The sequence below is a fragment of the Oreochromis aureus genome, linkage group 17 (assembly GCF_013358895.1).
Source record: "Oreochromis aureus strain Israel breed Guangdong linkage group 17, ZZ_aureus, whole genome shotgun sequence".
Lineage (NCBI taxonomy): Eukaryota > Metazoa > Chordata > Actinopteri > Cichliformes > Cichlidae > Oreochromis > Oreochromis aureus.
Window position 1 is genome coordinate 25,774,228 of NC_052958.1, and position 144,179 is coordinate 25,918,406.

Genomic DNA, 144,179 nt, shown 5'->3' on the forward strand with positions numbered 1-144,179 from the left:
TTCTAAATGTATTTTTTTGTTTTATTTTTTCACAGGTGAACAACAAATAGTTTTCAGCGGACTTAACCATGTTCCTTTTATTCAGCTTATCATTTTACCTTTCCAATATTTTCCCTTAAGTTATTACTTCTGCTCAATCATAGTATCTGTTCTCAATCATTGTTATTTAGCTATATTGTAGGATTTCTGCTAAATCATAGTATTTCTACTATATTACATTTTCTTTCTAAATATAGCATTTCTGCTATAGAATAGTATTTCTGCTATGTTATAATATTTGTGCTAAACTGGAGTATTTTTGCTAAAACATAGTATTTATATAAAATTAAAATATTCATAGTATATTACAGTGTCTCTGGTAAATCACAGCATTTCTGCTATGTTGTACTGTTTTTCTAAATCATAGTATTTCTGTAATGTTTAAGAATGTTTGGCTAAATATATTCTTTCTGTTATCTTATACAATTTCTCCTAAATTCTTGTATTTTTGAGAAGTGATTATGTTTCTGAGAAGTTACAATGTTTCTGCTAAGTTCTGCTATGCTATTGTATTTCTGCCAAGTATTATGTTTCCTCTAAGATATTGCAGTTCTGCTAAGTTACTACATTTTAGCAACGTTCCTTTGATTCTGCAAAGTTTTTACAATTTCTGCAACTTTTCAGCTTTTTCAGCTAGTTTTAGCTGACAGCTTCAGCATTACAGCATCCACACTGCATTTTCGCAGGAAATGCAAATTTTTCTAGTTCTTTATTATTATTATTCCGGGTGTTTCCGTACGTTTTTCGCCGTGGATCTACTTCCACAATTTTCAGCCGATTTTCACCGTTCAAATTTTAAACTATTCTGCTAATTTTTCCCTTTCCGGCTATATCTTTTGGTATTTTATACTGTTATACTTTTTAAAATATTAAGCTTTTTCCTTTAATTTGTCCCATTGAAATGAATGGGAAACTTCCGCAATTCTGCTAAAACTTGCTTGTTTTTGAAACTTAACTACTTTTTCCTACTTTCACGTAGAACAACCATTCAAACTTTAAAATGTTCTCAAATTATTGGGCTATTCAGGAATAAATCAGCTTTTTCAAATCTTTTACCGTTTACTTTTATCCTCTTTAAGTTTTGAGTTGCAAAATTGTGATTTTTCACAAAATACATGCGTTGTTATGGTTGCTATGCACTTGGCTTCCAGTGTGCCACTGAAGGTTTTGCAGTCTTCTCTTCATGTCCGAACAACTTCTTGCTACTTGCTCAATTTTCACTCAACTTCCACAAATTATACATCAAAACGTAGGTATTTTTGCTGGCTTTCAGAAAATGTCACCATCATTGTTGTGAGATTTATAGAATTTTGGCAAATCTCCTCAGACCAACACAAAGTCTCAAAAATCCCCATAGAAAGTCAATGGAGAGCTTGTTCAAAATCACAGCTTGATTTCTGTAATGAGAGGCATATTCGAATCGTCATATCTCCTTAACGAAGCAAAGTTAAGACATGAGGCTTGTCCCAGTATATCTTCAGACACTCCTGACGCTCACAATTCAAGAATTTCTTTCTCACCTATTACCGTTCTGAAATGAGTTAGACTTGTTTGAGGGTAGGAAATTCGTCCTTCGCTCAGATTTCTTCAGATTTCAAACTCTGGAAATGATGCACTTTTTTTCTCTCGTCATATCTTTTGATGGATTTCCACAGAGACCTGAAAATTTCCATGACTGTTCACCAAAGCCTGCTGTCTCTTACGGTGAAAAAATGATATTGATACTCCAAATAGATTTAGAGTTAGAAAGCGTTGTTTGAGGGCAAGTCAAGGCAGTTTTTTTCTTTGTTCTACTCAGTTATGGTGCATTAGAAGTCATATATCTTCAATAATTTATATTTTATCGCTGAATTATGAAGACCTGCAGATTCCCCCATCTCTTCTGAACAAAATGGTGTTAGAATGAGCATTCTAGCCCCTACGGTTAGGAAATTATGGCCATTTGTTCGAGGGGAGTCCTGAATGTGAGAAATACACTGAAGAAAACCCATAGCTCTCTCTGTGTCTGTCTGTGTAAGTGCTGATTACAGCAGGTGCAGCCAATTTAGCTGACCTAGATATGCCAAGCCCAGACTCTCAACAGCCTCTGCACACTTTGCTCTCTGTGTGTGTGTGTGTGTATCAATATTTCTCCCATGTTAAAGTATTACTCCTCCATAATAGTATTTGTGCTGAATCAAAGTACTTCTACTACATCTTAGTACTTCTGCTCAATCATAGTATTTCTGCTGAATCATAGTATTTTGCCATATCATGGTATTTGTGATAAAGCATTGTATTTCCACAAAATAACAGTATTATGTACTGTTATATTATTACTGCTCATAGTATTTCTGCCAAATCATAATATAACTGCAAAATAAAGATTTTGAGCCAAATCATAGTGTTTGTGCTAAATCCTAGTAAATCTGCTCAGTGATATAACTTCTGCTATGCTGTAGTGCTTTTGCTAGATTATAGAATTTCTTCTAAATCAAAGTATTTCATGTAAATCATAGAGCAGTTTTACAGTCATCTTACTGTTAAGCCATAAATTACGTTTGTTTGAGGGTGGAAATCTGTCCTCCTCTCACTTTTCAAACTCTGAAAATGAAGCCGTTTCTTCTCTCATCATATCTCCGTGACGGAGGTAAAAGGAGCAATGAAAATCGCAGTGAAAGTTCAGCAAAGTCTGCTGATTGACCCAGTACAAGAATTGTGCTTCTATCCCACCTAGTTTTGGAGTTACATGACGTTTTGTAACTCCAAAAATCGGCGTTTACGCCTCTCATCGCGATCTAAATCTGACAGTTCATCTCCCGTTTTCCAAACCGCTGCTCTCTTTCCCAGTGGCACAGTTGGTAATGACGCCGGTCGGCAGCCTAAAGATCACGGGTTCAATTCCACCTTGGTCAACATTTTTTTTTCCTAGAAATTAATACACTATCACAGACAAGTAATTCATATTCATCATTTATTACAATTCTGCAAACATTTATGATTTTAGCAGCTTTTCTAATATGGACCTCAGATTCTTCTTAACACTCCATGGCACAAATACTCTTCCCTTTAGGCTCTGTGTATCTGTGTGTGTATCAATATTTTTCCCATTTTAAAGTATTACTCCTCCATAATTGCATTTCTGTTAAATCAAAGTACTTTTACTACATCTTAGTACTTCAATCAATCATAGTATTTCTGCTGAATCATAGTATTTTTGCCATATCATGGTATTTGTGATAAAGCATTGTATTTCCACAAAATAACAGTATTATGTACTGTTATATTATTACTGCTCATAGTATTTCTGCCAAATCATAATATAACTGCAAAATAAAGATTTTTGAGCCAAATCATAGTGTTTGTGCTAAATCCTAGTAATTCTGCTCAGTGATATAACTTCTGCTATGCTGTAGTGCTTTTTGCTAGATTATAGAATTTCTTCTAAATCAAAGTATTTCATGTAAATCATAGAGCAGTTTTACAGTCATCTTACTGTTAAGCCATAAATTACGTTTGTTTGAGGGTGGAAATCTGTCCTCCTCTCACTTTTCAAACTCTGAAAATGAAGCCGTTTTTCTTCTCTCATCATATCTCCGCGATGGAGGTAAAAGGAGCAATGAAAATCGCAGTGAAAGTTCAGCAAAGTCTGCTGATTGACCCAGTACAAGAATTGTGCTTCTATCCCACCTAGTTTTGGAGTTACACAACGTTTTGTAACTCCAAAATCGGCGTTTTACGCCTCACCGCGATCTAAATCTTACAGTTCATCTCCCGTTTTCCAAACCGCTGCTCTCTTTCCCAGTGGCACAGTTGGTAATGACGCCGGTCAGCAGCCCAAAGATCACGGGTTCAATTCCACCTTGGTCAACATTTTTTTTTTCCCTAGAAATTAATACACTATCACAGACAAGTAATTCATATTCATCATTTATTACAATTCTGCAAAGTTTTATGATTTTAGCAGCTTTTCTAATATGGACCTCAGATTCTTCTTAACACTCCATGGCACAAATACTCTTCCCTTTAGGCTCTGTGTATCTGTGTGTGTATCAATATTTTTCCCATTTTAAAGTATTACTCCTCCATAATTGCATTTCTGTTAAATCAAAGTACTTTTACTACATCTTAGTACTTCTGCTCAATCATAGTATTTCTGCTGAATCATAGTATTTTTGCCATATCATGGTATTTGTGATAAAGCATTGTATTTCCACAAAGTCATAATATTTCTTCTAAATCATATTATTTCAATCAAATCTCAGGAGTTGTGCTAAAACACAGTATTATTACCAAATCATAGTATCTGTACCCAAACATATCTGTTCAACTTATTTAACTCTTCTCAACAGTCCAACACCTCTTCTTCACCCCGTTTCAGCAGAATTGAGTTTTTTCACCCCTTTTCAGCACAAATCCCAGCTTTTTCAGGTGTTTTCAACAGAAATCTCTTTATTTCTGATTGCTGATCTCTTTGTTTTCAGCTGCCTGCCCTCTTTCCAGGTGGCGCAATCAGTAATGACACGGCTCTGCAGCTCAAAGGTCGTGGGTTCAATCCCACCTTGGTCAACATTTTTTTTTTCACTACAAATTTATACACTATCACAGACCTGTAATTTATATTGCTAATTTTTTTTCACTACAAATGAGTAGTGCAAAAACATACTATGTCTGCAACATCACAGTATATCTGTTATGTTATAGTATTACTACTAAATCACAGTATTTCTGCCAATTCAAGGAGGCTGACTGTTACTAAGTGCATCAGTGTACATAGGTCATCTCTTGTGTTGGAGTGCCCTCTTGTGGCGCCTTTTGGGTAGTGTCTTAGTAAACGTGAACACTGCAAAGAAGTGGTATCAGACTGGTTTGTAGTGGGACGAATTTGTTGCCAGTTTATTTCATCTTTAATCCGTATTCATGTTGTAATGTGGTAACTTTTGTGGCACAAATACCACAATATGGCAGAAATACTATGTTTTGGCACAAATACTTTGATTTGGTATACTTTAGCTTCTTCACCCTTTTCAGCAAAATTTTCATTTTTTCACCCCTTTTCAGCACAAATCCCAGCTTTTTCAGGTGTTTTCAACAGAAATCTCTTTTATTTCTGATTGCTGATCTCTTTGTTTTTCAGCTGCCTGCCCTCTTTCCAGGTGGCGCAATCAGTAATGACACGGCTCTGCAGCTCAAAGGTCGTGGGTTCAATCCCACCTTGGTCAACATTTTTTTTTTCACTACAAATTTATACACTATCACAGACCTGTAATTTATATTGCTAATTTTTTTCACTACAAATGAGTAGTGCAAAAACATACTATGTCTGCAACATCACAGTATATCTGTTATGTTATAGTATTACTACTAAATCACAGTATTTCTGCCAATTCAAGGAGGCTGACTGTTACTAAGTGCATCAGTGTACATAGGTCATCTCTTGTGTTGGAGTGCCCTCTTGTGGCGCCTTTTGGGTAGTGCCTTAGTAAACGTGAACACTGCAAAGAAGTGGTATCAGACTGGTTTGTAGTGGAGGAATTTGTTGCCAGTTTCTTTCATCTTTAATCCGTATTCATGTTGTAATGTAGTAGTACCACAATATGGCAGAAACACTATGTTTTGGCACAAACACGTAAAAACGCCTGCACCTGTTTTGGCGGGAAAAAGTACACAGCCTCTCTGATTGGTGGATTCAAATTCAGCAGCTCCCAGGCTGCTTGACTGACCTAGAAAGTTTCTTCTCTCTCCTCTCTGTGTGTGTGTGTGTGTGTGTGTGTGTGTGTGTGTGTGTGTGTGTGTGTGAGAGAGAGAGAGAGAGAGAGAAAGCCTTTTCATGGGATGATCTCATTGTAAGATTCAAATTCAATATATTTAGACTGGTTGACTGAATTGGATCTTGTGTGTGTGTGTGTGTGTGTGTGTGTGTGTGTGTGTGTGACAGAGAGAGAGAGAGAGAGAGAGAGAGAGAGAGAAAGCCTTTTATGGGATGATCTCATTGTAAGATTTAAATTCAATATATTTAGACTGGTTGAATGAATTGGATCTTGTGTGTGTGTGTATGTGTGTGTGTGTGTGTGTGTGAGAGAGAGAGAGAGAGAGAGAGAGAAAGCCTTTTCATGGGATGATCTCATTGTAAGATTCAAATTCAATATATTTAGACTGGTTGACTGAATTGGATCTTGTGTGTGTGTGTGTGTGTGTGTGTGTGTGTGTGTGTGTGTGTGTGTGTGAGAGAGAGAGAGAGAGAGAGAGAGAGAAAGCCTTTTATGGGATGATCTCATTGTAAGATTTAAATTCAATATATTTAGACTGGTTGAATGAATTGGATCTTGTGTGTGTGTGTGTGTGTGTGTGTGTGTGTGTGTGTGTGTGTGTGTGTGTGAGAGAGAGAGAGAGAGAGAGAGAGAGAGAGAGAGAGCCTTTTTATGGGATGATCTCATTGTAAGATTTAAATTCAATATATTTAGACTGGTTGACTGAATTGGATCTTGTGTGTGTGTGTGTGTGTGTGTGTGTGTGTGTGTGTGAGAGAGAGAGAGAGAGAGAGAGAGAGAGAGAGAGAAAGCCTTTTATGGGAGCATCTCATTGTAAGATTCAAATTCAATATATTTAGACTGGTTGACTGAATTGGATCTTGTGTGTGTCTCTCTCTGTGCATGTGTGTTTCCATATGTGTCCATATTTGTGATTGTGCGGCTGTTATAATTTTTTTTTGCCGATTTTTTCATTTAACAAGTACATTTGAAGGATCCTTAGCATGTACAGCATTTTTTCAGCTGTCCATTTTGCTTTTCCAATTTTTCTGTTTAAGTTGTTACTATTGCGCTAAATCATAGCATTTCTGCTGTTTTATAAGATTTGTGCTAAATATGGTATTTCTGATTAATTATAGTTTTTCTACCAAATCACAGTATTACTACTAAAACATAGTATTTCTGCCAAATCTTGATAGTTCTGCTATGTTATTGTACTTGTAATTAATTATAGTATTTGTGCCAAAGCATAGTATTTCTGCCAAATCTTAGTATTATTGCTAAATCATAGTATTTGAGCAAAATCATAGTATTTGAGCAAATTCATTCTTTTTGTGCCATAGCATAGTATATTTGCTGAATCACAGCATTTCTGCTATGTTGTAGTATTTGTCCTAAATCACAGTATTTGTGCAATGTTTAGGTATTTTTGGTTAAATAAAGTATCCCTGTAATCTTGTACCATGTTTGCTAAATTCCTGTATTTCTGAGAAGATATCATGTTTCTGCTAAGTTACAATATTTCTGCTAAGTTCTGCTAGGTTATTTTATTTCTGCCAAGTATTATGTTTTCTTTACATTATTGTAGTTCTGCTAAGTATTTACATTTTTGCTAAGTTCTTATGCTTCTGCAAAGTTATTACAATTTTTTGCTATTTTTCAGCTTTTTCAGCTAATTTTAGCAGACAGCTTCAGCGTTACAGCATCCACACTGCATTTTCGCAGGAAATGCAAATTTTTCTAGTTATTCTTCAAGTTGCTTCCGTACGTTTTTCGCCGTAGAACTACTTCCACAATTTTTGTGCTATTTTCACCGTTCAAATTTTAAACTGTTCTGCTATTTTTGCTCTTTCCGGCAATGACTTTTGGTATTTTCTGCTGTTATACTTTTTAAAATATTAAGCTTTTTATGCAATTTTTTGTCCCATTGAAATGAATGGAAAACTTACAAAATTCTGCTAAAACTTGCCTGTTTTTGAAACCTAACTACTTCCTCATACTTTCACCTAGAACAACCATTCAAACTTTAAAATGTTCACAAATTATTGGGCTATTCATGAATGATTCAGCTTTTTCATATCTGTTACCGTTTTCATCTTATCCCTCTTAAAGTTTTGAGTTTCATCTTTGTGATTTTTCACAAAATACATGCGTTGTCATGGTTGCTATGCAGTTGGTTCTAAGTGAGCCACTGTACCTTTAGCAATTTTCTCTTCATGTCCGAACAACTTCTTGCTACTTGCTCAATTTTCACTCAACTTCCACAAATTATACATCAAAACGTAGGTATTTTTGCTGGCTTTCAGATAATGTCACCATCATTGTTGTGAGATTTATAGAATTTTGGCAAATCTCCTCAGACCAACACAAAGTCTCAAAACTCTCCATAGAAAGTCAATGGAGAGTTTGTTCAAAATCACCGCTTGATTTCTGTAATGAGAGGCATATTCGAATCGTCATATCTCCTTAACGAAGCGAAGTTAAAACATGAGGCTTGTCCCAGTATATCTTCAGACACTCCTGACGCTCACAATTCAAGAATTTCTTTCTCACCTATTACCGTTCTGAAATGAGTTAGACTTGTTTGAGGGTAGGAAATTAGTCCTTCGCTCAGATTTCTTCAGATTTCAAACTCTGGAAATGAACCACTTTTTTCTCTCGTCATATCTTTTAATGGATTTCAACAGAGACCTGAAAATTTCAAGATTGTTCACCAAAGCCTGCTGTCTCTTACGGTGAAAAAATGATATTGATACTCCAAATAGATTTAGAGTTAGAAAGCGTTGTTTGAGGGCAAGTCAAGGCAGTTTTTGCTTCGCCTCTACTCAGTTATGGTGCATTAGAAGTCAAATATCTTCAATAATTCATATTTTAATGATAAATTGTCAACACTGTAAGATTCCCCCATCTCTTCTGAACAAAACGGTGTAAGAATGACCGTTCTAGCCCCTACGGTTAGGAAATTATGGTCATTTGTTTGAGGGGAGTCGTCATTATGAGAAATAGACTGCAAAAATCCTGTGTCTCTCTGTGCTGCGTGCACCTGTTTTGGCGGGAAAAAGTGCACAGGCTCTCTGATTGGTGGATTCAAATTCAGCAGCTCCCAGGCTGCTTGACTGAGCTAGAAACTTACTTCTCTCCTGTGTGTGTGTGTGTGTGTGTGTGTGTGTGTGTGTGTGTGTGTGTGTGTGTGTGTGTGTGTGAGAGAGAGAGAGAGAGAGAGAGAGCGAGAGAGAGGCTTTTATGGGATGATCTCATTTTAAGATTCAAATTCAATATATTTAGACTGGTTGACTGAATTGGATCTTGTGTGTGTGTGTGTGTGTGTGTGTGTGTGTGTGTGTGTGAGAGAGAGAGAGAGAGAGAGAGAAAGCCTTTATATGGGATGATCTCATTGTAAGATTTAAATTCAATATATTTAGACTGGTTGACTGAATTGCATCTTGTGTGTGTGTGTGTGTGTGTGTGTGTGTGTGAGAGAGAGAGAGAGAGAGAGAGAGAGAGAGAAAGCCTTTATATGCGATGATCTCATTGTAAGATTTAAATTCAATATATTTAGACTAGTTGACTGAATTGCATCTTGTGTGTGTGTGTGTGTGTGTGTGTGTGTGTGTGACAGAGAGAGAGAGAGAGTGAGAGAGAAAGCCTTTTTATGGGATGATCTCATTGTAAGATTCAAATTCAATATATTTAGACTGGTTGACTGAATTGGATCTTGTGTGTGTGTCTCTCTGTGCATGTGTGTTTCCATATGTGTCCATATTTGTGATTGTGTGACTGTTATACTTTTTTCCTGATTTTTTTTTTTCATTTAACAATTAGATTTGAGGGACCCTTTGCATGTTCAGCATTTTTTCCGCTTTCCATTTTCCTTAAATTTTTCTATTTAAGTTATTACTATTGTGCTAAGTCATAGCATTTCTGCTGCTTTTCAGTATTTGTGCTAAATACAGCATTTGTGCTAAATCATACTATTTCTGCAATTTCATAAGATTTGTGCTAAATATAGTATTTCTGCCAAATATAGTATTTTTGATTAATTATAGTTTTTCTACCAAATCATAGTACAGTTTTACTGCTTTTTATATGGCTTCTAAGACAACCAATCATATCCGAGGGCTTGCACATTCAAATTTGCATATTGGGGCATTCATGGCTTCCAAGACAACCAATCATCTATGTCATATATCTATGATATTTCATATTTTTATTTTAAATCGTCAACATTTCAAGATTCTCCCATGTCTTCTGAACACAACGGTCTAAGAATGACCATTTTAGCCCCTACAGTTAGGAATTTATGGCTGTTTGTTTGACGGGAGTCCTCACTATGAGAAATAGACTGCAAAAATCTTGTCTCTCTCTGTGCTGTAAAAGCCTGCACTTGATGCACCAGTTTTGGCAGGAAAAAGCACACAGCCCCTCTGATTGGTGGATTCAAATTGAGAATCTCACAGCTGTTTGACTGACCTAGAAACATGCTGTTAACAGCCCCTGTTCACTTGCTGATGCTGTGTGTGTGTGTGTGTGTGTGTGTGTGTGTGTGTGTGTGTGCCTAAATGTGTGTGTGTGTGTGTGTGTGTGTGTGTGTGTGTGTAAGAGAGAGCGAGAGAGAGAGAGAGAGAGAGAAAGACACACACAAATGAGATGCTGTTCTTATTTGTATTTCTAAATGTATTTTTATTTTATTTTTTCACAGGTGAACAAAAATTAGTTTTGAGTGAACTTAATCATGTTACTTTTTATTCAGCTTGTCATTTTACCTTTCCAATATTTTCACTTAAGTTATTACTATTCTGCTCAATCATAGTATCTGTTCTAAATCATTGTTATTAAGCTATATTGTAGGATTTCTGCTAAATCATAGTATTTCTACTATATTATATTTTTCTTTCTAAATATAGCATTTCTGCTATAGAGTAGTATTTCTGCTATGTTATAATATTTATGCTAAACTGGAGTATTTTTGCTAAAACATAGTATTTATTTAAAATTACAATATTCATAGTATATTACAGTGTCTCTGGTAAATCACAGCATTTCTGCTATGTTGTACTGTTTTTCTAAATCATAGTATTTCTGTAATGTTTAAGAATGTTTGGCTAAATATATTCTTTCTGTTATCTTATACTATTTCTCCTAAATTCTTGTATTTTGAGAAGTTATCGTGTTTCTGGTAAGTTACAATATTTCTGCTAAGTTCTGCTATGCTATTGTATTTCTGCCAAGTATTCTATTTCTTCTAAGATATTGCAGTTCTAAGATATTACATTTTAGCAAAGTCCCTTTGCTTCTGCAAAGTTTTTATAATTTTTGCAACTTTTCAGCTTTTTCTGCTAGTTTCAGCAGACAGCTTCAGCTTTAAAGCATCCACACTGCATTTTCGCAGGAAATGCAAATTTTTCTAGTTATTATTATTATTCTTCAAGTTGCTTCCGACGTTTTTTTCAGAGAACTACTTCCACAATTTTTGTGCTATTTTCACCGTTCAAATTTTAAACTATTCTGCTATTTTTGCTCTTTCCGCAATGACTTTTGGTATTTTTTGCTCTTATACTTTTTAAAATATTACATTTTTTTTCCTTTAATTTGTCCCATTGAAATGAATGGGAAACTTCCGCAATTCTGCTAAAACTTACTCTCTTTTTGAAACTTAACTACGTTCTCATACTTTCGCCTAGAACAACCATTCAAATTTTAAAATGTTCACAAATTATTGGGCTATTCATGAATGATTCAGCTTTTTCATATCTGTTACCGTTTTCATCTTATCCTCTTTAAGTTTTGAGTTTCATCTTTGTGATTTTTCACAAAATACATGCGTTGTTATGGTTGCTATGCAGTTGGTTCTAAGTGAGCCACTGTACCTTTGGCAATTTTCTCTTCATGTCCGAACAACTTCTTGCTACTCGCTCAATTTTCACTTAACCCACACAAATTATACATCAAAACGTAGGTATTTTTGCTGGCTTTCAGAAAATGTTACTATCATGGTTGTGAGATTTATAGAATTTTGGCAAATCCTCAGACCAACACAAAGTCATAAAACTCTCCATAGAAAGTCAATGGAGAGTTTGTTCAAAATCATCGCTTGATTTCTCTAATGAGAGGCATATTCGAATCGTCATATCTCCTTAACGAAGCGAAGTTAAAACATGAGGCTTGTCCCCGTATATCTTCAGACACTCCTGACGCTCACAATTCAAGAATTTCTTTCTCACCTATTACCGTTCTGAAATGAGTTAGACTTGTTTGAGGGTAGGAAATTCGTCCTTCGCTCAGATTTCTTCAGATTTCAAACTCTGGAAATGAACCACTTTTTTTCTCTCGTCATATCTTTTAATGGATTTCCACAGAGACCTGAAAATTTCCATGATTGTTCACCAAAGCCTGCTGTCTCTTACGGTGAAAGAATGATATTGATACTCCAAATAGATTTAGAGTTAGAAAGCGTTGTTTGAGGGCAAGTCAAGGCAGTTTTGCTTTGCTCTACTCAGTTATGGTGCATTAGAAGTCAAATATCTTCAATAATTCATATTGTAATGATAAATTGTCAACACTGTAAGATTCCCCATCTCTTCTGAACAAAACGGTGTAAGAATGACTGTTCTAGCCCCTACGGTTAGGAAATTATGGCCATTTGTTTGAGAGGAATCCTCACTATGAGAAATTCACTGCAGAAATCCTGTCTCTGTGCTCTGTGTGTAAAACGGCTGCACCTGTTTTGGCGGGAAAAAGTACACAGCCTCTCTGATTGGTGGATTCAAATTTAGCAGCTCCCAGGCTGCTTGACTGACCTAGAAACTTGATTTTCTCTCCTGTGTGTGTGTGTGTGTGTGTGTGTGTGTGTGTGTGTGAGAGAGAGAGAGAGAGAGAGAGAGAGGCGAGAGAGAGTTTTTATGGGAGCATCTTATTGTATGATTTAAATTCAATATATTTAGACTGGTTGACTGAATTTGATCCTGTGTGTGTCTCTCTGTGCTTGTGGGACTTTTTGCAGCTGTCCATTTTGCTTTCCCAATTTTTCTATTTAAGTTATTACTATTGTGCTAAGTCATAGCATTTGTGCTGCTTTTCAGTATTTGTGCTAAATACAGCATTTCTGCTAAATCATACTATTTCTGCTATTTTATAAGATTTGTGCTAAATACAGCATTTCTGCTAAATCATACTATTTCTGCTATTTTATAGGATTTGTACTTAATATAATATTTCTGCTTAATTATAGTATTTCTGCCATTTTATAGTATTTGTGCTAAAACATAGTATTTCTACTAAATGCAGTATTTCTGGGTAATCATTGTATTTCTATATATTTCTGCCAGGTCCCAGGAGTCAGTCCTCTGTAAGGACTGTAATATTCAAATTGACATATCAGGACCTGGAGGGCTTCCCAGCGGGCCAATCATATGTGAGGGCTGGCACATTCAAATTTATATATTGCGGCATTCATGGCTTCCCAGCCAGCCAATCATATCTGAGTCCTGGCACATTCAAATTTGCATATTGGGACCTTCATGGCTTCCCAGCCAGCCAATCATATCTGAGTCCTGGCACATTTAAATTTGCATATTGGGACCTTCGTGGCTTCTAAGCCCACCAATCATCTATGTCATATATCTCTAATATTTCATATTTTTATTTTAAATGGTCAGCATTTCAAGATTCCCCTATGTCTTCTGAATAAAATGGTCTAAGAATGACTGTTTTAGCCCCTACAGTTAGAAATTTATGGCTGTTTGTTTGAGGGGAATACTCACTATGAGAAATAGACTGCAAAAATCCTGTCTCTCTCTGTGCTGCGTGTGTAAAAGCCTGCACTTAGTGCACCAGTTTTGGCGGGAAAAAGTACACAGCCTCTCTGATTGGTGGATTCAAATTTAGCAGCTCCCAGGCTGCTTGACTGACCTAGAAACTTGATTTTCTCTCCCTGTGTGTGTGTGTGTGTGTGTGTGTGTGTGTGTGTGTGTGTGTGAGACAGAGAGAGAGAGATAGAGAGGGCGAGAGAGAGTTTTTATGGGAGCATCTTATTGTATGATTTAAATTCAATATATTTAGACTGGTTGACTGAATTTGATCCTGTGTGTGTCTCTCTGTGCTTGTGGGACTTTTTGCAGCTGTCCATTTTGCTTTTCCAATTTTTCTATTTAAGTTATTACTATCGTGCTAAGTCATAGCATTTGTGCTGCTTTTCAGTATTTGTGCTAAATACAGCATTTCTGCTAAATCATACTATTTCTGCTATTTTATAAGATTTGTGCTAAATACAGCATTTGTGCTAAATCATCCTATTTCTGCTATTTTATAGGATTTGTACTTAATATAATATTTCTGCTTAATTATAGTATTTCTGCCATTTTATAGTATTTGTGCTAAAACATAGTATTTCTACTAAATGCAGTATTTCTGGGTAATCATTGTATTTCTATATATTTCTGCCAGGTCCCCAGGAGTCAGTCCTAATATTCAAATTTACATATCAGGACCTGGACGGCTTCCCAGCCAGCCAATCATATCTCAGTCCTGGCACATTCAAATTTGCATATTGGGACCTTCATGGCTTCTCAGCCAGCCAATCATATCTGAGTCCTGGCACATTCAAATTTGCATATTGTTGCCTTCATGGCTTCCCAGCCAGCCAATCATATCTGAGTCCTGGCACATTCAAATTTGCATATTGGGACCTTCATGGCTTCCCAGCCAGCCAATCATATCTGAGTCCTGGCACATTCAAATTTGCATATTGGGACCTTCATGGCTTCTAAGCCAACCAATTCTCTATGTCATATATCTCTAATATTTCATATTTTTATTTTCAGTGGTCAGCATTTCAAGATTCCCCTATGTCTTCTGAATAAAATGGTCTAAGAATGACTGTTTTAGCCCCTACGGTTAGAAATTCATGGCTGTTTGTTTGAGGGGAATTCTCACTATGAGAAATAGACTGCAAAAATCCTGTCTCTCTCTGTGCTGCATGTGTAAAAGCCTGCACTTGGTGCACCAGTTTTGGCGGGAAAAAGCACACAGCCTCTCTGATTGGTGGATTCAAATTTAGCAGCTCCCAGGCTTGCAAGACTGACCTAGAAACATGCTGTTAACAGCCCCTGTTTACTTTCTGCTGCTGCTGCTGTGTGTGTGTGTGTGTGTGTGTGTGTGTGTGTGTGTGTGTGACAGAGAGAGAGAAACAGACAGAGAAAGGCTTTTTATGGGATTATCTCATTGTAAGATTTAAATTCAATATATTTAGACTGGTTGACTGAATTGGATCTTGTGTGTGTGTGTGTGTGTGTGTGTGTGTGTGAGAGAGAGAGAGAGAGAGAGAGAGAGAGAGAGAGAGCCTTTTATGGGATGATCTCATTGTAAGATTCAAAATCAATATATTTAGACTGGTTGACTGAATTGGATCTTGTGTGTGTGTGTGTGTGTGTGTGTGTGAGAGAGAGAGAGAGAGAGAGAGAGAGAGAGCCTTTTATGGGATGATCTCATTGTAAGATTTAAATTCAATATATTTAGACTGGTTGACTGAATTGGATCTTGTGTGTGTGTGTGTGTGTGTGTGTGTGTGTGTGTGTGTGTGTGTGTGTGTGTGTGACAGAGAGAGAGAGAGAGAGAGAGAGAGAGAGAGAAAGCCTCTTTATGGGATGATCTCATTGTAAGATTCAAATTCAATATATTTAGACTGGATGACTGAATTGGATCTTGTGTGTGTGTGTGTGTGTGTGTGTGTGTGTGTGTGTGATTTAAATTCAATATATTTAGACTGGTTGACTGAATTTGATCCTTTGTGTGTCTGTCTGTGCATGTGTGTTAACATATGTGTACATATTTGTGGTTGTGTGACTGTTATACTTTTTTTTGATGTTTTTTTTTTTCATTTAACAATTACATTTGAGGGACCCTTAGCATGTTCAGGATTTTTCAGCTGTCCATTTTGCTTTTCCAATTTTCTATTTAGGTTATTACTATTGTGCTAAGTCATAGCATTTCTGCTGCTTTCCAGTATTTGTGCTAAATACAGCATTTCTGCTAAATCATACTATTTCTTCTATTTCATCACATTTGTGCTAAATATAGTGTTTCTGCTACAAAATAGTATTTCTGCCAAATATAGTATTTTTGATTAATTATAGTTTTTCTACCAAATCATAGTACAGTTGTACTGCTTTTTATATGGCTTCTAAGACAACCAATCATATCCAAGGGCTTGCACATTCAAATTTGCATATTGTTGCCTTCATGGCTTCTAAGACAACCAATCATCTATGTCATATATCTATGATATTTCATATTTTTATTTTAAATGGTCAACATTTCAAGATTCTCCCATGTCTTCTGAACACAACGGTCTAAGAATGACCGTTTTAGCCCCTACGGTTAGGAATTTATGGCTGTTTGTTTGAGGGGAGTCCTCACTATGAGAAATAGACTGCAAAAATCCTGTCTCTCTCTGTGCTGTAAAAGCCTGCACTTGGTGCACCAGTTTTGGCAGGAAAAAGCACACAGCCCCTCTGATTGGTGGATTCAAATTGAGAATCTCACAGCTGTTTGACTGACCTAGAAACATGCTGTTAACAGCCCCTGTTCACTTGCTGATGCTATGTGTGTGTGTGTGCGCGCGTGTGTGTGAGCCTGAGTGTGGGTGTGAGTGTTTGTGTGTGTGTGTGTGTGTGTGTGTGAGTGAGAGAGAGAGAGAAAGAGAGAAAGACACACACAAAGCCCTTTTTAGGGCAGTATCTCATTGTTGGATAAAAATATAATATATTCAGACTGGTTGACTGGCATAGACCCAGTGTGTGTGTCTCTCTTTGTACATTTGTGTATCCATATTTGATTTTGTGTGTATTTGTTGATTTGTGTATCCATAATTAATTTTGTGTGTATCTGTTGGCTGTTCTTATTTGTATTTCTAAATGTATTTTTATTTTATTTTTCACAGGTGAACAAAAATTAGTTTTGAGCAAACTTAACCATGTTCCTTTTATTCAGCTTGTCATTTTACCTTCCAATATGTTCACTTAAGTTATTACTATTCTGCTCAATCATAGTATCTGTTCTAAATCATTGTTATTGAGCTATATTGTAGGATTTCTGCTAAATCATAGTATTTCTACTATATTATATTTTTCTTTCTAAATATATCATTTCTGCTATAGAGTAGTATTTCTGTAATGTTTAAGAATGTTTGGCTAAATATATTCTTTCTGTTATCTTATACTATTTCTCCGAAATTCTTGTATTTTTGGGAAGTTATCGCGTTTCTGGTAAGTTACAATATTTCTGCTAAGTTCTGCTATGCTATTGTATTTCTGCCAAGTATTATGTTTCCTCTAAGATATTGCAGTTCTGCTAAGTTACTACATTTTAGCAACGTTCCTTTGCTTCTGCAAAGTTTTTACAATTTCTGCAACTTTTCAGCTTTTTCAGCTAGTTTCAGCTGACAGCTTCAGCGTTCCAGCATCCACACTGCATTTTCGCAGGAAATGCAAATTTTTCTAGTTCCATTAGTTACCTGAAATCAAAACTTGAAATAATTAATCTGCTAATATTTTTTAGAAAATTACCAAGATGCTTCATTTTCACTAATTAGCACATATGTTCATTCCTACAGTTTATCAGTGGAGCTTGTTCGTGTTAGCTGATAACTAAGCACTGAACCTAAAGTAACTATATTTAAATAAAAGTTACTTCTTGCTTCAAAAAACCAACATGACAGCAGTCCAACCTTCGTATACGGTCTACAGTTCTGACTAAAAGATTCAAGGCTGGATTAATTTAATATTTAGATAAAAGTGAGGAAATGTGGAAAAATGAATCTTTATATTGCTGTGCTAAGGTTTCTGTCAAGCCTAATGACAAACTTCTAGATGTCATGTGAGGGCAGCTGGATCTGAAACACTCAACTCTGCTTTTAGAAAAGAAAAATAGGGAAACGTCTGAAAAAAAGTTCTTTGCTTCTTTTTATACCGAGACAGTAAATAAAAGGGTAGAAAATGTAGCAAAGTGAATAAAAATGTAGGATGTGAAAAGTTCTGAAGATATGTTACTGTGTAACTTGATTGCAATATAGAAGTGTAGTCAATAATGCTATTGTGTACCTTGAATACATTTTATTAAAGGTACACTATAAGAGCACCAGGTCACAACCTTTTCTACAGATGCTACAGAGCATCTGGAAGTATTGAACAAAGGCTGTGAACACTTATGTACACTTAGTTTTTTATTTTTAATAAATTTACAAAAATTTTCTCCACTTTATCTTCATAGTTTATTGTGCGCAGAATTTTATGGTGAAAAATAATATTGGACATTTTTGGGAAAAGGCTGTAATATGACAAAATGTGAACTAAAGGAAGTGCTGTGAATACTTTCTGTATGCATTGTACATATTAGGCCAAATATCTGAATGTCTCTAAAACACCACCATGAATAATTTTATTAAATCCTCGCAAATCACTAACATTTCAAACTTTTAAAGAGAAATATGATCTCTGGGACAGTAGATCTCTCCAACTATAGTCAGATATACAGGGAGTGCAGAATTATTAGGCAAGTTGTATTTTTGAGGAATAATTTTATTATTGAACAACAACCATGTTCTCAATGAACCCAAAAAACTCATTAATATCAAAGCTGAATGTTTTGGAAGTAGTTTTAGTTTGTTTTAGTTTTAGCTATTTTAGGGGATATCTGTGTGTGCAGGTGACTATTACTGTGCATAATTATTAGGCAACTTAACAAAAACAAATATATACCCATTGCAATTATTTATTTTTACCAGTGAAACCAATATAACATCTCCACATTCACAAATATACATTTCTGACATTCAAAAACAAAACAAAACAAATCAGCGACCAATATAGCCACCTTTCTTTGCAAGGACACTCAAAAGTCTGCCATCCATGGATTCTGTCAGTGTTTTGATCTGTTCACCATCAACATTGCGTGCAGCAGCAACCACAGCCTCCCAGACACTGTTCAGAGAGGTGTACTGTTTTCCCTCCTTGTAAATCTCACATTTGATGATGGACCACAGGTTCTCAATGGGGTTCAGATCAGGTGAACAAGGAGGCCATGTCATTAGTTTTTCTTCTTTTATACCCTTTCTTGCCAGCCACGCTGTGGAGTACTTGGACACGTGTGATGGAGCATTGTCCTGCATGAAAAACATGTTTTTCTTGAAGGATGCAGACTTCTTCCTGTACCACTGCTTGAAGAAGGTGTCTTCCAGAAACTGGCAGTAGGACTGGGAGTTGAGCTTGACTCCATCCTCAACCCGAAAAGGCCCCACAAGCTCATCTTTGATGATACCAGCCCAAACCAGTACTCCACCTCCACCTTGCTGGCGCCTGAGTCGGACTGGAGCTCTCTGCCCTTTACCAATCCAGCCACGGGCCCATCCATCTGGCCCATCAAGACTCACTCTCATTTCATCAGTCCATAAAACCTTAGAAAAATCAGTCTTGAGATATTTCTTGGCCCAGTCTTGACGTTTCAGCTTGTGTGTCTTGTTCAGTGGTGGTCGTCTTTCAGCCTTTCTTACCTTGGCCATGTCTCTGAGTATTGCTCACCTTGTGCTTTTGGGCACTCCAGTGATGTTGCAGTTCTGAAATATGGCCAAACTGGTGGCAAGTGGCATCTTGGCAGCTGCACGCTTGACTTTTCTCAGTTCATGGGCAGTTCTTTTGCGCCTTGGTTTTTCCACACGCTTCTTGCGACCCTGTTGACTATTTTGAATGAAACGCTTGATTGTTCGATGATCACGCTTCAGAAGCTTTGCAATTTTAAGACTGCTGCATCCCTCTGCAAGATATCTCACTATTTTTGACTTTTCTGAGCCTGTCAAGTCCTTCTTTTGACCCATTTTGCCAAAGGAAAGGAAGTTGCCTAATAATTATGCACACCTGATATAGGGTGTTGATGTCATTAGACCACACCCCTTCTCATTACAGAGATGCACATCACCTAATATGCTTAATTGGTAGTAGGCTTTTGAGCCTATACAGCTTGGAGTAAGACAACATGCATGAAGAGGATGATGTGGACAAAATACTCATTTGCCTAATAATTCTGCACTCCCTGTAATTATGATCCTGCCCGGCTCAAGTCCTGGATTAATCTTCAGACCCCTGTGACCTGTAACTCACTAGGCCTTACTTGTAGAAAGAATAATGTCACTCTGGTTCCTATATTCAACAGATTAGTCTAAAGCAATGTCATCTCAGAATCAGTGAGGGGGAGAAGTTAAACTTTCTAAACTCAAAATCAAGAGCTGACAGCCAGCATGTTAGACCCAAGTCACACTAATTATTAGACCAGATACAATTACAGTGGCAATGACAAAGTGCAAGAAGGGTGTGAGGGAAATGGAGTGATAGCTGAGAGAAATATAGAGAGAGGCAGAGAGAGCATGAGAGTTGAAGATAAAGAGACAGAGAGACTGCATAAAAATGACCCCTTTTAACTAATTAGCAGTGCTGCTAAGGGCCCTCTGAGAATTGCCCTTGCTGCACCATGGCCCTATAGGTGTTGAGATCAACTCTGTGGCCACGGGGGCTCATAAGCAATGTGTGTCATTGGCGAACACCATCAGTCATAGAACAAAGGAGGCACCCAGGTCAAAGGCAGCAATACACTGCTGCATGCTGCTGCTCCACTCCTCTTCATTTCTGTTTCCCCCCCATACATTTCCTTTTCTATTAACCCTTTCCTCCTCATCCCTTCGTCCTCATCCCTTTTCCCCCCTCGTATATCTCCCTATCTAGCGATCCTGTTCCTTTGTGTGTGAGTCAATTAGCCGGCCCTTTAGTTTTGATTTATAGAGCAAGGGCCGCCTATGGCCTAATGGATGGCTGTGAATTTAATATGCAATGCTTTGTGTGTGTGTGTGTGTGTGTGTGTGTGTGTGTGTGTGTGTGTGTGTGTGTAAGACAGAGAGATAAATTAAGGACCAGGAGACACAATAGAGGTCACAGAGGTATCACTTGCTATACTGACTGTGTTTAAATTGGTGCTGGTCGGTCCCTAACTTGAAAAAAAAAATCTGCCTGTAATCCTGACATAATAGATTATGAACAATAATGGAGTGACTGGAGTGCTTGTTTAAATCAAGTCTCTCAATATCATTAGCATGTGGAAATAATTAGTTCTTTCATAATGAGTGAAACCTGCAATTGTTATTTGTGCGAACAAAGGGCATCACCGGGCTGCAGAGATGATTCATCGGCTCATATTTTCATCCTCTTTGTTGCTGAGTTCAGAGATAAGCAGCACAGCCTGCCTTGGGGGTAGCAGGAAGGAGAGGTCAGGATAGGTGCAAGTATACATCACAGTCATCAGCCTTATCATCATCATCATCATCTGATTTTTGTAATTCACACTTTATGACCGGAGGCTATTTGCTCCAATCCAAATCAAGAGGCCCTGTGTTGGTGGTTTACATCAGGGTCATGAACTCTGAAGGCCAGATTTCACACTGTCTAAAAGGGGGCCTGTTAGTCCCTTTCTGCCCACACACACTGACAGCGTATCATCACTGTCAGGTGAAAGCGTTTCATCTTCACGATGCTCGCTTTTTTGGAACAAACATTTTTCTCCTTCTAGAAAGGAGAAAAAGATCTTGGAGATTTTTCTACACAGCACAGAGACATTTGATGATTTATCACTCATTCAGTGTCAAATTCAATTCATTTAGATGTTACCTTGACATATCTTACCGAACATAACTGCAGCAGACAAGCATCCCCCCATCCCGTGGAAATAGTGCTTTCCAGCAGTAGGGGCCTTTCACAGAAGAATGGCTTGAATAACATGACAAAAAGCCCAAGGCTTTGACCCAGCCTGGGAAATTCCCCAGATCCCAATTCGATCAAGCATCTGTGGCATGTGCCTGAACAAGCCCAATCCACTGAGGCTCCACCCTAGAATTTAATGGATCTGCTGCCAATTTCTCTGTTTCAGACACCACAGGAGATGCCCTAACAGTCCTAACAGCTGTTTTGGGCGGCATAATATTAGGTGCAAGATTTTGATTCTGTGGATGGTCAGTGTGCATATCAAAACTGTACTTAAATGGTAATATAATAATGCAGTAATATAGTAACAGTCAAAAGTTGGAACACACTCATGGTAGTTCTGAAAAATAGCGTGTGCCAAGAAATGCGTAATAATAACAGGAATATGCTTTGAGAAAGGTTTAATTGTACGAGGCCAAAATTTGTAACAATATTCCATCAAAATTATTCTTTTCTTTTCTTTTGTTTTCATCTTTTAGGTGAGTCATCCATGCATCCATCTAACTCTCTTTTTTCTAGAGAAGCAGAGATGTGCAGACCCCAGTCACCTCATTCAGTGGTGTAGCAATGCATGCTCAAGGCAGCTAAGAGACAACAGCGAGCCTGCCCTGTGTCTGCGTCAGAGCCTCCTCCTGTTTGGACATGCAGGAAACACCTGATATTCTGTAGGAGGTGTTCAAGGGGTTATAGTCGTTTGCCCATATCAGCTCACGTAGCTCATTTCCATGTGAAGAAGTAAGTGCCTATACTCTCCCATATGACCAAGCCTCTCTTGAAGGGCTGAGATCAACCCCAGGGGAAGACATGCTTTCAGGCTGAGGCTGGTTTTCAAGGCACTGATACTTAATACTGTAACAATAATGGTGTGATAAACAAACAGTGCTGCTTTTTAGACTGAATGGTACACTGTCATTATTCGACTGACGTAATGTTGCGGATGCCCATGGATGTTCAATCAGGTGTGCAGTCAGTGTTTTGCATTTTAGCTTGAGAATTGTCATACTGTCTTTGCAATAGCCTTTGCTGAGCTGTTATGTATTTTTTCCCACAGTGATTATCTACTCTGCCTTCTTAATTATCCCCGTTATAATACTTGACAGATTTTTTTAATGTTATTTGGAGCCTAAATGTTATGATCATTTTTTAACACAAAGTGACTCCTGTAAAAGACACCAACCATAGATACTTCTCCCAGTATTTCCACCGTTGACATAAAAGTTATTAACTAATCTTTGTAATCAAACATGTTCTTTCGCAACATACAACGAAACCGTCAGGGCCAAAAAATACATTTCCCAAAACTTACAGGTACAGGATATTTTTATGTCTCGCCAACAAATTATAGGTACGGCTCTGCAATTTAGTGTCATAATTTATCTCTAGACTGAAACTCCATCGAGGATTCTGAGAACTTTTAATGAGCATAGGATCACGTACTGGCTGATATTACATCAATTTTAAAATCAAGGTAAAAGATGAGTCAGTGCTCACATGGGATTTACAAGGTATACATGTTATGGCAACAGCCCAGCAACAGCAGATGTATAGCTGTGGTGGCTGCCCTGGAGGGCCACTGATAATACTCAGTCTAAATGACCTCATTAAGAGACCTTTGTTTTTTACCTTTTTCATCTCACTGAGACATCTACAAAGCTGCCACTTCTTTCATCAGAGGTGATGAAAAATCACCATTTCTTTTTCCACACACAGCTTCTGCAGAGTGCGTGCGTTCTTGGACGTGAGCAGAGATTATTAACAGTTTAATGGCTAACAAAGCCTGACAGGTGCTTCACTCACTGAGATTAAGGGCCAGTAGGTTAACGACCCTGTGGGTGAGATTGTCATAACTCACAATAAGACCATTAAAGTGATATTACTGAGAAAGACTTTGGCTGATATGGACTCAACTTCCCAACAAGGTGGCACTAGATGGAGGATTCCTGTCATTTTTCTTTTTTCCCCCCTCTTCCCTGTAGCGCTGTAGAAATGTGTTTCAAATAAAGACTATCAGAAAGAAACAAAGGAAGACAAGGAAGCTTTTGTTCTTTAAACATAATAGACAATACAGGAAAACTGTCAACATACAACATTCCTAATTATATACTAGGTTTTATTTTAGAGAAGTATTATTTAGACAATTTCATTTGATTGGCTGCTAAAGGTACACACAACTAGTCAAAATGAAGAACAAAGACAAAGGGAGGCACATTCTTGCACTCAAAGAAAGACCAATTTGCCAGTAAAAGTTGCAGGACAATAGAGACAAAAGCTCTGACAGGTACCTCTGCAGTTCACTGCTCCCCTCTGGTGGTCAGGATGGGATGCTGCAGTGCTTAGTAAGAAACAGAACAAAGAAAGCAGAGATGAACAATAGAGTTGACAGCAGGCAGCAGTAACAGAGATCAGATACTGCTGATCTCTGGCTCTGATAGTAACCATTAAACAGCAAAGACAAGGAGAGTGCCAACAAGTGTGGGCAACGTTTTAATGTGGTGACGGTAATTGAACATATGCAGGGTGTGGTTCATCATATAAAATAAGTATACTTTGTGAAGTCCTGTAATAATATTTCCAAAAGATGCGAGAGAGCGGCTGTGTACAATGTAATGCCGAACAGAGCAGTTTGCAAATCAATTTGTAAATAATGCAAATCTACGAATGTTGAAAACATCAACAACAGAAGCAATAAAATAATGGAACAATTGTATAGTTTATTTGTTCATTTATTAGGATTTACTGATTTCTTAAGACTCTGACCTATTTAGCTGCACAGCCTTCCAAAGTAAAATTGCAAAGAATTTGTGGCTTTCGTCATAAACAGTCAACAGTCTTGGTCATTAAAAGGGTCGCATAATCTGGAGAAAGAGAGAAGACTGAAAATCAATGCTGAATTTCAAAAAGTTTAAATTGATGATTATATTGTATAAATTGTAAGAATAACTTGCACATCTGTGAAGACACCATTAATGTAGAATGACATATGCAACATATGTTGAGGTTGAGATAACTTCTTCTACAGGGCAGGTCTTGCTTATACAGATGGACTCAAAAATGATGGATGTGGCTGAGGAGATGGAGCAAGTCATCTTGAAGGATCCTGGGGCAAGACAGTGAACCCTAAGCTGGCCTGATGCATCTGTGTGTGTGTCAGCAGATTCACCTTGCTTATTATGCTCTGATTTCAAACACCAAGATGGGAACGGTAAAAATGTTCAGCTCAAGAGTACAAATGGGACCTCAGAGTTGGATGGTAAAGCATATGAACAGCTCAAACATCAACAAGTTTCACACAGCGTGACACAGCTGCAAGTTTTGACGAGCTAGAATTGAAAGGTTCTGACTTCCAAAGTCGAATACTGCGCTACCTACATCACCTTTCAGTCTTCACAATAATCTGTTGTCTTAAGATTTGTGGATTGTTTTGATCTTTTCACAGGTCTAAAAGGTCTATTGCAAATTCATTTTTCAATGCTGTGAAAAAACACAAACACATACGTCAAGCCACAATCTAAAAAAAACCTCAATAACAAATGAGTAAACAAGTTAATGACCTCTATCAGTCAGGAAAGGGTTGCAAAACACATTTCTAAGGAGTTGGGACTCTAGCAAACCACATGGACAGCCATTATCCACAAATGAAGGAGATGTAAATGATATATGCAAGTGTGACGAATATGTAAAAAACGGAAAAAAGGAAAAAAAAAGGAAATCCTCTGCTTTGAATGTGTCCCTGCCCCTGCAGGGTTCACAGCTGCTACCTAAGCAGCACCACACCTTCACCTGCTGTCACCTGTATCCTCCAAGACACACCCAGCACTCCTCTCACTCCACCAAGAGGAAACAAATTTCAGATCTGTGATCTCAGACACGCACTTTTTACCTCCATCTCTGGATGTTCCTGGAAAGAGATAAACTAAAGAGACAGATGATCATTTGTATTTAAGTTTCTGCTGCATTTTTAGTCACTATTTAATTCAGAAACCCAACTAGTTTAATTTTTCTCTACTTTGGTTTTACAGAAAGAGGTAAGATCGCTGCCACTTTTGAACACTATCTTTTCTCTGATTTTCCTTTTCTGTTTTCCATAACCTTCCAGTAACATTTGCGTGTGTGAGTGTGTTAGATACGAGTCCTCAATAATGTAAGTACAAAACCCTAAAATTAATTTCCTCCTTTTGCAGATTAAAATGTGCTCCTTCATGTTTCTCAAATTCATGATGGTGTTATTCAACCTCTTTATCTTTGTAAGTATGTTTCCACTCTGATTACACATACAGCATGACTAGGAAGAAGATGTTGTGGCGTGATTGTGAGACACTGATTTACTGAGTGACATTCGTACACAAAAAGTAAAAAACAAACAACCTGGAAAATAATTTCCCCTTCCCATTCAATGCAAACAGAGATGTTACATAATCATCTCTGACCACTCTGAAGGCCTAAATAATATTCTTTCTATACCAAAGATTTTGCCTGGTTGTTGCAATTTTTATCTCATTAACTTTAAAGGCTGTACATTAATTATGCCACGTACATCTTCACCTCAGTCTTACCAATGTTAAGATAAGTTTGCTTGGGGTCTGGGCTCACTTGGGTTCTTGCTGTTAAAGGTGAGCTATAGATGAGATATAGCATGAGCCATTTTACTCAAAATGGATATCTTCGGTTGAGTGCTCCTTGATAAATTTGGTGCGGCAGCTCTCAAGGTGCTGCGATTGTGATGTCCCTCTGAAATCTAAGACAGCACAGGAGAATGATGTAACAGTTATTTACAGGTCATAAAGATCTTGCTTTAATGTGAACGCTCAAACATATTTTTGCAACTGCAGCTCCCTTCAAAACATATCTAAAGCAGACACTTTTTCAAGAACTAAGCCCTGTTGTTTATAGTGGAAGGAGAAAACTGTAAATAAGTGAACACGTATAGGAACATTAAAGGATAGCAACTCAGACTGTGTTTCCTTATCTTCAGTGATAACTAAATAGTGTGCATGAAAATGCATAAGCAGTGATGGGAATAACGGCGTTACAAGTAACGGCGTTACTAACGGCGTTACTTTTTTCAGTAACGAGTAATCTAACTAATTACTATTCCTATCGTTACAACGGCGTTACAGTTACTAACAAGGAAACGCGGTCCGTTACTATTTTTCAACAAACAGACGGTTGAAGCTGTGTTCAGCTTACCGCATCTTATATCAGCTGCACGGAAGTATCTGGACGCTACAGCTTTAAGCAGCTGCGCGCTCCCGCGGACGGCAATCACGATCACTGTCTAGCACAACACCTGGAGCTCAGGGGGCAAAACAATCACATGAGTGCTGCTGTTTGACTGAGGAAGAATAAAGTAGTCGTGGTAAGTCAATCACGTGACCACTTAAAGACAAAGCAACAAGGTGCCAGTTTTTAAATTGTGTCGATAGGCCACGTAAAACCAGAGTCATGATAAACAATATATACGCGGCGTTTTTTCCTCAATAGTTTCGCCACGTTAGCGCTAGCAAGCACTCTCTGCTTATGAGCAAAAAACAAAACAAAAAAAAGTTTTAGGAGTGACGGCGAGAGAAAGAGAGAGGGAGAGAGAAAGAGAGAGAGAGCAGGAAAAGAGAGAGAGCGAGTTTTGAGATGTGAGATTTGTGACGTTTAGCGCGTTTGGAGTGTGTAGTTAATGTGCTGTCTTGTGTAGTTAGTGTGTAGTGTTGTGGATAGTTTTGTGTTGTGTGTCAGAACAATGAGGCGACTGCTGTCTCCAGGTAGAAACAGGAGTGATACACCTGCTGCTGTCAGACCTGCAGGTATCAGGCTGTGATGTTCTCCTTTATAGTGGACGGAAATTATTTTTTTGGAGTGGCACAAATAATTTGTGTGGCATCTTATTGAAGAACAGCTGATTGTTCTGTAAATAGTTTGAAATGGTTATTTTTTTAAAAAAGGGTAAAAGGTAAATGGATGCAAATAACTTTGTTTGCAAAACTTGTGCATAGGATTTTAAAATTGACAATTAATATTTGCATTTGAAGTTATGAAATATGATTCATTAAACATGTTTATGGTTGTTACAGTAAAAATATAACCTTTTCTACTGTGATTTTATGTTTTTTGTCTGATTTTGGATCAATTCTGGTTATACAGTATGACAAAATGAGAACATAACTGTAAATTCAGGCACGTGAGGTTGCGCTAAAAAGAATGATACCAAACAAGGCAAAGTATATAGTTTTTAAAGGTAAAATGTGGAGAGAAAATCAAGAGTAGTAAAAAAATGGCCAATTATACCCTGGACGCCAGAGGGTTAAATGTTCTTTGTTTTTTTTAAGTAACATAATAGTTACTTTTCCAAGTAATTAATTACTTTTAGAATATTGTAACTCAGTTACTAACTCAGTTACTTTTTTGAAGAAGTAACTAGTAACTATAATTGAATTACTATTTCAAAGTAACTTGCCCAACACTGTGCATAAGTAATAAATGTAGTAAAAGCAAGAGCTATGAGCACACAAGCCCCACCCTGCTGTTTAGGTGCATGCAAGGTCCAGGTAATCAAATGCTAGTTAAAGAGAGATAAATCTCATAGGGAACAGGAAAGCAGCTAAAATATTACTTCGGACAGAGAAGTGAACTGAGGGGCAGCTCAAAAGCCCAGTTATTTCAAAATACTAATCATGCAAAAACTACAATAGTAGAGTCCAAAAAAAATATGAATCGCACACTTAATAATCAAAGTGTTTAACTGCTCAAGATTATCTTAACATATGATTTCTACTTCTCCACTGAATCTTCTAATCTGTGAATGTGTTGCTCATGATCAAAACACTAGTTAGTGGTGGAGTTTCTTTCTTTGAGTTCATTCACTCTTTTTCCACTCAATTCAGATAAATTCATGTTGCAGAACGTCGTATATAGACTAAGTAATGTGTTAGGAATTAAAATGTGCCACATTGTTTGGTGGAAATCAAAATTATGAACTAACAGAGCACTGAATTCAAAGACACCCCTAAAATGAAACTGAAAAAAGTAGTAGTTTGTATGGCCCCCATATGCTTGTATGGATAGCTGACAATGTTGATCCATGCTCCTAATGAGACAACAAATGGTCTCCTCGGCGTCCTCCTACTACAGCTCAACCAGATCATCACAGAGCTCCTGGATACTGGACTGAATGGATCAATTCTTATATAGCGCTTTTCTGCAGCAGCACTCATCCTGTTCTTCCTTGCGCAGAAGAGCAGATGCCTATCCTGCCGATGGGTTTAGGACCCTCTACAGCCCTGACTAACTCCTTGATTAACTGCATTTCTCACTGAATCTCCTCCATGCTCTTGAGAGTGTGCTAGGAGAAACAGCAAGCCTCCAGGATGGCACATCAATATGTTGCATTGTCAGGAGTTGGACTACCTGTCCAATGTCTGTAGAGTCCACGTAACACCTCATGCTATCAGTAGTTACACCGGCCCTAAATGGAAAACTGGTGAACTAGTGGGGTTATCTCATTGTCCCCCCTCTAGTGAACCCGTTGTTAATTTTATAAACACCAAAGAAGCTGAAATGTGTTAACAACCCTTTCTGCTACCAAAATGACCACATCAGTACTGACTGATGGTATACTCTGAATAATAATTGAGATATTGCACACATGCAAGAATGCAGTCCTACACAATTGTTTAATGTTCGCATTGAAGGAGATATCCTGGTTAAAAATGACTCCAAGATTTCTCACAGTGTTACTGGAAGCCCAGGTAATGCCATCCACCATGTGTACACCAGGTTTTTATACACCAATACTTTTAGGGAAGAGTAGAATACTCATGGTTTTATCTGAATTTTGAAACAGGAAATTAGAGCATCTAGGTAGGAATGTCTTAAAGACATAACTTTAAGACTTTCCTTTAGTTTAAGTATTTGATGTGCTTCATTGATAGATAAAGCTATTCATCATCTGTATAGCAATGAAAATGTATGCTACATCTTCTAATGATACGGCCTAAGGGTCTTAGCACAGATACCTGTTAACCTCAGTGTGTGAAGAAAACTCCCCATTTACATGAAAAAACTGGAGTCTATAGATGGATATGATTCAAAACACTGCAGTGCAGCAACTTTATTACCTATGACATGTTCTAATTTCTGTAATAAAATATTATGGTCAACAGTGATGAAAGCTGCACTGACCTCTAGCAGGACAAACATAGAGATGAGTCCACTGTCAGAAGCCATAAGCAGATAATTTTTCATCTTCACTATTGGATTTTCTGTATGTGATGAGTTTGATCAAATCAGTTAGCTGTTTTACAAGTACTCTATAATTTACCTTATAATTAGGCCAATATCCAAAATTATAACTCCCGGGTCAAGTGATGGCTTTTTAATGCTGCCACCTTAAAGGCTTGTGGTGCACAGCCCATTAATAAAGATACATCTATCGGTCTATCCTACTATCACTTTCCAAGCTTTTCAAAGTGAACTAATTCCCCTGAGGTTGTTCTTTTTCACTCCCACTGTAGCTTTCTCTCACTTCACTCTCCCCTTATTGGTGCCTTTATTTCTCATTCGGCAGCCTATTATTCAGTCACAGTCCACTAACTGTAAGACTCTTTCTATCTCTATGACAAAGACATTGTTTCTCCACCACTACCACCAATTCTCAGTCTCATAAAACCTAGTTTACTCCCAATCCCTTTGCAATGTAGCTCCTGAAAAAGACATCCAAATGCATATAGCACACCGTCAAAGGTCTCAAAAAGGTGAAAACTGTGCCAGCTATGATACGTGTATTTATAGATGGCACACTTTTCACCTTTTTGTAGATGGGGCATGCTTCTTGCATCACATTTAGTTGACAATGCTATGATGTACTGAACAGGTTGAAGAGACACCCCAGAGTAAGAGGTGGAGAGTGAAAACAAGAATAAATGAGAGAGTCAAAAACAAAGAGAATGTGCAGGAAAGACAAAGACAGGAAACAGGAGATTTTTCCCATAAGGGACATGTCAGTGTCTGACAGATGTGGAGTGCTGGTTCCTGATGTGGAGCAGAAGGGGGTCCCATGACTGAAACCAGTCTGATAGAGCCTGACTGCTCATATGAGGCTTCAAAGTAGGGTGAGTGGAGGGTGAAATACACAGAGGGGATGGAGAAGGTTAAAAGGGTATAAAAGAAAGTGAAGAGAAAGTCAAAGATGGAGAGATGAAGGAGGAGCCAGAGAGATCATGGCAATGACATTTTATTTATAGAGCACATTTCATCATACATACGTATAGTTAGAGTTCTGCAACGATAGCATTACAGTAGTCTGTTAGCAAATGCAGATAGAAACAAAGTACAACAGCTATCTGGTGAACAGAAATTCACCAGAAAGTATCACACAGCAGTGAAATCAGCAGTTGAATAGACTACTGACTTATGACAGCAAGACTGTAATATGAAATGTGATCCAATTCTACATTTGCCATGACTCTTTGTCATGTCAATGAAAGTGTATTATATATTTTTTTTCATCATTAATACAGCAGCAGAACAACATCACATTTAGCCCTTATCATATTGACCTTTTTTTCACTTGTTATCCATATTTACCTATCTCACTCACCCAGACCTAGAGACTAATAGTCACTGGGCTTCCCTTTGATGTTGTGTTGTAAAGCACCTGGAGATAACAGTTTCTGTGAAGTAGCGCTGTTAACTACTAAGCTATTCGGTGAATGCCCATAGGGATACTGGACACATACGTAGTGTCCAGTTTTTGTAAAGCTGAAGATGGAAGAATTACACTGCAGTCCATAAAATTAATGGAGGATGGTAACATTCTCTCTTTGTTACTGGCAAAGCCGTAATCCTGGAGCCCTCCTCCAGAAACCTGAAGGCTGGCTTTCTCAAACAGCATTAGATGGTTATTGAATCGGTTCCTGTTCAATGAGCCTGTGCGAAATAAAGGTAGTGACATAAAGATGCTGTCATTTTGTTCACACAGTTTTAAAAAAGGTGAGGTTTTGACTTGACCCAAGTCCATAATAGGAAGCTCTGGCAGCAGCAAAGTTAACAACAACAACAACAACAACAAAAAATAAAAAACAGCAAACGCAGATGCCTTCACGCAGGTCAGAGAAACCCAGAGGGAAACTGAGTTGTCAGAGCAACAAATATACAACAAATATCAAGCACTCATATAAAATGAGTGTAGAAACAGAGATATTGATAGAATAAATATTAAGAATTTTTAAGAATATTAATTGTTAAGATAAATAGATAAATAGAGATAGGTATAAATATAAAAATACATAAAAATAAGAGCAGCGGGAAGGAACGACCAACTGTAACGTTCCCTCAGACAGCGAGGTTGAAGGAACCTGTTCCTGAAACTGCTCTTCAGATTGTCCAGTGTGTTATGGAGGGGAGTCATTGTCCATCATTGCCTGCAGTCTTGCCAGCATTCTGTCACTGATCACCTCCTCCAGGGTGGCGAGCTTCATGCCAACTCTGCCTTCTTGATGAGTTTGTTCAGTCTGTTTGCGTCCTTTGCTTTGATGCCTGCATCCCAGCACGCTACAGCAAAGAAGATGGTGCTTGCAACAACAGACTGATAAAACATATAGAGCAGCCTGCTGCATACATTGAAGGATCTGAGCCTTCGTAGAAAGGACCCTTTTGTAGGCAGTGTCCTTGTTGGCAGACCACTCCAGCTTGTGATCCACTTGAACTCCCAGATACAGTGGCTTGCAAAAGTATTCGGCCCCCTTGAACTTTTCCACATTTTGTCGCATTACAGCCACAAACATGATTCAATTTTATTGGAATTCCACGTGAAAGACCAATACAAAGTGGTGTACACATGAGAAGTGGAACATTTTTTTACAAATAAATAACTGCAGAGTGGGGTGTGCGTAATTATTCAGCCCCCTGAGTCAATACTTTGTAGAACCACCTTTTGCTGCAATTCCAGCTGCCAGTCTTTTAGGGTATGTCTCTACCAGCTTTGCACATCTACAGACTGAAATTCTTGCCCATTCTTCTTTGCAAAACAGCTCCAGCTCAGTCAGATTAGATGGACAGCGTTTGTGAACAGCAGTTTTCAGATCTTGCCACAGATTCTCGATTGGATTTAGATCTGGACTTTGACTGGGCCATTCTAACACATGGATATGTTTTGTTTTAAACCATTCCATTGTTGCCCTGGCTTTATGTTTAGGGTCGTTGTCCTGCTGGAAGGTGAACCTCTGCCCCAGTCTCAAGTCTTTTGCAGACTCCAAGAGGTTTTCTTCCAAGATTGCTCTGTATTTGGCTCCATCCATCTTCCCATCAACTCTGACCAGCTTCCTGTCCCTGCTGAAGAGAAGCACCCCAGAGCATGATGCTGCCACCACCATATTTGACAGTGGGGATGGTGTGTTCAGAGTGATGTGCAGTGTTAGTTTTCCGCCACACATAGCGTTTTGCATTTTGGCCAAAAGTTCCATTTTGGTCTCATCTGACCAGAGCACCTTCTTCCACATGTTTGCTGTGTCCCCACATGGCTTGTGGCAAACTGCAAACGGACTTCTTATGGTTTTCTGTTAACAATGGCTTTCTTCTTGCCACTCTTCCATAAAGGCCAACTTTGTGCAGTGCACGACTAATAGTTGTCCTATAGACAGATTCCCCCACCTGAGCTGTAAATCTCTGCAGCTCGTCCAGGGTCACCATGGGCCTCTTGGCTGCATTTCTGATCAGCGCTCTCCTTGTTCGGCCTGTGAGTTTAGGTGGACGGCCTTGTCTTGGTAGGTTTACAGTTGTGCCATATTCCTTCCATTTCTGAATGATTGCTTGAACAGCGCTCCGTGGGATGTTCAAGGCTTGGGAAATCTTTTTGTAGCCTAAGCCTGCTTTAATTTTCTCAATAACTTTATCCCTGACCTGTCTGGTGTGTTCTTTGGACTTCATGGTGTTGTTGCTGCCAATATTCTCTTAGACAACCTCTGAGGCCGTCACAGAGCAGCTGTATTTGTACTGACATTAGATTACACACAGGTGCACTCTATTTAGTCATTAGCACTCATCAGGCAATGTCTATGGGCAACTGACTGCACTCAGACCAAAGGGGCTGAATAATTACGCACACCCACTTTGCAGTTATTTATTTGTAAAAAATGTTTGGAATCATGTATGATTTTTGTTCCACTTCTCACGTGTACACCACTTTGTATTGGTCTTTCACGTGGAATTCCAATAAAATTGATTCATGTTTGTGGCTGTAATGTGACAAAATGTGGAAAAGTTCAAGGGGGCCGAATACTTTTGCAAGCCACTGTACTAAGGCCGGCTCCATGGTACAGTTAATTGGGATTTATATAAGATGGAAAGAGGAAAAGAACTTTTATTTTTACCCTTAGGGGCTGCTGGCATGAAATCTACACACAAAGACTACTAGACTGTCTAGTGACATCTCTATTTGGATTTATAAGACATCATTAAATAGTCAAAAATTGTGGTTGAAAGAATGCATCTGTTGTCTGTAATGCTCATGCATCAATCTAATTGGTGCAGCATGTAATGTGATGTAATGTGGTCTTTCAAGTAACAGCAATGGCTATATCCATAGGGAGGCTTACTTGATTGAGACACTACAGGTTGAAATCTTAAAATCTTCATGAATCAAGCAGGGTTTTTTCATATTTTAAGCTGGTTTCCTTCTATTAGGCTGCATAGCCATTTTTCCCATTAGCGCAAAGAAATATCCAAGATACACATTTGGGTACTTATTTGACTTCACTCTGTGTATTGGAAATATATGCAAATTAGTGCATAATAATGATGATGGCCTTATTTGCCTTTTCAAACACAAAAAATGCAGGAAACATAAGGAATGGTACAGGTAAGTTTCATCGTAGTAGTTATTTCATAATTTCTTTTTACCTGTAAATACTACTATACAGTAAACATTACAATGCATAGCTTAAGCTACAGTCACCCTGGGGAAAGCAGTAATCTGATATAACAACAAGATCAGTGTGAGGCTGTCTGTCTGAGATTATAACTTGGTTGTTTTATCAGCTCTGTAAAAAACAATGTAACTAATTAATGTATCCAATGATACAATTTAAATGATTCTGTACTAGTAGAATAAAAAATGACAACACTAATGAGACAAAGCTGATCAGACAGTTAAAGGGAAATAATATTAATTATTAAAAATACACCATATTATACTATTAAGTGCATAAACATTACCCAACAAATCTTACATTGAAAATAACAGTGAGAGTGGGTGAAATAGAAACTGATATACTCTGTTAAAATTGATGCACTGCGCTTGACACATGGCTAAGTAAATGCAGAAGTCAATGAAGAAATAAAAAAGTGAACTGAACAGATTGTCCCATTTTCAGTTAAACAACTGAATGTACTTATTTTTGTCAAATGGGAATTACTTGCACATACTTGACAGACATTTGCACATGGACACAATTGTTTCTCCTACAGATGGGTGGCTTCTCTCTGCTGGCCTTGGGGAGCTGGGTGAGCAGTGATGGGGGTTCCTTGCTCCAGATCTTGGGACCTTTCTCCAAACAAAGTACCCCGGTGGTCAATGTTGGCTTCTTTTGCATTGTCATCGGGGCTGTGCTGGTGATGCTGGGACTCTTGGGCTGTTATGCAGCCCATAAGAAGAGCAAGTGTCTACTCCTTACAGTAAGTGGACAACTCCTGCTTTAGACCGTGGCTAATAAAATGGACAAAAGGACAATAAAGATGCATGAGTAACTGAACACTGGCGTAACAAATGAGTGTGTAGCAAACAGTAACAAAAAGGAAAAGAACAAAGACAGGAAGGAAAACCATAGCGTACACCCAGAGTCACTCCCTGTATGCATTCAGACGGAGAAACTCACTTGGTGTGCAGAACTTTTAAGCTGATAATGAGTCGCTAACAGATTTCCCGGGCTCTAGGTGCCTAGACAGTCTTCTAATATTTTTACTACCCTGTCACGTCAGTCACTAATATCATGCACAGTTTCTGGTAGTCATTTCAGTCTGTCTTCAGAGTTAATAAAAATTTGTCACCTGTAATTGCTTAAATATTATTTCAGTGGAATCATATCTCAATCATATCTAAATGGAAAGTTTGAGCAACTAAAGAAATATGACTGAATGTTAAACTTCAATTCATTAGATGGAATCAAACAGCAATCATGGATTGATAATCTATATATGTATTGCCTCACTGCTTTTAAATGAGGACACTGATATTAAGATCAAAATCACTAAAAATGATACTGTTTGGTTTCATGAAGTGGCCCACATATTTTGGTATCCCACCCATCCTTGCATTTACACTGGGTTCATCAGTGGCTCAGCACAGCCACCCTCCTTCCTCATCCATATCAGCAACACCACCAACCCTTGTACAACACATTGTACATTATTACACTCATTAGTGAAGATGTTAACTACCTCTTATCCCACTGCAGTGAGTAATGAGAAGCACAGGCAGCACATTTTCCCCCTGCAGAGCCCCCATCATGTCTACATCTCCTGGCGAGTTGAATGACAGCAGAGATAGAAAACGAGGATGGATCATCAGCTCTGTCCTTTTAGCATAGACCTGTGTACTCACTGTGCATTGATTTTACAACAATACGATTTTAGATAAGCTTTTTTTATCAGTATATTTGAAAAACCTTGACACATTCCCCTTTTCTTCTCTCCCTGCAGTTCGCCTCCATCATGCTCATCATATTCATTTCTGAAGTGGCTGCTGGAGTCGTAGCTTTGACCTACACCTCGTTTGTAAGTTTTCATTTCCTGCATCCATCCCTTTTCTCTTTGTCCATTGCTCTCATTCCTTTTTCTTTTGTCTTTTCAATTTTTTTCATCTAGTTCTGCTTTTTCTCCCACCCTTTCACCTCATTGTACCATTCTCTGAATTTTATCTCCATATAAATTTTCTATCTTAGCAGTGGGCTCTTATTGAATTATGGGCTTTATGTCCACCTCACTACATTTCTGCTACTTAATGACTCTGGGATAGCCTGGGGCTGTGTGCGCTGTCTCTCACTTTGAACAATATATTACTCTGAAATATAAAACCTAAAGCATTTTATATGCAAAACAGCCTATTTAGATATGTGTTCCCCTCTGTCTGCCTTCTCTCTCTCTATCTTTCACTCACATACACACACACTCACACACACACGCCTGCATACATGCATGCTCCATTCTCATTTAGTGCCACACCAAGTAAAAATTAAAAGGAATTCAAAGGAGCTGTGAAAAGGGAGGTTAGTGAAGACTGGGGTCCTAAGAGAAAATCGGTTGTGCCTGAAATTCTAGAAGCAAGAATGGTAATCTAATACATGGCTTTCTGCAGCTGGGAAATGAGGAACAGAGCTGAGGGAACTCTGCAGTGCTTGGAAATTTCATTTAATTTGTTTGAACTTCTGCTGTTGATAAACCAGTTTAAGCTGCAGGTACACACTGCAAAAGGTATCACAAAAAGGGACAAAAAAACAAGCAAAAACAAACAAAACAAGCAAAAGAAAGTCCTGTAGGTTATAACTGCTGAAATATTTCCCAAAACCAAAAACTGGAGGACGTATGACTTTTTGGTAGTCTTACGTAGCTACAACACATGTTACACCCTGATCAAATCATTGCTGGTTTGAACACAAAAAGTGATCAGACTTAGGAAGTGAATACTAAGTTCAGTTTGACTGGCTCATTATGATTTGCCAAGTGGCTGCTGTATTTATTTCTTTAACTTACTCTAAATTTCTACTGATTCTTCTCTACTAATTCACTCAATCACACACACATTCATACAGCGCTTACTATTCTATGACATAACATTCTCATACTCTCATTCTCACACACGCTGACTCCAATGAATGTGGTTGTAACTCAGAGGGCAACTCATTATTTTGCCCAAGGATACTTCAACATGCAGACTGATCCAACCACTATGTTCCAATTAGCTGATGACCTACTGTACTGAGCCAGAGCTGCCCCATATCATTGGATAATCCAGTGAAAACAACTATCTCATGTAGAGGCCTGCTGATGATGTCAAATGGTGTGCTGCCTGGCTAACATTTAAAATTGGTGACAAAGGACATCTGTGGTGGAAACCAAGCAGACTTATTGTTGGCCATTATAATTTACCATTAGCCAGCCAGCAGGCCCATTTCACAAGCTCTTTTTAAATGACCATAACTCTGTTACTGTTTTTGAGACAAAATGCTTTGGAAAGAGGAAAAAGTGAGCATTATGGGAATATTGTGTATATCATGGTAACAGAAGACATTCACAAGCTAGTACTGTCTGAACATGGATGGGAAAAAAATCAGGTCTGATTAGATTACACATGCGCTTCAGGTTTTCATATTCCTCAACCATCTTGGGCTAGAGAGAAAATTCAAATGGTTCCTTAAAGATTTAATTATTTTTTCATTTTGCACCCAAAATAACAAAATAATTCCATTGGACCTGTACAAATCTTGGCCAATAAAGGATAAACTACCTCAGTGAGGAGCACCCCCTGTACATCCCTGATTTTTTGGCTTCAGCTACTGCTGAGCCACATTCTGTTTGGCTTGCCTGTACCCATGAGCTACCTCTGAAGTCCTACAGGGTAACCCGCTGTTCCGACCAGTTACACCCCTCCAGGTCTCACTCTTGTTGCCCTCAGTGTTGAAGTCTCCCAGTAGGAACACTAGATGGAGCACGCTCGAGCACCCCGCTCAGTGACTCCAAGAAGGTTGGGTATTCTGAACTGTCATTCCATGCATAAGCACAAATGACAGAACCCATTCTCCGACCCGAAAGGCAAAGGGAAGCGACCTTCTCGTTCACTGGTGTATGTGTATACAAACTAAGCTGAAAAAAATTCTTTCAAACTGAGGCTTTTGAATCAGCAGTTTTGAACTAAATTGATACATATATATATATATATATATATATATATATATATATATATATATATATATATATATATATATATATATATATATATATATATATATATATATATATATATATATATATATATATATATATATATATATATATATATATATATATATATATACATACATATATATACATATATATATACATTTTTGTTGAGTGATTTTAAATTTTTTATGCAGTTGCGCTGATGATCTGTTAAAGATTATCTTTTGCAGTGTCCAGGTCTGCATTTAACTTCTTTCTCTGGGTGGAATCCAATATATTATGTTCCTGTTCAATCCTGAGTGTGCCACCTATCAAACACAGAAGCTATAGGCAAGTGTAGCGGTGGTGGTTGTCCTTGGAGACTGAACAGGGAGCTGCTCTCCTGCTGTCGTTCTCTGAGTATGTTAAATTCAATCTCTCCGCTCTCGTTTTCAAAAGTTGAGCAAACCAAAGCCAGCCATGTAAACGGCAAGTGGTGAGAGACGCTTTGACAACACAGAGCATGCCTGTCTAGGGAAAGTGAGGAGTGGGTCCAAGCTATTGCCTGAACCCCCATTAAATGTAAGACATAACTCAGCTTTGTTCTCATTAAGACGACTTAATGTGCTCTTTGCTATCTTTAGCGTCATTTGTTCATTGCAGACATGGTGAGTTCCATCGTGGATATTAATGTGTGAGACCAGCTGTCCATCTCCTGCTTATCATAAGACACAATAAACACTATACCAGTGGAATAATGAAAATGGACAACATACATCTAATATGCATATATATAGCTGCCTGTGTAAATATGTAAGAGACAGAGGCGGGTACAAATAAATTAGGATATAAATAAAGCCCTGATCTATCCTGTATTACTTATCTGCAGCATAAATCTGCCTTTCGGTTTCTGGGTCTCTGCCCCCCATCTAACCGGAAGTCAATAACCTTCAGGTAGTCAGAGTAACTGAGATTTCCAGCATGTATTATGAGAAGCTATCAGTGGTCATTCTCATGGTTCTGTTTGTACAAAGTGACCAAAGTGGAGATATATTACAGGGCTGATATGATATGAGTTTTGAGTACATTAGTGAAATAGATGTGCTGTGATGTTTGGTGACACCACAGCTGCGCCACTTTAATTCTTATTAGTTAACCTTCCTTAGAAAATGCTTGAAAACCAAACGCCTCAAAATAAAACAAAAAAGAAAAACAAGAGGAATAGAAATGTATGTTGTACTGATACATGTACAACAGATTTTTAGAAAAGTATTGAACATGCCACCAACTTTCTAAGTAAATATATTTCTAAATGTGCTATTAACATGAAATTCTGATTAGATATTGGTAACAGCCATTGTAACCCACACATGCATTAAACCAAAACATACATCTCCATAAATTAAGTATTGAGTGCATGAAGAAAGGGAGGTGTGAAAAGGCATGGACAGCCATGACACCAGCTGAAATATATCAGTAATCATGAATGAAAGCCTGCCACTTAGTGCAAATTAATATCAGCTGGTTCAGTCCCAACTAATAACCTGTAAAAAGTTGTCTCATTATCAACGTTTGACACAAGAAACATCTCATGATGGGAAAAATCAAGACCTCGTCTTTCAAGATCTTCACAACCTTATTTTTGGAAAACATACTGATGGCACTGGTTATAGAATTACAGAATTTCTGGTTCCTGTGAGCACTGTTGGGACCATATTCTGGAAGTCAAAAGAACGTAATCTCACCATAAACCACCCATGATCAGGTGTTCCCCACAAGATTTCACACAGAGCAGTGAACAGAATTATCAGAAGAGTTTTCCAAGAATCAAGGACTACTTCTGGAAAGCTACTTCTTGCTGGCACGTATGGACGTATCCAGTGGCACAGTGCTCCCAACTACGGTGCACCTTTTTGTGTTTGTGTTTTTTATGCCTTTTTATTGCATCTTCCAGCAATGCACTGATCACTTTTAGACACTGATCTCAGATAGAACCCAGACTTTACTTTGGATTGGACAGACAGTATCCCACCTGAGTTTGCGAGACCACCGAGTGCTCTGTGGGTTGTTGTCGGAACAGAAGGCAACGCAGATGGCGCAGGGAGAGGAAACAAAAGCAAGGATGCAGAACTGGCTATTGTATCCAGCTGTGAAAACAACAACACACACCCGTGCTTCCATCCATTTTCCATCCACCCCTGCCATGGCGAGATGTTCCTCTCCTCCAGCTACAGGACTGTTTTGATCTGACAGACTAGTCCAGGGGTCGGCAACCCGCGGCTCCGGAGCCGCATGCGGCTCTTTAGTCCTTATACTGCGGCTCCGCGTGGTTTGGGCAAATAAATTAGAAGTATTTAGCTGAAGTGTATTTTATTTATGTTAGTTCTTTTTAACTTGTAGTTCTAAATTGGAAGATTATTGTGATATTGAAATATAAAAATAAAATTATATTCTATTATTTTTTCATCGCTCAAAATAAGAGTCACACTCACGGAAGCGGTATACCATGCAAACGCCGTGCATTTATCGAGACTTTCAACCCCAGGTAGGCCAATTATGGATCTTCGGATCCACATTATGTCAGCAGCTGTTCTCCACCGTGAACTATGTTAAAGACAAACACCGTTCACACCTGACAGATGACAGTCCTGCGTAAACTGACTTCGTATAGCCCTGATTTGCGGACTCTGTGCGCAGAGGTTAAGGAGCAGAAGTCCCATTGTAAACAAATCACGGCAGACCCGACGATGTTTCCATGAGCATGCTTTTGAGCATCTCTTTATTGAGCACTTTTCACACACGGTTGCTGTACGCATACAGCCGCAAATATCTATTTTTCATTTTTCAGCAGCATAGTGCTTTTTTCAAATTATTTTTTAAGAGTCAGGTCAAGGCTCCAACAGCCCAAAGGCGATATAAGTGTGGCGGCTGACAACAGTTTTTGTTTGCTACATGGATCATTTTAGTTCAGCTGGGTGTCTTTCCTTTTGTTATATTTCTTTAAGAGTTCAAAATGTGTTGATTACATAAATATAATTAAATTTTCTCTGTAGCACTTCATGGATTTCATAAGCAACACACCTTAGTTGTTCACACAAAGCATAAAGATAAAAAACAATATATACAGTGTTATCTTCATTTTAGATGTCAAAAAGTATTTGCGGCTCCCAGTGTTTTCTTTTGCGTGGAAACCGGGTCCAAATGGCTCTTCGGGTGTAAAAGGTTGCAGACCCCTGGACTAGTCCATTGAACAGCAGGACGAGGAGACCTTCACTCAGTCTGTCCTTGTCTACTGGGACAGTGACAATAACCATCCGGCTTTTTCCTAACCAAAAACCTTGAATAAGGAGTGAAGTCTCTCTACAGCACTACCAGAGCCAACCTGAGGAGGGACATCCAACTGGCCAAGGAGGCCTATGGGAGGAGGATAGAGGGCTTCTTCACTGACAACAACCCCCGGTAGGTGTGGAGAGGTATCCAAACTCTCACTATCTACAAAGAACAGAGCTACCCAACCCCTGACAGCAGCCTCAAAGTCGCAGAGGAGCTCAATACCTTGGTTTGACGTCGGTCTGACATCACATCCCACACCTCCTGCCCTCCATCTCCCCCTCCCCCTCCTGTTCAACTTCTCCCTGACTTATGCCATAGGTTCCAGCTGTCTGAAGGCTTTCACCATCATTCCCATTCCCAATAAGACTGGCATAGACAGTCTCAATAACTACAGACCTATAGTCTGTAGTCATGAAGTGCTTTGAGCAGATAGTGTCTCAGCATAACAGAGACTATCTACCCCCCTCCCTCAACCCCTACCTGTTTGCTTAGAGAAGAAATCAGTCCACAGACGATGCCATCAGCACTGAGCCATCGGGTAGGGTGACCAACCGTTCTCTTTTCCCCGGACATGTCCTCTTTTCACGTTCTGTCCGGGGCGTCCGGGGGGATTTTCGAGATTGATAAAAATGTCCGGGTTCTCCTATATTCTGACAGAGGACCCATGTGTGTGATGTCGTCCCCAAACTGCTGCTTTGTGAGCGCTTGTTCTGCGCTCACAGACAGGACAGACAGCGCGCAGCAACGCACCTAATGATGTTTAAAAGATCTCAAAGCACAAGTATATCTTTCAGACTGCAAAAGAAATTTCTCTCGTACCGACCATAGCTGGACTGGCCATCGAGCATACCGGGCATTTGCCCGGTGGGCTGATGGTGATTTTTCGTTTTTATGGGCCGATGGGGTTTTTTTTGTAACGGTATGAACAATGAAAGGTGGTGGATTGGCCAGATGCTGGCCGATGTGTAAAAATAACTCAGTTGTTTGGTGGTGGCTGTGGCGGAGCTTCCTCATAGGCCAGCAGGTGGATGAGGGAAAGGGCAGGCAGGAGGAGGAGAGACCCGAGGCAGCCGCCGGTCCGAGTGTCAGGTGAACTGAACTTCAGGTAAGAAGTTATGAACTGCAGTCTATCTGGGTCAGATATAAACCAAGTTTAGGTGTAGTTTATTTTTGTTGTGCTGACTTTTTACAGTCAGTTACAATAACTCGTACTGCGTACTGGCTAGCATGACGGAGTTTCTATACAGCTGGGTGGGTGCTATGATGTTATGATAGTGAACTTTATTTTGTTCATAAGGTTAGTTAGTAGAGTTGCCAACCGTCCCGTAAAAAACGGAATCGTCCCGCATTCAGAGAAAATATTACGCCTTTCGTATTGAGGTGAAAAGGAACACAGTTTGTCCCGCACTTCAGCTAGGATGGAAAAAGACAAAGCTGGAGTTATTATGCGTCTTTACCTTGAGCAGCTGCCTCTTCTCCTCTCATTCTCTCCCCCTCCCTCTTCTGTTGCTACTTCAATCATGAAACTGATCAATGATCAGCTGATCGGCTTTTCTCTCTTGTTTGTTTATCTCCCACTTTGCGCCAGAAAGAGGAAACCAGCAGATGTCGCGCTAAACAACAGCAGCACGTTTAAGCTTGATCAGCTGTTGTTAAAATTTATTTAATATTAATTTCTAGTATCAGTTGATGTTTGCTGGAGCCACAGCTGTAAAAGCTGCTGGTCATGATATTGGTTTGGACATGTGGTGAGAGGGAAACATGAAGATGAAACCAGGAGATGTCCTTACTGAATCATCAGAGCTGAACAGGTGATGGAGAAACAGGTTAACTTTTTAGGTGACATGAATGAGTTGAAGGGAAGGTATGAACTGTTTCTGAGAGACAAATAACACCAGGATCCTTTTCTAAGTAGCTGAAAGCTGGTAACTGTGCAGGGGCAGGTCTAGCAAAGTTTTGCCAGGTGGGCCAGGTAGGGCATTAACAGGGAAAGGGGGGCACAAAGAAATATTTTCTTTCTTATTCTCATTTAAAATGTCTAGCTTTTAATAAATAATTATCTGAATCTTACAACCAAAGTTTTTATCTGATGTAAAATGTATAGAAATCATACATATACCAACAAGACAGTGTACATCACTGTCACAACAGCGTTCGTTTTCATTCAAAGGCTTTATGGTTTTTCCTATAATACCTGGTGGGCCGATCTCTAGTCAAAATGCTGGGGCCAATTTTATGTTTCTTTAAGCAAGTTTTTCATGACTGAGCCAAGTGTCCTCTTTTTTGGAAATCAAAATATGGTCACCCTACCATCGGGGAGAGCTACTTGAGTATGGTCTTTGTAGACTACAGCTCAGTATTCAACACCATAATACCAAACATCCTCACCACCAAACTGGACCACCTTCAGGTTCCCCTGCCACCTGCTCCTGGATCAAAGACTTCCTTACAAACTGGCCTCAATCAGTCCCACTCGGCCCCCTAACTCTCTCCTCCACTATCACTCAGCAACAGATCCCTACAGGGGATCCACCTAACGTTAATTTTCTTTGTTACTTCATTATTTTCTTTAAGTTAACATTACTCAGAAATAATGAGTACAGTGGTCCCTCACTATAATGCGGTTCACCTTTCGCAGCCTTGCTGTTTCGCAGTTTTTTTGTGCAATTTTGCATGTTTTTTTTTTAAACAGCACATTGTGTTCTGCGTCCTGATTGGTTGTAGACCATTGTCAATCAATCTCGTGCCGTGTCTCCTGTCCAGTACAGAATGCGTTCATCTTGTCAAATTTACATAAATCTTCGATTACTAGCAGTGTGACTCTGAAGTGCTGTACTGTATGTTTGTAAGTTTTCTCCCCAACAAACGCAACAATGTCTACAAAACGTTTTGCACTGTCAAAGACACCTGTGGTAGCACCCAAAAGGCAGCGTAAGATGCTAACCATTGCACAAAAAGTTGGACTTCTGGACCTGCTAAAGGAAGGTAGAAGTTACCCTATTTTCCAGATTATGAGGCGTAATAACTCTCCAAAAGTTGAATCTGTTCATCTGGACGTAGCGTTTTGTGGGAGAAACGTTTCGTCACTCATCCAAGTGACTTCTTCAGTCTCAGCTGACTGCAGGTTTCCCCAAACCTTATAAACAGTACATTTGCATAATGACTGAAACCAGCCCACTGAAGGAACAATGGGTTGTCAGGTCAGTTCCTTAATCATAATTATGCAAATTCCCATGACCATTGATCAACAATCACTGACCAAAACCCACTGATCAAAGAACACTGATCAATGGCCATGAGTACCATTCACAGAGAGTTGGGGAATGGCTGCAATCACAGCATTGTAAGATGGCGAAAGATGTACCCTTAGGCCCCTCCTCGATTCAGAGATGGTCTTTCCTTTTCACGTAAATGGCCTCCTTGACTCCAGCGCTCAAACCAGCGTTCCTCCCTGTCCAGGATGTGTACATCCTCATCGTTGAAAGAGTGTCCACTGGCCTGTAGGTGTAAATAAACTGCAGAGTCCTGGCCTGATGAGGTTGCTCTTCTGTGTTGTGCCATCCGCCGCTAGAGGTTGTTTGGTTTCCCGATGTATAAATCCTGGCAATCCTCCTGGCACTTAACAGCGCACACTATGTTACTCTGTTTGTGTCGGGGACCCGATCCTTGGGTGGACCAATTTTTGGCGCAGCGTATTTTGGGGTTTAAAAGCCACAGAGACCCGGTGTTTAGAAAAAAATGCGTCTCAACTGTTCCGATACTCCTGACACATATGGGATCACTACAGGTTTTCGCCTGGGCAGCGGTTGTCCTTCTCTCCTGGATCGGCTGGAGCTTTCTTTAGGTGCCTTCCCAGCTTTGACAAAAGTCCAGCTGCGATAACCACATTTACTCAGGGCCTTCTTGATGTGCTGTTCTTCTGCCTCCCTGGCCGCTGTGTCAGTGGGGATGGTGTTCGCTCTGTGTTGTAGCGTCCTGATGACACCCAGTTTGTGCTCCAGTGGATGATGAGAGTCAAACCTTAGATACTGATCCATATGCGAGGTTTACGGTACACGCCAGCTTTTAGATGTCCCCATTACTGATGGAAATCTCACAGTCTAAGAAGGCTAACCTGCCACTTTTCATATCCTCCTGGTGAATTTGATGTGTTGGTCCACCGAGTTAATGTGATCCGTGAAATGTAGTACGTCCTGAGATTTGATTTTCACCCAGGTGTCATCCACATATCTGAACCAATGGCTTGGTGGTGTTCCAGGGTAGGATAGCAACGCCCTCTTTTCCACTTCTTCCATGTACAAATTGGCCACGATGGGTGAAACTGGGGAGCCCATGGCACACCCATGTTTCTGCCTGTAGAACTGACCCTTGTATGTGAAGTAGGTGGAATGAAGACACAGTTCCAAAAGCAAACACACTTGGTCGATGCTGAGAGTGGTCCTGTTGCTGAGGTTGGTGTCATCCTGTAATCTCTTACGGACTACCTCCAACGCTTCCGTGACTGGGATGCAAGTGAAGAGAGATGTAACGTCGCACGAGACCATGGTTTCATCTGCCTCCATAATGACATCTCTCACCTTCTCAACAAAATCCAGGGTGTTCTGGATGTGGTGTTCAGAGCTGCCCACCAGCGGGTTGAGGATCGAAGCCAGAAACTTGGAGATGTTATAGGTGACCGAGTTGATCATGCAGACAATTGGTCTTAAAGGTGCACCCTGCTTATGTATTTTCGGTAAACCATACAGACTTGGTGTAGACTCCCCTGGGTACAGCCTGTGGTATGAGGTCCGGTCGATAGCCTTGTCTTGTTCTAACTGCTTCAGACAGTCTATGACCCTCTTCCTGTAGCCACTTCCTGGGTCTCGTTTCAGGGGCTCATAAGTATTTTCATCACTGAGTAGTGACAAAATCTTCTCATGATAGTCTTTCTGGTTAAGCAATACTGTGCACCTACCCTTGTCTGCCGGAAGGATGATAATGTTGTTATCATCACTAAGTGATGTGAGTGCCTTCCTCTCCTCCATGGTGATGTTGGATGCTGGGGGCTTTGCATTGCTGAGACAGGCCGAAACTTGAGTGACGAAACGTTTCTCCCACAAAATGCTACGTCCAGATGAACAGATTCAACTTTTGGAGATTTACTTTCCTGGATGATTAAGAATGCATCAAGACGAGGCGTAATAACCGAAACAAAACAGTCAGATAAGTCAAACTTCACTCAACTCATTCTTCTTTCTTCCTCTACTTCCATACCATTGAGTCATTAATGTTTAATTCTCTAGCAGCTGCTCTGTTCCCACGTTCTGGACCTAAAAACAGGGTTTGATCTATGGTTTCATTCTATAATACTGGACTTATTTTTCTACGAAGGTTTGAACTTTGAGGGTGCTTAAACAAGAGAGAAAAATGTGAAAATGTTCATGCCTGTCTGAGAAAAGTGTATGAAGTGTGTAGTGAGGGGTTTTACAGCCTTAAAACATCTATAATAATTGTAAAAAATAAAGCTGGCTACTTTGCGGAGTTCACCTATGGCAGGTAATTTTTAGAACGTAACTCCCTCAATAAACAAGGGACCACTGTAATATGCTATTTTTACCACACAATCAACAGTAACTTATTAAAAGCTAATAAAAAGCATATATTTTCCATTTCCAAGTAAGCTACTGGAATTTTCTGTGTACAGTAACAAAACAGAGTCAGAACTGAACTATTTAAAGAAAAATTTTAAATTTGCAACCAGATGCTAACCTAGTGGTTCCCAAACTTTTTTTACTCGGCCCCGCTTTGTTTTACAAGAAAATCGTCACTTTCTTCAATAGAAGAAATTAATAAAAGATGACGGTGGAGATTTTGATCATGTGTAAAATGTGTTCATACCACTCTACATTAATAGATGTACAGTTCTAACACCTCCTGCATCACTGAACTGTGTATTACTTCAAGCTCCTTGTTGCTTATCCACTGTGTGTGTGTGTGTGTGTGTGTGTGTGTGTGTGTGTGTGTGTGTGTGTGTGTGTGGGCGGATGCACATGCACGCAGCCAACAGAATGTGACAAGGTGCAGGGCAATTGACAGTGTTAAATTAGCCTCCTAGTAATATATCTTTCTGATCTTAGCCTCACTTGGGGGCCAAGTTTAATTGTGACTCGTATCACAGCATCCCCTTGGGATACCCCATGTATCCCATTCACTGTGCACGCATTCAAACATGTCCACGCACACAGAGAAGCTAAAAAGAAAAAAAAATATGGCTGTACATGGCTACATGCATTTAAAGTATATTTCTGACCCTCCCAACCCATCAATTAGGTCTTTGTGACAGTACTTGATAGGATTATTTATCAAAACAGAAAGAGCAATCTGCAAAGGAAAGGAAAAAAAGAGGGGAGGGCATGCGGGCAAGCTATCCTTGTCATGATGCGGCTGTGTGCAGGCAGTACAAGACTCAATCGCAGACTACACGGTGTACTCAAAAGGCAGCTTTATTGCTGCCACAAGGGGAAAATGGTACAAAACTAAACTAGGAAAATATAAACTAAACACACGGAGAGGAACACAAGGAAACACACAGCCATGGATAGTGACAATGAGCACAGGAAGACACAGACACTAAATACAAGAGGATAACGAAGGAAGTGAGGACACACGGGGACACAGATTATCTAGACACCACAAGACACTAAAACTAAACATAACAACCTAGGGAGTATAGAATAAACTTTAGACTAACAAGATAGACTCAAACCATAATACAAAATGACAAAACACAAGAAACTCAAAACGCTGGTTCAAATGACCCAGGATCGTGACGGGATTCTTTCCAACAAAGGAATCTCTCTTGTCTCAAACCTTCCACTTTAGAAACAAAATATAAAATTCAGACTAGATGTGTCCAGTGAGGATATATTTGTTTATATATGATGTCAGTAAATCTTTTTTTTTTACAGGCTGAGGGGATCTTGAGAGCGTGGGCGACTCCTGCTCTACAGAAGCAATATGGTCATGATCCTGCTGTCACTAAGCTCTGGAACAGCACCATGACACAGGTACAGGATATTGGAAATTCTGTGTGTTTTCATATTCTTGTTATATGTGTTTAGAACTTTATATATGAGCTGTATATACATTCACTACTGATTTATGTATACCTGCTCTGTTCTGCCAATCACATGTCAGAAACAAATGCATTTAGTCATGTACAAAAGTGGTTTAAGTGACTTGAACATGGCATAGCTGCTGATGCCAGACGGGCTGGTCTGAGTATTTTAGAAATCACTGATTTACCTGTATTTTAGAACATAGTCATCCTACAGACAGTGATCTTCAAAAGAGAAAATATCCAGTGAGTGAAATTCCTTGTTAATGTTGGAAGTCAGACACAGTTGGCGGGGTTGCTTTGAGCTGGTAGGAAAGCAACACTAACTCAAATAACAGACAATTGGAAACACATTGTCTTGTCGGATGAGTCTGCATTTCTGCTGCTTGAACAGGATCTAGTAACCATCACAGTGTCAAACATCCAACAAAGAGTCTCAAGCATGTCTCAAGAATGAACAGCACGAGTTGGACAGTACCATGCCCCAACTTGATTCACATCTGCTTGCTGAAGAACTAACAGCACTCCATGAGCACCTGGCAGCAGAAATGAACCGGTTGCTAATGGACAAGACGTAGCTGGAATGGCTAACTGAAGGCTGGACAGTGCTGATCATCAGAGGGGTAAAGCATCAGCTACTGGTAGACAGAGCAGTTGTTCAAGATGCTCTGCCCCCACTGTTGTTCTCCATATGCTGAACTCTTTCATCCCAGGTGATTGACAGGACTGATTACACACACTGCCTACAGAATAGAGCAATCGTTAGCCACCTCCTCTACATGGATGATACCAAGCTGTATGCCAGGAGTGAACAAGACATAGATTCACTTATCCATCCCACCAAGATCTACACCAGTGACATTGGAATGCTATTCGAACTGGAGAGGGAACAAACAAAGAGAGTGAAGGTAGTCAGAACTGAGGGGATTGCAAAACCAAAAGGGAACATTGCAGACACCAAGGATAGCGACAATTACCTGGCAATCTCACAGGGATATGGGAATCACGGAGAGACTGCCAGGAAAGTTGCAACCACCAAATACCTGCAGAGAGTAAGGCAAGTCCTGAAGAGTCAGCTGAAAGGGAAAAATGAGATTCAGGCAAGTAACACCTACACCCTGCTGGAATATGTGTCCAAAAGAGGAGATTGAAACCACTAGCATCAAGACAAGAAAGTGTCTTACCATGCATGGAGGGTGAAAACCTCCATGCATGTCCAGCACACTGAGATTGTACACCAAGAAGAAAGAAGTAGGCTGAGGAGTGTTGAGTCCCAGTCCCACTGTCCACAATCCAGGATGAGATTGATGAGCAAGAAGAGGAGTAAGAATAACCATCATGAAAAGACAGATCCCTGCATAGCATATACTACATGCAGATAGAAGAACTGGCTGATCTCAAGAAATCATACCAGTGGCTGGACTAACCTCTACTGAAAGATAGCACAGAGGGACTTATCATGGCAGAGCAGGAACACCCCCTAAGAAGAGATTAAAAAAAGAAAATGCTATGTAAAGTTTCCTGTCATTAACACTGACAGATTTGAGTGTGTGGAGAGCTGTCTGTCAATAGAAGAAATAAAGAAGTACCTATGGAAGTGAAGATATTGACAAGAGCGATATAAGGCAAGGCAAGGCAAGTTTATTTATATAGCACAATTCAACAACAAGGTGATTCAAAGTGCTTTACAGAGACATTAAAAACAAAAACAAATAAAAAGCATGATTTAAATTTGATTAAAACAAGCAAACAAACAAACAAACAGACAAACAAAACAGTAAATAAAATCAAATATCAAAACAGTAGATAAAATCAGAACAGTAGATAAAATCAGTAGTTAAAAAGTAGGTTTTGAAATTTAAACTTAAGTGTGGATTTGGTGCTTTATTCAAATGCAGCTGAGAATAGGTGAGTCTTCAACCTGGATTTAAATAAACTGAGTGTTTCAGCTGATCTGAGGCTTTCTGGGAGTTTGTTCCAGATATAAGGAGCATAAAAGCTGAATGCAGCTTCTCCATGTCTGGTTCTGACTCTGGGGACTGATAACAGACCGGATCCAGATGACCTGAGGGATCTGGAAGGTTCATACTGGGTCAGGAGATCACTGATGTATTTTGGTCCTAAACCATTCAGAGCTTTATAGACCAGCATCAGAACTTTAAAGTCTATCCTCTGACGGACAGGCAGCCAGTGTAAAGACCTCAGAGCTGGACTGATGTGGTCCACTTTTTTGGTCTTAATGAGGACTCGAGCAGCAGAGTTCTGAATGAGCTGTAGTTGTCTGACTGATTTTTTAGGTAGACCTGTAAAGATGCTGTTACAGTAATCAAGCCTACTAAAGATGAATGCATGGACTAGTTTTTCCAGGTCCTGTTGAGACATCAGATCTTTTATCCTTGATATATTCTTGAGGTGATAGTAAGCTGATTTTGTTATTGTCTAAATGTGTTTTTCTAAGTTTAGGTCTGCATCCATCACTACACCCAAATTTCTCGCCTGGTTGGTGGTTTTTAGGTGTATAGATTGAAGTTCTCTGGTGACCTGTAATCGTTTTTCTTTGGCGCCAAAGACTATTACCTCAGTTTTATTTTTGTTTAGCTGGAGAAAATTGTGGCACAACCAGTCATTAATTTCCTCAATGCATTTACCAAGAGCCTGTACAGGGCCTCGGTCTCCTGGTGACATTGTGATATATATTTGTGTGTCATCTGCGTAGCTATGATAGTTTATTTTGTTGTTCTTTATAATCTGTGCCAGTGGGAGCATGTAAATGTTAAACAGAAGGGGTCCCAAGATGGAACCACAGATACCACAGATCTAACAGCTAGTTGCCTTGCCCAAATTATCAGGGCAAACATGTTTCCCTGTTAACAGTCAATAACATGATTAACAAGACATTTGTGTATAGCTTATTTGGGAAACGTTGAGTACGTTGACACTTTTAGTTGAGCTGTTAAAGGAAGCTATAATGTTGTGAACCTAACTTGCAAGTCTAAAAAGTATAAACATTTTTTTAAAGATTTTTATCCCTTATTCTGGGGGCCTAACCAATCTTTTCAGTTTTATTTGGTGATTTGATTTGTAATTCTTATATATGAATTATCATTGAATTTAAGAGTTTAAACTTTCACTCCATTCACTGACTTCATTTATGATCAGAACGTCAAAAGATTCAGAATACTTTTAAAAACACCAGGCTGCTGTTCATAGAGCCATCTAAAAAGAAACTAGTATGCAACAAAAAGAAAATAACAAAGGTTCTGCTAGTGTCTTTTAAACCATGGAACAGAATAATGGCGGAAAGGAAACTTTTTAGAGATATTGCAGAGACTTTATTAGTGGTTTTCAGTGGTTGAAGGTTTTCGGAGCTTAGTGTAATACAGCCAGCACTACTTTGTTCTTAACAATTCACATAAATTGTTGTGCAGCAGCCTGGTTCAAGGTTTAACTGATCAAAGTTGACTATATTTGGACCATTATGTAAATAACCCTCTTCACATGTTTTCCTGCGGCATGATAACACAAGAATGTCATCCTTCTTTCAGCTACATTGCTGTGGTTTCTCCAACTACACTGATTTCATGGGCTCCAACTTCGAAAATGCAACTGGAGGCAGCCTGCCTTCCATCTGCTGCAGGACCAACAACAACACTTGCACCCCAGCCCAGGCAGAGTACAGCAATGTGCAGGTGAAATTACCACATTATACATTGTGCAGCTTTAGCATGCAAACAATGACAATTCAAACAAGCTAGTGTTTAGCATAGACATAAATGGTGTTAAGCATAAATAAAGTGTATATGTCTGGTATTGAAATCATGCCACCCTCAGTTTTTGGCAGAGCTTTACAGACTCCACATTGTAGTTCATTACTGACACATGGAGTGGTGTTAAAATGTGTGGAACATCCTGCCCAATGACAACAATGTCCAGTAAAAACAATGAAAACTGTCTACTGCAACTATTTTTTTGGTTTTTGCCATGCGTTTTTAAGCTTTAACATTTTTTCAGGTTAACTTATCTTCAACTGGTATTTGCTTGTAGCCCCTGCATGGATTTAATTTCCACAGTCATTTTTTCTGCATAACCTTAGAGCTATGCAAACAAATGAAAAACACCAAGACGTCACTAAGATTTTAACAGTGGGAGACCATTTATGTCTAAATGCTATGACGGAAACAACAGTTAATATATTTGATTCTGGACCAAATGTTGACTACCCCAAGCATCTTGATTCTGGCCTTGAAATATAGTGGTTTTTCAGCCAGCCATTATTTTGCAGTTTTGTGAATGTTATTTTTGCATTAGTGTCTGCATCGGTCGTCAGCCATGAGTGTTATGTTGATGCATTAAGAATTAACCAGAGCCCATTTCCTATCAGGGCTGTTTTCAGCAGATCCTGATGATCATCAAAGGGAACGCTAGCACCATGGGAGGCACTGCTGCAGGAATTGGATTACTGGAGGTAAAAACTCATGCAAAGCTTAAGGATGCATTCATGTTTATGTCATTCTGTTTGGACTCTTACACTTTTGTTTCTCCAGATTGCTGCCATATTGGTGTCCATTAACTTGTACCGCCACCTGGATAACGAAGATAGCTGAGAGCTCTTCACAGAGAACAATATGGGTGTGACAGATAATTTAATTAAAAATAAACTATATTAACATCAATCTTATTCTTTTTATGCAAGAATTGGCTATAAAGTCATATTTATTATGTAAAAAAAAAACATCATATATAAGTCTCTGTTAGATGTAGTAAACTTTTACCAATATCATCCTTGGTTGTCAATGTTGCCTTTTCAAAAAGAATGTATATATAAAATAAAATATTTCAAACATTTATTGAATGTGTTTCAGTGTTGGGTTATTTTTTCAACACCTTTTGTTTTTTTTCTGATTTTTATCCACTTTTAGTGGCCACAGTTTCAGTTCAGCAGCAAAAGTCAAAGTCAACTTAGTATAAAGACCTAAAGGTAGAAGCAAATGAAAAACCGTGAGCTGAAGAGGTTCAGTCAGCTAGCACCCAAAACAAAATGTTTTAGTTTAACTAACAAAAAACCTTACTTGCAGGCAGTTTTGCCGGACCTGCACTGCTTTTTTAGATTTTTCATTTCATATTTAGTGGTGAGTCAAACAACAGTCTGTTGTGGATACAAATTGCTTCAGGTGACATATGCTAAATGCGATGTGAAAGACACGTAAATGGCGGACATAACATCATATTGATGATGGAAATGAAAATCTAAAGAACTGGAATTTACAAAAAATGTTTTTTTAAAAACATATAGATGCTAATTGCTGCTTTGGTAATCATGTTTGTGGAAAGTTTCATGCAGATTAGTAAACCTCTTAGGAGTTTCTAGGGTACAGTGGCTTGCGAAAGTATTCGGCCCCCTTGAACTTTTCCACATTTTGTCACATTACAGCCACAAACATGAATCAATGTTATTGGAATTCCAGGTGAAAGACCAATACAAAGTGGTGCACACGTGAGAAGTGGAACAAAAATCATACATGATTCACAACATTTTTTACAAATAAATAACTGCAAAGTGGGGTGTGCGTAATTATTCAGCCCCCTGAGTCAATACTTTGTAGAACCACCTTTTGCTGCAATTCCAGCTGCCAGTCTTTTAGGGTATGTCTCTACCAGCGTTGCACATCTACAGACTGAAATCCTTGCCCATTCTTCTTTGCAAAACAGCTCCAGCTCAGTCAGATTAGATGGACAGCGTTTGTGAACAGCAGTTTTCAGATCTTGCCACAGATTCTCGATTGGATTTAGATCTGGACTTTGACTGGGCCATTCTAACACATGGATATGTTTTGTTTTAAACCATTCCATTGTTGCCCTGGCTTTATGTTTAGGGTGGTTGTCCTGCTGGAAGGTGAACCTCCGCCCCAGTCTCAAGTCTTTTGCAGACTCCAAGAGGTTTTCTTCCAAGATTGCCCTGTATTTGGCTCCATCCATCTTCCCATCAACTCTGACCAGCTTCCCTGTCCCTGCTGAAGAGAAGCACCCCCAGAGCATGATGCTGCCACCACCATATTTGACAGTGGGGATGGTGTGTTCAGAGTGATGTGCAGTGTTAGTTTTCCGCCACACATAGCGTTTTGCATTTTGACCAAAAAGTTCCATGTTGGTCTCATCTGACCAGAGCACCTTCTTCCATATGTTTGCTGTGTCCCCCACATGGCTTGTGGCAAACTGCAAACGGGACTTCTTATGGTTTTCTGTTAACAATGGCTTTCTTCTTGCCACTCTTCCATAAAGGCCAACTTTGTGCAGTGCACGACTAATAGTTGTCCTATGGACAGATTCCCCCACCTGAGCTGTAGATCTCTGCAGCTCGTCCAGAGTCACCGCGGGCCTCTTGGTTGCATTTCTGATCAGCGCTGTCCTTGTTCGGCCTGTGAGTTTAGGTGGACGGCCTTGTCTTGGTAGGTTTACAGTTGTGCCATACTCCTACCATTTCTGAATGATGGCTTGAACAGTGCTCCGTGGGATGTTCAAGGCTTGGGAAATCTTTTTGTAGCCTAAGCCTGCTTTACATTTCTCAATAACTTTATCCCTGACCTGTCTGGTGCCTAAATCCAATCGAGAATCTGTGGCAAGATCTGAAAACTGCTGTTCACAAACGCTGTCCATCTAATCTGACTGAGCTGGAGCTGTTTTGCAAAGAAGAATGGGCAAGGATTTCAGTCTGTAGATGTGCAAAGCTGGTAGAGACATACCCTAAAAGACTGGCAGCTGTAATTGCAGCAAAAGGTGGTTCTACAAAGTATTGACTCAGGGGGCTGAATAATTACACACACCCCACTTTTCAGTTATTTATTTGTAAAAAATGTTTGAAATCATGTATGATTTTCGTTCCACTTCTCACGTGTACACCACTTTGTATTGGTCTTTCACCTGGAATTCCAATAACATTGATTCATGTTTGTGGCTGTAATGTGACAAAATGTGGGAAAGTACAAGGGGGCCGAATACTTTTGCAAGCCACTGTACATATATAGACATATGTACATAAATATGCTACAATCATATATAGTAAAAAAATTCAGAAGTGTTCTGTTTGGAGAAGGGGAAGCACTGGAATCCTGCATAAAAACCTGATACAATCTGTGACATACAGTGGTGGAAGCATGATAGCTTGAGCCTGTTTTGCTGTACAACACCAAGGACAGGTCACTATGCTTGCTGGAATTGAAAAATATGTTGTTAATTGATCTTAACAACATATTTTAAGCGATGGATTCAGGGAAAAGTTTTTTACGTGTGCTTTTAGATTTAACAGCTGCTTTTGACACAGTGGACCATAAAATTCTCATCTCCCGACAGGAGAAGTGGGTGGGCATCACTGCCTCAGCTCTGCAATGGTTTAGGTCCTATTTCTCTGATAGGAGTTTCTGTCTCATGATGGATGATTTTCTTCCGCTGCCCTCACCTGGGGGGTACTTCAGGGTTCCATTCTTGGTCCTCTAACTTTTCACTCTGTATTTCCTGCCGCTTGGTGCCATTTTTAGAAAGCATTGTGTTCCATTTCATTTATATGCTGATGACTGTCAAGTCTATTTCCCTTTAAAACACGGTGGCTCTGTTCAGCCTCTCCTTGATTGTCTCAGTGACATCATGAGGTGGATGGCACCAAATTTACTTAATTTTAATGAAAAAAAAAGACTGAGGTCATGGTTTTTAAATCCAGTGGCTCCAGTTCTATCCATCCCTTCCTTTTATCTAAAAAAAAAAAAAGGAAGAACATCATAGAAAAACATCTAACTGATCTGCAAAGGAAATGTTTAACAGAAGACTTTTGGTTAGGTTTCAGAACTCATTACAGCACAGAAACGGCATTAGTAAAGGTCACAAATGAGCTTCTTATGGCCTCTGACAGTGGACTTATGTCTGTGCTTATTCTAACAGACTTCAGCACAGCGTTTGACAATGCTGATCACAATAATTATATACATCTAGCAGAAAATGATGTAGGTATTAATGATACTGTGCTGCAGTGGTTTAAATCATACATTTTTCCTCTATTTCAATTTTGATGGTTTATTCACTGCTCTTGAATTAATGCTTTCAAACATTATCCATTAGCCTTGTTCAAACAGTCATTTATAACAGAAAAAAAACAGAGTGCTACACAGTTATACTACAAGTTGTAGAGTTTTGTATAAATTGATTGAGTTCCCTCTGTCATGGCTGCAGTTGTGTAGTGAAGTGAGAGTGACCCTTAAATTTTCAGCAGCCAGCCACACTAATCTATAATTTAGATGATGCATGAACAAAATGTCTTTGTATGCTATGAAACATGTCACTCATAGTGATGAATGCACAGAGAATTTCCATTCATCTCTGCAACTGCTCTTGCTCCCACAGAACCCCCCTCATCTGCACCATTCAAAGTTTAACAACTAACTGATCCGAGACCATGGGTGAAGATCTTTTGCTTTTGTTACAAAGTCAGTTGAATTCTAAAAAAAATAAAAATAATAATACATGAAAAATTAAAGAATATTATCACTGACCTGCATGGACTCACCCTTGTCATGCCCAAATAATCTTAGTGTTTCAAAACATTTCACATGACGTTAAGCAGTAGTCCTTTAGAGAGGTGTATGTCCTCTGAGGCCTCTACAAGCCTAACTCTGATGAGTTTAAATCCTCAGATCGGTTTCATTTTGATTGCTGGCTTAAATATAAAGCAGAATTTAAGACTCCTCCATCAGAACAGAAATGTCTCTACAACTTCAACTTTTAGTTATACTCACATGAATGATGCAAGTCAGCCATATGGTTGGTCACTTGGACATGATCAGGATCCCCAAACTAATCGCACAAGTGCTCAGTGAGGTCATGGCCACAGGCAGGCCATTCCATTCTTTCTACTCCCAAAATCTGGAGGTACTTCCTGATAAAGGGAGGGCTCGCTGGGAGCGAGCGACTTGGACAGGACAGTGAAATGGTTTAAATAACAGATACTCCTGATTTTTCTCAAGACTTTAAGCAAATAGTCACAAAGGACAAGTGCAGAATATTAATTTTATGAACCATTTATTATTGAATCACTCTTCTTTCTTCAGCCTAAACCTTTAAGGGCCTCAATCTCTCAATCCTATCCCTAACATCCTCCCCAATGACACCAACACTCTGCATGTACTCCTTCACTACATCCATGAACCTTCTCCATCTTCCTCCATCCTGAACACTGTCCAATATATCCACTATCACTCCTCTGTATATGACCAAACAATCTTGACCTTGTCTCTCCAACATCATCTCCAAACTGTTCAACCTGAGCTGTCTGTCTGATATAATCATTTCTAGTTTTGCCCATCCCAGTTAAAATCTTCAGCCTACAGTCTTTTTTTGTGTGTGTTACTGTCTCCAAACCATCCAGGGCTAAGTATTGTCTGCACCTGCTCACCATACCTCCACGCTCTTCTCTTTTGCTTTGGATGGTTGACCTCATGTATTTAAATTCATCTGCCTTTACTCCCTCTACTACTTTCAAGTTAGGATTGCACCTCCTCTTGCTCAGTTATCTTTAATCCCTCTTCTCCAAAGAATACCTCCACCTCTTTCACTTGGTCCTTACTCTCACTACAGTTGTCAGCAAACAGTGAACAGACTGTCCGGCCTGACCTCACACTTTTCAACTTTAAGGTATGGTTTCTCAAAAAATTCAGCTGATATTTGTAATTGAACAAGCCACCTGCAATCAGCTGAGAATGCTACAAAGCATATCTCTTTTTACGTCTGTAGAAGTCTGCCTCCACACACATGCATGCATCAGAACATGTGGCTCTCCTCGAACAAAAGAAAAGACTGATGTCAGGGGGGTAATCACCAAAAACAAACAGTTTAGCTGCAAAAGCTGTACCTCAAAGGATAGGAAGCCGCACTCATCCTTGGTCAGCCACAATGAATACAGAAATCCACCGAGTCCTGAGGATTTGCATACATTTCCCTATGAGGTTTTTGCCTCTCAGTTCCTTTGCATGCCTCTCATGGGAAATCTAGAGGCAGCTCCCTTTCTCGCTCTCTCTCAGAACAACAAGAGCTTCTAGTTTATTCCATGAATATTATAAACACACAAAATAAATCTTTATTTATGAATTATTAAAATGATGTACAGTACAGCCTTGAGGGGGGAAAAGGAAAAGCAAAAAGCATGAGAGTGAGTTTAAAAAAAAAAAATCTTTATTCATCTCCAAGATAAAAGAAACTCATACATGTCAAACTGCATTCAAGTCCACAGATCCTCCTGTGTCACTCATACGAAGCACTTTCCAGTATTTTCAGAATCCTGCCACAGCATTAAATCAACTGTATTGCTATGGAAACAATGATTCAATTCAATTTAACCCTTGAAACCCAGAGAAGCAGCAACACCAAAGTGAAATGAAGAACAATCGAGAGAGAGAAAAAAAGACAATGTGCAGAGATCTAAAACCAGAGAAACACACTGGGACTTAAACTTAGCCCCAACTTGAGTGGTTCAGTCTGACAGGTAAACACTGTCCAATCAAAAGACTGCAAATACTAACAGAGCATTAAAATAAATGCAAATTCATTTGGTTAAAGCATTCTTACATCAGCTGAAAAGCACATGTCCAGTATCTCTTCCACACACACACACACACACACACACACACACACACACACACACACACACACACACACACACACACACACACACACACACACACACACACACACACACACACACACACACACACACACACACACACACACACACACACACACACACACACACACACACACACACACACCCCTCTCTCTGTTAAAATGGTTAAAAACTCCACATTCTTTGAATACTTCTGGCAGTATATCAACATCTGGATTAAAAGTCAGTGTTTTTAGACCTTAAGTGAAACAAATGTTTCAATTATCTTTCTATTTTTAATTGCCTGAAACATCCATAACAGTTGTTTGATAACATAACATTTGATAAAGATAACATGACCGGTACAGAGTTAATAAATTATTAATCAGTTCTATAGTGTGACGTTCAAAATAAATGTATCCATGAGCAGATAATACTTGGTTTGTTTTTGCATTACTTACCATAAATAACAACAACATTTTCTTGAAGGGTTGGGTTTCTATTTGACCACCAGTTATAAAAACTACAAGAGAAAGAGCGGTTCTCACTCAACCATACACCCACACACTCTCTCTAAGCTGCATCTCAGGGCATTGAATGCGGCCAGTGAGATTATCAAATAAATCTCACTTTTTCACTACTCTTAAAAATGGATAACACTGCAATGAGGAACTCAAAAATATAAACATGCGTAACGAAGATTTAGTACCTCTTTTCACATTGCTACCTTCAGTGGATGGAAGTGGTGGAGCCTCTGGCCTCCAGGATGGTTGAGAGAGACCAAAATTGACATGCATACTAAGAAACTAGAAAAAAAATAAAATAATAGAAATAATTCAGTTTTTTAACACATATGCTGCATCCAGGAAGTAGCTGGTTGCAAGTACCTGCCTGCTGTGATGTCTGACCCACAATGACTTAATTAATATATGACTAAAGTGCTAGTTTGGGGATTTCATTTGGTACAAGCAGAGAAATTGCACTCGGTTCTTTAGGGTTTATACCAGGTGTTCTTGTTATCCGAGCCCTTCTCCTGTGTGACTGGATGGCTGTGTACAAAGTAGGTTTTTAGTAGCTTCAGTAGTTGAACACTGTTCGATCAGGAAACAAAAGAAGCAACTGGATGTTCAGCACCTTATGCAGCTGCCGCTGTCACTTGTATCTCAAAAACAGCAGCAAGCACAGAAAAAAAAGTGCGTCTGCCTCTGGAGGGGGGGAAAAAAAAAAACAAAAAAAAATAAATAAAAAAAATAATGCGTACACACGTAAATGCAGTGCTAGGATACAAATATCCTGAACTGTTTGTTTAGCACATAAGTTTGCATATTTAGCTCTGATCCTAGACACGGATTTTCCTGCATTTTTGGGGGGTACACAACAAAAGGGTTTCGTTCCTATTGATTGTTAATTATGATTTTCAGTTCCTGTGTCAATTATTACTTGTTGGTACTGGGAGGGCCACACGCTTTTTTCCCCTGACAGAACAAAAGCCCGTAGTGAACTTTACCAGAAACAGATAATTACATGGAAAAAGGTCAATTTACTAAATAAAAAAAAAGAAGAAAAAAAAGTCAGAATTTAAAGCGGTTTGTTCAACGTGCATCATTTTGTAGGTGAGCGCACATTAACATCACAGCCTTTGTAATTGTTCTGTTTTTAGATGCAGCACATGTTGTTAAAAGTATGACTTTTCAGGTTTTTGTCTCACGGCCACCTTTCAGATTACATCATCAACCTAATCAGAGGCAAGTGATCTAAACAGTCAATAACGGTACAAACCCATGGGGCTTTTACACTCAATATCCAATGCTGAGAAATATGCCAACTTTTAGATTTTAGACACACACACACACACACACACACACACACAGATAATGAAACGTTTACATTTTTTCATTGTAAAAGTTAGACTCTTAAAAATGCATTGAACTTGATCAAAGTGGATTTTCTTATTTAGAAAAAAAATCACTAACTTTTGACAGATGTAAAATAAATAGAGATTCGTTAAAATGTATGTACAAAAATGGACAAACACTCAGTAGTTAAAACACCAAACTATGAGGAGCACTGGCTTCATTCAGGTCAGTGTGTTTGTGTCAGTTGTACTGTTCTGTCAAAGACGTAGCTTAGTGATCGATCCACAAAAAGACACAGCTGTTGTGGCAGCTGTACACTGTTGTGGTTGAACAATCACAATTAACTATAACTAGTTTTAGCATCACTGCTGGACGGACTCACCAGTGCTGTTTGTAGTGTTAATTCTTCCTCCAACATAAAAAATAGACTCAGTGTCCAGGTATCCTCTTGTACCCAAGTCAGACCTGTAGCTCTGGGCCCCAGGCTGGATTATTAATGTTCGTTGTTGGAGAGAAGTTGTAGTGTTAAGGCCAGGGCTTGTTGAAGTCTCTGTTTCTGTTTTTGTGTGTTTGTGTGTGTGTGTGTGTGTGTGTGTGTGTGTGTGTGTGTGTGTGTGTGTGTGTGTGTGTGTGTGTGTGTGTGTGTGTGTGTGTGTGTGTGTGTGTGTGTGTGTGTGTGTGTGTGTGTGACATCAGATCTACATCTGCTCCACCGGTGCTCCCTCTTCTTTAGGAGGAGGCTCTAAATGAATGGGAGTAACATTCGCTGGTTTCCTCACACTGATCAGAATAAAAGAAGAGAGTACACATGAGGTTAAAAAAAGGAAGTGGAGAGATGATAACGTCAAGCACAGATCAAAACAAGAGAACATATAGAACTGAAGAAGCTTCTGCAGTTCTAAAGTTTAGAACCAAAGCTTCTCAGATGAGGTGTGAAACATCTTCAAGAAACTTTGTTTTCTTTCCAAGCTCCATAGACTCTGATCTGATCTAGATGACTGAGAACCTACACAGAAATACATGTGAATTAACGCAAATTGTTTTGTTCTTTTTATCTGGCGCGAATTTACCCAAGATGGTCATTAAAATGAGAAGTAAAAGCAAAAGACTTTAGGAATGCAACAGTAGTTGGCTGTTCTGGTGTTGTGAATTTGAAGCAGATTAATGAATCACGGTGATTTTTTTGCTCTTGTGGTCACTGACAAGGAGAACATATATTGATAGGAAAAATTATCACTAAATCAGTAATTAATGCAAAGAGAGGATGCAAAATTCTGACTCCAACAAGAGATTCTGTTAAAGGGCTTAAAGTTATTTTACTGAAATAAAGTTTCAAAAACAAAAACAATTTAATCGTTGAAGAAAGGAAGCGAAAACAATAACAGGAGTTATCATATTACTAATAAATTCCCTTTCTCCCTCTGAGGACTTGCACAGTGCAGCAGGACTGACTTTATTTAAAGTAAAGTTATTGGATATTCATGATTCTTTGTATCTTATCGTATTCACATTATGTCTTAAGGTGGAGTTTATATAACCTTTATATAATTATATAAATTAAGTTTATGGGCAATGGAAGGAAATCAAACATTTTCTTCAAATATTGGTGCTAATGAATTATTCCCTCCTCTCTAACGAGGTACCTCTTTAAAAGAAATGAGCCAGGGTACTCAAGAGTGTTTCAACAGTCTTCCTTCCTGAAATGCTCTTCTCATTAAAAGCACCAGTTATAACCAGTACCTCCCACATGAACCCTTAGATCCATCGTTTAATCATGTTTACAATTAATAAATCTGCTCCTTGTGTTGCTATGAGAACCAATATAACCATAAACAAGTGAGAGATGCAGCATCTCACCAAAATATCAACAATCTGGCTAAAACTTAAACAAACATACAGAGAATGGACCTTCTAAGCATTTCAAAGCTAAATGCCAACTGTGTAACAGAATGTGTGCTGGACTGCCAATCACTTGAGACCTGGACCTGAATACATCCAAGCCAACAGAAGACTGCAGGTGGTAGCAGACTGACTGCCTGATATAATAGGCAGGCAGCAAACAGAGACAATATGTTGTTTAGACTCCTTAAGTTATTTGCATAGCCCTTTATCTATCCAAAGTACCTGAGACTTTTCCTTTCTCCCTTTCCTGTGACGTAAAAGGTCATTGTTTGCGTTTGTTTCCACTGTGAAAACCCTGAATTATTCATGCAACGACCAGGCCACATCTCTGCTGTTTGCATCCCTCTCCATCTTCATTTTCTGTTCTGCATTTACAGGCCGTCACACAGACCTGCTGCTCTACCACAAACAGAAGCTGCTCTTAGGTAATAAACAGGATATTTTTTCGTTTTCCTCTCAGGGTTGTGGAAATGTTTCAGCTTGTTTCATACTGTATTAGGGTGCAACTGCTGTAAAACATCAGAAAATGGTCATACGATTTCCCTGTCTCTATCTCTGACACATTTCTTGTTTTCCCAGAAAGCACAGAAAGATTATAGGTATGGGCTACATATAATCTGAGAGTTACTTACGAGTACGGAGAGATCGGAACAGCCACGACCAACACGTGGTTCCTTTTTCTGAAGAGCCGCCATAAACCTCTGTGGTACCCCCGAACATCTAGATCCCAAACGTGCAGGCACTAAACAAGAGACATGATAGAATTTATAAGGGCTTAAATCACTGTCTGTAAACATCACAATGGGGCGATCGTGGCTCAAGAGTTGGGAGTTCGCCTTGTAATCGGAAGGTTACCGGTTCGAGCCCTGGCTCGGACAGTCTCGGTCGTTGTGTCCTTGGGCAAGACACTTCACCCGTTGCCTACTGGTGGTGGTCAGAGGGCCCGGTGGCGCCAGTGTCCGGCAGCCTCGCCTCTGTCAGTGCGCCCTAGGGTGGCTGTGGCTACAACGTAGCTTGCCATCACCAGTGTGTGAATGTGTGTGTGAATTAGGGCTGCCACAAACGATTATTTTGATAGTCGACTAGTCACCGATTATTTTTGCGATTAGTCGACTAATCAGATCATGCATCGATTGGACGTAAAACTTACAGCTTGAAAATATGTTAAACGTTTATTTTGTGACCCAGAAAGAATAATAAGAGTAATATTAAAACTAACTAGCTGCCGCCATTGTTGACAACTGCGCTGGGCCGCACTATGAATTCTGGGACACAGCTTCTTCTTCTTCGGGGTTTAACGGCAGCTGGCATCCTTTACATGCACTGCTGCCATCTTCTGTTTCAGTCCGTTATTACACTTTTAAATCCTACTACTTATTCCTGCGTCTTTTGTGATCTTACAAAGCTTCAAACGACGCGTCGACTATTAAATCAGTCGTCGACGATTTTGATAGTCGACGTAATCGTGACTAGTCGACTAATCGTGGCAGCTCTAGTGTGAATGGGTGAATGACTGGATATGTAAAGCGCTTTGGGGTCCTTAGGGACTAGAAAAGCGCTATATAAATACAGGCCATTTACCATTTACAAACAAGACCACTTATGTAAATATGACCACCTTGGCAAGCTCGGTCCAAGTGGATGTATCTGTTTCAGACTCCATCTTAATGAACATGATGTAGATCTTCCCCTCAGAGTCAGGCAGGAATGAGTCCTCACATGGGTTTTTGGTGTGGTCTAGCACCTCTGCCTCTCTGGAATCACACACACACACAAAATTTACTTTTTGTGGTTTACAACAACCATAAGCAAACACGCTGAGTGATGCCAGAGTCTGTACTCACTTCAGCAGGTTCTGGATTTCAACTTCATAAGCATCTTTCTTCAAGCTGTGAAGCACAATTAAAGCCAAGTCTGTCACCATGTAGCCAGATTACTTACAGACAACAATAGCATTTAATCACATGGCTGTACACACCTGCCCACGTTCTTCAGTTGTACATTGGGAACAGTGTTGAACTTGTGCTTTTTGAAATACACCTCCTATGTGACACGAAGAGACAAAACAGCAATCTTTAACAGTGGGCTAAAAAGATACAGCTGACTTAACTGCTCTAGTCCTGCCTTCAAACCCGTTGCTTTGGGTCACGAATACACAAATGAAAAGCTGATGACAATCAGCATTTTTCTTTCAGATCTTACGTGAAAATAGCCATTCATGTTGAGGCCGATGATGCCGAAGTGGTAGGAGCGGGACACGTCAGGGATGATACACTCTCGGCCTTTCCTCTGCTCTGGCATTCGCATCCACATGTCCCAGTCCCACAGCTACAAGCCAGAAAGAGCACAGGCACGCACTTAGTCAAGGTCTTTCAACACCGCCTCATACGCATGCACACCGTGTTCCTGCATTTGTTTTTACTTGTCAGCTAGACACTATTCTTTTTAAGCCCTACATAAATATTATTAAAAATTTTTAGCATTACAACATGACAGTAAAAGCAACAACATAACATATTAAAAATCCTTTCATGCAGCTCCTTTTTAATCACTTTGCTAAATGACAATCAAACTTTATTCATATTTAAAAGTTACTGAAGATTATTCACACTTCACATATCTATTATGGCCAGTGGAAGAATCAATCAGTGACTAAATATCACAACAAAAGAAAAGACAAGTCCTGCACCTTTTCGGGTGTAGGCCATTTTGGCTCCAGCTCATCTTTGTAGAGGCTTTTCTTCAGCACCCAGCCCAGGCCGGGCATACTCTCCACTCTGTAGAGCAGGGCTGGGTCCTCTGCTGTGTGCTCATAGCCCTGATCAACACCACATATAGAGGAGCGTTATCATCTACATAACAAAGACTGGCGGGACAATGTTCATAAAAAGCAGACTTAGAGAAGTCAAATAGAGAAGCCATTTAAGTGTGAAAATAAGGGATGCAGATGATAGTCAGCACTCACCTGGTCGTTCCAGGCTGAAATACAGTACAGGCTGTCATCCTCATCCAGCAGGTGGATGGTCTGACTCAGGAAGCTACAGAAACAGAGAAAATATTGATAATATAACAGTTTTCTGACAATAGTCTGCATATAAAAGGTGTCTAGTTGGCAGTTATGATTTTAGAAAAAAAACACAACCATGAAGAAAACTTTGATCTAAACAGAAGACCTGAACATACCGATGTCTGATCACTGAACAGGAACATTGTTGTGGTACTTCAACAGATTAGACTGTGATTGAAAGCTGACACAGGCAGCTGTAGCATACTGTGGTCTGATAGTGTTAGACTCCAGAGCAAGCATGCTGCTGTTGCGTTTTGGAGCATTTTATTGGAATTATCTGACAATTAATATGCGCTATCGTGAGGTACAATCCTTCTGTGAAGTTAGCAGGTGTGTGTGTGTAGGTGTTGCATAAAATTTCTAAATGTTAGGTCCTATATCTAGTACTCCAAGGCATTTCAGACCTGCAAAGCTGAAAGATTTTCTTTGTTTTTGATAGAAAAACTCCAATGATGTGTTAGTCTATGGGCTTCTCTTTCATTCTCACAGTTGTGGTCGGTGTAATGCTTTTTTTTTTTTTCTTTTTTCCCTCCAGTAACATAATGTTTGTTGTTATGGATTGAAAATACTTTACTTGTCTATTGTCAGCTTCAATCCACATTCAATGGCTTTTTCTACAGAAGTGCACTCAGCAGATGAATGCCAAATATGATCAATTTAGTTTCTTAATTAAAAAAAGTACAGAAAGCAACATTTACATTGAGCCTGACGTGGTCATACACATAAAGAAATGAGTCTCTTCCTCACAGTGAAGATTACAGCTCATTAATTTAATAAGGTATTAGATCAATATCTATATTATATCAGAAGTGGAAATAATCCATGCATTAGGAACTAACTGGAATGCACAGGTTGTAATCACAGTCTCATTTAAAATGATTGCGGCCGATATCAGATGTTTGCTACAGTTAAGTAGTTACATTTACTACTCCTGAACTGGAATTGTAGATATTCCCTTAAGAAACTACAACTATTGGAAATAAAGAAGAAATAACAGGCTTGTTTTTGTCAATAGAAGCAAGCTTTAATTTCAGTGCTCTCTAACTGAAAGCTTGAAGCTCAAAAGCAAACTGGCGCAAACACAGATGATGGCCGCAAGTTCTTCTCCACTATTTGAAGTGAGAGCTTCAAACAGATTGGTCAGCCCAGGAGGGAAGCTGGAGCTTTCACAGCAGCAAACACACAGTTCAAAGCACAGCCTGTTCGACAAAGGAAGGCTGGAGGTTCTAACAGAGCAGAGCATTATTATCACTGTGGGTCTACTGCCATCTGGTGGTGAATCTTGCAGGTCAGAGTGTTAAAAGGCAGTCTCAGCTGACATTATAGAATCAAAAACATCTTTATAATGTCACGGAAGAGCTGAGGATGCTATGCAGAAAGTTCTCTTTAACAAAAAAAATAAAGATGCATTTCCACTTGATCTCCTCCTCATCTCATCATTAAATTGTGGCTAACTATAAATCACAGCTTGCTGCAAAAGCAACAGCACAGAGGTTGGACACATATTCCTAGTATACATTTGAGTCCTTAAGAGTTACTATCCCATTTAATGCACAAGCTCTTTCTCTTGGAGAAAGAGAACGAGCACCAAGTTTGAATGTGTGCCTACATTCAAACCCAAAGGTGGCTTTGTCACACGAGGACTGAAACAAGCAACATGGCTATTGTTCATTTTAACCTTCACAAGAATGTGCACCTAGTTCATCTCCAAGGTTAAAAATGAAAATACAGAGTTCTTTTCGATGGTCCTGAAGTGTCTTATGACGCGATTATGCTTCACATCCCCACCCTCCCAAATGGAACGACTAAAGTACTGGTGCAAGTTGCTGCTTTGGTGTCGTTTTGTCCAGTTGTGCATCTCTCAATTTGTCTAACTTTATGTGTTTATTCGCTGCCGCTGCAGCCAGGACAAAGATACAAGTGTAGGCTTTTGTCAGTTTTTACTATCATTTTAGTAACGCCTCAGTACAGAAGCTCAGAGATTCACAAATTATACAGAGAGATGTTGCAACAGTTTGACTTTCTGTGATGTCTTTACTAGTTCTAGTTTTGACTTCTTTTCCTTTTATAACAGCGCTGACAAGTACTCAGTAAGTGCTAGTATAAATGGTACAGCGCTGTGGCGGCAAAACTGTCAGGGTGCAATGCAGCCAATGTGGCAGGAGTCACGGGGCCCTTATGGAAACCTTTTAAGAGGATCACCTGGAATGGAACTAATTGGTGTTTATTATCTGGCTTCATGTATAGATAAAGCTGGGTATCATCTAGTAATTAAAATGTATGCTATGCCCTAAAAATGATACTGTCCAAGGGAGGTTTGTATTGTATACATTGTTTAGGCAAAGTTACACACTGATGCAACATTAATTTTAATGAACCTCCAACTGATGTAACCAGGTGTTATTAATACCAACAGGAATTATAATATTACAGAATTTATGTTTATCCTTAGCCAACACTTTCAGGGTTTCTTCAGAATCGCCTGCTCTGGGCCCTGGAAGACAATCTATTATGGTTGCTGGTGTCTCTAATGTCACGTATCTGAAAACTGAATCAAGATGGTGGAATACCGTGAACCTCTGTTTAGGGCTATATTCATCCTAATCATCACCTAGCCAGCCCGATTTACAGGCTGCTCAGGACAATACAAGGGGAGAGCCACCAATCGGCCAAGCAAGAAAAAGTGTAGGGGGCATACATTTTAGACTTAACTGTAGTTTAAAGCATTTACAGCTTACTACACTGAAGTAATTAAGCAATACATAAGCAATTAAATAAACTTCACAATAACATTAAATGTAAAATCAATTTAAAGGGAGTTTGCTCTGAAATAATGGAGAATTTTTAGCATAGATTGCAGAAGCATGAGTACAGTCTAACAGAATGAGAACCAAAAACAGCAGCTGCATAAAGAGTTGTCAGTAGAGAGTGACCAGATATCAATCAGTAAGAGCCCTTTCCTGGAACTAACATGGACATCTGGCTGCTTTTAGTAGTGGTTATGTAGACTGGAAGAAATACCTGAAGAAGTCAATGGATATATCAAGATCTTCTTCTAGTACAATGGCATAATTAGCATCCTGGGAAAAGATAAAACAGACACAACAAACTCTAATGAGCGCATACATATGGTACATACAGACTCTACCCCAGGCAACTGCACAATAAAACACCCACAGTGCATTCACAGAGTTCGCTGCATAAAATCATAATGTCAGTGTTGACAGTAAGAGTTTCAGAAGTCTCATTAATATTGAGTGGAAGCAGAAATTTACATGTATACAGCTACAATTCAGACTTATGTTAGAGGGTTTACCTCTGGTTAAGTTGCAGGTTAGTGCAAGTTATGATGGTCAGAGAAACAAATGAATTGGAGCAACTGAGTGTGCACTGTGAAACCTCTGTTTGGACGTGTCAGATGATTTCTTTTTAAATTAAAGAAATGCTGAAGTGCAATGTAAAATTGAGGCTGTACAATGCACATATTATAAAAGATGAAAAATTCAAATAAGAGTTATAACAAGCTGCATTAACATGATAAAGATGAGTGTTTGATGTTGGTACTTACTGGGTGAAGATTGAAGGTTGCAGTCAGACTCGCTTTGTAGTGCTGTGGTTGAGGAAAGAGATGTTCGAGTTTCACAGTAACAAAGAATAATTAAATAAAGACACTGCTGAACGTTTCTGTAAAGGAAACATCGGTCCTTTAAAATCTAAGCTTGTATTGCTCGCAATTATGTGTTAACCCTTGAATGAGAAGCTGTTGCTTACCTGAGACACTCTGGCATTCTTGATGCTGATAGGTGTGTGTTGAACTCCCTTCAGTCCAAACAGGTCAACAACATCCATTGGCTCCTGAGTCAAAAAGGCAGATGTTTGAGAGCTACAAAAAGATTCTTTAATAATTTGCAAAATTTTTCCCTGAACAAAATCCACTGAGGTGGTGAGTATAACCTGAAATGACCATTCTGTTTCTAAAAGAAATAGAAACCTAAAGAGAGAACACATAAAACACAAAAAGTGGATTTCTGTAGTTCTAGTTTAAATTGTTGTAATCTCACACAGAGTGCAGTTTAATCGTATTTTCATGGTAATTATGGCGAAGATACACTGTAAAAATTCTTCTTTTTTTAACATTTAGGTAAGATAATTAATTCATAGATTCAGTTCATTCATTTGCTAAAACACACGTGATCGTTATAAGTCAAACTGACTCGCAATTAAAAAAAAAAAAAAAATTGGGGGCAGTGGTCAGTGGTACCCCTTCGTCTCCTAGAGAGAGATAGTATTAATTTTAAAAGCCTTGTTTACAAGTTATCGCATTCACAAGGCTTTCTAAAAAACTTGACCTCTGACCTTGAGGTCACTGAGATTCAAACTCATCCAACATTTTTATTAGGAGCACCAATATTATCAATTTCAAATTCCTACGAGTTACCTAAGTTATCGCATTCACAAGTTTGGTGTTCACGCTGCCTGCCCGGCAGGTTAACAACAAATCCGCATCAGCCTTTTACAGCCAAGGGGTAAAAAGTTACCCATAACTTTTACAGTCCGTGACAAGGGAAAAGATATTTATAGATATCTAAACGATCTATAAAGACTTCTGCAAATATAATTGTTTCTTGTATTTGTTTAAAATAAGGTATTGAAATATGATGTCTTGATTAAGATCTTAAAATTGTATGACTCAACACATGCACGTACACATATACAACAATCACTGGCAAACTGCAGCAATAAAAAAAAATATTATAATAATAATAATAATAAATAAGGTACCTCATAATATCCATCAATGAAGACTGTGATCATCTGTGGGTTAACACCATGAGCTGAAAGAAGTGACCTCAGCATGCTAAACAACAACAAAAAAACAAAAACAAAAACCTGGTTATATTTTTACTGAGATTTATTACCTTGTTCTGTTGTTCTGTTCTCCTGTATGACTACCATTCGTTCCACTTTAACCACAGAAGAGACTTTAAAATTCTGCCAGTATTTTTCAGATCTTACCGGTAGAGATAGTTAGGTCTGTTTCCTGCAATAACGGCCACTGGGACATTGAAAACATTATTGTTGGGGAGCTGCAAGGACAAAACAGAGTAAAAATGTGATCATACTGAATCTACACTTGCACACATGAAACTCAAATTAGTGGACAAGAAGACAAGAATCGGTAAAGCATACACCTGATTACTTAAATAAAGTATATGAGCATTTCAAGAATGACACTTTACATAGACTATACAGCCTCATGTATTTGGACAGCTGGCCAGGTAAATCCTGCAATTTACCTTCATTCTTTTCCATCTGTCTAAGAAGTGGTTTGTTAACTACTGGACTTTTCTCAGCTAACTCTGTCCTTCCTGTTCTGTGGCATCCTTCAGGCTTGTTTGTCAGATGAAGGCCCCTTATGTCATTCAACTGTCTTGAGTCCCTCGCAGCATGCTCAGACAGATTCGGGCTCCACCATTTTTGACTGCAGATGATGACAGTCTGTTCTGTTCTGTTCCTGAGATCCACTGCAAACTGGAGGGTCACTCTAACTGAGCCTGAAGAGCACTAACGCCAATATCCTGAGCTCACTACAGAGCAGCACAGGAAGTATCATCGAGACAGTGAAGTTGAGCATACTCAAACATACGAGCAAGTGTGCTCAGTGCCTCACTACTCGCTCAAATGCTACTCTCACTTCTGTGGGATTCTGTCTTCATCCAAGACCAAAAAAACCATACAAATTATAGCAAAATAAATAAATATCATTTGACTGATGACAGGACATTACTCCCTCCTTACAGCTTGGCATTCCTGTGCTTCCCCACACAGGAAAAACATGGTGAAAATAAAGAGTCGTGTCTGTTACGTGTCTTACAGGGTCGGGATTAAACTCTACGGGTGCCGGATCCTTGCAGCTGCAGATGCTGCCGTATCCTTCCACCTTGCTGCAGAAGAGTTTCCTCCTCCTGTTCAGCTCCGTGTCTGCCCAGTGGCACTCTGCCTCTGCAGAACATAAGATCACATCCCAAATTATTTTACAGTGTTTTGTAACATATGAAATTATTTTGGCAAGAGGCTTACTTCAAAGCTAGAGAAGTAAATAATGCTAAAAAGATACAGCAGGAGGAACATGTCGGAATACATTAGGTGAACTGTCAACAGGCCAGCAACATGACTGGGTATGAAAAGAACATGTTAGAGAGGCAAACTTGTATCTGTGTCATCCATAAATACAGCTTAAAGCTCTATCATGCAAAAGAGGAAGATGTATATGAACATGAACATGCTCTGAGCCAAAGCTCACGTAAATTGACTAAGGCAAAGTGGGAAACTATTCTCTTGTCAGACAAATCCAAATTTTAAATTATTTTTGGCAAACATGGCCACCATCGCATTCTCTGGATTAAAAAGAATTGGGACCATCCTGTTTGTTATCAGCACTCAATCCAAAAGCCTGTATCTCTGATGGTATATAGATGGGTGCATTAGAACTGGCAGCTTGCACATCTGAAAAGGTGCTATTAATGCTAAAATGTGTACACAGGTTTTAGAGCAACGTGCTCCCAAAGAGAACACTTTTTTTTTTTTTTTTTTTTTCCCCATGTGAGGCATATTTCAGCAAGACAATGCTAAACCGCAAAATACATTGGTTAGAATTATAGGTGTTGAACTGGCCTGCCTGCAGCCGAGACCTTCAATTAGTTAAAAATATTTGACACATGATGAAATGAAAAATACAACTAAGATGACACAAGACTTTTCAGCAGCTCGGCTCCTGTATCAGACAAGAATGAACAACTTTCCTCTCCCCAAAGTTCAACAACTGGTTTGAACTCATAATTTTTCTCAGTTTTAACATTTGTGTTATTTTGTGAATAAAATGTGATTGAGACTTTCAAATCATCATCTTGTTTTTAATTTACATTTTACAGTTTCCCCAACTGTGGCCAAAATGCTCATGCTAAACCTACAAAATGTGAAATCCAACACTACCGGGTGACTACAACCATCATTCATATACAGTCTTTGGCTCAAACTTTTAACTCATCTGGTCCCTACGAGGTCGGGACTAAAATATACTAATATAAGCAGAAGCAACTCCCCCACTTTGACTTTTTTCTCAAGGACACAACTTTTACTGCATGTCATCGCACTTTCAAAAGATTATTCATAAAAAAAGATACAAGTCTTTTAGTGAATAAAATACTTTTTTGTGTGTGTGTGTGTGTGTACATGAGAGGGGGAATCTAGTTTAAATATTTCACCCTTTGTCAAGCATGCTAAAACTGGCGCTTACCTTCAGAGGCAGTAAGTTGCACTTCAGTCTTGAGCAGCACTGGGTCTCCCCAGGTAGACAGAGCTGGAGACTTTGAATGCTTCTCTCCATAAACCTGACCTGAACACAAAAACAACGTCAAGTCAAGAGAGGTAATCTCAGGGCAAGTCTACTGACAGCTTTATCAGTAAAGATCAAAGAAGCCATTTTTATGGTTTATACTGATAACTTCTCAACAAACTCCAAGTTTATGTAGAAAATAGTGATGAAAAACTGCACAGACAATTAAATATATCCATCTCTTTTGTTTCCTGTAAACCAAAGATGATTAAGTTCAGCCTAAGAGAACGTGTTTAACCATTAGTGACAACACCTCAAGCACAAAGGTCAAGACACAAATGTGAATATGTAGAACAAAAAAGTCTTTCTTTCAGTCATACACAGTAAAGTTGTAGTGGCCCAGAAAACAATCTAAGCTGATCCTAGTTAAAAAAAAAAAATAAAAATAAAAATCATATGTCAATCAACGATAAAATGGTGCACTTTGGGCTGACTTTGTGAAATCTCATAATCAAATCTTCTTAATGTTTCTAAACAACCAATCATAATTCTCCCCAGCTCCTCAGATGTTTTGTGACTGATCGATTTAGTGAAGCTCTTCCTGTATAATGGCTGTCCTCAGTGTCATTGTTAAAAATGAAGGTCTGCTTTTCTACCTCCTTTCTTCACCACTAGAGTCCACATGTCTCTCCAGCTCAGATTGAGGGACACCTGGCTACCCAGACTCTTGAGCAGGTTCTTAGCAGCATCCTTCAAGTGGAATGTGCCCTCATCCTGCAGGACAAAAAACCCCCAAAAAACAAAAACCACAGTTACGGGTATGGTTTACGACTGGAACATGAATATCCCCTTCACTCCTCAGACAGTTAGTAGCTCCTGACCTTTATGGTAAAGATGAGGATTCGACCACGAGTCACCATATTGAGGAACAGGATCATGGCTTCATCCTCATGGGGAGAGTAGGTGTCAAATATCCTCTTGGCCATCACATGACCCTGTGAGTGAGTGAGTGAGTGAGCGAGTGAGCGAGTGAGTGAGTGAGTGAGTGAGTGAGTGAGTGAGTGAGACAGACAGACACACAGACACACACACACACACACACACACACACACACACACACACACACACACACACACACACACACACACACACACACACACACACACACACACACACACACACACACACACCCCCTTATTGAAGCCTATTTAAATACACCTATAAAAGTTATTTCTGCAGAGGCCACACTAAAAGTGTCTTTAAAAAAAAACAAAAAACAGAAAAATCGGAAATTGCTAAAAATCTACTACTGACATTTGATAAGTTTAACTTCGACGTTGTTTGTATTGTGATGAATACAGCTATAAAAACAGTGAAACACAGTTAGCAAAAAATCATGATAACATGATGCATCCATTTTTTTCCTCCCACCTCTAGTATGTACAGTAATTGCAGTTTGTTATATTTTACATATGAGTTGCCAGTGGAAAGACATGCATCATGATATGAAGAATAAGCAGCACATGCTCACAGTTGCTTGGTTGAGAACTATCACATGGATCCCTCTGCCTTGTTCTCGCATGTCATCTTCCAGCACCTGCAGGAACAAGTAAAATAAAGAAAAATAATATTTTTACTGAGCCAAGTGTGTCAGACACTAATCTTACCTGGGCAGGCTCCCCAGGTATACTCTACATTGTTTTATTTCTATTTAAAATACAAAATACATTTGATTTATTAGCGGGATAGGGACTTCATTGCCAGTGGCAGTCTAAGATGGTAAAGTTATCCACATGATGAGAAACTTACTGGAGACTAATTTGTATTGTTGTTGCTGTACATGGTGTTATTTATTAAATACAATACAATTCTGTGAGAAATGTGGCATGTGAATGCTCAGCCAGAAGAAACAGTCTGATGCTTTGTGTCTATCATTAACCAAATTAATTATAAAGGATTATTACCATTTTGAACATGAGTTCAATGACATTAAAAAGCCAAAATTTAAACACCTTGCATTGCAAATATTTCCCTTGACAAAACAGAACTCAACTGAAAACCTAACAATAAAATGAAGGTTAGTGGGAGGAAAGATTAGTCTAGGATGTATAGATTGTCTTGAAAACTGGGATGGTGAGAGGCCCAAGCAGCAGCAGCTTACTCGGTCTGAGTAAGATTGTTGACGTCTTCAGGCACCTGGAAAGTTAGTGAGACCAAACCCTCTGTTGTTGTGTGAGTCGGTTATATTAGCTAAGCCCCTTTGAGTATTAAAGCAGAATGTCTCAAGTAACCTGACAGTAGGCATCAGCCAGTTAACCAGTTATTCACCCACCGTGGTGCCATCTACTGCCACGTAGACCTTGGAGCGGCTGGAGTACACCTCAATGTCGAGGACTTTGCGTCCATTAGCTGGCCTGCGTGCTGTCTCCATGTTAGGAATAACATCCTCTAAAGAGAGAGAAAAACAAACATCAAGATCAAGATGATGCACTTCATAATAAAACTAAACTTTAATGGAACACTTTCACTTCGTGTATCAGAAGGTTAATGAGTGATGGGTGGATCTGTCAGATAGCAACAGACCGATCAACCCTCAACTCTTCTATTAAACTGAGTTTGAACATATTTAAATACTGACTGTTACATTAACATACAGTAAACGTTTCAGAGGAATTGACTGAAAGCTGCATTACTGTCCAGAGAGTCACAGAGTTAGACATTTGGGGACTATAGACTGTACTGTATACTGTATACATATATTGTAGATGAGATATTTTATAGAATCACCTTGAGGAAACTATATAAATAAAACTGAATTTAAATCCATGACAAAATTGCAGTGTCTGTCCAAGTATACTGATGGGTGAAAGACTGTAGTTAAAGTTCACTCTGAAATCACAAATCAAGATAAAAAGTTCAAGTTGACATATCAAAGGATGAGACGTCCATCTATCAGGCCGATAGGCCGAAATACTACTAATCACAAAAGTCTGCTACAACTCAAAGCTAAAGCTGTGGTCACTCGCCAACATTCATCATGGGTAAAATACCATGGTAACGAGTTGCTTGTAGCAGGGTTTTTTGCGGAGTTATTGTACAGCACAGACCTTTAAAGACTTAGAATTAGATGCAGAAGTGTGAATTCATTTAGGATTTTCACTAATCCACACAGGGTCAAAATAATAATAATAATAATAATAATAATAATAATAATAATGCATTGGATTTATATAGCGCTTTTCAAGGCACCCAAAGCGCTTTACAATGACATTATTCATTCACGCTCACATTCACACACTGGTGGAGGCAAGCTACGGTTGTAGCCACAGCTGCCCTGGGGCAGACTGACAGAAGCGAGGCTGCCATATCGCGCCATCGGCCCCTCTGGCCAACACCAGTAGGCGGTAGGGTAAAGTGTCTTGCCCAAGGACACAACGACCAGGACAGAGAGGCCGGGGATCGAGCCGGCGACCTTCCGGTTACAGGTGCCCTTCCCAACCCCCTGAGCCATGGTCGCCCCCTATATAGTACATACAGGCTCAAATTTATACATACACTCACTTAAACCTGAGTGTACTAAGTATAAGTAAGTAAAATGACATGTGAACATGTTTCTCACCATATTCTTGGGCTGCTGCATCTTCACTGGCAACTCTTCTCGTATCCAGGATGAGTTTAATGTTGACTATGACGGTTATCAGCAGAAACAACACGGCACCAGCCTGTAGGATAAAAAAAAATATGTATCAGTGTTCATCTTGATGTCTGTAGTTAGTTAATTTTGATATTATTAAACTCTACAAATGGTTCACTTAATTGCTGATCTGCTGGCACTAATGAGTCTTGATTTCTGCTGTGAGATTCAGATGGTATTTATTTTATTGTCATTTAAATGCGACACCCAACAAGTATTATTGCAGGCCACATCCCTTCCTCTATGACTATGGTGTGCTTATTCTGATGTCTGTTTATGGGACAACAAACCATGTTACAAAGCTTAAATCAACTCAAACTAGTTTCTTGAACATGACAATAACCTCAATGTACTCAAATGGCCTCCACAGTTACCAGATTTCAATCCAGTGGATTGCTTTGGGATGCAGTGGAGTGGGAGATTGAGATGAATGTACAACCAACAAATCTGCAGCAGCTGTGTGATGCCATCATGTCAATATAAATCAAAATCACAGAGTGTTTCCAGAATCTTGTTAGATCTATGCCATGAAAAATGAAGGAAAATAGGGGTCCAACCCAGTACGAGTAACATGTACCCTACAAAGTGCCCAGTGAGTGCATCTAGGACCAGGCACTGATATAATCAAGCCAGGATATGTCTTGCAGCCTTTACTTTGAAAGAACACCTGACATTTCCTTTACCAAAACTTTTTGGCAAGATGAAACCTTTAAATATGAGCTAATGTGGCTTGTTAAATGTAAAACAAGCGAGAAAACAGGACAATTAGCCAGGACAATACGTTTATTTTATTGATTTACAGCAGCAACATCACTCTTTAGCTGAGCTCTATCAGTACAGACCGTTTAACTATTTACCTGACAGAACCGGCGAATCGTCCTCTTGTTGGTCAATTTGTATTTCCAGGTGAGATAGAGACTCCTCTGCTGGCGGGGGATGAAGGGCTTAGCTCGGGGATTGGGGGTCCAGGTCTCCATCCCGGACACCGACAGCCGCCTGGACACAGCTCACGCCCTCCGCCTGCTCTCCTCCACTTTCTGCAACCGGGACATGCACAACTCCACACCACCAAAACACGGCTGACTCTTACATGCTCACCTGAGCTAAACAAGAGACGCGAATAAAAAGGCACTGTGCACAAATAGTCACCAAGTTTAGCCGACGACACCAAACTGCCATGTGACTGTACGGGGCTTTAACATGCTCCAGCCGCTTCTTTTCTGTTCACGTATGAACATCATTAATCACGGAGTGTTCAGTAAGTCTTGTAGTGCCATTTATATTCCATAGTAAGCAGATGCTTCCAGAAAAGTAGCTTTAAACCGCAACATACACAGAGTTTCTGTCGCAGAGCAAAATACGTCACAGAGGTCCTCTTCCTTCTTCGTTTTTTAAATAGGCAGAAAAGACATTGGCGTATTTCTGCCCTCTACCGGTTGTTATTCGAGTTAACGCTTATGATTGACGTTAATTTGTTTGTTTTAAAGTAAGTAAGGTAAGTAAGAGCCCGCTTTCCTACGTATTTTAAAACTTAGAAGGACTTAATGGGAGCAATAGCATTGTGTATTTCAAGTTGAAATGTCACAACAAGACAAGGCAAGGCAAGTTTATTTATATAGCACAATTCAACAGCAAGGTGATTCAAAGTGCTTTACAGAGACATTAAAAACAAAAACAAATAAAAAGCATCTTGATGCATTCTCAATCATCCAGGAAAGTAAATCTCCAAAAGTTGATTCTGTTCATCTGGACGTAGTGTCTCCCACAAAACGCTACGTCCAGATGAACAGAATCAACTTTTGGAGAAATAAAAAGCATGATTTCAAATTGATTAAAACAAACAAGCAAACAAACAAACAAACAAACAAAACAGTATATAAAATCAAAAATTAGAACAGTAGATAAAATCAGAACAGTAGATAAAATCAGTAGTTAAAATGTAAGTTTTGAAATTTAAGCTTAAAAGTGCGGATTTGGTGCTTTATTCAAATGCAGCTGAGAATAGGTGAGTCTTCAACCTGGATTTAAATAAACTGAGTGTTTCAGCTGATCTGAGGCTTTCTGGGAGTTTGTTCCAGATATATGGAGCACAAAAGCTGAATGCAGCTTCTCCGTGTCTGGTTCTGACTCTGGGAACTGATAAAAGACCGGATCCAGATGACCTGAGGGATCTGGAAGGTTCATACAGGGTCAGGAGGTCACTGATGTAATTTGGTCCTAAACCATTCAGAGCTTTATAGACCAGCATCAGAGCTTTAAAGTCTATCCTCTGACGGACAGGCAGCCAGTGTAAAGACCTCAGAGCTGGACTGATGTGGTCCACTTTTTTGGTCTTAGTGAGGACTCGAGCAGCAGAGTTCTGAATGAGCTGTAGTTGTCTGACTGATTTTTTAGGTAGACCTGTAAAGATGCTGTTACAGTAATCAAGCCTACTAAAGATGAATGCATGGACTAGTTTTTCCAGGTCCTGTTGAGACATCAGATCTTTTATCCTTGATATATTCTTGAGGTGATAGTAAGCTGATTTTGTTATTGTCTAAATGTGTTTTTCTAAGTTTAGGTCTGCATCCATCACTACACCCAAATTTCTCGCCTGGTTGGTGGTTTTTAGGTGTATAGATTGAAGTTCTCTGGTGACCTGTAATCGTTTTTCTTTGGCTCCAAAGACTATTACTTCAGTTTTGTTTTTGTTTAGCTGGAGAAAATTGTGGCACAACCAGTCATTAATTTCCTCAATGCATTTACCAAGAGCCTGTACAGGGCCTCAACAACAACAACAACAACAACAACAAAAATAGCACTGCAGCTTTTACAGTCTTTCTGTGTAGAGCTTGCACGATGTCTCCAGGAACTCCAACTGGTGATTCTAGATTGGCTGTAGGTGTGAATGTAAGCATGATGGCTGTCTGTCCATGTTAGACCATTGACAGACTCTAGACCTGTCCAGGGTGTACTCTGACAGCCAGGATGGGCTCCAGCCCCCTATGACCCCGAATTGGATAGGAGAAAAAAAACAATTGATTTATTTATTATTTACCAGGCCACCTTTTGCCAAGTTTTCTTAGTTGCTAATGTTTAGAGAGGTCACATATTTTAAAGCTAAACATCCATGTGCAAAATGATGACGACTGCAGAGACAGACTTTCATTTGAATAAGTTTCAAGTGTTTTTAGTCATATACAGATAACAGCGGCACATCACTACTGGCAATGGAATCCTAAATATTGTACATAGAAAAAACTATGGGGGGTAGAGGAATAACATTATAAATATATATATATATAGTATATACATTGGGTGAATGTGCAGTAGTAGCAGCAAGCAGGTGAATTCTGTACATTAATATGAATAGACATCTGACTATTTTACAGAATGGACAATATAAACATATTTAAAGTTAAAGGAATTGAGTGTCTGGAGGAGAGTCTCAGTCAATTATAGATGATGGGAGAGGGCGTGTGTGTGTGTGTGTGTGTGGGGGGTTAGGGCCTGGATGGCTTGAGGATAGAAGCTCCTCTTGAGTCTCTCTGTCCTTGCCCGGATGATGCGGAACCTTCTACCAGATTGTAGAAGTTGGAACAGTTTGTTGCCAGGATGGGACGAGTCCTTCAGTATCTGCGTTGCTCTAGTCCGGCATCTCCTGGTGTACAGTGGCTTGCAAAAGTATTCGGCCCCCTTGAACTTTCCTACATTTTGTCACATTACAGCCACAAACACGAATCAATGTTATTGGAATTCCACGTGAAAGACCAATACAAAGTGGTGTACATGTGAGAAGTGGAACGAAAATCATACATGATTCCAAACATTTTTTACAAATAAATAACTGCAAAGTGGGGTGTGCGTAATTATTCAGCCCCCTGAGTCAATACTTTGTAGAACCACCTTTTGCTGCAATTACAGCTGCCAGTCTTTTAGGGTATGTCTCTACCAGCTTTGCACATCTAGAGACTGAAATCCTTGCCCATTCTTCTTTGCAAAACAGCTCCAGCTCAGTCAGATTAGATGGACAGCGTTTGTGAACAGCAGTTTTCAGATCTTGCCACAGATTCTCGATTGGATTTAGATCTGGACTTTGACTGGGCCATTCTAACACATGGATATGTTTTGTTTTAAACCATTCCATTGTTGCCCTGGCTTTATGTTTAGGGTCGTTGTCCTGCTGGAAGGTGAACCTCTGCCCCAGTCTCAAGTCTTTTGCAGACTCCAAGAGGTTTTCTTCCAAAATTGCTCTGTATTTGGATCCATCCATCTTCCCATCAACTCTGACCAGCTTCCCTGTCCCTGCTGAAGAGAAGCGCCCCCAGAGCATGATGCTGCCACCACCATATTTGACAGTGGGGATGGTGTGTTCAGAGTGATGTGCAGTGTTAGTTTTCCGCCACACATAGGGTTTTGCATTTTGGCCAAAAAGTTCCATTTTGGTCTCATCTGACCAGAGCACCTTCTTCCACATGTTTGCTGTGTCCCCCACATGACTTGTGGCAAACTGCAAACGGGACTTCTTATGGTTTTCTGTTAACAATGGCTTTCTTCTTGCCACTCTTCCATAAAGGCCAACTTTGTGCAGTGCACGACTAATAGTTGTCCTATGGACAGATTCCCCCACCTGAGCTGTAGATCTCTGCAGCTCGTCCAGAGTCACCATGGGCCTCTTGGCTGCATTTCTGATCAGCGCTCTCCTTGTTCGGCCTGTGAGTTTAGGTGGACGGCCTTGTCTTGGTAGGTTTACAGTTGTGCCATACTCTTTCCATTTCTGGATGATGGCTTGAACAGTGCTCCGTGGGATGTTCAAGGCTTGGGAAATCTTTTTGTAGCCTAAGCCTGCTTTAAATTTCTCAATAACTTTATCCCTGACCTGTCTGGTGTGTTCTTTGGACTTCATGGTGTTGTTGCTCCCAATATTCTCTTAGACAACCTCTGAGGCCGTCACAGGGCAGTTGTGGAGCTGTTTTGCAAAGAAGAATGGGCAAGGATTTCAGTCTGTAGATGTGCAAAGCTGGTAGAGACATACCCTAAAAGACTGGCAGCTGTAATTGCAGCAAAAGGTGGTTCTACACAGTATTGACTCAGGGGGCTGAATAATTACGCACACCCCACTTTGCAGTTATTTATTTGTAAAAAATGTTTGAAATCATGTATGATTTTCGTTCCACTTCTCATGTGTACACCACTTTGTATTGGTCTTTCACGTGGAATTCCAATAACATTGATTCATGTTTGTGGCTTTAATGTGACAAAATGTGGGAAAGTTCAAGGGGGCCGAATACTTTTGCAAGCCACTGTAGGTGTCCTGAAGCGGGGGGAGAGCAATCCTGCAGCAGCGTTCTGCTGTACGGATCACTCTCTGTATATATAAAATATAATAAAGAAATATAAGTTGAGAAACAGAAAATTAAAAATATGAGATGAGGTGCAACTCCCCACTCCAACCACTCATAAGAAAAGGGCAGCTTCACAGAACAACTGAAAATGCCTGGCACTAATTTATTTGGGACAATGCCAAAACGGCAAACAAAGGTTTAAATTCCCTCGTCTTCCCTAACTGAAAATAAAAGGCAAAGAAAGACAATTTTTATTACCTATGCTCCTAACCAACAAAAAAGAGACAACAGGATTAAATAAAAATGGCTTCTTACTGCAGTTTATAACCACCTACTGGAAATAAGTCTGACTGCTGGCATTATAAACCAAGCTCGTACATAAAGGTACCGAATGACCAGTGATGGGTCGCCCAACACCCCATTCCCATACATAGAAGGGATGCCTTCTATGAACATGGTAACAAATCAGGACGATTTCTAGCTAACCAGTCAAAATAAATTAAAAAATGACTATATGTGCCATTAAAGACTCATCTGGAAGCCCTGAAAAGTATGCCCAATAATAAACATAGATGAATGAATAAACATAGATTACTTAATTTGATAGACACAGTAAAAACACTGAAACCACAGTATTGTCTCTAAATGTAGAAAAAGCACTTGATAGAGTTGATAGGGTAGGGCTCAGCGTTTAACTGTGTGAACTTCATTTATTTAAACTGCACTTTGAATGGAATGACTTTGAAAAATAATTTCAAGAGGAATTCAGTTTAGACATCACCTAGTATGACCTCACCTGGATTTTAGCCTTTTGATGGCTTAAAATATCTTAACTCAGGTAAAGAAATAAAAAAAGTATGCAATCAACATTTCAGTTTCCTGACTAATACTTTGGGTAACACCCAAAATTAATCATTTGCTAACCTATCTTAAGTAAATATAGACGTGGCGGTATTTTTCATGAGAAGTAATAGTTCACTAAGTTCAAAGTTCATCATTTACAACAGTACAGAAGTTAAACATGACTGACTTTTATGGTGCCACACCCAAAGAAATAGTCCAAAGAAAGGACACTAGTGCTATTTAGAAAGCAACTGAGTTAGAAGATGAGGTGAGCAGCTGCTTTTGTTTTGTTTTGTTTGTCTTTTGGGGGGGTATGTGATTTGAATATTTAGAGAACATTATATTTCTTGAATGTGCATTTGTTTTAATTTTGAATCCCCATAGTTCTTCTCAGAGTCTGTCAACGCTAGAGTCCAAACTGGAGGCTCTGCAGTGCCACTTCAACTGGAATCTGGACTGTAGCAGGTCCACACTTTTCCGTCTCAAGTACAATTTGGAGGACATTGGCACCGAAGAGGGGAAGAGCTGGTTGGGTCACATTTATAACTTGCAGGGGTTCATTCACTACCAGCTGGGCTTCAGTGAAGATGCCCTGCGTTTCTTCAGCAGGGCCACAGAAGCCTTCCGTCAGATGAGAAACACAGTATCAGATGAGGGTCCCTGGCTGGTAGTGAACTATGGGAACCTGGCTTGGCTACACAACCAACAGGGAGAACAAACACAAAGTCAGAATTACCTGTCAAAGATTAATGCACTGATGAATGAATACCCATCTCCATCCCAGGATGAACTCCATCCAGAGATTTATGCAGAAAAAGCCTGGACCCTGATGAAGTTCAACAAAGAAAAAAAGCTGCTGGCTATAGATTACTTCCAGAGAGCCATCAGGATGCAGCCTGACATGGTGGCATGGCGGACCAGCTATGTGTTAGCATTAGTGAATGCTAATAACAATAGTGACCATGCCATCTTGGAAAAAATGAGAATCGCCAAAGAACATGATCCAGAGAACTTGTACCTTGCTGCGCTTTACCTTGATGCATGTCCTCAAAAAGGAACAAAAATGAAAGATGAAGTATGCACATTGGCCAGAAGAGTTTTAAAAAAACCAGTTAGCAGCTACAGTGGTATCAATCCAATACTTCTGCTTTACAGTAAATATTTATCTGTACATGAAGCTATTGATTTGATAGAAGAAGCTCTGGAAAGACATCCAGATGAACGTTACCTGAAGTGGTGTGCTGCAAACTACTACAGAAGAAGGATCTTTTTCAGGCAGACAAGGACCGGTCTGCTCGAGCGCAGCATGATTGACAAAGCCATCAGTCTCTGTAAGGAGGTGATTTCCCTTTACCCTCATTCTTCACTTAACATGAAAATAACTCTTGCAGACATATATGTAAAGGTAAATAACCACGACAAAGCTGACCAGATATACAATGAACTGCTAGAAAGTGACCTGGAATATAAAGAGCAACAGATGCTTTACAACAAATATGCAAAACATTTATATTTTAATGGAAAGTTGATTGATAGACAAAAGTCAATAGAATATCACAAGAAGGCAGCAGCGATACCACACCAATCCTTGTATCGCAAAAACAGCATTACAATGCTGGAGAAATACACTGAAAAATATGGTAGCAGAGAAATAGAGGAATTTCTAATGAAGCTGCAACAGTAAGAGAATAAAGATAAAGAACATTTACTATGCTGGCAGTCTAAACGTTTGTAACGAAACTAATAATTAATTATTATTGATTCAGATATTGTTATAACAGTAACAATAACATACATGACCTGAAAAAGAACTGTATTGATTTTAATATTGTTCCATTGGTGACTCTTACCCAAGTTTTGCAGTGTGCATTTGTTTTTTGTTCATTCATTTAGTTGTGTTTTACATAAAAGGTCTAATTTTGAAAAAGCTGAATAATTTTTTTTTAAGAGCTTTTGTATTTGTCTCTTGTTATCCTCTGCGGCTGAGACAATCAAATGAAATTACTGGAAAATGATCTGGAACACTATGACACCTTCTGAAATGAGATCATAACAGTTATGTGTAAAGGAATGCAGAGTGATCAGCGGACATCTCCAAGCTGGCACGGGCTCATGATGCGAAAAAAGAAGTGAGCAGCTGCACGGTGGATTTCAAGCAGTACTGTCCTCAGCTTCTCACAGACAGTTTACAAAATGTGCACATCGACAAAGACTGAAGCAGATAGTGCAAATCAGGGGTATCAAACTGATTTTACATCGCAGGCCACATACAGCCACTTTGATCTTAAGTGGACCAGTGAAACCCTCTTTTCTGTTAGTGTAAAGAAGTCACATCTTTAACTGCTTTTCTATATGATAAAGAAAAAGCTGAGAAAAAAAGAAATCTGTCAGCACCTCTCTTTGGACTTGAATTGTAAATAAATGTGTAAAATTACTGAAAAAGCTCCGGTCCACTCTTAGAAAGAATAAGTTAAACATTTTTTAATTCTAATATAATGTGTAACACTAAATATTTTAAAAATGTGCACTGTTTTTGTGTTATTTTCAGAATCCAGCAAAAGCAGGATCTAAAACAAGCAGTTCAGTATTAATGTGTTTGTGTTTAAGTGTATATTAACTATTATATTCTAACAATATAAATTGAATGAATGTAAATATCCAATTATTGGTCTTTTTCACAGTCCTACCCTTTTAATTTTTATCAAATCATATATTTTATGATTTAATGTGGGCCAAGGTGTGCATGGTATACTAAATTTGGAAGAATAGGTAATAAATTAAACTAAAAGAAGCTTAAACACACACGCTGGAAAAATAATCTAATTTTGCCCAGGAACATGACATATTAGTAGCGGGAAGGGGGCGGTCTTTCTTCATGCCACTGAGACAAAGGACACAAAGAGGGGGGCTGCCTGGCTTGAAATACTGTAAGACCCTACAGTAAGTATCCCTTAGTAGTTTAGCTTAATGTAATGAAAAAACATCATAGAAATATGAAATTTAAAAAAAATGAAAATACGTATTTCTGAAGGCATGTGATGTTTTTAGAAAAATCATCGTTGTATGAGGAGTTTTGAGTTCCTCTAACTGGCTAGCTAACTAGAGAGCTAAATGAGGGTTAAAACTTATTTATTTAAACAAGCGATTTCACACTGAAATTCTAAGTTTTGATGTTTAAAAAATGTAAAAGAAATTTAAAATGTGTTAAAAACATGAATTATTTTACTTTGAATAAATTGTTTTCTTGCATTTATTTAGTTTCACAATTTTTCTGTTTCACTTTCTATTTTATTTCAAATCTAATTTTTTAGTTTCAGACTTTTGACCATGAGTTTGTGTAACATCAAAGATGTTGCAAGGTGTAAAGGCGTTTTCAAGTGGGGGATTTTATATACCTACCAAACAATCAGATCACAGTATTCCCTGTTGCTGGAATAAATTGTTTTCCCTTCACATGCTCGTTCTCATATTCAGTGTCAAGAAGTCTGTCACACGCACCAGGGCTCGCAAAATTTCAAAATCTCTGGTAGCCCTTCGGGCAGGCACTCTTCAGTTTTTGGTAGCCCAAAATAAATTTAAGTAGCCCGAATAAAAAAGAGAACAATTTTTTAATGTTTTGTTTCCTTTACAATATTATACATTAAAGTATAATATTGTAACGGAAACAAAAATTAATCAGAAAATTGTTAAAATACAAATCACAACAACTGTGTAAAAATTACAATCATCAACTCAAATACTTGTTTCTAATTGAACAGAAATTTCTATGAACTTGTAAGAACTGTGTAGAACATGAATCAGTCTGTGTCAGATCCTGAATCTGAAATTTTCACTGAAGTCAAGGGTAAGGGGTAAGTGGAACCAAGATCGAGGCCATTTGCTTTTTGAAGTTTGCAAAGACTGCTAAATTTTGACAATGGTAGCTCACTCTTTGCAACATAGTACGCTTTTGAAAGATTTTTCAGGACTCCTTCTTGTGCTTGGTTTATTTTTAGTATGTTTTTTGCAATTGCTGTTTGTTCTGGGAAAGATATTGCAGACTGGGCAATAATGCATTTCTTGCATTTCTCATGGGTTCTGATGGGGTCTTTCTTCAAATTACTGGTCCCAGTTACAAAGGCGCTTGTCGACTCAAATGAAATGAAACTCACGACACACCTGGCAGAACATGATGTTATTTAGCTCGTCATATTCCAGCCACATAAATTCTTTTGTCCATGAAACCAAAAAAGCTGAGCTTTCTTTTTACCTCATAGTCTGATTTGTCATAACTTTTCCGTTTTGTGGTAGGTTTTTATTTGGCTGCCCCTTCTTCACCCTGACCTGTCTTATTTGGCTCAGCAGAACTAAAATACCGGCGTAAATCCATCTGCTTTTACACGCACTCACATAACGGTCAGCGATTCTCTGCGCAATCAACCTCTCACATGTTTAAGCTTGCTGTGGGAGATTTCACTTGTCACGTTTGAATAGTACCCTAAGCTAATGAGTGATAAGACGATGTCAGAGGAATTGGTGCACAATTAATCATCACTCACCAATCAGTGCTGCCGCTCTCTATACACCGTTCGCGTGATCGCAAAGTGAAAGTGAAAGCAAAAAACAAGCGCAAATTCAAACGCGATTTCAATATGTCACATATTGACAGTGACTCATCGATGCCAATAACATACTTACTCAGCTACATTTGCGAAAGAAAATGCAAAAGCATTGACACATATTTTTCCTTCCTATGATAGCCCGACGGGCAGGGCTGAAATGGATTTTGGTAGCCCGACTGGAAAAATCGCTAGCCCCGGGACGTTGGGCTAGCGATTTTGCGAGCCCTGCGCACACATATATTAATGCTATTTTATGATTACTTGTTACAAATTTCATACATTGTTTGTCACACTTACACTTAGGGATGGGTATCGTTTAGGTTTTATCCGATACCAGTACCAAACTGGTACTTTTGAAACGGTGCCGGTGCTTAAACGGTGCTCGAACCGGTGATTAACGAATGGAGAACACAAAATTGGTCCAAAAACCTCTCATGTTCAGCTGTTTTTTTGTAAAAAGATAACAATGTTAGCCTTTTCTGCAGCTATAGGGGATTTATGGTATCACTCTTGGCTGGAAGCAGTGCTTAAACAATGGAAAAAACACCAACTTTGTCCAAAAACCTCTCATGTTTAGCTGTTTTCCACTTTTTCTTTAGTCATTTTAGCCTTTTTGTGCCAGGGTGAAGGGAGTATCTGCCATGAAACAAGAAGACAGCCACATGTAACTACGATGGTGTTTGCTAGTTCACCTTACGTGCATTAATTTAATAACGTGGTTAGCGTACTCAACGTAAATTATACACGAACAACATTAAGCTACTCACGCAGAGAAGAACGGCTGCTGCTGCCATCATCTTCCGTCATCATTTCTGCTACACTGGCAGGGCTAGGGGCCAGGACTCTACTCTTTGGGTTTTTGGGGGATGTTGCTAACTCCGGGTCCAATAACAGGCACCACACCCGCAGTAGATGTGCTCGGTGTGAGGTCTAAGTTCGTCACAAAGAGGTTTATATATTTATAAATGCTAATATTCTCTATTCCATTCCGTTCTGCTTTTTTATTGCTCAGATTTTAGTTAGCCTAAAATTGTCTATGTCAATAGATACGTATGTCACAAATAAAAGTGTCTTGTAAATTGTGTTTTTTTAAAGAATTTTCTCCCAAATCTCTTACATGCTAACTGTAACATGTTATTTCTGCTAAAACCTGAACTTAAATGTGTATATGGTGTTTATCTCTTTTTCTCTCTGTTTTAGATGCAAATATCAATTTGGAATTCTGCTTCCAATTGCAGGAATTGCAGGAATGCACCACGTGTTGGCTGTTTCACTGCCCTCTGTGCCCCACTTTCAGCCCTACTGTCAGGGCAAAGGTTGAGGAGCATATAAATGGACACATTAGAAATGCTTTTCCTTTCAAAGGTATGTTGGTATTAAATATACCTCACAGTTTAAGTTATAAATATGCACTTCTTTTCAGCACTTCTGCAGTCTCTTTGTTGACTTAAAAGTTGCTTTTCACATTGTACAGTTCAGTTCATTCATCAGCAAGAGAAAAAAGTGTGTTTTCATTACATTTTTATTCCTGTTCACCACATTTCTTGACAGCTCTTGTGATCCATACCATTTTGCTTTCATTATTGAGGATGGCTTGGATATTTTTGTTAATATGTACAATCTGATTGTTAGATAAACTGATTATATTCTATACAACTGCATTTACATTACATGTTGTTGTTTTTTCTTTCTTTTTTTTCTCTCTTACAGACAAAATGATATGTCGGTGCACTTTCACTGCCCTGTCTGTACCATGACAATCATACAGCATGGGGATATGACAAGGCAATTATTGTCATGTCAGCATTCAGGACTGCTCCCCACTGAACTCTCCGAGGAGCCCCGCCTCTCTCCCGTTGCACTCTCCATGGAGTCCCATCTCCCTCTCGATGTCTTGTCTCCAGCATCTAAACCATTTTCTGAATCTTCAGTAGAACATTCATGTGCTCTACCCTCTGCGCTAAATGAAACTGTGGCTTGTGGAAAGTCCATGAAAATGAAATGCCCTCACTGTGGTTTTACTCTTCTTACAAAAAAAATTTCAAGGCTCACATGATGAGGAGGCATTCAGACAGATCAATAGATGTTTAGTTGGCCTGTCATCTGCAGTGTTTTTGTGTAGAGGGACTTCTTCCTCTTTGTTTTTCAGTTTTCAGAGGACATGCTTTTCAAAAGCATGTGCTGACAAGCAGGGACTATGGGTCAGTGCGATGTTTGACATTTAATGGACAGATGAAGGCCCTGGCTGTTTGTTTGTGTTTTTTATGTGTTGTTTGTTTTTCAGTGTACAGAATTCCAGTTAAACTTATTGTAAAATGTTCACTTGTTTCCATACTTATAGTAAAAAATTTAAGTGTAAATGTAACAGAATTGTTTATACTTGTAACTTCAGAGTAAAAAACTTACTGTTGATATTAACATTAATGTATTACCCTGTAATCAATAATATTTTCATACATTTTACGCATTAACCCTCTGGGCTCTATCCTGGCCATTTGGGGCCACTTCACTTCTTTTTTACTACACTACTACACTGCAGTGGACCAAAAGAATGACACAGGTTTGATCTTAAGGATCTAATAGTTGTGTGTGTATCTTGGAATACAAGCCTTTGTCCCATGAAAACCACTTCACAGTAGTAGGAGTCCACTAAAACCTACAAATGAAGAGTGATCCTGGAAGAAATAGGGCGCACACTAGTGACCTCAACAATTGCAAGACAGCCTTGTCCCTGATGCTTATATGAAAAAAAATACGAAGATTTATGAAACCATCCGGACTTTATCACTGTTTTCTCTGAAACGTTACTGGTTATATATAACCTAACTGGCATTTAAAGTGTAAAAAAAAGAATGTAGACACAATTTTGATTTTGATGAAAAGGATTGGTGCTATTTTAAAGAGTCAAGTCGGTAAAAGTAGATAAATGTTTTAATAAATATACACTTTACAGCATTTTGTGAACATACACAAAAGTGGCCATTTTTGGCAACGGACAAGCTGAGAGAGAGTTTTAAATTTTTTGCTCTCCTTGAACAAAAATAACAGTGCATAATAATGTTGATGTTAATCAATTAGATGTCCCAGACTCTACTATTAATAATACAGCGGTCCCTCATTTATCGTAGGAGTTACGTTCTAAAAATAACCTGCAATAGGTGAGTAGCCTACTTTATTTTTTACAATTATTATAGTTGCTTTAAGACTGTAAAACCCCTCACTACATGCTTTATACACTTTTCTCAGAAAGGGATGAACATTTTCACACTTTTCTCTTTTGTTTAATCTGCTGCCCTCAGGTGAATGTATGGCTATTCACCCTATGCAGCGAGCTTAACATAAGAGGAGATGGTTCCAGGAACGACAGGACACATCGCTTTGTCTTTGTGTCTTTAACTGAAGACCGTTTTTTCCTCTTTTAATTTGTAAGACTGTGAACATACAGTAAAATAATACGTAAGCATCAGTATCGACATATTTTGTAACCAAAAACAGAAGTTAGCAACTTAGCTTTTCTTATGCTTTACATTCACCATAAACATTTTTCCTTATACGTTCAAATAACCTCTTAAGTAACATGAAAGTAACAAATCTTACAGAAAATAAAGCTAGACATTGATTACTTACAGATTATGGTTCAACAAACTCCCCAGCGATGTAAACTGGGCTTAAAGTTGTGCAGCTTGTTTTCTGCTCCAGGCATTTTCTCACACTGCCTGCGTGAACTTTTCCTGCTGCTTACAACACATCACCAAAGGGGCAGTGTAATGCACACAAAAAAACTAAAGAAGAAGCCACAAACTCAAGGGTAATACTGCCCACCCGTGGGAAAACTGAGAAACGCACCAGCCATAGAAACCCAATAAAGTAACAACAGAGGGGCAGAATATTAAAACACTCTTAAAGTTCAAACCTTTATAGAAACATAAGTCCAGTATTATAGAATGAAACCGTGCAAAACGTTTCGTCGGAATTGTTGTGTTTGTCGGGGAGAAAACTCACAAACATACAGTGCAGCACTTCAGAGTTACACTGCTAGTGATCGAAGATTTATATAAATTCGACAAGCTAAACGCATTCTGTACTGTACAGCAGCGGTCCCCAACCTTTTTTGCACCATGGACCAGTTTAATGTCAGAAAATATTTCCACGGACCGGCCTTTAAGGTGTCGCGGATAAATACAACAAAATAAAATGATACAGACAAAGAAAAAACTGTGGTATTTTGTAAATATGATAATAAACGCGAATTCACTGTGTAATTGTGTAACTTTATTAGCAGCGTCCTCCTGAAACCAACAACATTGAGAGTAACATCCTCCTCTCTGCTTCTTAATGCTCTCTGGTCGCTATGGTAACACGTAAATACTTCTTTCAAAATAAGACACACGACTACAACACGAGAAAAGACCCAGGGAACCCAACTTAACGATTAAAAACCCTGAAAACCATACACTTCACACCCGAGCCTAAACTCTCGCGGCCCGGTACCAAACGATCCTGGGTGTTGGGGACCGCTGTGCAGGAGACACGGCACTAGATTGATTGACAAGGGTCTACAGCAATCAGAACGCACAACACAATGTGCTGTAAAAAAAATAAAAAATAAAATAAAAAATCAGCGAAACAGTGAGGGGCCACTGTACAATAATTTCCAGTAGCATTGCTGATATATGAAATGGTGAGTTTTGAGGTTGTCTTCAAACAAGTGCATTGTACTAGAAAAGGGTGTTTGAAGGATAAAAAATGTAAAAAGTAATGACTATTTTATATTTATGAAAAAACCTTTATGCAGAAAAAGTAGCACAAAAATGAAAACATAACACATGGACACTTTTGGCCACGAACAAGCTGAAGGGATGGTGATGTTTTTTTTTTAATAAACCCAGAGTGTTAAAAAAACAACTTAAAACCAAATTTATTTATCAGCAGCATCACTAGTAACAAAAACACAATTTAGTTTTCGCTGTCAAAGTCGATTTAACTGAATTTACATGTTTCCGGTTACTGTGGAGGTCACGTGTTTCCGGTTAGTGTGGAGGTGGCAATATGGCGCTCCCCAGTGGCTGCAGCCAGGTACTCTTGGGAGCTGGTTGCCACGAATGTCGCACTTGCTTACGTCATTGTCATGAGACACTCACGGTTTTAGTAATGCAGTAACGCAGCGTGCTTACGGGAAAGTAAAGGTATTTTTAATTACCTTTTTTGCAATAGTAATCCCTTATTTACTCGTTACTTGAAAAAAGTAATCGGATCACAATAACGCGTTACTTGTAACGTGTTACTGCCCATCTCTGGTCGGATGCCTCTCTAACTAACTTGAAGCCCTTGGATTAAAACTCCAGCCCGAAGCCCTGGAGTACCAAACTTAAACCTATTGTCTCATTGTGTTATAACTGTTCTTTGAGCACTGTCTGTTCCCTTGTTTTTGTGTGGTGGGTTTTTTTTTTTTTGCTTTTCTCTTTTTGTTTTGTAACAATATATGAGTGTATCTACATGGGTGAATGTGTATATCTATATCTATGTGTTTTCGCACACTGTTCATATACGATGAGCATACATTATTATTACATACTCAATTTTTATTAATTTCTGCCTTTATTTTATTTTTCTTTGTTTTCATTGTTTAAAATACTTTTGGAAAAGCAATAAATAAATCTTTGGAAAAAAATAGTGTATTTTACTACTTACTATGTTAAAGGCTAATGATCATAGCAGAGACCTCACTGCCTCTGTTTATTGTTTATTATAGATATTAAAACATAATTAATAAATCAGGTGCTCTTTAGTTTGGAATGGAATGGAAGTTCAGGTCTGTTAGCTCATTTAGGCCAGGGGTTTCAAATGCCTGCCAAAGTATTAGGGGCAACATTAGCAGATGATCAACAAAAACCCCCTCTTTTGGCATGAGGATGTCATAATGGCTAAAGGCCGATAGCTAAACTGGACTCAAACGCAGAGAACCACAACAGAGACTGCTCGTATGTTTTACAGTGTTTATTTATAAGGTCAACAGGTGGCAAAGTGTTGCTAATGATGTGGCCGTGGGTCAATGGGGTGAATGGGGAATTGGCAGGTAGCAATGGCAATGGCAAAGAAGGTCCAGGAAAAGTGTAGCACAGGAAATCAAAGTAAATGACAAAACAAGTAGCAAGAGCAAGGTTGTTGACGAACTGGCAGTGAACGAGAATCTGAGGCTACGTCCACACGTACACGGGTATTTTTGAAAACGGAGATTTTCCGTTTTCAAAAAAAATCCCATCCACACGTAAAAGCCAAAAACGAAGGAAAACGCTGCTAGGAACATGCCAAAGCAGCAGGTGGCGCTATATTCCTATCCATGTAGAAATGTTGGCCAATCAGAAGTCTATAAGCCTGGGTGGGAAAGAGTAAACAAAGATGGCGCATAGAAGCAGAACCGAGTCCTATGTGTGGAGGGACTGTCACTACCCGATCCGGATCGGGTAGCAACAGGGACCATTGACTGTAGAAAACATGGACGACGCCACAGCTCCCCAAAATGAAGCCAAAACGTCTCTATCGCCCCCTGGTGTCTGGCTGCAGTACAGGTCATAAACCCCGCCTCCTCCATGTTAGCGGATGGGACTGGGGTCAGACTAAAATAAATTTATTCTCGTCAGATAATTTTTTTCCAAAGATTCTTTCTTTTGTTTTCAATAGTTCTCATCACGGTGCTTGATGTCCAAGGGGTCTCCTCTCCCACAAGTTTGATTCTAATTCCTAACGCGGTGATGTTAAATTGGGGTGAAACGTCATCATAACAGCTTTGACTGGCAGCTGCAGTCACGGAGAAACTTGCGTATCTCTGTTCGGGAATAGCAGATAGCGCGTAGGCTCTGAGAGGAGGGCCAGCATTTACGTTACGAAAACATGACGGACTGTTTTAACCTGACAGCCTGAGGTGTTCTTCAGTAAACTGGACTACCTGACAGAAGGACCCGAGGCCCGGCTGCACTTTTTCGGTAAGTTAAACGTGTTTGTAAGCTACTCCGTAACTACCGTCCTTAGCTAGGTCCTGAGACCTAGCTAGCTAAGATGAGCACTCGGCTGTCGGGGTTCGTTTAGCTAATCCGTGCAGGTGAATGAATTTACCCTGACTAAAGAAATCAAGAGAAACGCCCCGGGCTGCTCAGTCACTAATTACCGTTACTGTACTTTTATTACAAGTGTTATACTGTAAAAGCAACAGGCTGCACTCTGCTTCAGCTCCTGTGCAGAGCTGATTATTAAATATGTGCAAACAACAGCATGTTTTCAGTCTCCACATGTGTAAAGACAGTAACATCTTTTTTTTTTCTTTTTTTCTTTTTTTTAAAAAAAACTTGTACTTCAGTAACTCCTCATTAATCAGTAACTATGGATTGAAGTACTGTACTGTACTGTAATACTGAAAAAAATGTAAGAGAAGAGCTTCAGATCCTGGGTGTGTGAGGACAGAGAAGAATCAGCTTTATTTCAATTTTGAGGGATAAAATTTATATTTGGGTTTGATGGTTCTGTTCTCTTTCTGATTACAGGAGCTGCCCTCAGATTCAGACCTCAGCACCACCCAGTGACAGCAGACAGATCATCCAACATGTTCACATGTTAACTGCAAAATGAACTGATGAAAACAGTACAAAGGTTAAAGTACCACATGTGCTGTAGTGAAAGCTGCAGCTGTTTTATTGATAAAGTTAAAGACAAAAAATCAAAAGGATTAATCACCCATGTAACTATGTCACTATATATCAGCATTAACAGAACCTGTTTGGTGTTTCAGAGAGCTGCTGATCTCAGACCTGCACAGCTTCTGTTTTAAACACTTGATGTACTCAGCTGCATGAAGAGCATATGAGTCATATGAGCATATGGTCTTCACTTGTATGTTGAACTACAAACTTGTGATCTGGAATTCTTTCACAGTTTTTTGCAGATAGTGTTATTTACCATAAAGTGATTCAGAGTTATTCATACCACAGTAACCAGAGAGGATCATATATTTTTGAATATATAACTTTATACAGGACTGAATATAATATCTTTATGTAAAAGTCCGAAGCCTCTGGGGAGTATCCAATTATTTATAACATTACACAAAGCAAAGGTCTCCATCACAGTGTTCATGAAATGCTGGGTGTATCCATCTCCTGGGGCAGGCCTACGGAGGAGTGATGACGATTTCCCTGTGAGGGAGCTGCTGGTGAAGATCATGAGTCCTGCTTGATCAATGCGATGAGCTTCAGTGTTCCTGGTGTTTCTTAAATGATGCCTCTTTCAGTGGGTCAACAAAACTTCTGGCACAGGACAGCTGTGATTAAAGAAAGGGAAGAAGTTTCTCCAAATCTCTGGACCCAGGAAACCCAGCTTGGTCCTGTTGCTCTCCCTCACTAGTTTCTCTCCAGGGTGAATGTAGCTGTTGATATAATATGGACTCTATTATTAAATGAAAAGAACAAATTAGACTACACTACTGAAACGTTCTGCTGATGTTTTTAAAGTTTCCATGTTACCAGGCTGTAGACGGCTGTGAAGATTTAAACAGTTTTAGGTCCATTACACTCACAGTCTCATATTAAAATCTCAAAGGACAGCATTGTATTTTTGATATTAACAGTAACTCTGGGCCTCTGTAGAGTGTGCAGATGATCTCATCGCTGTCTAAAAATGCATAAAAAAACCTAAGTGCTGAATCCTTCAATAATACAGACTATTAGAGTAACAGGTGTGTAGCATCGCTAACTAGCTAGCAGCAAGCTTCCAACACAGTGCGTATGCTAGTGGCTAATCTATCAAACGAATTAACAACAGAGTGATTTTAGAACTATAAGATGATAAGCTGTGTGTCTTTTTTTATAACAGTGACATGGTTGTATTTACCTTAATTAAACGAGTCATCAGTCGCGGTAAACCAGCAAAAAACTTGAGCCGCCGGGTTACGTAAAAAGTGTAGAGGGGCGTGTTTGCGGTCACGTCCAGCGGGTGTGTGGGCGGGAGTGTTACACAGTCGCTCCACCTCAAGTCACTACTGCGCAGACTCTGGCTCCAAAAATGCAAGATGGCAGCCTCCACAAGCGGGGTATTTTGGCTTCATTTTTGCACAATGGGAGGAGGCACTGTCGCGTCGTCCATGTTTTCTACAGTCATTGGGAGGGACAGTAACTGTGTGTGTATATATGTAAGCATTTAAACACTGCAGAGAGTAAAATTAACTCTAATGGTATTTTGTGTAAGTCCGCCATTGTAGAAATTCATTTCACCGAAACAAGTGTGACGTCAAAAAATGCGCACACCTGTGACGCTGCGTTTTCTCCGTTTTTCTCGTCCACACGTAAACGCAAAAACGGAGTGGAGAGTTCACTGTCCTCCGCCCAGAAGATAGCCCTGCTGATGCATGAAAACTGTACAGGGGATTGTAAGCAGCAGCCTCCCCAGCACCAAATGCATGTGTGACAGGTGAGTCCTGAGTCTGGGAACCGCCCCTGGTAGGCAGAGCTGGTTTTTGTCCCTTTCATAAGCTCAGGTGTGGGCAATTAGGTATTCTCTGGAGCACACCTGAAGCCAGTGGCGGTCCTACCCTGTTTGGTGCCCTGGGCAAACACTCCTTCTGCCCCCCCCCCCCCCCCCCCACCCCTGCCGACACACACACACACACATATAAAACATATTAAAGATTGTACATTAACATAAAACTGTTGTCGGAACCATACTGAATTTCACCAGAGAAACATCAAACACACACATATGAAGAGAGAGTATGCATAGTATGCAAACGGCTACCGGACAGCCATCATAATTCGTCATACAATGAGAACAAGACAAATCAACAACTGACAATTACTAATTAATATTAAAATCTGTAACATAATGTATTGTTTGGAGTTTAGTCTGTTACTGTTACTATTTTTACCATTTCTTCTTGGAGCAACTGTAATCCACATTATTTCCTTAGGGATTAATAAAGTATTCTGATTCTGATTGTTTCAGGATACATGACCTGCCATTATCCAATGACACATCTGCTTACCTGTATTTTTTGCTCGTTTCTCCTCCCCCTCTTTTCTCTTTTTTCTAAACTGATGGCTTTGAACTTTTCTTGTCCATCTTGGTTTTAATTTTGCACTCCAGTATGAACACCCATCCCCCAACCCGAGAATCATAACCTAATAGACCTACACCTTATTTCACAGATTCGCTTTGTCTAGGGTTTATTTCTGGGATTTCGCACAACCCAGGGTTCAAATCATGAATACATAATGGGCTTGGATTTACAACATTATGAATGAAATGTGCTCTATTTGGAAGCAGCAGGTCTCCCTCCCCTTTCGACGGGTTGTGTGTGAGACTTTAAATCATCAAACTGTAAATTATACATTTTAAATTGTTATTGATCCCTTTACCCCTGGTCCTAAAGTGTATATTTATTTTCTTACTCTTCTTATATTTATTATTTGTTTACTTGCACTGTTGTAACTGGAGCCTCGTCGTCTCGTCTCTCTATATACTGGACTGTATATAGCGGAGATGACAATAAAGTTTACTTTGACTTCAGCGGCAAGCAGGCGCACCGAGGGCTCTCACGCTCACTTTTCGCGTATAGAATTTCGAAAAAACATCGGTGCAAATTATAAGTCTGTATCATAATGTCTGGTGTTTTCGTGTTTGTTGTTTTGTTTTTATTTTGTTTTATTTTGCGAGTTGTTTATTCGATGCTGCGCCAGCCAGAGAATCCCCCGCCGCCCCGCCCTCTCCTCCCTGTGCCGCAAGCACCAGGCGCACCTCGCAAACGGAGGGCGCCCTTACTCCCAGCAAATGGGCGATAGAAAACCGATCGGTGCCTACGACATTCCCAAAATGCGCATGATGTCGGGGCAGCATGAGTACGAGCAAATTTATTTATTTATTTATTTTTTTGCCGATGCCCGTGATGCCGCCCCCCACCACTATGCCGCCCCGGGCAACCGCCCGTGTATCAAAAACCGCTACTGCCTGAAGCTGCGAGTGCTTGGTCCAAGCCGGGCAAGTTGGCACTTTTAACTTCTTTTATGGACGCTTGATGCGGGCCCCCTAGTCTTCTGTTAGAACAGTAGGTCATAGCAAATGGACCACTTGAGTTCTGGCTCTTTGGCAGACATTTAAAGTTATTTGCAACCTTGTATGTGGGAAACATTGCGCTACTCCGGCAGAGAGACGTGTAGTGGAGTCCACCGCCACTGACCAATATTTATTAGGGTGTGACGCGAACTTGTGGACAGGTAATGAAAGCAGTACAATTGGAGGGATACTCCCCCTGCATTTTACTGTCCAGCGCAAGTCACCTCCTGCTTTTATTTACAGAGAACAGAGCTGCTGCTTTGCCGAGTGGATCTGGCTGCGGGCCGAGGACCCGATACAGCGGTGTATTTTAATTTGTTTTAACCTGGTGTAATCCGACATATTGCGGCAGCTGCAGCTGTCGATTTTGTTTGGGTTATTTGTTTTATTTTTCTGTATCAGTAGGCACTGCAGATATTGTCTTTTAGTGTTTTACCCTTTTTTTCATATATATATTGTTGTAGACAGTGAAGGCGCTGCATGGAAACCAATCCGTTTTTTTCCTTGCCGCTTTTTGCATGCACCGCGGTGAGCCTGAGTGAAAACGGCACTGAAGATTTGTCTTATTATAGTGTTTTGCCCAGTTGGGATTCAGTGTGAGTTGCCGTCCCTTTTAACGTGTGTGATATGTTGATTTGTTTTTAACAGGTTCCCCGCAGCTCTTATCCTGTCTCACGGGCAATCAGACAATTTTATCGTTTTTATCGTACTTAATCAAGTAAAACTTTTAATTGTTTTTAGGTGCCGCTGTTACACCTAGTGATGGTAAATTCGATTCTTTTTACTGAATCGAGTTTTAATGAGTCACTCACCAAAGTGAATCGGGTTTCTTGAGTTATTTGAGTCACTGAGTCAGTTGACCAGAGAGTGCAAAAGTGTACATTTTCACTCAAACTTAATTTGTTTCTCTTTTAATGTAAATTCTACTGCTAAGATGAATGATTGTAAAAGAAAACAACTATTTTCTTTAGAGCAAAAAAATTCTAAAGGGAACATTTATTTATTTTTATTTTATTTTATTGGTATTTTCCTTAAATGTGTCAAATATATATTTTCTCATCTAAATGTCCACTGAGCTGTGAGCCAGGGGGGCGGTAAAGCGCTTAACATTGGTTGCCAACCAAGAAGAAGAAGAAGAAGCTGTGAGCCAGGAGGAGGGGGTGAGTGAGTGAGTCAGTGGCCCTTTCTCAATTCTCAAATGCTGTGATGCGTACTCGCGTTCTCGGTGAGTACGCACTCGCCGAGAATGCACGGGATGCACGTACCCGCCGAGAACGCGCGAGCACGGACTCACATGATTTGTACAATTGGAACACCTGCGTGCGTGATGATGTCACAGATCCGGAGTTTTTACTGCCGTCCCCTCTTAATTTAACTGTGAGTAACATGTTATGAAGCTTAACTTTAATCACAGCCAAACCGGTTTACTCAGGAACAAATAAAACACTGAAATAAACCAAACATTAACATTTAGAAGTGATCGAAGTGACTTATATATCATTTTCAACCTCAGTAGTGAAATCTCTATTAATAAAATAGTGTACATGTACATACGTGTACATACCTTAATAAAACAAGCAGGTGAGATGTTAGAACGCTTTTATTTCTATTTTAGTGGACACTCAATACTATAGACAACTGCTGGGGTTTCTTTAACCTGAGTAGTGAGAAGACCATGAGCTGGGGGTTTGAAACGATGTGCCGGGAGTCCGCTGTTGAGTTTTGGACGAAATGCATTCTGGGATATTTAGCTGTACCAAGTCCACAACGATGCATGCTCGATAAAGCGGGCGGAGCGAGAACACATCCGGGACTTTTGCGTTCTCGGCTTGATGCGTGCCAATTGGAACAGTACTTGGTCTCCGACTGATGACGTATCACGAGTACACGAGAGCGCAAGCACGCACAAGGGCACGCATATTGAGAAACGCCCAGTGATTCGTTCAACTCGTTTGAGCTGTGAGCCAGGAGGGAGGGGGTGAGTGAGTGAGTGATTCGTTCAACTCATTTGAGCTGTGAGCCAGGAGGAGGGGTGAGTGATTCGCCTGCACGCTATGATTCAGCACAGCAAGGGAGGGGTGAGTGATTCGGTGATTCGTTCAACTCGTTTGAGCTGTGAGCCAGGAGGGAGGGGTTAGTGAGTCCTGAGTGATTCGCTTATGCTATGATTCAGCACAGCAAGGGAGGGGGTGAGTAACTCAAATGTGCTGTTAGCATGCTAGCTTAGCGATGCTACTGTGAACTGAGGAGCTATTGTCTTGATGTGAGCTTCTACTCAGGGTTTTTTCTTCCAGTTCAGAGCAGAAATGTTTTTGTTAAGAAACTGGCTGTTGTTTTTTTCCCCACAATTTTAATTATAAGCTAGATATATTTCTACTAATGGAATTAGTTTGCTAACAGCAACAGGGATGAGTCAGTGAGTCAGTTGCGCTTGTGAATCATGATTCACGAGTCAGTAAAGTGATTCTCGAGTATTGAACGATTCGTTCACGAATCGAACATCACTAGTTACACCTTTACTTTTATTTTGTATTAAAATGAAACCCATTTTAACCGACTGGAAATGGCCTTGAAACACTTAATTGTATCTTGATCACAAGTAATATAGAGCAGATTAAGTAGAGAGAGAAATTTAGGAAATCAAAGGCACAAAGGGAAACAAAGAAACAATAAATAAATATAATTGTGCTTCTTTCTTTTATTTACTAAGCATACTTTGCTATTATTACAAGGACTCCTTTGTATCACCCACTTGGTATAAACTAACATCCAGACATTTGCATACATGGAAAACAACATGCATATAACGCATATTTAAAATAAATATTATAAATAATATGAAGTATTGAACTGACACAACTGTCCATGCCAACAAAGAAAGAAGTCTTACATACTTATTCCAAGTCCGCTTCAACAATACTCTATCGCCTTTTTTTCATGGACTTCAGTTTAACAGTGATTTGTAAACACAACTCAAATCTCGAAAAGGTTTGTGAGTCTTGCTATAGCATCATATGTTTTTTTGTTTGTTTTTGTGTTATTCGGGACTTTAATGAAAGGTAAAGAGAAGGAGTCCAAGCAGCAGGTGGATCATTCCCAGTCTGATGGAACAAGCGTCACTTTTGGTTGTAGAGGCAGTTGTTGCAGTTGATGTAGCAGTTGTAGCTTTAGAGCTTGTAGTTGAGGCGGTGGTTGTAGTTGTGGTGGTGGTTGTAGTTGTAGTTGGGGTGGTGGTTGTAGTTGTAGTTGGGGTGGTGGTTGTAGTTGCGGCGGTAGTTGTAGTTGGGGTGGTGGTTGTAGTTGTAGTTGGGGTGGTGGCTGTAGTTGTGGCGGTAGTTGTAGTTGGGGTGGTGGTTGTAGTTGTGGCTGTGGTTGTAGTTGGGGTGACAGTTGTAGTTGTGGTGGTGGTTGTTGAGGTGGTTGTTGTAGTTGGGGTACTGGAAGTAGCTGTAGTTGGGGCGGTGATTGTTGTTGGAGCGGTGGTTGTTTTTGGGGTGATGGTTGTCGTTTGAGTGGTGGTTGTTGAGGCGGTGGTTGTACTTGGTGTAGTGGTTGTAGTTGGGGCCGTGGTTGTAGTTGGGGTGAAAGTTGTAGTTGGGGCAGTAGCTGTTGTTGAGGCGGAGGTTATAGTTGGGGTACTGGATGTAGCTGTAGTTAGGGCGGTGGTTATAGTTGGGGTAGTGGTTGGAGTTGTAGTGGTTGTAGCCGGGGTGGTGGTTGTTGTTGAGGCAGTGGTTGTAGTTGTACTGGTTGTCGTTGGGACTGTGGTTGTAGTTGTAGTGGTTGTCGTTGGGGTGGTGGTTGTCGTAGTACTTGTTGTCGTTGGGGTGGTGGTTACCGTTGTACTGGTTGTGGTTGGGACAATGGTTGTTGGGGTGGTGGTTGGCGTTGTACTGGTTGTAGTTGGGACAGTGGTTGTTGGGGTGGTGGTTGTAGTTGTACTGGTTGTAGTTGGGACGGTGGTTGTTGCTGGAGTGGTGGTTGTAGTTGGGACAGTGGTTGTTGGGGTGGTGGTTGTTGTTGGGGCGGTGGTTGTCGTAGTGGTGGTTGTTGTTGTAGGGGCGGTGGTTGTCGTTGGGGTGGTGGTTGCCGTTGTACTGGTTGTAGTTGGGGCGGTGGTTGTCGTTGGGGTGGTGGTTGGCGTTGTACTGGTTGTAGTTGGGGCGGTGGTTGTCGTTGGGGTGGTGGTTGGCGTTGTACTGGTTGTAGTTGGGACAGTGGTTGTTGTCGTAGTACTGGTTGTAGTTGGGACAGTGGTTGTTGGGGTGGTGGTTGGCGTTGGGGCGGTGGTTGTAGTTGGGACAGTGGTTGTTGGGGTGGTGGTTGGCGTTGTACTGGTTGTAGTTGGGGCGGTGGTTGTTGGGGTGGTGGTTGGCGTTGTACTAGTTGTAGTTGGGACGGTAGTTGTTGTTGGGGTGGTGGTTGTTGTAGTACTGGTTGTAGTTGGGACGGTGGTTGTTGGGGTGGTTGTTGTTGTTGGGGCGGTGGTTGTCATTGGGGTGGTGGTTGTCGTTGCACTGGTTGTTGTTGGGGCGGTGGTTGTTGGGGTGGTGGTTGCCGCTGTACTGGTTGTAGTTGGGACGGTGGTTGTCGTAGTACTGGTTGTAGTTGGGACGGTGGTTGTTGGGGTGGTTGTTGTTGTTGGGGCGGTGGTTGTTGTTGGGGTGGTGGTTGTTGTTGGGGCGGTGGTTGTCATTGGGGTGGTGGTTGCCGTTGTACTGGTTGTAGTTGGGGCGGTGGTTGGCGTTAGGGTGGTGGTTGGCGTTGTACTGGTTGTAGTTGGGACGGTGGTTGTTGAGGTGGTGGTTGTCGTCGGGGCGGTGGTTGCCGTTGTACTGGTTGTAGTTGGGACGGTGGTTGTTGGGGTGGTGGTTGTCGTTGTACTGGTTGTAGTTGGGGCGGTGGTTGGCGTTGGGGTGGTGGTTGGCGTTGTACTGGTTGTAGTTGGGGCGGTGGTTGTCGTTGGGGCGGTGGTTGTCGTGGTACTGGTTGTAGTTGGGACAGTGGTTGTTAGGGTGGTGGTTGTTGTTGGGGCGGTTGTTGTAGTTGTACTGGTGGTAGTTGGGACACTGATTGTAGTTGGGATGGTGGTTGAAGTTGGGTTAGTGGTTGTAGTTGGGACGGTAGTTGTTGTTGGGGTGGTGGTTGTAGTTGCGGCGGTGGTTGTGGTTGTAGTTGGGGCGGTGGTTGTAGTTGAGGCGGTGGTTGTAGTTGTAGTTGTGGCGGTGGTTGTAGTTGTTGTTGGGGTGGTGGTTGTAGTTGCGGTGGTGGTGGTAGTTGGGGCATTGGTTGTAGTTGTAGCTGGGACGGTGCTTGTGGTTGCAGCGGTGGTTGTTGTTGCCGCGGTGGTTGTAGTTGTTGTTGGAATGGTGGTTGTAGTTGGGGCGGTGGTTGTAGTTGGGGCGGTGGTTGTAGTTGTAGCTGGGGCGGTGGTTGTGGTCGCGGCGGTGGTTGTAGTTGCGGCGGTGGTTGTAGTTGTTGTTGGGGCAGTGGTTGTAGTTTGGGGGGTGGTTGTAGCTGGGATGGTGGTTGGGCTCATGGCGGTGGTTGTAGTTGTAGCTGTGATGGTGGTTGTGGTTGCGGCGGTGGTTGTAATCGCGGCGGTGGTTGTAGTCGCAGCGGTGGTTGTAGTTGGGACGGTAGTTGTGGTCGTGGCGGTGGTTGTAGTTGGGACGGTGGTTGTTAGGGTGGTGGTTGTTGTTGGGGCGGTGGTTGTAGTTGTACTGGTGGTAGTTGGGACAGTGATTGTAGTTGGGATGGTGGTTGAAGTTGGGTTAGTGGTTGTAGTTGGGACGGTAGTTGTTGTTGGGGTGGTGGTTGTAGTTGCGGCGGTGGTTGTGGTTGTAGTTGGGGCGGTGGTTGTAGTTGCGGCGGTGGTTGTAGTTATAGTTGTGGCGGTGGTTGTAGTTGTTGTTGGGGTGGTGGTTGTAGTTGCGGTGGTGGTTGTAGTTGGGGCATTTTTTGTAGTTGTAGCTGGGACGGTGCTTGTGGTCGCAGCGGTGGTTGTTGTTGCGGCGGTGGTTGTAGTTGTTGTTGGAATGGTGGTTGTAGTTGGGGCGGTGGTTGTAGTTGTAGCTGGGGCGGTGGTTGTGGTCGCGGCGGTTGTTGTGGTCGCGGCGGTGGTTGTAGTTGCGGCGGTGGTTGTAGTTGTTGTTGGGGCAGTGGTTGTAGTTGGGGGGGTGGTTGTAGCTGGGACGGTGGTTGGGGTCATGGCGGTGGTTGTAGTTGTAGCTGTGATGGTGGTTGTGGTTGCGGCGCTGGTTGTAGTCGCGGCGGTGGTTGTAGTCGCAGCGGTGGTTGTAGTTGGGACGGTAGTTGTGGTCGTGGCGGTGGTTGTAGTTGGGACGGCAGTTGTGGTCGCGGCGGTGGTTGTAGTTGTAGCTGGGATGGTGGTTGTGGTCGCAGCGGTGGTTGTAGTTGTAGTTGGGGCGGTGGTTGTAGTCGGGGCAGCAGTTGTAGTTGGTGCTGCAGAACAGGCAACACCTGATACGCTACCAACGCTCTGCATGAAAGGTAGAGATCCCAGGCTTGAAGCAGCTGCACACAGGTTTGCAGATGCGCAGCCCCGAGCTGGATACGTGCTGGTGCTGCTTTTGACTGCAGATCAAAAAGAAGAATTTTCAGGATATGTTTCAAACTGGCTAATTTCAGGGTAGCTTAATATATTTCACACAAAGAACAACTTAACAGCTTTTTAAAATGTTTATGTGTTTGTCTGACTTCCAGGCTTGAAATTTAAAATCTTATCACAGTAACTTTCACACCCAAGGATAACATTTAGTATAAATTAGGGTAAAAGTTTTTGCTCTTTTATATGTCAGATGTATCACAAAAGAATTTGAAATCATCTTTGATAGAAAACCGATGACACAACTGATACAACATAGAGACTTACTGATTGATTGGAAGCATTGGTTCTCCACTCCCTGACACTGTAATGTGGAGGAGCACTGACCAGTGGAAGGGTCACAAAAGTTGCATACCCCACCATTATTTGACTGAGAAGCAGGATCTGAAACAGAAAAGGAGGACATTTCATTTCAGAACAGAGACTCTTAGAACATCAGAATATTGTTTTTATTTCTTTATATTATTCTTTTGTCTTCAATGAGCAACATAGTATTTAACTTACTTGTCAGAGTTGCTGAGTTGCAGTTATCTGTGTCGCAGCATTGAGCAGAAGCCAGAGCACTTTGAAAACCCAGGTCGACTGAAAATGTCTGAGAGGTTACGGCTGGACACAGGGAGGAAGATGCACATGCCTTGTAGATTTGTGTTGTCGTAGTTCCAGATAAAGTAGCTACAAATTCAAAGTGCAGTTTGTTAATGTTGATGAAACACAAATAGCTTCACAGCAGTTGTAATTTGGTGAAAATATGAAATATGATATGAGAAAACATTACCTAGAATGGTAGCTGTAACACACATTGTTTCCGATGAACATGTAACTGGTACTGTGCTTGAACACGTCGAATCTGTGCAGGTTTGGCATACAAGGGCTCCAGCTGCAATCAGGAGAGAAATACAGAAATGATCATCACAATTTAAATATATAGCAAATATGAGATGTTTTGAAAGTTCATATTGGGTTACAGAAGGTTACAGTCGAGTCAATACTACTCACTAACTTTGGAAAAATAATTACAATTGGAGATAAAAAGATAAATGATTTAAAGGTTTCAATTAGACTCTCTTCTACCTGCAGGTAAAATGAGTGTCCTTACCTGTGGTAGAGAGTGCCCAGAGGAGAAACAGAGAAAACAGCAGCTTCATTGTGATGAACAGGTCAGTTCTGCGGATTAGTTTGCCTGGACCGTGATACTAAAGCTGAGGAGCACCACTGCACTTTATATACTGAACAGGTGACATCAGGTTTGGGTGTGTTTACATTTTTACAGCATGATCATTCATACTTTCAAGTCTTCTTTCGTCAAATCATTATGTCAAAGCACCTTACCACACCTTTCTTCTTCAATTCAACAACAAGTATTCATGCATCAAAACAAGCTCAGAAATTTTCTTTTGCGTTGTTAACTTTTCATTAAATGAGAATGACTTCATGTCCTGTTTCATTAGTCATAATTGACACAATTTAGATTTTTGGTAAATGCTAAAAGGAGTGATTCTTGTACAGTGGTCCCTCATTTATCGCAGGAGTCACGTTTTGAAAATAACCCGCGACAGATTAAATCCGCAAAGTAGCCAGCTTTATTTTTTAAAATTATTATAGATGTTTTAAGGCTGTAAAACCCCTCACTACACACTTTATACACTTTTCCCAGAGAGGCATGAGCATTTTCACACTTTTCTCTCTCTCAAAGTTAAAAAAAAAAAGAAAAGCATGCAAAATTGCACACAAAAAAATCAGCGAAACAGCGAGGGCACGAAAGATGAACCGCATTATAGCGAGGGACCACTGTATAGCGATTTTCTACTCTCCCGGAGGACTCAAATTGCTTTATACAACAACGTTGTGGTAACCACAATTGATTTTCAATTCATAAAATTCAGTTCCTTCATCATACAATGAATCTAACTTTTTAAAGGTTAGCAGATCATGGAATCCCTACCTCGTCTTTTTCTTCGTTCTTCATTTACATTGCTTTATATAACTATACTTTCTCATATTTGGTAGTTTGTTTTTATTCACAAATTTAAACAAATAACAACTCGTTGTAAAGAACTGAAAGAATCCCCCTCAAGCTGTAAATATAGTAAAATCTTAAGACAACAATGTCGTACTGCCATTATCCAGTGCAAAATCAAAGAACCATAAAATCAACTGGAATAACCACTTACACTGCCAAATAGAATCAGGATGAAACCTTATGAAACAGAACTGGAATGACGGTCAAGCCTAAATGCTTAACATTCAGTATTGTCCACTACATATTTAATTACTGTTAATGATAAATACTTCCCAGAAAGTACATTCAGGAACCCTGAGAATCCTTATTATCTTAGTTAGATGACATAAGTTTCAGATACTATTCATCTGCTCTAGATAGTATAGATAGTTTTTAGGCCAGTTATCTTTCTCATTTTTTATAGATGAAAAGAAATTAAAGAAAAATTATGTGTTTTAGAGACTGGCTGCTAGTGATGAACTCTCTATATACAATTAATTAATTAATTCTTTCTTTGCTAAGTTATCTCATTCCTTGGCTTTTTATGCTTTTCTTGATTCATCTGTCAGTGTTAAGTGGATTAACAGACAAACATTCCTCTGATAATGGTTAGGTACAAGGGCTGGACTGAAAGTGGGGGGAAAAGCAGCCGCAACTCTGAAAGACCTTCAGAAAGCCTAGAGAACTATTGCTCAGGACCCATTTAAAAATGACAAGAATGTCTGAAAATCTGTCTCCTTGGAAGCAATATAAGAAATGATGGGTGACTTAATACTTTTGCACAGTAGTGTAAGGCAAAGTAGTCAAAAAATAGCAAATAATGTACTTTATAAAGATAGCCAAATAAGTTCCTCTGAAGCCAGAGAAATTATCCAGTAAATTATCATAATCTAGTTTAGAGTTTGTTTGTCAAACAGAGGGACATTTTGTCTTAATATGATTTTTACACGCCTCAAACAGCCAAGAAATCATCTAAAACTCCTGATCTACCATTTCAAGTGTTTTCAAGAATGATCATCAAGCATAACTGACGCTGAAAATCTGTCACACAGTGTTATGCCACTCTCTGAATTTGCCACACCTGCTGTTATTAAACTGATGCCATTGCCACCCACTCTTTGAAACGTAATAATAGCACTCTTCAAATCAAACATACGGCATGCTGTTTATCAAGTATAATCATGTGTCTCACACACACCTGACTTACGTGGGAGTTGTTTTTGTTCTATTATGGACTTTCTGTGAAGTGGAAATAACGCAGGTTGTTTCTGATGTACTTAGTTAATTAAGGCTTTGGGCATTACAGTAATTCTTCAGCTATTTTCCTGGTATGTAACCTACACCCCACGACCTAGTTATCTTCAAAATATATACTTCTTCTTTGCTTTTTCTTTACTGCTTTACTCTTTTCTGTTTCCATGTCTTAGATGAAACACCTGAACCACTGTCTGACAAATATTAACTATAAAAGGAAGCCTTTGGCTGCTGAGGATGAAACTGCAAGGGCAAACAACCTGAACTGTTATTATGTCCAATTGGAAATAGACACTTTCAAGGAATACCTTGATATCTCGGACAATGTAAAGTACAATAAAAATAACACGACAAATTTATGCACTGTTATATTTTTTTCTTTAACAACACAGTTAGGAACACATTCACAGCTAAGGGGTATAATACAGATATAAGAATAAGTGCACTGCATATAATGAGCTTAAAAAATCTTGTATTTTTAACTTTTATTTTTAACCTCCTTCCCTTAGTAATCAAATAAAGGGTCAGACAAAATAAATCCAATAGCAATATTACTAATAATAATCCTTTTCCTCCTAAATGCTGTGATTTAGTTATACACATATAGAACCATATACAACAGGTAACATGAGTATTAAATATGTTGCCAGTTTGCTAAATACATTTATTTATTTATTCATTTGTCTAAAGGTGTTATTGACAGGTAATACTGAAATTCTGATCAGATCTCAGTAACAACTCATCAAATCCACACATGCAGAGAGATCAAACCATAGATCTCCATAAATAAAGCTTTGCGTATTAATGAGAAATGATCCAGGGAAAAAGTATTGAACCGCTTCTTGAAATTTATTAAATACATCATGCAAAAATTCTTTGTTGCTTTGTTACGACCCCTCTGCTAGGGGCCAGGGCGAGAGTAACATAAACGAGCCCTTACACAGGAATCTAACAGAAACAGGGATTTTATTACCAATTTTACAACAGAAAACTGTCAGGGCTGCACAAAGCAAGCCACTGGGCAATGTTACATACACACACAAAGGAAATAAGACACAGGGGCACTGTAGACAACTAAACAAGGCTTGAGGAAGGGAGGAAAAATAACTTAATACAATAAACCCTACTCAGCTAATGTCACGGACCCGGTTCCGGGGACTCGGGGTCCGTGAACAGTGTGGACCATTATTATTATTATTATTATTATTATTAGCATTATCATTATTTGGATTGTCTTTATTATTATTATTATTATTATTATTATTATTATTATTATTTTGGTGTGTTGTCTGCACTGCCTCTGATCTCTGCCCTCATCTGTATGTAGGCAGGTTTGTGTGTGTTTGTGTGTTGCTGTTTCTGTGGCCAAGTTACAGGCATCTTCAGGCCTGAGGGGCGTGGCCTAGCTCGAGGACTGGCCACACCCGAAGCCCTTGCCACACACCTGCTCCTCATCAGGGCTCGTCGGTGGAACTATTTAGAGGAGTGATGGAGCTTCCACCGACGCTGGATTATTGCGTTTGACTACACGTCAGTCTTCAAGCACAGTCAAGTGTGAGTGTATGCCTGCTGGGATAAGTGTTTAACGGCTACCTCTATGGTTTTCCCCTCAGGAGAAATGTGGGATGAGAAGGAGCAGTGAGCACGGGGAGTGCAGGGACACTGGGGCAGAGAGCACTACACGGAGACTTTTGGGAAGAAGACACTACACGGGAGTCTGGGAAACTGGGGATTTATTGTCATTTACCTCACCACCTTGTAAATAAACACTGTTGCACTGAAGAGTCCGGCGTTTGGGTCCTATTTCCCCATCTCCCCACGGTCTGCTAACACAGACCGTGACAGCTAACCTCCCGAGAACAAACAAGTGGGACTGGACAGTGCTTGGCTTTACACACACAGTTTAACTAGCATTCACAAAGCGGGCTGAAGAGGCAGACTGCGCTCTCGGTCTAAGCAGCCGCGCCAAATGATAGATCATCAGTCTTTTATAGACACAGGTGAGCGGCTCAATCGGCCACTTGTTGCTTCCCGGTGTTCCACAGGGTTCTAGCCGGCCAATCACCTGCGAGGGCTGACACACTTGGATTTTCCTGGAGGAAAACATGTTGTCTCATACATTCCAAAAGCCTAGGCCATAACAGCTTCCATCTGCTTTGCCTACCCCACCTACAGTCTACACTACTGGACTTGGGATGAAACCCTCGATGCACAGAGAGCATTTACATAGCTACTGCAGAACTCAGCTTCACATGTCACTGGAAGGAGGTAATTTTAATGTTTTATTCTGTGTGTTTTACTAGTTTATCTTTAGAGTTGCATGTTTTACAGTATATGAAAAAAAAACTACTAGAAAAAGGACAAAATATGTAGATTATAAGGAGCATTTGATCTGTCAGGCCAAGGTAAGAAACTCACAGAAAAAAATAAGGATCCACATTCTCCAGCATCAATGGGATAGTGCTCTGAGTGATGACATTCAGTGATAAGTCATGTTTAATGAAAGATAAAAAATATATATATTTTAGACAAGCTAAGTAATAATGGAATATATTTTAATTAAAAGATTGATAATAAAAATATTTCTTTAAATACAATTTAATGTGGTTTGAAAAAAAATATTTGTAGTAGCAGTAGCTCATTTAAAAAAATTTAATTTTCTCTAGTCATACAGAGAAAGCAGATCAGCACACTGTACTTTCTCAGGAGGTGAAGGAACACTTGACTTGGGAGCTCAGGCCTGAAATTATTCTATAGATGTATGGTGGAGAGTTCCCTGTCCTTTTGCATCCCTGTGTGGCATGGACTCTGCTCTGTGGCCAGTGTTGGGAAGGTTACTTTTAAAATGTATTCCACTACTGATTACAGAATACATGCCCAAAAATGTATTTTGTAACGTATTCCATTACATTACTCAATGACAGTCGAGTCTTATTCAATGAGAGTAACGTACTCTGAATACTTTGGATTACTTAATATATTATCATGCTTTTTACAATGATATCAATGTACTATTGCTGTATGATTTATTACTATTACTGAAGGATACTCGCCATACCAATACCAACTAGATTTTTAAATCTTAATATAAAATGAGAAACAGTAGGGTGGACATTAGGTAAGGCTGCACTTTCTTTGCAGCAATCTGATATAGAAAACTATTCCACCCGAATATAAAACAGGTCCGCGGCTCTGAACCGTAAAGGCGTAAAACCATAAAGGAACTTTTGGCTAATACGTGGGGTTCTGTGTCGGGCCCAAAAACTAGCTTTACTGTCTGGGTCAACTTTGCTAGCGAGAGGCAGAGAGAGGCATTGAAAGGGTGCTCCAACGGAACTTATTGTTTCGGAGGAAAACACGAACACAGTGTACAGTCAAGTCTTAATAGCTTACTTACAACTGGGCTCGTCAGGCACTCTTTTTTGCTGCAGTGGTTATTATTATAGTTACATGCTTCCATCTCATTTGCATACATGGAGAATTATATATGTATATAACATATATGTAAAATAAAAATAATAAATAATATTTATTACTATAATAAATATTTAGTACTGAACTGACATAACTGTCCATTATGTCAACAAAGTCTTACATACTTATTCCAAGTCAGCTTCAACAAGACTATTGTTTGTTTGTTTTTCATGGACTTCAGTTTAACGATTTGTAAACACAATGCAAATCTCCAAAAGGTTTTTGAGTCCTGTGAAAGCATCATATGTTCTTTTGTTTGTTTTTGTTTTATTCAGGACTTTAATGAAAGGTAAAGAGAAGGAGTCCAAGCAGGAGATGGATCAATTCTGATAGAACAAGCATTACTTGTGGTTGTAGAGGCAGTGGTTGTGGTTGCTGCAGCAGTTGTAGTTGTAGTGGTTATAGTTGGGGTAGTGGTTGTAGTTGTAGTGGTCATAGTTGGGGTAGTGGTTGTAGCTGTAATTGCACCAGTGGTTGTAGTTGGGGGGGGGGGGGGTAGTTGTAGCTGTAATTGCGGCTTTCGTTGTAGTTGGAGGAGTGGTTGTAGCTGTGATTGCGGTGGTGGTTGTTGTTGGGGTGGTGGTTTTAGTTGGGGCAATAGTTGTGGTTGCAGCAGTGGTTGTAGTTGGGGCAGTGGTTGTAGTTGCGGCGGTAGTTGTGGTTGCAGCAGTGGTTGTAGTTGTACTGATTGTAGTTGGGGCAGTGTTTATAGTTGCGGCAGTGGTTGTAGTTGTAGTTGGGGCAGTGGTTGTAGTTGTAGTTGCCGCAGTGGTTGTAGTTGGGGCGGTGGTTGTAATTGGGGTTGTAGTGGGGGCAGTGGTTTTAGTTGTAGTTGCAGCGGTGATTGTAGTTGCAGCTGTGGTTATAGTTGCGGTAGTGATTGTAGTTGGCGCAGTGATTGTAGTTATAGTTGTGGTGATGGGTGTTGCTGCAGCTGTGGTTATAGTTGTGGCAGTGCTTGTAGTTGGAGCTGTGGTTGTAGTTGGGGTGGTGGTTGTAGTTGGGGCACTTAATTTTACCCGTCAGAGTATTTTTCTGGCTAATATTCACAAAGGCAGTACGGTTCGCCACTTAATTTCGTGTTGTGCGCATAACAGGTAGGATGGTTTGTCAGATAGGATGGATTCCCAGAACACCGGCTCTTTGAAGTGAACGACGATGGGAGCCATTTTTTTTTCTTTTGCTCACCCTCTCTCTCTCAGTTTTTTCTTGTTTTCTCTCTCTCAGTTTTTTCACATCACGCCACATGTTAGCCTTGTGTTTGCTGAGCAGAGGGGGGAGGGGCGGTAGTTACACTTGCAGCAACAGTAGCACACGAACAAAGCAGGAGGGAAAGAGAGAAAGGAAGCCAGGGGCAACAACAAGAGACAACACTGACACATCAGAAAGGTATAGTAAAGAAAATGAGTGACACCAAGAAAAGAAGCAAAACCTCACCTGAGAACTGTCCACCCATCAGTGCAATGGGAAGATAAAACACAGTCAGTTGAGTGTGATATTAATGAAGGTGACAGTGTGCGTACTGCAACTGTTGCTGCTGCTGCTGGACACACACACACACGCACACACAAATACAAATATATATATATATATACCACAACCACCTAAACCAACCCAGAGCTCTATTAGACAGTTTTTTGCAGAAGTCTGTGACCCCAGCAAGGAAAACACTCTCCCAAAAATCATCCCTGGTCTATATGACAGAGAACGTGCATCTTCATTTTGTTTTTCATATTTTACTCTATATTGTACTGTGCTGTGGTTTGCAGTGTTTTGTGCTGTTTCACTCTAAATTTATTTAAAAATTAAAAATAAAAGCATATTTATATAATAAACATATATAACTAAAAATCACAATTTTTTACATTAGTAACTCATTTTGTGCATAACTTTATATTGTCGTTGATAATAAATTAATTAAAGCAACAAAACAACCTGAAGAGCCAGTTCTCTAAAAAGAGCCAGAATTCCCATCACTATTTGAGAGATCTGGCTGTATTGATAAAAAGTCCATGCACACTAGTTCAAGAGGTCTGGGGGTCTTAATTTTTATCGATGGAGCAGCCTCCTCTGGAGCCAACAGATACATCACTCAAAGGCTTTAACTTATTTTATATGGTTATGTACATTTTCACCCAATAAAATCTGGCCCTTGCCAAATCTACTGTTCGTTCGACTCCAAGGTGGCACGTATCATGATGAAGGCTTGTAAATACAGTGGCTCTTAGCTCCTCAGGGAGCATAAGCTGATATGAGATGTTAAGACCATCTTTCCACTTACCGATTCAACTCTTTGAGTAACAAGGAGTGTGTGTGTACAGCAACTGGTAAAATAAAATAAAGGCGATACTCCGTGTTTGCATTTGTCCTTGGTTTGTTGTTCCACTTCCTAATTGGTGGATAGCCAGAGGTTAGTTTGTTAAGTGGTCGGACAATGAACCTTCAGTAATATCTAGGCAATTCTAAAAAGGACTGAAGCTCTTTAAGATTGGGGATCAGCCAGGTCTTTAGGGCCTCAACTTTGTCAGGGTCAGTCTCCACCCCTCTTGCAGAAACAATGTGACCAAGGTATTTTACCTATGTTTGAAAGAATATGCACTTCTCTGGTGCCAGTTTCAAGCCATATGACATCAGTTATTGCAGGACACACTCCAAGCACGGTTCATGTTCCTCCAGAGATGATGAGAAGACAATCAGGTCATCAATGAACACCGAACCTCTTTTAGATTCATATCGCCCACACATTTCTCCATCATACTCTGGAAGGTCAAAGGCGCATTTGTAATCCCCTGGGGCATCCTGTTAAATTCCCAAAATCTGAGTGGGGAAACAAATGCTGTCTTACGCTTGTCTGCTTCTTCCATCTTGAGATGAAGCATGCCCAAAATCCAGGTCATTCTGAGAGAAGACATTTGGCATGTCGTTTAACATGTTTGTAATTCACTCCTTCCATTCAGTGGGTATCAGTAAATCTACAAAATCAAAGCTTAGTTCTGAGGAAGACTTACCTTGAAATTTAGAGCAATCTGGTTCTCTGACAGTTTGCTTTTTGTGTAGCACTTGTACTATAGCATTAACATCTGTTTTGGGGTGTATGACAATGTCATGATTGGTTTCATTTCTTACTACGACAGGGAGAAGGCATGGGCGTTTGCGTGGTAAAGTGACTGCAATTGGTGAAACCAGTAAGAGATTTGGTAGTGAAGAGCCCGATTGGATGTTCAAGGACAACATATTTTTGTATGTTCACAGGATTTACATTGAGAGAGGCCTCCAGGACAACTGTCTGTCCTGCAGAAACAACTGTAGGCATCTTACCTACCAGTTTTACGCAACCAAGACTACTAGATTTAGAGTTTCTTTGTCATATCTTGAGTATTTTTGAGAACCACTTGGTACCAATTCAACAAAGTCTGAAATTTTGATCCTTCTACTTTAACATTTCTAATGACAGATTTCATGATTTTGGGACTGACATTGTGAGACTTCACTCCCATATGTCTCTTTATGGGAGTACACTTTAGTTCAAATGTGTCTCACTTTGAGAAGCATTAGAGGTTTCCCAAACACCCTGCTTTTCTTAGCTGCTACAAGGGAAGGATTTGGCATTTATCACAAATTGAGACAACATGTCCATCCTCCCCACACTGGAAACAGTAATGTTGCTGTTGGCTTTAAATGTGGAGGGATGCTGACTGGGTACTTTTGGTTTCACACCATGGATTTCAGGTGTTGCACACGGCAGGATGGATCTTGCATTCTGCTGCTTAGGTTGTTTTGGTTTTTGACTCTCAGGAACAATACTGTTAAGCTGAACTGAGGTCCACAACTTCTTGCTTTGGTGTCTCAAGATCAGTCTTGTTTATGAGATTATTGGGGTGTGAAAGAGTTGCACATGGCACGCTGCTTGCTGGAGTTATGGGCAGACTTAGCATGGCTAAAATGCTGCGTCATGCGACTCAAATTTGTCTTCTTCTGTCTTAAGGAGCAGCAACTCTGCAAAGGAAGGTGGGTTTTCTTTTTTTGTTCTAGTTGAAGATCAATTTTCATTTATTTTATTTTTTGTGCCTGTCCTGATTGGTACTTTATCAATCAGAATTATTGTCTGAAGGCCAAGAAAGATGCCCAGCAGATTTATTTTACCAAGTGGGTCATTATGGCTTTGCCGTATTGGTCCACTTGATTGACCTTTGTTATTATTTATTTATTTATTTATTTTTTATTACAGACTAGACAGACATAACTGGAGATAAGAAAGAAAGAAAGAAAGAAAGAAAGAAAGAAAGAAAGAAAGAAAGAAAGAAAGAAAGAAAGATTTGATTTTTAACAACACATTTATTCCCAATAAATCAAGGTCAAGGTCAAGGTAACTTTATTTATACCCAAAGGCAAGGTAAATTTGCTTTACAGAAAAATGACAGCATTTGGCATCCCTTTAAAAACACACATACCTAGTAAATATATAAAGCTTACTGTGGCACATATATAGTAATTTTAATATTTCGAATCAAAAACAGTTCTTATTTAATTCAGTGACAGCAACGGGGACAAAACTATTTTTATAACGCTTTGTCCTGCATCTCGGAAATAGAAACCTCCGTCCTGAGGGAAGAAGCTGAAATTCACCCCTTAGAGGATGGGAACCATTTTTAAGGATTGATAAAGCCATCCTCTATACCTGCTTGGAGTACAGGGAGGCTAAACAAGACTGTGGCTCACCTATCAGACGACTGGACCATCTCACTATCTGATTTAGAGAGTTTTTCTCTGTGACAGAGGTCTGACCAAGCCATGCCACCAAACAAAAGGATAAAACAGACTCAATAAAAGAACGATAAAACAAAGTTAAAATTTTTTGGTCAATGTGGAAATGAGCAAGTTTCCTAAGGCAATAAAGGTGCTGGTGACCCTTTTTACAAACTGATTTGCAATTTTGATCAAAGTTCAGTTTTTCATTGATTATGGTCCCAAGATATTTATATGATTGTACTTGCTCTATTTTTGACCTTTAATTAAAGTGACTCCGTGCCCATTTTGTTGTTTCCTAAAATCAACAACCATATCTTTTGTTTTAGATATGTTCAGCTGGAGATAAGACTCCTCACACCACTGAACAAAGTCATCAATGACTGGACTGTGGTTAGTTTCACCCTCTTTCAGTAAGCTGACAATAACAGAGTCATCTGCATATTTAATAATGACCCTGTTTTCATGTCTGCTCTGACACATATTTGTATAGAGAATGAATAATAAGGGCGATAAGACACACCCTTGAGGAGAACCTTTGGAGGAGAACACTGGGTCAGACAGAATCCCATTTATTCTCACTCTTTGTGACCTGTCAGTTAAAAAATCTAAAATCCAGCCCACCAGGTTTTTCCTGATTTCAAACTGTTCTAAAAGTCTTAATTAAAATATGGGTCTGTATTGTATTAAAAGCCGAAGAAAAATCAATGAAAAGAAGTCTTGCAAAAGTCCCTTTACTCTCTACATGTTTAAGAATCAGTTTAGTAAAGTCAAAAGTGCGTCCTCCACTCCTCTGTTGGGCCTATATGCAAACTGCATTGGATCCAGCTGGTGTTCAGTCTCTTTCATAATCACATTTCTGATGATTTTTTCAAAGACTTTCATTACAATTGAAGTGAGAGCAACAGGCCTGAAGTCGTTTAGAATTTTTGGACGACTAGATTTAGGGACAGGAACCACGACTGCTTCTTTCCAAAGAGAGGGCACATGTTGTGTTTGCAAGGATTTGTTAAAAATAACCTGAAATATAGGACTGAGTTCGTCAGCACAAGATTTAATTAGGCGGCCACTAATATTATCAGGACCCTGGCTCTTGTTCACATTAACTGTATGAAAGGCCTTTTTGACATCGCTGAGTTCAATGATAAAGTGCTGAGTATCTCTCAGTTTCTGTTTCAGTTCCAAAATATCCTTGCTAAAATCAGAAGAACTAAAACGAGCATAAAACATGTTTAAAGCATTTGCAAAATCTCTGTCTGAATTAAAACCATCTAAAATGACCTGACTACTGCTCTGGGGATTTTGAAACCCTGCTATGGTTTTCATACAAGTCCAGGCAGATCCAAAATTTTTTGCAGCAAATTTGCTTTCAAGAAGGTTTTTGTAGCTCTGTTTTGCTTTCAAGATCTCGATTTTCAGTTCCTTGGTGGCTGTTTGAAAAACGGTAACAGCCCCCTCTTTAAAGGCCTGTCTCTTTTTCTTTAAACAGGATTTGACGCTTTTAGTGACCCATGGCTTATTGTTAGTGTAGACTTTAACGCGCTTATGGGGTATAATCATGTCTTTACAAAATACTGCATAAGAGCTAGTAACATCCACCAAAGCGTCGAGATCATCTCCACAAGACTGAATAAAAACTTCCCAATCTGTACACTTAAAACATTCCTGCAAGGTAAGCACAGATTCTTCTGACCATACAGTGGCTTGCAAAAGTATTCGGCCCCCTTGAACTTTTCCACATTTTGTCACATTACAGCCACAAATATGAATCAGTTTTATTGGAATTCCACGTGAAAGACCAATACAAAGTGGTGTACACGTGAGAAGTGGAACGAAAATCATACATGATTCCAAACATTTTTTACAAATAAATAACTGCAAAGTGGGGTGTGCGTAATTATTCAGCCCCCTGAGTCAATACTTTGTAGAACCACCTTTTGCTGCAATTACAGCTGCCAGTCTTTTAGGGTATGTCTCTACCAGCTTTGCACATCTACAGACTGAAATCCTTGCCCATTCTTCTTTGCAAAACAGCTCCAGCTCAGTCAGATTAGATGGACAGCGTTTGTGAACAGCAGTTTTCAGATCTTGCCACAGATTCTCGATTGGATTTAGATCTGGACTTTGACTGGGCCATTCTAACACATGGATATGTTTTGTTTTAAACCATTCCACTGTTGCCCTGGCTTTATGTTTAGGGTCGTTGTCCTGCTGGAAGGCGAACCTCCGCCCCAGTCTCAAGTCTTTTGCAGACTCCAAAAGGTTTTCTTCCAAGATTGCCCTGTATTTGGCTCCATCCATCTTCCCATCAACTCTGACCAGCTTCCCTGTCCCTGCTAAAGAGAAGCACCCCCAGAGCATGATGCTGCCACCACCATATTTGACAGTGGGGATGGTGTGTTCAGAGTGATGTGCAGTGTTAGTTTTCCGCCACACATAGCGTTTTGCATTTTGGCCAAAAGTTCCATTTTGGTCTCATCTGACCAGAGCACCTTCTTCCACATGTTTGCTGTGCCCCCCACATGGCTTGTGGCAAACTGCAAACGGGACTTCTTATGGTTTTCTGTTAACAACGGCTTTCTTCTTGCCACTCTTCCATAAAGGCCAACTTTGTGCAGTGCACGACTAATAGTTGTCCTATGGACAGATTCCCCCACCTGAGCTGTAGATCTCTGCAGCTCGTCCAGAGTCACCATGGGCCTCTTGGCTGCATTGCTGATCAGCGCTCTCCTTGTTCGGCCTGTGAGTTTAGGGTGGACGGCCTTGTCTTGGTAGGTTTACAGTTGTGCCATACTCCTTCCATTTCTGAATGATGGCTTGAACAGTGCTCCGTGGGATGTTCAAGGCTTGGGAAATCTTTTTGTAGCCTAAGCCTGCTTTAAATTTCTCAATAACTTTATCCCTGACCTGTCTGGTGTCTAAATCCAATCGAGAATCTGCGGCAAGGTCTGAAAACTGCTGTTCACAAACGCTGTCCATCTAATCTGACTGAGCTGGAGCTGTTTTGCAAAGAAGAATGGGCAAGAATTTCAGTCTGTAGATGTGCAAAGCTGGTAGAGACATACCCTAAAAGACTGGCAGCTGTAATTGCAGCAAAAGGTGGTTCTACAAAGTATTGACTCAGGGGGCTGAATAATTACGCACACCCCACTTTGCAGTTATTTATCTGTAAAAAATGTTGTGAATCATGTATGATTTTTGTTCCACTTCTCACGTGTACACCACTTTGTATTGGTCTTTCACCTGGAATTCCAATAAAATTGATTCATGTTTGTGACTGTAATGTGACAAAATGTGGGAAAGTTCAAGGGGGCCGAATACTTTTGCAAGCCACTGTATGTCAACATCCTTAGTCTTTGTCTTCTCTCATTTTAAGACAGTTTTATAGATGGGCAGAAGATGCACACAGTTATGGTCAGAAGATCCCAGAGGAGGAAGCGGGAGGGATTTATAAGCATTATTCACCGATCCGTAACAAAGGTCCAACATTTTATCCCGGTTGGTAGGACAGGATACATATTGATACAGATTGCCCAAAGTTGATTTAAGAGAGACATGGTTAAAGTCCCCCATTATAAAGTTTGGTGCGTCAGGAGAGAGCGCCTGCAGCTTCTGCACTACGTCTGAAATGATGCTGCAAGTGGAGGCGGGGTGAGCCTTCGGGTGAATGTAAACTACGGTAATAAAAAGTTGTGGAAACTCACGAGGGAGATAAAAAGGGCGCAGTGACACGGATAAAAGTTCAACATCTGGTGTACAAATACACTCTCTAACAGTCACAGCGCTACAGTAACGTTTGTTCACATACAAGCATACTCCCCCTCCTTGAGATTTCCCTGTTACCCGTGCATCCCGATCCCGGCGAAAGGGAGCTCCAAAACCGTCAATTGAAAAATCGGCGTCCTGATCCAGCTCCGTCAGCCATGTCTCGGAAAAAGCCATTACACAGCTGTCCCTGAAGTCTTTCTGGAACCTGACGTTTCCCTGGAGTTCATCCAGCTTGTTCCTAATAGACTGAACATTTCCAAGGATAACAGACAGCAGGGGAAACCGACTGACCTGTTGTCTCCTCAGACGCAATTTGACACCTCCACGTCTCCCTCTTTTCCTCTTCCTCTTCTCACTTGTTCTGTTAGAGTCTTTATGTATAAAATCCGGCATACATGAGGTGAGGTCCTTACCATCATACGGTAAGTTAAGTTGTAACAGTTCGTCGCGGGAGTAAACAATCCTCAGCTGACTCACGGCCTCACCCACCTCATTGGAAACAAGCCAGCACAGTAGAAATCCAACCACAATGAAGAAGAAAGAATCCATGATGTTCTCAATGTTGTGGAGCGTGTGTCACTTTGTAAGAAAACTGTCACTTCTTTCAACCAAAACACATGCCAGCGATAGAACCGAAAAGAAAAGAAAAGAAACAATAAGAACTTAAAAACTTAGGATGCCAAGCTCTCACTCACTGCCGGTCGCTGCGTGCGCATGTGCCCAAATAAACATTAAGACATCACAAGTTTTGTCACAAAGGGAAGAAAACAAAAAACAAAACTGTCACATGAACATAGAGCTGAAGTACAAATGGCCATCTGTAACAGATCACACCGCATTCTTAAAACATTACCGAGAAGAAAAATCTGTTAAATTATTCATCAATGAGTAAAACTGAAACTCCGCTTTAACTCTATATTTAACCAGCAAAATGAAAGTAGTATCAACCCTTTTCTCTGAAATATTAACAATCTTATCCTTTCTACTTTTATATATAGAAAATTTTGCTTGACCCACCACAAAATTTAGCAGCTCCCATTTTGAAGCCTTTTGTTTTGTATAGCCAGCACCAAACAGAAATGCCAATGGAGACCAACCCACTCCACACTTTTCAAAGACATGCTCTAAGATAACAAACAGTGGTTCAAGGCATTTACATTCAAGAAACATGTGAAAAACAGTTTCTGTTTCCTGACAAAATGGCAAAACTTTGCTAGACCTGCCCCTGCACAGTTACCAGCTGTCAGCTACTTAGAAAAGGATCCTGGTGTTATTTGTCTCTCAGAAACAGTTCATAACTTCCCTTCAACTCATTCATGCCACCTTAAAGGTAAACCTGTTTCTCCATCACCTGTTCAGCTCTGATGATTCAGTGAGGACATCTGGTTTCATCTTCATGTTTCCCTCTCACCACATATCCAAACCGATATCATGACCAGCAGCTTTTGTAGCTGTGGCTCCAGCAAACATCAGCTGATACTAGAAATTAATATTAAATAAATTCTAACAACAGCTGATCAAGCTTAAACGTGCTGCTGTTGTTTAGCGCAACATCCGCTGGGTTCCTCTTTCTGATGCAAAGTGGGAGATAAACAAACAAACAAACTGACAGTCGGACCGGCGGCTGCCTTGGGTCTCACCTCCTCCTGCCTCCCCTTTCCCTCATCCACCTGTTGGCCTCTGTGGAAGCTCCGCCATTGCCACCACCAAACAACTGAGTTATTTTTACACATCTGCCACCATCTGGCCAATCCAATCCATCAAAAACAAGCACAAAGGGAAATAAATGAACATATAACTAAAAGAAATTGTGCTTCTTTATTTTATTTCCAAAGCATGCTTTGTTATTATTACAAGGATTCATTCTTATCACCCACTTAGTATTAAATAAATGCCATGCATTTGGATACATGTAAATGTATATATTATATCTGTAAAATAAATAATGTTCAATATTCTGGACAAAATTGACATAATTGTCCATCATGTCAACAAACAAAGAAGTCTTACATACTTGTTCCAAGTCAGATTCAACAAGACTCTATTGCCTTTTTTTATGGACTTCAGTTAAACAGTGATTTGTAAACACAAGGGAAATCTCCAAAAAGTTATTGAGTCTTGTTAAAGCATCATATGTTCTTGTGTTTATTTTTGATTTATTTGGAGCTTTAAGGAAAAATAAAGAGAAGGAGTCCAAGCAGCAGATGGATCATTCCCAGTCTGATAGAACAAGCGTCACTTTTGGTTGTAGAGGCAGTGGTTGTAGTTGATGTAGCAGTTATAGCTGTAATGGTGGCGGAGGTTGTAGTTGGGGTAGTGTTTGTAGTCGTAGTTGGGGTGGTGGATGTAGTCGTAGTTGAGACGGTGGCTGTAGTCGTAGTTGGAACGGTGGTTGTAGTTGTAGTGGGAGTTGTAGTTGCGGCGGTGGTTGTAGTTGTGGCGGTGGTTGTAGTTGGGATGGTGGTTGTAGTTGTAGTTGGGGCGGTGGTTGTAGCTGGGATGGTGGTTGTAGTTGTGGCAGTGGTTGTAGTTGATGTTGGGGCGGTGGTTGTAGATGCGGCAGTGGTTGTGGTTGTAGTTGGGACAGTGGTTGTAGTTGTGGCGGTGGTTGTAGTTGCGGTGGTGGTTGTGGTTGGGACGGTGGTTGTAGTTGGGGCGGTGCTTGTTGTTGGGGTGGTGGTTGTAGTTGTTGTTGGGACGGTGGTTGTAGTTGGGGCGGTGGTTGTGGTTGCAGTTGGGACGGTGGTTGTAGTTGCGGCGGTGGTTGTGGTTGTAGTTGGGACGGTGGTTGTAGTTGGGACGGTAGTTGTGGTTGTAGTTGCAGCAGTGGTTGTAGTTGCAGCAGTGGCTGTAGTTGCGGCGATGGTTGTGGTTGGGACGGTGGTTGTAGTTGGGGCGGTGGTTGTAGTTGTTGTTGGGGTGGTGGTTGTAGTTGCGGGGGTGGTTGTAGTTGCGGGGGTGGTTGTGGTTGTAGTTGGGACGGTGGTTGTAGTTGCGGGGGTGGTTGTGGCTGTAGTTGGGACGGTGGTTGTAGTTGCGGCGGTGGTTGTAGTTGTAGTTGGGACGGTGGTTGTAGTTGCGGCGGTGGTTGTAGTTGTAGTTGGGACGGTGGTAGTAGTTGCGGCGGTGGTTGTAGTTGCGGCTGTGGTTGTAGTTGTAGTTGGGGTGGTGGTTGTAGTTGGGGCGGTGGTTGTGGTTGTAGTTGGGATGGTGGTTGTAGTTGGGGCGGTGGTTGTAGTTGTGGCGGTGGTTGTAGTTGTAGCTGGGGCGGTGGTTGTACTATGCGGGGGTGGTTGTAGTTGCGGGGGTGGTTGTGGTTGTAGTTGGGACAGTGGTAGTAGTTGCGGCGGTGGTTGTAGTTGCGGCTGTGGTTGTAGTTGTAGTTGGGGTGGTGGTTGTAGTTGGGGCGGTGGTAGTGGTTGTAGTTGGGATGGTGGTTGTAGTTGGGGCGGTGGTTGTAGTTGTGGCGGTGGTTGTAGTTGTAGCTGGGGTGGTGGTTGTACTTGCGGGGGTGGTTGTAGTTGCGGGGGTGGTTGTGGTTGTAGTTGGGACAGTGGTTGTAGTTGGGGCGGTCGTTGTGGTTGTAGTTGGGACGGTGGTTGTAGTTGGGGCGGTGGTTGTAGTTTTGGCGGTGGTTGTAGTTGTAGCTGGGGTGGTGGTTGTACTTGCATGGGGTGGTTGTAGTTCATGCGGGGTGGTTGTGGTTGTAGTTGGGACGGTGGTAGTAGTTCTGCGGCGGTGGTTGTAGTTCTTGGCTGTGGTTGTAGTTGTAGTTGGGGTGGTGGTTGTAGTTGGGGCGGTGGTTGTGGTTGTAGTTGGGATGGTGGTTGTAGTTGGGGCGGTGGTTGTAGTTGTGGCGGTGGTTGTAGTTGTAGCTGGGGCGGTGGTTGTACTTGCGGGGGTGGTTGTAGTTGCGGGGGTGGTTGTGGTTGTAGTTGGGACAGTGGTAGTAGTTGCGGGGGTGGTTGTAGTTGCGGGGGTGGTTGTAGTTGGGACAGTGGTAGTAGTTGCGGCGGTGGTTGTAGTTGCGGCTGTGGTTGTAGTTGTAGTTGGGGTGGTGGTTGTAGTTGTGGCGGTGGTTGTAGTTGTAGCTGGGGCGGTGGTTGTACTTGCGGGGGTGGTTGTAGTTGGGGCGGTGGTAGTGGTTGTAGTTGGGATGGTGGTTGTAGTTGGGGCGGTGGTTGTAGTTGTGGCAGTGGTTGTACTTGCGGGGGTGGTTGTAGTTGCGGGGGTGGTTGTGGTTGTAGTTGGGACAGTGGTAGTAGTTCATGGCGGTGGTTGTAGTTCTTGGCTGTGGTTGTAGTTGTAGTTGGGGTGGTGGTTGTAGTTAGGGCGGTGGTAGTGGTTGTAGTTGGGATGGTGGTTGTAGTTGGGGCGGTGGTTGTAGTTGTGGCGGTGGTTGTAGTTGTAGCTGGGGTGGTGGTTGTACTTGCGGGGGTGGTTGTAGTTGCGGGGGTGGTTGTGGTTGTAGTTGGGACAGTGGTTGTAGTTGGGGCGGTCGTTGTGGTTGTAGTTGGGACGGTGGTTGTAGTTGCGGCGGTGGTTGTAGTTGCGGCGGTGGCTGTAGTTGTAGTTGGGACGGTGGTTGTAGTTGCGGCGGTGGTTGTAGTTGTAGCTGAGACAGTGGTTGTGGTCGCAGCGGTGGTTGTTGTTGCGGCTGTGGTTGTAGTTGTTGTTGGGGCGGTGGTTGTAGTTGTAGTTGGGGTGGTGGTTGTAGTTGGGGTGGTGGTTGTAGTTGTAGTTGGGGCGGTGGTTGTAGTCGGGGCAGCAGTCGTAGTTGGTGCTGCAGAACAGGCAACACCTGATACGGTTCCAACGCTCTGCATGAAAGGTAGAGATCCCAGGCTTGAAGCAGCTGCACACAGGTTTGCAGATGCGCAGCCCTGAGCTGGATATGTGCTGGTGCCACTGTTGACTGCAGATCAAAAAGAAGAATTTCAGGATTTCTTTTAAATTGCCTAATGTCAGGGAAGCTTAATACATTTCACACAAAGAACAATTTAACAGCTTTTTAAAATGTTTATGTGTTTGTCTGACTTCCAGGCTTGAAATTTAAAATCTTATCACGGTAACTTTCACACCCAAGGATAACATTTAGTATAAATTAGGGTAAAGGTTTTCGCTCTTTTATATGTCAGATGTATCAGAAAAAATTTGAAATCATCTTTGATAGAAAACGATGACACAACTGATACAACATAAAGACTTACTGGTTGATTGGAAGCATTGGTTCTCCACTCCCTGACACTGTAATGTGGAGGAGCACTGGCCAGTGGAAGGGTTACAAAAGTTGCATACCCCACCATTATTTGACTGAGAAGCAGGATCTAAAACAGAAAAGAACATCGTTTCATTTCAGAACAGAGACTCTTAGAACATCAGAATATTGTTTTTATTGCTTTATATTATTCTTTTGTCTTCAATGAGCAACATAGTATTTAACTTACTTGGTAGAGTTGCTGAGTTGCAGTTATCTGTGTTGCAGCATTGAGCAGAAGCCAGAGCACTTTGAAAACCCAGGTCGACTGAAAATGTCTGAGAGGTTACGGCTGGACACAGGGAGGAAGATGCACATGCCTTGTAGATTTGTGTAACCGGAGTTCCAGATGAAGTGGCTACAAATTGAAAGTGCAGTTTGTTAGTGTTGATGGAACACAAATAGCTTCACAGGGGATGTAATTTAGTGAAAATATTAAATATGATATGAAGAAAACATTACCTAGAATGGTAGCTGTAACACACATTGTTTCCGATGAACATGTAACTGGTACTGTGCTTGAACACGTCGAATCTGTGCAGGTTTGACACTGAAGGGCTCCAGCTGCAATCAGGAGAGAAATACAGAAATGATCATCACAATTTAAATATATAGGAAATATGAGATGTTTTGAAAGTTCATATTGGGTTACAGCAGGTTACAGTCGAGTCAATACTACTCACTAAATTTGGAAAAATAATTACAGTTGGAGATAAAAAGATAAATGATTTAAAGCTTTAAATTAGACTCTCTTTTACCTGCAGGTAAAATGAGTGTCCTTACCTGTGGTGGAGAGTGCCCAGAGGAGAAACAGAGAAAACAGCAGCTTCATTGTGATGAACAGGTCAGTTCTGCAGATTAGTTTCCCTGGACTGTGATACTAAAGCTGAGGAGCGCCACTGCACTTTATATACCTAACAAGTGACCTCAGGTTTGGGTGTGTTTACATTTTTACAGCATGATCATTCATACATTTGACTCTTCTTTCGTCAAATCACTATGTCAGAGCACCTTACCACACCTGTTTTCTTCAATTCAACAACACGTATTCATGCATCAAAACAAACAAAGTCATTTTTTTAACCTTTTAATAAATGAGAATGACCTCGTGCCTAGTGTCATTAAACTGTCATCTTTCATTTTGATTTTGAAACCATGATTGAGTTTTTGTTGATAAAATTCAATTTGTTTATAACAGCTGACACTTTCAAACAAAATCAGGATCAAATGCAGGGGTGATTCTAGGATCAGAGCTTTGGGGGTGCTTAGCACCCAGAGAGCTGCCCAGCCAAGCAAGATAAACTACTCGTCATGATTAGACTTCTTCCCTGTCTCTGTCAGTCCCTGCATCCTTAAATGTCTCCAGTTGTCCCGAGTTCTCTCTGACTGTCTCCTTGGTGCATTTAAACACCTGGTCCTCCCTGTCCTCGTCATCTGTTGTCTTCGTCTCCATTATCAATTTTACCATCTCTGTGCTCGTCTGCAAATTTCTTTATTAAATCATAAGATTCTTAAATTCATCAAGTCTCTCTGTGCCTGGGTCCCCATCACAAAACATGACATCACTGTTTTGTACATTTTAACACAATTTAATCCCCACATTTGTGAAAGAAAAGCAAAACACTTTTTTGAAAAGTTTGTAACAAAACCATCAAATCTGATGAAGGTTATTTAAATGCTGTAAAAGAAGAATGGATTGGATTAAAAAAACATACATATCCTAACCTTAATTATTGGGGGAGAATAATGCATGATGCTCATAGTGAGTAAAAAGTAAAACTGACTGCATTTTTCAGATTCACTTTTATTGTGTATGTATAATATAATACAGATACATTAAAAAATACACCTTATAATGTACAAATGTACAAAATATTAATTAAAAAAAATTAGAAAAAATTGAGGCAACTTTGCCTAGGGTACAATGTATACTATATATAAAAAGATCTTTACTGCAACTACTACTATGGCTCTATGGCAGATTTTTTATTTTATTTTAACCTGCGTCGCCTCACCTTGAGGTTGGCAAATCACTTTTGGTGGTCAACTCTCTCGAGCAGTTTAACAGTTTCTGTTTTGCCTGTCACTAGTCCCTGTCTGCTTTCTTACCTGGTTCTTCCTGACCTTGTACTTTCTCCTCACGTTCCCCTCTTTCCTCTCTCCTTCTTTGGACTGACAATCATACACAAATAGATTGTATTCAATTAGATGAAAAAATTTACATTAATATGAAAAAAAATACTATTAAGATCACTAATAAAAAAGTCCTCTCTCAGTGTACTTTCAACCAAAAGGCAAATAACCAAACCACATGTACACGTAATAAAAGATATAAATATTGAAACACTGATCCAAAATTATTCTTGATTGATGAATCATTTGATCTTACACTTTTACCATCTCTTTGTACACACACACACACACACACACACACACACACACACACACACACACACACACACACAACAAGGGTTATAAGGTTAATGGGCATCCAGTCAATTAGTTAGTTAGTACCTTGGGTTTAATATCGACACATGCACATATGACAAAATAAGCAGCTTCTCTCATTCCATTTCAAACAGGACAGTGGTAACAACACTAGGCTACAATATTAAGTTTTAGATTTTAAATAGGCTATATGAATTTCAATGGGAGCAACAGGACGGTCAAATGTAGCTGATTTCTGATTTTACTACAGAGTAGGATGGATTGTAGGGTAGCAAACATCGTCGGAAAACACGTTTTCAACACTGCAGGTTACCTGGGTGTAATGTTTTTCAGCTAAAAAGAAACATGGTCTGACTCCTACCTAACTATATACAGAGTAACTGAAGGTTAAATGCAGCTAATATGTCGTGTTTTAAGCCAGGCACTTACACCTCCGCTCCGCTGCTTCTCAGCCATCATCGCTCTGGCAGAAAGGGCGCTAGAGCCAGTGTAGGGGAGAGGCGAGCTGGAACAAACCATTTGGGGGGGTTGGGGGATATCTATACTTTTGTTATTAAAATATTACATCTCAACCAAGTACTGTATGCTTTTTATATTTGTAGTAGTGTGTCACACAAAAAGCAAATATTGTCAAAAAAAAAAGTAAGAAATCTTTGGGGGTGCTGATCAAATGTTTCGAAACAAATCTGGAATGACTTTTCTACAACTAATGAAGGTCAAACCTAAATGGTTAACATTAAGTATTGTCCACTACATATACTACTAATAAACAGATCAGGGGTATTCGACTGCATTTGTTCAAAAACCAGAATTTTATCTGGAGACACAGTGAGGGCCAGTTGCTCTCATAAAATAACAGACTCACATTACTTGTACTGCAGCAAGCCACCAGAGGAAATATTTTAGGCTTCGTATTAATGGGGCTAATGATGCACACAGTGCTTTAGTTTGTGGAGTACTGGCAGCAGAACAACCTGCATATATTACACCATGAAAAACTCCACTCTTGAAGAGCCTTAACCTGTTAATCCTTGGGTGCTTTCTGGGGTTCCTGCTAGAAAAAGACATACCCAAATGAACTGATTATTTCTCTACAATTACAAAGTTTGTGTAAAACATCTTGTTATCAAAATAAATCTAAAACCTGTGAAACATAATGATAGGTATAAGCATCACAGCAGATTCCTATTGTGTCAAGGTAACGAGGATGGAACACAGAAAAATATTTTCTTGTGTCTGTTCTATCATAACACCTTTTTGAAAATATGATGCAGTGGACCATAAAATGAAGAAACCCGCAAATCACCATACGGACATCACCCTTGGAAAGTGTTAGTGTGGGAAAATTATTGATTGTTCATAAAATTATTAGATAAAGTTGTTTTATTATTTTAATATATACACAATGCTCATAAATGAGTTGGCGCTCCGTGTTTTGGGGGTTAAGAGTTTAATTTAACGCTATTGTCTGGATTTGAAATATTGTTAGTGACGTAGAGTGCAGACGGTTTTGCAGCATGCTTACATACACATGAAAATGGGTAGAAAAGTGTCCGGATCAGGAAGTCCGAACAAGATGTCCTGAACTGGGACAGCTGAAGGATAACATTAGATAATCAAGGCCACGCAGCGTGTTTTTATATCTGTCTTTTTGATTCCAAGAATGTGAGCACATAGGAGGGTGGACTGGACGAGGAAGATTCGAATGGAGCATCACATTGGGGTGCTGGGAGAAGAGAGCCATAATAATGTTCAGTTATTGTCACAGTATATAAGCCCATGTACAACCAATTTCAGGGTTATACTTGGTGTGAGGCAGGCTGTTGTATCACACTGGGGTCCGGCGCTGTAAACTTGTAATTTCAACTGCTAAAGTAAATTAAATCTTTTTAAGCTACAGAGATTTCTCCTGAATTCCTTCTGCTGTTTGCTGCTGTTCGGTATATTTTGGTTAGAGCCTGATGAAACTTGCAGTTTTGGAATCTGTGCTTTCAGAGTAATTGTTTGTCCATGAATGCTGTCAGGTGAATGGGGGAATCAGCAATTTGTATTTACATCCTTTCATGGAATCTGTTTACCGACTCCTGAATTATTTGCTGCGTTAGCTGTGACTCAGGCGTTTCTATGGAAATGTGCAAAAGTGTTAACAGCTTAAGCAGAAAGTTAATACAGAAACCCATAGCTTTAAAGAAGAATTGACTGATACGTATGTATTCATAGTGCAAACTTTTAGAAATGCTGTACCTGGGTGCCTCATTTGCAAATTTCACTGTTGCTATAGCATAATGTAGTTGATAAAGATAGGCTAACAGGTTCCTCTGAAGACACGGAAATCATAGTTATTCATCATAATGTAGCTTAGGGTTTGGTTACCAAAGAGAGAGAGACAAAAGATGCTACAGAGGTAAAACTAAAACAAAAGAGAGAAGTCCAAAACATAACTATTAAATTGCCATAAAAATGTGTATTTTTATTCTCAAAACAAATATAACGCTATGACAAAAAATGAGTGATCATTGTAAATTTTATTGCAAATTTAATTAACTTATACTATATGAAAGTTTTCCTTATGACATATGTTCAACTTTTTCAAATAAAACCTTGATTTTACTCATTAACACAGGTGGTGTAGTATCTGTTTGATTTTATGTGTGTAATTAAACGTTAGATGTTCCTTGATGCAAGAACTTGCAGTCATGACTGGGAGGTAACTGTCTGAATAAAATATAAAACAATAATGTTAATCACTCTTTATTTTCTTGCCCCGCACCTATTTCATTTTTTCCCATAGAACTGGTTTGTTGAGAAACTGGCAGCTTGTGATAAACGGTCTAAAACCTGCTGCAGGTGTGGCAGCTGCCTTACTTTGTGAGTCAGATCAATATTTGAACAGTGAAGTAACTGTACTTTCACACAGCTACTTTACTGAAATGTCTTTTAGCTCAAACACTGATTTTCAGTTTTACGGTTCTATGCTTTGTACAGTTTGCTCTTATCATGATTGTTACACGCCGCAAACAGCCAACAAATCATCTAAACCTCATAAGTTACCATTTCAAGTGTTTTAACAATTATCATCAAGCACAACTGACGCTGAAATGCTGTCACACAATGTTGTGTTACTCTCTGAATTTACCACACCTGCTGTTGTTAAACCAATGCCATTGCCACCCTCTCTTTGTAATGTAATGATAGGACGTCACAAATTAAACATACAGCACACTGTTCATCAAGTATGATCATGTGTCACACACGCCTCACTTACGTACAAGAAGTTCTTTTTGTTCTATTACTATTTGTTCTTTCTGTGAAGTAGAAATAATGCAGGTTTGGCCATTACAGTAATTCTTCAGCTATTTCCCTGGTATGTCACCTGCACCCCACGGCCTAGTTATCTTTTAAATATATGCTTCTTTATTAATATTTCTTTACTCAAACTTCTCAAGGGTGGCCCGAGGGCCCAATGTCCTCTAGTGGGCCCTGTGCTCTGCACCATAGAGCCTTGTTGGCTAAAGCTGGGCATGCACTGTGCGATTTGTTTTTTAGTCGAATTATTCAACTCCTGCTCAAAGTGTACGACTGAATAGCAAGGGTTAGAAGCTCATAGCTCACGATGCATGCTCTCACACTATACGGCCCAATGCTCTGATGCGACCTAAGTGCTCACACTGTGCGTCCATACACAACATGTGGTGTTCTTGTTAACAGATGTAGCAGAACAAGAACCCCGAAGTGGGGAGACAGTAATCTGAGAATTTGAAAATGCTCAAGAGAAACGCGCTGCCTTGGTAATGTGTGCCATTCTGTTCGCAGAAACGTCTAAAAGGAAAAGCGTGTATGGACAGGGAAATGGCTGGGCAGATGTGGGCAGTATGGTTTGTCAATACTAAAACGGGAACTGGAGGTAAGCAGCAACAGCTAAATTGCACTTATCTACACAGGTACGTTATCTGCACGTGAATTAACCGTGTTGATGTAGGCTTTATCTAATGATGGGTAAACTTTTAAAGATATCTGACGCATCTACTTTCATTAGGCAACATTTAATTGTAGCCTATTAGTGTTTTATGTAATTGGATTACTGACCATTAACTATAGTATTTACTAGCCTAGTTACTTTTAACCTTTTAGTTGAGTAGCATTCTAGTGAGTGACTTGAATATCTACCAAAGTGATTTTGGGGACATCTTTCTGCTTTATACAACGTTGGTTAAATATCAGTTAGACTCTTCAATTACCAATAACATCTGTTGAGAAATCAGTTTTACCCCGGTTCTTTTTTATTCCTCGGGCCTCCAGAGATGGCACCGGACCCAGTAGTCATTTTTACAAAAACTTTATTCATCTTTATTCATCTTCATTTAAGCATGCACTTCTAGAAGGGAAGATGAGGCCGGTGTCCCTCTGAAACAATCTTCCACCTCTTTCTTAGTTACACCCAGCTTTATAGAAGCGACCCCATCATAAATCCCCCACAATGTGCTGCAAACTCTGTGTCTGTGTCTATGTGCACGAGCACGTGAGTGCCTGTGTGTGCGCGTACCCACGTGTCTATGTGAGTGCACGTGAGTGAGTGTGCATGTGGATGTGTGAGTGTAACAGTTAAAACACTCTGGGTGTGTGTCTCTCCCATCTCCCTTCCAGACCACAGTTATCAAGTTACAAATGTTGAGACCCCCACCTAGGTATGCCCTGAGGAATTTCCACTTAACATTAACTCCTTTCTGTCTTAACTTCACAGTTCAAACTGGGGGGGTCTCCTAAGATCTACTCCTAAGTTCATGACACAGTCAGGCCTTTATTTATATCCAGGGCAGTGTCAGTGTCTCTACCATAATTCTACATTCTATCTTAACACATTTCTAAACTCTAAAACAAACTAAACAGTCCTACATATCTAAACTCTAAAATAAGCTAAACATTTCTACACATCCAACATCTAATATGTTGCTGTATTATTGGTGTGTTCTGTGTAAATAGGTAGATGATATGAAGAGTTTTCGGGACCTTCTCCGAATGTCTGTGGAGGACTTTAACTTTCTCCTGGAGAGAGTAACTCCTGATATCATCAAGAGGGACACACACCTCAGGATGGCCATCAGCCCCAGGGACAGGCTTTCCGTTACCCTATGATTTTTGGCAACAGGCAAGTGTGTGGACATGACATTTCTGTAATCCTCCGTATTAAACTATAGAATTCTGGGCATGAGGCAAGGTCATCTACCTATGTCACATTAAGAAGACATTCACCCCTGCAAGTACATACACATTTTTGCTTTTCTACATCACTGGCCCTCTAAATGCAAGTCTCTCTATCCACATACATACTACTACTATGTTCATACTACATAAGCTACTACTACTACATTCTAATCTCCCTCCATCATCTAAAATCTGCCACTCTACAAAGATCCATTCATGTCCACCTTCCCTTACATTAACCATCTAAATGTACTAGGGCTGTCAGTCGATTAAAATATTTAGCCGTGATTAATTGCATACTTATCAATAGTTAACTCAAGATTAATTGCAAATTAATCACAGATTTTTTTTTAAATCTGTTCTAAAGGAACTTTAACAGGATACTCTTCATGTTTTTAATACCATTAACAGTGTGTGAGTGAACAAATATACTTGCTTTATGCAAATATGTTTATTTTTATTGCAACAATTCAAAACAATGAAAAGTCCAAAATGTTCTTCAGAAAAACCTCAGAGGTACTGAATGCTCAAAAATATGCTGAATGGATACTTAAGCATATACTCCCACACAATGTAACTGTTTAATTTATCATTAGACAGTTAAGGCTCACAAAACATATTCCCATCTAAGTGGGATCAAAACAGGGAGACACAATACACATTAAAAATAAAAATACAATAAATAAAATGCATATGTAACTGTGGGGAGTGTAATACATAAGTGTATCAAGTGCAGTTAGGCTATACCTTAATATTTCCAGTGTCTTTGACTAAAACAGTTTGGCTATACTTCTTTTGCTCTCTAGTTATATTTAGCAGAGGCTGAGCAAGGCAAGCTTCTTCCTTTTTCTGTTTTCCTAACAAACCATGAACAAGGAAACACCACAAAGGAGAAAGAAAAAAAGAACTAAAAACATACAGTGCATGGGTTGTCCCTATTACTTTTGTTTCTTTGCACTGAACCAGTTGCTCAAACAGACAAGCATTTTGACATTTTCAGATGACAGGGCAGCTTGCTTCTTCTGAACAACATGCCCAGAAAGGGAAAATAACCTCTCACATGGTATGGATGTGGCAGGTGTTGCCAAGTACTAGAGCTAAGTGCCTCTCCTCCGTCTTCATAACAGTGAAAGCATGTGACAGAAGTTCCCACTGTGGTGAAAAATAATGCGCTGTTACCCCAAGGTAGCTGTGATTACTTAGAGAAGTCCAATAGTCTCCGGGGAGTGCAACCATGGTGGTCTGCCCCAAAGCCTCCTCGACTTTGGCTTTCTCATCTTCATACAAGTTGTGTATGTTGGTTACAGTGGTGGCTCTCGAAGGCAATTCATACGTGCAGTCGTTGGTTGTTATGCAAATTATTTCAAGTAGCCCCTCATCCTCCACAATGTTAATCGGCTTGCAAGCTGCAGCCACCCATTTTGCTATGGCTGTTGAAAGTTTGTTGGCTGTAGAATTGTCCAGACGTCTCCTTTGAAAGCTATCCGGTGTGGACTGCCTTTGGCGAGAGGGAGGAGGGCTCTCTGCGTTAGCTGTGTGCTCGGCTAGCAAGTTAGAGGCTGTACGTACTACGGTGATAACTCAGTTCACATGAACAGTAAATAGAAATTACTATGGTCTTGTCAAGAGAAAAATCGGCAATTGACCTTGCTGTTCAAAAGACCTTTTTCTTTATGCATTTCTGCTCACATCTACAACTGCTGCATACGTCGCTTCCTGATTTCTGAAAAATAGGGGCGGGCCAAAGGTCACAAGCTGGGAGTTTGTGAGTGCATTAATTGCTTGTCAAAAAAATTTAAGGTATTAAAAAAACTGCATTAACGCATTGTTATCGCGTCAATTTTGACAGCCCTAAAATGTAACTAACGCTATTGAAGACACTTTGTTCCCTTTGACAGGGGAAACCTTCAGCTCATTAAATTTCCACTACTGGATTGGAAGCACACTGATTGTCATGGAAACATGCACAGCTTTTACCTGTGTACTGCATGAAGATTACTTGAAGGCAATTTTGACTGGAAATACATTATCCATGCTCATACTATTGAAAGATTGACTTGCACACTGTCAAAAACATCCCATCAGTTAATACAATGAATTTTCACCAAAAACAATTCTCTGAGTCCCAGATGTATTTCTTCAGTCTTTGTTAAATGTGTATTTAAAAAGTAAAGTGAACTCTGAGTCTGACAGTGGTTTTGAATGTGTGTTTAAGAAAGGAAGTCATTAAGTCACCAGAGATTCATTCACATTCATCACTTTCTACTTGTGTTTCACAGACACACTCAACTGACTCTGAGTGGAAGGCCATTGCCAAGACTTTGCAAACAAGTGGCAGTTTCCACACTGCCTGGGGGCTATAGATGGGAAACACATTTTCATCCGACCCCCTCCCAAGAGTGGCAGCATGTATTTTAACTACAAGTCCAGGTTTTCCATCATCCTTATGGCTGTAGTTGACGCCAGTTGCAAGTTTGTATATGCAAGCGCAGGGACACAGGGTAGGGTGTCTGATGCGGGGGTTTTCCCCATTCTGACCTGAGAGAAGCAATGGACAGAGGCATGCTGAACTTTACCCCTGCTGATACCCTGCCACGCAGGGAGATGATGCTTATCCCCTTCAACCAGATCTCATGAAACTGTATCCATTTTGAAACCTCAACACCAATCAGAGAATATAAAACTACAGTCCAGAGCATGCCACGTTGTGGAGAACGCTTTCAGAATTTTGGCAGAATTTTCTGAACAACAATTTGCCTGGACCCAGACAAGTTTGTCACCATTATTTTTGCATGTCTTTGTCTGCACAACTTTCTCTGGCACTACAGATCTAAAGTGCCACCTGGCTATGTGGATTCTGAGGATGCCAACCATCAGCTGGTCGAAGGTGCATGGAGAAGGGAGGGAGAACTTCAGTCTGTTTCAATGGGCCGTGCACGGAACCCCTCAGTGGAAGCGAAGAAGCAACGGGACATCCTTCGCAAGTACTTTGTCTCACCGGAAGGGAATGTTTCATGGCAAGAAGACATGGTGTAGGTAGACCAAAGATTTTTTTTTTTTTTTTTAATTTATAAAAATATATAATATATATATATATATATATGTAATAAATAACAAATTCCCTTTGTAAGTACTAACAAAAATAAATCTACCCCTGGGAAATTACCAAAATGGTTTGCTTCGTAAACCCCCCCCCAAAAATATCTTGCATCAAATTATACATACAGTTCTGCAACACGCCATAACAGTGAGGTAGGAAAGTCACATTATTATAGTCATAGTGTCGCAAAGAACATTTGAATGAACATTTGAATGAAGTATCACAAAGAAAATTTAAAGCATTTGAATGACGCTGTAGTTTCATTGCACTGTGTTAACAGTAGAAACTAGTAAAGTGTAATTAGTAAACTCAAAAATACTGATATTTATATTACTGATGGAATTATAATACTGTTGGAATTCATAATGGAATGTGTTTAGCACGTGATAAGGGTGAATGTGATGGATGGGATACCAAGGTGGCCTAACCTGCAACTTGAGAATGGCTGCCCTGCTCAGCCTCCTGTGTGTCATAAATCGGGGGTGTCCAAATTCATGGGCTGCATCCTCCTGAGGCTGCATCCTCCTGAGGCTGCATTTGTAGGCCGATTACGTCACAGTGACATGACAAAGGCTGTCCAAATTCGTAGACTTCTCCGAATGGAGCCGACAAATGCGTCCTCCTTTTCCCCGAATTTGAAAGATGGGTCAGGTGTGTCCTTCGTGGCCCACCATATCCCAGCCAATTTCAGTTTTCAACAATGGTGGCCGCTACTAAGTTTTAATATTACTCTTATTACTCTTTCTGGGTCACAAAATAAACTTTTAACATATTTTTCAGGCGAGAATGTAGCTGTGTACACTTCAAACATCTGCTCGGTTTATCAAGATATCACATATTTGCAAAAGTGCTCCGACGTTTTCGAAGACGTCTGTTATCCACCAGCTCGATAGCTAGCCGGGAGCTCGAGGGTCACTAGAGCCACCGAGAACAGCAAACTCCCGGCACATCATTTTCGGATACTCAGTTTAACGTAATATATAAGTCACTTAAATAACTTAAAAATGTTATCGTTTGGCTTTTTCAGTGTTTTATTTGTTCGTGAGTAAATCGGTTTGGCTGAGATTAAAGTTATTAGATTAGATTAGATAAAATAAAACTTTATTAATCCCCCGGGTGGTTTTCACACAGCTGAATAAACGTTAAACAGAAAACTGATTAAAGAGAAGTGTGAGATGGTCGAGAATTTACACCAGTGTCCTGTTATATTTTAGATAGCAAGGAGCAGACAGCTGAGTTTATTAAACTCCACCGAGACAGCGGTGACGCAAATCTGAAGGCTAGACTGTCCAATTTCACAGCTGTTTACTTCCAGCCTATCCGACCTTCTGAGGACCCAGCCCATGTAGACCACGAAGGCCGGGTCCTCAGGAGGACGCAGCCCATGAATTTGGACACAACCGTCATGTTCATTATGTTTCTCCTGAGCTGTAACTCTTGAGCTCTGTCCTTTGTTTCTCAACTCCTAGGCTACTTGTTGGCCAAACAGCTCCTCAGAATCTGCATTAGATCCTGATAGTGTGTTCTAGACCTGCTGAAGCAGGGAAAATTTGGCCATCTCAGTGCTGTGTTCTGCTGATTTTGGTGTAGGCTTTTAACAGGCTGACCAGTGGACTGTTTGAGGTGTTTTCCTCTTCCTGATTCACTGAAAATGGGATACTGGAAGAACTAAGGACATCTGCTTCAATTTCCACAGTGGACTGATCCTCATCTCCCTCTTCTATTGCACCTATGTCATTGACTCTGTGCCAACAGTACAGAAAGTAGACAATGGGAAAGTGATTACACAGAATTGAAGATCTTAACAGTATTGGTTAGTTGAGATACTAATTTCACACTGCATACTTTGTGGCATTTGTTTGACTAAAACCATTTTCATCTGAGAATTTCATTGGACTCCAGTTCTCGTTGTAGAATTGACATCATTCTCATCATTTCCCCACAAATATCCTTTCATAAGGTGTGTGTGTGTGTTTAAACAACTTGGTTATGAACTTACTCTGAGAGTGGACTCCGTATGTCTATGGACCACATGTCAAGAAATCAAAATTTTTTTAATATCCAGATCTGTTTGGGAGTTGGTGGTTTCTGGCCACTGCCACTGGGTTTCAGTTTGAGCAGTTTGCCATACTGCATCCAAAGTAATGCATCCCGGGTTTTCACCTCATTCACTCAAAAAGTAACATTACCATGTACTTTAGGATGTATATTTACAGAGTTCAGATTCAAAACTCTCTAAGTGCATTTGTGATGAATATACATAAATGTATTTACATACTTTTGATAAACTTTATCAGTCCAACTCCAATTGGAATGTTTTGCATTGATTTGTTTTCACTGATAATAACGTTCAAACTGCACTGTTTAGCCTGCACACAGTTTTTTTTTTCAAAGCAAAACTTGAGTCTATCCATTGTACAGTCAGACTTAACAATGAAAACGCACAGACGTCCGAGCTCCATATAACGTAGGAATGCTTTACAAACATTGAGAGATGAACTTACACACTTGCTTTACTTCTCTGGGATAGCTTGCTCGGAGATGAAATGCCAGTTTGGCAGCATGTAGCAAGAATCCAGATGCTTTCAGTGTGAAGTAATTCCAGACAGCCGTCAGGTCTTGCACGCAACAGCCGCTCTTTCACGTAACACATATTGCTCTGATGTGCTAGTGTCACTACCTGGGTTACGCCACATCGCAAGTTTTGTGAGGTGCTTTTGTAATATTTAATGGATCGCGTTACATTTTTTATTTCTCCCTGTTATCTGATCCGGTAATTTAGGTCAGGATCGGACCGATACCGATACTGTATATCAGATTGGTCCATCCCTACTACACACCATTAAATGCTGGCTTTTCTCTAATATTAAGAATTATAACATTTCAGCACATTAACAGAAAACAGATGAGAAAGGTCAAATGTCGGCACCTAGTAGTCAGACCATCCGCACCCCCTTTTGGGGATAAACAAGTGTTTGATGGGTCCAAATGTGCCTCTATATCCTTAAGTTAAAAAAAACAAACAAACAAAAACAAAACATGGACTTATCACTGAGAGTACAATAATGGCCCCACTTATTTTACCTTCTCTTCCAGGTGGCTTGTATCTATCAAATACAATGCAAATAGAACACATCGCATTACGTTACACATACAAATATAACATTTATACTTACTGTTAGTAATATTAGGGACCGTGTTGCTACACAAAAGAGATGGGTCTGTACATCATGTACATGAAGAAGTTATCATGAGTGTCAAGGGTCAATCTCTGGTCCTTCCGAAATGCAAGTCAGTTGAATGGCCTTTATTTCTACTTTATTTAAATGACATGTACTATTTGTAGTCTTGTTTTATTCAGCTAGATTTGTAATGTATTATATCTATTTATATAGGACATTAGAGGAATGCCCCAAAAGATGCAAGACGGCAAACAAATCTTTATTTAAATAGCATATTACATTCCAGGTAGAAGTACACTTTCCTATATGTCTATACTGTAACTGCTGTATACAGCAGACGAACCAACCTGTGCACTGTCTGGATTTACTACAAGAAAGCCTATGACTCTGTGCCCCACACATGGATCCTGATATACCTAGAACTCAGAAGAAATGGCAAGTGTCTTCGAAACAGTATCTTTGTAACTTGTTTGTTCTGGCATTTTATCAGTTTTTGTTTAAAGTTCAAAACAAAAACTTGCATCAAAATAAAAACAGGAAAAGCATTTTACATTTTCTGAAAATTAAAATGTACTGTATGTAGGTCAGTTTTTGTTTTACATCAGACACCACACATTAGAACTCATAATGCACAAAGGTAAGAAGGGAGGAGTTGCAAAGAAAAATAAATAAGGTGTCAACTGCTGATATCTGATTTCACAAACAGCTAACGCTTCATGAGAAGTCTCATTTTAGTCTCATCTCAGATTACCTTGCTCCAAATCCCGGAAATACCTGTCGCTTTGGGTTCTAACAACAAATCCCACCCCCAGAAGAAATGCCAGGTGTCTTAGAAACAGTATCTTTGGAACTTGTTTGTTCTGGCATTTTATCAGTTTTTGTTTAAAGCTTAAAAAACTTTGATCCATAAGTTATTAGTATTTTCCTTAAATGTGTCAAATATATATTTTCTCATCTAAATGTCCACTGAGCTGTGAGCCAGGGGGCGGTAATGCGCCTTAACATTGGTTGCCAACCAAGAAGAAGAAGAAGCTGTGAGCCAGGAGGGAGGGGGTGAGTGAGTGAGTGGGCCTTTCTCAATATGCGTACTTGTGCATACTTGCGTTCTCGTGTACTCGTGATACGTCATCAGTCGGAGACCAAGTACTGTTCCAATTCGAAGTACGCATCAAGCCAAGAACGCGAAAAAGTCCCGGATGTGTTCTCGATCCGCCCGTTTTATCGAGCATGCATCGGTGGTGACTTGTGTGGACTTGGTACAGCTAAATATCCCAGAATGCATTTCGTCCAAAACTCAAACGCGGCAATGGCGGACGAGCGGGGCTAAAAACTTTTAAATATTACTCTTTCTGGGTCACAAAATAAACTTTTAAGTTATTTTCAAGCGAGAATGTAGCTGTGTAAACTTCAAATATCTGCTCGATTTATCAAGATATCATATATTTCCAAACGCGCTCCGACGTTTTCAGAGACGTCTGTGACCCGCCAGCTCCATAGCAGACAGCGAGGTCGAGGATTATTAGAGCCGGCGAGAACAGCGGACTCCCGGCACATCATTTTCAACCCCCCCGCCGCCCGCGGTCTTTTCACTACTCAGGTTAAAGAAACTCCAGCAGCTGTCTATCGTATTGAGTGTCCACTAAAATAAAAATAAAAGCGTTCTAACATCTCACCTGCTTGTTTTTATTAAGGTATGTACACGTATGTACATGTACACTATTTTTATTAATAGAGATTTCACTACTGAGGTTAAAAATGATATATAAGTCACTTAGATCACTTCTAAATGTTAATGTTTGGTTTATTTCAGTGTTTTATTTGTTTCTGAGTAAACCAGTTTGGCTGTGATTAAAGTTAAGCTTCATAACATGTTACTCACAGTTACATTAAGAGGGGACGGCAGTAAAAACTCCGGACCTGTGACATCATCAAGTACGCTGGTGTTCCAATTGTACAAATCGCGAGTCCGTGCTCTCGTTCTCGGCGAGTACGTACTCCCGTGCGTTCTCGGCGAGTACGTACTCGCCGAGAACGCGAGTACGTACTCGCATACTTGAGAATTGAGAAACGGCCATTGAGTGATTCGTTCGCTCTATGATTCATCACAGGAGGGAGGGGGTGAGCGAGTCCTGAGTGATTTGCTTACCCTACGATTCAGCACAGGAAAGGAGGGGGTGAGTAGCTCAAATGTGTTGTTAGCATGTTAGCAGAGCGATGCTACTGTGAACCAAGGAGCTATTGTCTTGATGTGAGCTTCTACTCAGGGTTTTTTCTTCCAGTTCAGAGCAGAAATGTTTTTGTTAAGATACTGGATGTTGTGTTTTTCTCCACAATTTTAATTATAAGCTAGATTTATTGCTGCTAACAGCAACAGGGATGAGTCAGTGAGTCAGTTGGGCTTGTGAATCATGATTCATGAGTCAGTAAAGTGATTCTCGAGTATTGAACGATTCGTTCATGATTCGCGCATCACTAAGTAAGTAAGTAAGTAAAATTTTATTTATATAGCACCTTTCAAGACAAAAATCACAAAGTGCTTTACAGAGGCAGAAAACAGACATTAAAATCCAAAACAAAACAAAATTAACCAAAAGCGAGTTTAAACAGATAGGTTTTTAACTGCTTTTTAAAAGACATGACTGAGTCCACAGATCTCAAACTCAAAGGGAGCGAGTTCCAGAGTCTGGGAGCCACTGATACAAACGCTCTGTCACCTTTTGTTTTTAACCTTGTATGCGGGACAACCAGCAACCCCTGGTCACAGGACCTCAGGGACCTGCTGGGGTGATAAGAAAAAAGAAGATCACTTAAGTAAGTTGGAGCTACACTGTGCAGGGCCCTATAAGTCATGATTATGATCTTAAATTGGACCCTGAACTTGACAGGGAGCCAATGCAGGTGAATCAGGAGGGGAGTGGCATGGGAGTGTTTGTGATGCTTTGTCAGAAGCCTAGCAGCAGCATTCTGAACGCCCTGCAGCCGTTCCAGGGAGGCATTACTTAAGCAAGTAAACAAGGAATTACAATAGTCTAAGCGGGATGAAACAAAAGCATGAATAATCATTTCCAATTCGGAACGTGAGACAATGGGACTCAGCTTAGCGATATTTCTTAAATGGTAAAAACAAGAGCGAACCAAAGATTTAACGTGTGTGTCCAGCGTCAGAGCTGTATCAAATGTAACACCAAGGTTCCTAATGGATGATTTAATATAAGAAGCAAGAGGGCCTAGATTTTTAACCACGTGGGGAACAAATTTCTCAGGAGCAAAGACAATGATTTCCGTTTTATCAGCATTTAGTTGAAGGTAGTTTCCAGCCAGCCAATCTCTAACGGAATCTAAGCAGGACTGCAAGATTTGGAGCTTAGAAACATCAGGTGGCCTAAAAGAGATATATAGCTGAATATCATCTGCATAACAATGATATGAAATATCAGAGAAAGAGCTAAGAAGTTGCAGAAGAGGGAGTAAATACAACAAAAACAATAACGGTCCCAAGACAGAGCCCTGAGGCACCCCATAGGCAAGAGAGCTGACAGCGGATCTGAACTTAGAGGTAGCCACAGAGAAAGATCGATTAGACAAATAGGATTTAAACTAGTCTCATTCCCCCATTATCCCTCTGTGTACAGTATATAAGCCCTGTGTTTTCCTTGATCTGTGTTGTGATGTCCCTCATTCTACACTTTGTGTTTATCCTGTGTGCTTTGTGTTTTCAGTTTAGTTGTTTTGGTGTTCAACAATAAAGCTGTTTTGAGTGCACTTTTTGCCTCCTGGAGTCTGCCCAATCCAATCCTGTCCACTTTTTATTTTCTCTGTCCTTAGCATTACTGCTATACTGTCGGCTGGTTACCAAATCCTGAAAGGTAGACTGT

General features: G+C 40.0%; 4 protein-coding genes and 1 long non-coding RNA gene across 8 annotated transcripts; 3 read left to right on the forward strand and 2 right to left on the reverse strand.

Annotated features, from left to right (window-relative positions):
• Positions 1-25,499: 25,499 nt before the first annotated feature.
• On the forward strand, positions 25,500-53,695 carry LOC116318352 (tetraspanin-1). 2 transcript variants are annotated; one of them, XM_031737340.2, is made up of 8 exons: positions 25,500-25,587; positions 25,744-25,806; positions 35,015-35,221; positions 36,245-36,319; positions 48,742-48,840; positions 52,436-52,579; positions 53,272-53,355; positions 53,435-53,695. In XM_031737340.2, exons 2-8 carry the CDS (start codon positions 25,750-25,752, stop codon positions 53,492-53,494), a joined length of 726 nt encoding a protein of 241 aa, XP_031593200.1. In that variant the 5' UTR covers positions 25,500-25,587; positions 25,744-25,749; the 3' UTR covers positions 53,495-53,695. The 2 variants fall into 2 exon arrangements, with proteins under 2 accessions (XP_031593200.1, XP_039457509.1); XM_039601575.1 differs by lacking the exons at positions 25,500-25,587; positions 25,744-25,806 and adding an exon at positions 26,865-26,918.
• Positions 53,696-59,080: 5,385 nt separating this feature from the next.
• On the reverse strand, positions 59,081-78,759 carry pomgnt1 (protein O-linked mannose N-acetylglucosaminyltransferase 1 (beta 1,2-)). Of its 3 annotated transcripts, none has more exons than XR_005608899.1 (22): positions 78,242-78,759; positions 77,310-77,412; positions 76,023-76,138; positions 75,222-75,287; positions 74,572-74,685; positions 74,347-74,464; positions 73,652-73,750; positions 72,230-72,357; positions 71,371-71,441; positions 71,137-71,212; positions 70,126-70,209; positions 69,923-69,964; positions 69,376-69,434; positions 66,253-66,325; positions 65,977-66,105; positions 65,490-65,615; positions 65,266-65,330; positions 65,132-65,176; positions 64,906-65,041; positions 63,920-64,029; positions 61,768-62,165; positions 59,081-60,734 (listed from the first exon to the last, which is right to left on the reverse strand). XR_005608899.1 is itself a non-coding variant. In XM_039601424.1 (22 exons), exons 2-22 carry the CDS (start codon positions 78,359-78,361, stop codon positions 62,084-62,086), a joined length of 1,962 nt encoding a protein of 653 aa, XP_039457358.1. In that variant the 5' UTR covers positions 78,362-78,421; positions 78,534-78,759; the 3' UTR covers positions 59,081-62,083. The 3 variants fall into 3 exon arrangements, 2 of the variants coding, with proteins under 2 accessions (XP_039457358.1, XP_031593203.1); XM_039601424.1 differs by having other exon boundaries at positions 59,081-62,165; positions 78,242-78,421; positions 78,534-78,759; XM_031737343.2 differs by having other exon boundaries at positions 59,081-62,165.
• A 5,033-nt stretch (positions 78,760-83,792) lies between these two features.
• Positions 83,793-86,689, forward strand: LOC116318353 (interferon-induced protein with tetratricopeptide repeats 2-like). Its single transcript, XM_031737341.2, has 2 exons — positions 83,793-83,819; positions 83,936-86,689. The coding sequence occupies exons 1-2, from the start codon at positions 83,815-83,817 to the stop codon at positions 85,233-85,235; spliced, it is 1,305 nt and encodes a 434-aa protein (XP_031593201.1). The 5' UTR covers positions 83,793-83,814; the 3' UTR covers positions 85,236-86,689.
• Positions 86,690-102,535: 15,846 nt separating this feature from the next.
• Positions 102,536-107,511, reverse strand: LOC120434009 (mucin-2-like; the record flags this gene model as incomplete). The annotated part of the gene is made up of 5 exons (XM_039601362.1): positions 106,971-107,511; positions 106,650-106,751; positions 106,379-106,546; positions 106,142-106,258; positions 102,536-105,843 (listed from the first exon to the last, which is right to left on the reverse strand). Coding segments are annotated over exons 1-5 (3,744 nt in total), but the record flags the coding sequence as incomplete, so codon positions are not given.
• A 1,240-nt stretch (positions 107,512-108,751) lies between these two features.
• Positions 108,752-110,909, forward strand: LOC120433775. The gene is made up of 2 exons (XR_005608745.1): positions 108,752-110,657; positions 110,741-110,909. It is a non-coding gene; the product is annotated as an uncharacterized LOC120433775 (long non-coding RNA).
• The last annotated feature ends 33,270 nt before the right edge of the window (positions 110,910-144,179 follow it).

Bases quoted from the DNA above. Each gene is read 5' to 3' on its own strand.
- LOC116318352 (XM_031737340.2), top strand. From the start codon at position 25,750: ATGTGCTCCTTCATGTTTCTCAAATTCATGATGGTGTTATTCAACCTC. The intron at 35,222-36,244 runs GTAAGTGGACAA...CTCTCCCTGCAG, and splicing joins GCAAGTGTCTACTCCTTACA to TTCGCCTCCATCATGCTCAT. The intron at 36,320-48,741 runs GTAAGTTTTCAT...TTTTTTTTACAG, and splicing joins CTTTGACCTACACCTCGTTT to GCTGAGGGGATCTTGAGAGC.
- pomgnt1 (XM_039601424.1), bottom strand. From the start codon at position 78,361: ATGGAGACCTGGACCCCCAATCCCCGAGCTAAGCCCTTCATCCCCCGC. The intron at 77,413-78,241 runs GTAAATAGTTAA...TTTATCCTACAG, and splicing joins CGATTCGCCGGTTCTGTCAG to GCTGGTGCCGTGTTGTTTCT. The intron at 72,358-73,651 runs GTAAGCGCCAGT...TATGTTCTGCAG, and splicing joins GCAACTTACTGCCTCTGAAG to AGGCAGAGTGCCACTGGGCA.